This window comes from Podarcis pityusensis, assembly GCF_964106645.2.
Source record: "Podarcis pityusensis genome assembly, chromosome: 6".
In the NCBI taxonomy this organism is placed as follows: Eukaryota; Metazoa; Chordata; class Lepidosauria; order Squamata; family Lacertidae; genus Podarcis; species Podarcis pityusensis.
In genome coordinates, this window is record NC_138030.1 from 5,715,262 (window position 1) to 5,826,472 (window position 111,211).

The 111,211-nt window shown below is 46.4% G+C and overlaps 1 protein-coding gene and 2 long non-coding RNA genes across 7 annotated transcripts; 2 read left to right on the plus strand and 1 right to left on the minus strand.

Moving 5' to 3' along the window:
* Positions 1–16,619: 16,619 nt before the first annotated feature.
* UCKL1 (uridine-cytidine kinase 1 like 1) lies at positions 16,620–92,186 on the minus strand. 4 transcript variants are annotated; one of them, XM_081011277.1, is made up of 15 exons: positions 92,061–92,186; positions 62,070–62,263; positions 58,640–58,746; positions 54,725–54,895; positions 48,098–48,169; positions 45,498–45,687; positions 44,125–44,186; positions 34,575–34,594; positions 30,953–31,051; positions 30,446–30,539; positions 28,963–29,025; positions 26,011–26,133; positions 18,931–19,038; positions 18,145–18,301; positions 16,620–17,003 (listed from the first exon to the last, which is right to left on the minus strand). In XM_081011277.1, the coding sequence occupies exons 1-15, from the start codon at positions 92,138–92,140 to the stop codon at positions 16,927–16,929; spliced, it is 1,617 nt and encodes a 538-aa protein (XP_080867403.1). In that variant the 5' UTR covers positions 92,141–92,186; the 3' UTR covers positions 16,620–16,926. The 4 variants fall into 4 exon arrangements, with proteins under 4 accessions (XP_080867403.1, XP_080867404.1, XP_080867406.1 ...); XM_081011278.1 differs by lacking the exon at positions 34,575–34,594 and adding an exon at positions 39,607–39,623; XM_081011280.1 differs by lacking the exons at positions 34,575–34,594; positions 92,061–92,186 and adding exons at positions 39,607–39,623; positions 72,584–73,026.
* On the plus strand, positions 64,232–67,998 carry LOC308480271. Its single transcript, XR_013987981.1, has 2 exons — positions 64,232–65,074; positions 67,315–67,998. It is a non-coding gene; the product is annotated as an uncharacterized lncRNA (long non-coding RNA).
* On the plus strand, positions 69,258–83,795 carry LOC308480253. Of its 2 annotated transcripts, XR_013987954.1 has the most exons (3): positions 69,267–70,418; positions 70,539–71,166; positions 71,550–72,574. It is a non-coding gene; the product is annotated as an uncharacterized lncRNA (long non-coding RNA). The 2 variants fall into 2 exon arrangements; XR_013987953.1 differs by lacking the exons at positions 70,539–71,166; positions 71,550–72,574 and adding an exon at positions 83,303–83,795 and having other exon boundaries at positions 69,258–70,418.
* Positions 92,187–111,211: the final 19,025 nt, after the last annotated feature.

The window sequence follows — 111,211 nt, forward strand, 5'->3', positions numbered from 1 at the left end:
CATGACTAGAATGTGTCCTTTTATTTAAAATGCATCTCTGGGTTATTTGTGGAGCATAGGAATTTGTTCCTCCCCCCCCCCCCACCTTCAAAATACAGTCTGGCCCCCCACAAGGTCTGAGGGACAATGGACCGGCCCCCTGCTGAAAAAGTTTGCTGACCCCTGCCTAATCTGTCCCGATTGCCCAACGCCAGGAACACACACTCTAGATTCACACACACACACACACACCCGACTGGACAGAGAGCCTGGAGATAGAGAATCTCTATATACCACAGCAACTCCCTGACCCTCAAGTCTGACCTGATGCTGCCCTGAGTACCCAGGTGGGCACAGCTGGGTGAGACCAACTCCACCTTGTTCACCCACCCAGGTTTCAGTGATACATGTCAGATCAGCCTCCTCACCTGTAATCAGATCATGGATGAGGGAGATTTTATTCCAAACCGACCTGGCATTCAACAACAGCAGTCGCAGACCCGAGAGCTGGCTGATATGACTATCACAATCCCCCAGGTTGGAGGATGGGCTGGCACACAGCCCAGTCACTAACTGCCTGGGCCGCGTGCCCCTTACCCTGCCTGCCCCTCCTCCCATGACATACCTCTGTTGGGTTTGGAACTTAACAGGTTAAGAAGTTCCCATGATGCCTCAGCATTCTGACGTCAGTTTTAGAAGCTGGGAGGAGTCTGGGAGGAGTTACGCTCTGTTCCTCTCTGGTCTCTGAGGGAAGAGGTGGCAGTTTGTCATGGCTGCTGTGAGCCCAGGAGATTCCTGGGGAAAGTCGGAATAAAGGACTGATATTAGACAAACCTGGTCTCTGTGTGTGTTTGTCGGAAGCTAAGTGGAAGCTACGTGACAGTTTCACCGCTGTGTTCAACTCTGCTGAGGCGTGACTGGAGACGGAGCTGAGTGGCGCAGCTAGGAGGAAGCGCGCCGGGCATAAAGAGCTAATTGTGGATCGTAAATCAATTAGCGGGGGTCACGCCAAACCAATAAATCAATCCAACAGGTTATGGGTGCTTAATCACCGATCGTAAAAACTGTCACTGGAGGCTGCCGGAATGCGTTTGAAGTCTGCGGTCTAAGGCAGAGAAAGCCGGCAGGACGCAGCGGAGATTTTTGCCTGGTGTTAAGAGGCAAAGGAGAGCTGCGGAGCTCAGAGCAGCTGAAAGACACTAAGTGGTTGCCTGTGCTGAGAGCTGAGTGCTGGGAGCTGTTGAGCAGCTGGAAAATCGTGTCCCCACGGATGGGTGCCGGAGGAGCTTGTAATCTGTGAGTACAGCTTGGGGCCCCTTGGGAGAACGGAAGACAATGGCAGGCAGCCAGGTCTTGGAGGACATTGCGTTTGAACAGCTCACTCTAAGAAGTTGAGCAAGGGCTGCTGGGATGTGCTGTGAAGCTTCAGCAGGAGGCCAGAGCCCTGGAGAAGTATTGCCAAAGTCTAAAGACGGCTGGAGCCCCTGTTCCTGATGTTTTAGCCTCAAGGAGTGCTAGTGAGCAGATCGGGGGGGCGAAGGATTCCAAAGGCAAGTGTAAAGGCTTGTCCACTGTGCGTGCTGGAGTGGAATGTCAACAAAGCAGGTTCCCAGAAAGCCGCAGTGGGAGCCAGGCCAGAGGGGGCGGAGCTGGCAAGGAGTGCTTTTCCGGAAGAAGGAGGGCCAGGCCAGCTGGGAGGAGCCCCGGGCAGTGTTTTTCCACTGGAGTTCGTCGTTGGTGCCCATGGAGAGCGGAGACAGCTGGGCAGGAAGGTCCCAAGGTCAACCCGCTGAGTTCTCATGGGAATCAGTCTCGGAGAGGAGGCCAGCGTGGGAACGCAAGGGAAGGACGTGGCTCAGACGCTGGGGAGGGTTGTTTTCTTATCACTGCTTCTATGGCAACTGTGAAGAACAACTCCAGCCAGGACACGGTGACACGCTGGGTGTTGGATACTGCTGTTGGTCAGCACCTGCTAAGCAAGCCTGCTGGCGAAATGCGGAACTGCAGGGCTGTTTCAACAGGACACAACTGTGATGTTAGCAGACGGAATGAGAAAGTCGGTTTCTGCTGTGGCTAACATGTTTTTTTCTCCTTTACAGGAGGAGCTAGAGGTCTACGTTGTGCCGGGTCTGAATTGTTGTTTGTTATCCATTTTCAGAGGGGGGAAACAAGTGGCCAACGTGAAAAGGGGGCAGAACAATCTCTTTGTTCTGGAGTCACCTCTGGAGGGTGGTGGGAATGCTGGAAAAGCACAGGCGCAGTGTGCTAAGGTTCCCAGTCATGTGCAAAAGCTGCACAGGTGCACAAAAGGGTTTACTCCGGAAATGTGGGAGGTCCCTAGGGTGCAGGGCATGCAAGGGTGCACAGGTACATGGTTTTCCCGGGTTTGGGAGGGTAGCCAAAGAGTCCTTTGAGCTCTTTGAGGCAGGTGGTCCAAAGGTTCAGGAAATGATCTTCTGTGGATATGATCCTGCAACCAATGGGTGGAAGTTTGCATACCCAGAGGGTGATCAAACCAAGCTGCTGGTCAGTAAGCAGGCTGAGTTCTGTGAACAGGATGGGTGTTCAAGACTCAGGGTTAGTCCTGTTTTTCTCTCAGAATGTCTGTCTGATTCTGAGGAGGAAAGGGAGCCAGAGGCTGATCCCGGTGATGGGGACCAGGTCCAGGATCAGGGTTCAGATCCCGGTGATGGGGACCAGGTCCAAGATCAGGGTTCAGGGCAGGTTTGGGCATCTCCAAAGGTTGTGAAAGGAGTGTCCAGGTGTGAGGCTTCATCTCCGGTTAGCATAATGGAGAAAGCTCACAAACAGGGTGTCAAGTCAGAGGGGGAAGAGTCTGACGGAGAAGACACAACTGCTGGCCCAAATGGGTCAGTAGGGTATCAGGTCACAAGTGCGTGGAAAAGTGTCGCACAGTGTGATTCTGGGAGTGTTGAAGGGGTTCAACAGGTGCCTGGAAAGATGCCGGGAAGTGGCATAAGGCAAAAGGGAAAGGTGTTGAACTCAAAAAGGTCTTGTCAGAATGGTTCGGCAAGAGGGGGTGTTGGGTTTGGAACTTAACAGGTTAAGAAGTTCCCATGATGCCTCAGCATTCTGACGTCAGTTTTAGAAGCTGGGAGGAGTCTGGGAGGAGTTACGCTCTGTTCCTCTCTGGTCTCTGAGGGAAGAGGTGGCAGTTTGTCATGGCTGCTGTGAGCCCAGGAGATTCCTGGGGAAAGTCGGAATAAAGGACTGATATTAGACAAACCTGGTCTCTGTGTGTGTTTGTCGGAAGCTAAGTGGAAGCTACGTGACAGTTTCACCGCTGTGTTCAACTCTGCTGAGGCGTGACTGGAGACGGAGCTGAGTGGCGCAGCTAGGAGGAAGCGCGCCGGGCATAAAGAGCTAATTGTGGATCGTAAATCAATTAGCGGGGGTCACGCCAAACCAATAAATCAATCCAACAACCTCCCCCTACCCAGAACCACTGTAATTGGGCCTCCCCCTCCTCTCCTCCCAAGCACATCCCACCAAGTGTCCTTAACTTCAGTTTTTCACATGTTCACATTTTAAAAAAATGAAAACTCACCAGCATTTTAGTGCTAATTTCTCCTAATGCATATGCCTTTTTGCCTAATGCGTGCCCTTTTTTTGCACAGCAATTTCCCACCTGTACATAATTTTCACAGATATGTGCATTTTTTATGTACACCTTTCCCTAATATACTCACGACTGGGCTGGAGAACTGCATTGCAAAATTCAGAGAAATTCACTTTTTGAGGGATGGCTGTGTCACAGTTTGCTTTTTGTTTCAGAAAGTGTGAATGAGGTAGAACAGGCTTTGAATGGGAACTGAGTCAAATTTCTCTTCCATCCCTAGTGGGCAATGGGGGTGAATTAGGCAGCTGTGATGGCAGGGTTTTGCCCTGAGCAGGACCTAGTAGTTGAGGGAGGAGCAGAGCAAAAACGGGCAGAAAAATAGGGTGTTTGGGAATGCATGGATAAGGGGGCAGATACCTACAAGGCCTGCTTAAAGAATTAAGCTGAGCTTCATCAGTCAGTTACCCTGCAGGGTTTTTGCGAGGATAACATGGGAAAGGACCTTGTGCCAGTCACTCACTCGCAGCCTGACCTACCTCGCAAGGTTGTTGTGAGGGTGAAGGACAGTATTGAAATTTAATAAATAGTAATAAAATGGGGAAGGGGATAACTACGTAGGCCGCTTGGACCAACCTGTAGGAAAGATGGGATATGAACACAATAAATACTGTATTTTTCCATGTATAAGACTAGGTTTTCCCCCTAAAAATTAATGCCAAAAATTAGGGGGCGTCTTATACACGGATACATCTCCCCCCATTTTCTTAAATCTGAGTCCCCCCAAATACATGGGGGCATCTTATAGACAGAAAAATATGGTAAATAGATATTCTGAGCTCCGCAGAAGAAGGGCGGCATAAAACGAAAGCAATTGTCTTCCTGGGTGAGCTGCAGATTTGTAAGCTCCTTGGGGCAGGGGGCCTGGCTACCCATCCTTTGCAAATGCTGAGCAACTTCGCTTTGATAAAGAGGAGCTGCTGGAGGTTTGTTGGGTTTACCTTACTTTAACCCCCTTCCCGAAACACACACACACACACACACACACACACACCCTCAAGGAATGTGCTTGTTTGCACACTTTGTGAGGCTGCAGCTACACAGCTGCACCCGCACTCTATGGGGCCCAAGGCTTCCCTCCCTCCCTCCGCCCCACTACGCTTTCCTTCTTCTGCAATGCTCTGCTGGAAATTTTAGACCAACTTCCTGCCCGGACACAAATCGAGCCACAAGTGCCACAATCAGGTGCTCTCGAATGAGGGCCCCTTGGCAGCTAAAAATAGGCAGGTCCTAAGCCACAGATATTAAACCCGAGAGCAAGTTTGGCCACCTTGCTGCTCTTTTGTTTGACAGGCGCGTCAGTCTGAGTTTTTACAGTTGAGGCGAAGCTTCACGTTCTTCGTCCCTCGCCACTCTCTCCCCCCACCCCCAGCAATGATTGTTCTTTCTGTGGGGTGAAACAAGCGATGGTTGCCTTGCCTTCAAAGACAGGGGCGGAAGGTGTCGCTATCAAAATAGACAGACATTTGATCAGAAGCAAGGTGGGCTCATTGGAGGGGGGGCAGGTCTCAGAGGCAGAGAGTCCTTTCTTGCAACTTGAAGCCATGAGATCGAGTCCTACCCTCCGGAACAAGCTTGTTTTCTTCTGCTCCGCAGGGCAGGACTCGAACCAATGGCTTCAAGAATAACTTTCTGGAAGCAAGAGCGGTTTGACAGTGCAGCAGTCTCCCTTGGGAGGCTGTGGACTCTCCTTCCTTGGAGGTTTTTAAGCAGAGATCAGATGGCCACCTGTCATAGATGCTTTAGCTGAGATTCCTGCATTGAAGGGGGTTGGACTAGATGACCCTCAGGGGTACCTTCCAGCTCTATGAATCTATGAATACCTTTGGCCCTAGGAGGACTGCCAGCAACGCTCCTGTGCGGCAGAGGTTTTCCCCATCTCTGTACTTCTGTGTGGAGAATATCTCCTAGCTGTGGTGCTTTGAACGCACATGAGCCCTTTCTCAACTGGGCAGGAAGAGGGTGATCTGAAGGTGGGGACATTGACATCGGTCCCTTGTCATGGTCAGATCACTCTCTATTGAGATTTAGGCTGCCAGCGCATTTTCCCCTCCACAAAGGCAGGGGACCTATTCAGAAGGTCTGCCCTCAGAGGCTGATGGATCCAGTGGGGTCTGGGGGGTTTTCCCACTGATATGACTGGTGCCCCTGTCAAAGCCCTGGCCGACCTCTGGAACACCTGAATGGCTCAAGCCCTGAGACCCTTTCCCACTTCATGGAGCCCGTTTTGGTCCCCTGGTATTCTCCAGAGCTGAGGGAGAGGAAACAAGCTGGGAGACGCCTTGAACACAAGTGGAGGAACCATCTGAATGAATGTTACCAAACAAACACTGCCACTAGCCTACCTAGTGGTAGTGAGGGCAACAAAGAAGCCATACAGTCATACCTCATGTTACGTTTGCTTCAGGTTGCGCGTTTTCAGGTTGCGTCCTGCGGCGACCCAGAAGTACTGGAAAGGGTTACTTCAGGGTTTCGCTGCTCACGCATGCGCAGACATGCAAAATGACGTCATGCTCATGCGCCGAAGCGGCGAATCGCGACCCACGCACGCGCAGACACAGGTTGCAAAACCTATTCGTGTTTCACAACTTTCTGACTAGTTGCAGGACCTTAGCCAGACCTAGCAGAGTAAACGCAGAGTTCACGAAAGCAATTGTTAACTTGGCTGCAGACAGGATGGATGAAGCAGGAACCAGGAATTTGTAGTTAGGTGTTTATTATATACAGTGGACTATTTACAGGAACAGAACAGTACACGGATCTTTATACTAGCTCTCTCATACACGACTCACAACTCCTACACTCAAACTCATACTAACACATTCCAGTTAGCAGGCTATTAATCATCATTCCTGTGAGACAGCTTGACCAATCATGGAGCTGTCTCCATGCCTCTGTATCATCAGGCAGACTTACTCCTTCACATTGCCTTGGCTGTCTGCCAAACCCTAACTGACTCTGCGTGAGTAGTTGCACGTATTCAGATTCCCAACATTCTGCTCATGTTGCGAACGGGCCTCCAGAATGGATCCTGTTCGCAACCAGAGGTACCACTGTACTTTGTTGCCTCCATTGCATCCTCATTATGTCGTTTGGCAGAGCTTTTCTGGGTTGTACAGGGCCTTTTACAGGCTGGCCCAAAGGAGGTTGTAGAACCAACGGTAGTTCGCTGTGACTTGTTTGCAAAGCATTTTGAGGATGAAATTGCTTGCATCCACCAAGACCTTGACTCTGCTGTTATAGCAGATGAATCTCACGGGGTGTCCAGAGCACAGTCTAGTCCTGTTGTGTTGGATGAGTTTCAGTTGGAAAGGCTTGAGGATGTGAACAAGGTGCTTGGATCAATCAGGGCGGCCAGTTGCGCTCTAGGCCCTTGCCCCTCTTGACTGATAGAAACTAGCAGGGAGGGAACAGCTGGCTGGGCCAGGGAGGTGATCAGAGCCTCTTTACAAGAGAGGATGGTCTCTGCCTGTTTGAAGGAGGCAGTGGTAAAACCACTCCTTAAGAAACCTTCCCAGAATTCAGAAAACCTAACTACCTACCTAAGCGACATGGGTGGCGCTGTGGGTTAAACCACAGAGCCTAGGACTTGCTGATCAGAAGGTTGGCGGTTTGAATCCCCGTGATGGGGTGAGCTCCCGTTGCTCGGTCCCTGCTCCTGCCCACCTAGCAGTTCGAAAGCACGTCAAAGTGCAAGTAGATAAATAGGTACCGCTCCGGCGGGAAGGTAAACGGCGTTTCCATGCGCTGCTCTGGTTCGCCAGAAGCGGCTTAGTTATGCTGGCTGCATGACCCGGAAGCTGTACGCCGGCTCCCTCAGCCAATAAAGCGAGATGAGCACCGCAACCCCAGAGTCGGTCACGACTGGCCCTAATGGTCAGGGGCCCCTTTACCTTTTAACTAACTACCAGACAGTTGCTAACCTCCCTTTCCTGGGCAAGATTCTGGAGCAAGTGGCTGCAGACCAGATCCAGGCGCTTTTGGAAGAAACCAATTTTCTGGAGCCATTTCAATCAAGGTTTAGGCCTGGTTTCGGCACAGAAACTGCTGTGGTCTTCCTGTATAGTGTGCTCCATGAGATCTCACGAGGTTTTGATGAGATCTCATGAAATTTTGGTGCCGCTTCTGCCGCCGGAGGCTGCTGCCTCACCCTGCCTCCCGGTTGGGCCGGCCCTGCTCCTCACCCATTCATTCATTGCCCCTGGTGGCAGTTTGCCTAGAGCTTTGGCAAGGAGATTTTGCTTTTCCCCAATCTCTCCTACCTGAGATATTTTGAATATGAGATGCCAGCGGTTTAGCTTCAGCCCCCTTCCAATGCCCAAACTCTTTTTCATTCCTTTCTGAAGCCCTTTAGATGACTTCAGAGCTGCTGAAGTGCAAGCATACGTACATTTGTAATGTTGTATCTGTCACTTTTTCAAAAATGCTCCAAGCCACGTGCACAAATATATAAATTGCAGTTTAAAATATAATGAGATTTAAAAACATACACGATAATACTAGTATCTTCGATATGTGGTCAGTGGTAGCACCGCAGTCATTCTGCAAACTTGTAAATTTAACGAAGTTTTTCCAACTGGCTCTCTCCCCTCCCCCCCCCTTTTTTCTTCATGCTGCAGAATATAAATTGGATGTTTAGGTCTGCAGGTAGAAATATGTGTTTGTGTGTTCAGAGGTTTGCGAGTGTCCATTTCCCCTTTCATGTGCGATGTGCTTTTCTCACACCTTCTCCACTTACGCTACTCCCACACACGATTCTTTCACATACTGTCACCTAGAGAAGCGTCCGGGGGGGGGGGGGGCAGGGGCGCACGCAGATAATGACCCACTTGCAACAGTGCTTCTAACTTCCTTCCCTTCACAAGCTGGAACCTGAACAGAGGCTATGTCAGTAGGCCTTTTGAAATCGCATTTCTGTTAGTTGCGTCTGGTTTGCTTGTTTCAACCAAAATAAATTTGGAGGGGGGGTTAATGTCCCATAATATTCTCTCGTCCAGGGCCGTCTTTACCTGGGGGTACAAGGGGTGCGGGGCACAAGGGCGCCGAATTCTGGGGGGCACCAGTCGCCCGTCGCTGAAGCCGCCTAAGCTCTTAACTATCTACCTGTTATGAAATAAAAAATAATTTTGATCAAGCTGACATTCAAAGCCGGCCGCCGCTGCTGCCTCCACTCTAGCCCCTTTCTCCTCCCCGGAGTCCCGCCTTGCATGGAGAGGCGTTGCTCTCTTGCCCGTCATCGGCGCAGCTGCTGCGTCCCTCTTCTACTCCTGGGGAGCTTTTGAAAACGCCTGGCTGTGAAGCTGCGTGCCTTTGCGGAGCTTGGGCGCCTGGTTCTTGAGGGGCGACGGCAGCGAGACTCGGAAGAGCAGGACGCCACCGCCATGGCCTTGCCTGCAACTGCAGAGAGGTATATCTTGGGTGTAGACCTGGGCAGCACTAAATTTGTGGGTGCTGGGTGGATCTTTGCACCTCGGCGATGGATATGCTAAAGACGGCCCTACTCTCGTCCCACCTCCTCTCTCCGTAACACAGCTGTGCACGAAGAGCCCTGCTATAGGTGTATAATGAAGGCTCCAGAAGAACTTCCCTGGGGAGAGCGTTCCACAGACGCGGAGCCACTGCAGAAAAGGCCCCGTTCTCATGTTGCTCGCTGGATTGTGCCCGAAGCCGTGAACAGTGGCAGACCCTCCAAGTGTCCCTGTTTTCCAGGGACATCCCTGATTTAGAGAAGCTGTCCTGGTTTCTGATTTGATCTCAGAATGTCCCACTTTTCCTTAGGACACCCCTATTTTCATCGGAGAATCATAGAACTGTAGAGCTGGAAGAAGTACAGGAATATTTTGCCCACCGTGAGGCTTGAACCCACAACCATGAGATTAAGTCTCATGCTCTTCCGAATGAGCTGTCAGACCAAAGACCCATCCTGTCCCCCTTTCTGCTCTCAAATTAACCCAGCTGAAACAGCTGGCAGGCTGCCTGGCTTTCTTCCTTCTTGGGTAGAGAAAGAGGGGGCAATCAGAGGGGGTGGGCAACAGGGATGATCAGATCTTCCCAATTCAGTTTCTGTTAGCGTCTCATTTTCCCCAATTTATTTATTATTATTTTATGTATTTATTTATTGAATTTATAAACTGCCCCATGCCTGGAGGTCCCAAGGCTGTTCACAGAATAAAATCAAAGTATAAAACCACAAAATACACAGTCAAAATAAAAACAACAACCCAAATACTCACCCCCACCCCCCAAAAAACACATTTTAAAAGGGCATAGGATGTCAATAAGATCAACCAAAGGCCTGGTTAAAAAGGACCGTTTTCGCCTGGCGCCTAATGGTGCATAATGAAGGTTCCAGGCGAACTTCCCTGGGGAGAGTGTTCCACAGACGCGGAGCCACTGCAGAAAAGGCCCCATTCTCATGTTGCTCGCTGGATTGTGCCCGAAGCCGTGAACAGTGGCAGACCCTCCAAGTGTCCTTATTTTCCAGGGACATCCCTGATTTAGAGAAGCTGTCCCGGTTTCTGATTTGATTTCGGAATGCCCCACTTTTCCTTAGGACATCCCTATTTTCATTGGAGAAATATTGGAGGGGATGGAGTTATCTGACCCCCAAGCCATCTGAAGGCAATCCTGTATAGGGTAGTTTTTTTAAAAAAATGTTTACTGTTTTGTTTTTTTACATGTTGGAAGTTGCCCAGAGTGGCTGAGGCAACCCAGTAAGATGTGTGGGATAGAAATACAGTGGTACCTCAGGTTAAGAACTTAATTCATTCCGGAGGTCCATTCTTAACCTGAAATTGTTCTTAACCTGAGGTACCACTTTAGCTAATGGGGCCTCCTGCTGCCACCGCACAATTTCTGTTCTTATCCTGAAGCAACGTTCTTAACCCGAGGTACTATTTCTGGGTTAGCGGAGTCTGTAACCTGAAGCATCTGTAACCCAAGGTACCACTGTAATATAATTATCCTTATGATGTGATCCCCATGTAAATGGGTGGTTGCCTTTAATTCCAAATAAAGTAATAGATATCAACATTCTGGTCCACATGTAAGTCTGGGAGGTGCTGTGTGGGTCTGTTTCTGAATTTGCAAGGATCAAATTCTTCAAGCATCCCTAATTATTATTAAAGACGGAGATGTTTGAAGTTAGGTTGTTTCTGAATCCCAGCTACCGGAGCGAAATCAACTAGGGATGGTATATGCTTCAAATTATGTATTTAAATGTGAATTTTCGTGCAGAATGAGAAACGCCACAGATTAACTAGGAAGCAAGGTGGAACAGACTTACAAATAAACATGAACGAATGCAAAAGTGAAATAGACTAAAGATAAACCGTCCCTAGATGTAATGGCTAATGATAATTTCTCCTTCCACTCCCTGAAAGCCAATAGTGACATGCCATGGCCAGAATATTGGACTTACAAAGGCACAAATCCTTGGTCATCCATAAAGCTCATTTGGTGACCTCATTGGGACAATCACAATGTTAAGTTGTGGGTGAACATATCAGACGACACTCTTGTTTATTCACAGGCCAGAACAGAACTGAACTGAAGGGTTCAGCCAGCCTGCTTATATAGAGCTCCACTAGAACGCAACAGTAACCATTTTCTGTAACTATCCAATCACTGAACGTCACTTTCAATCCCTTATTTGCATATGTGGACCTGAGTGAAAACTATCTACAGTATCCCCCTGCTGGCCCAGGGTGAGAACTTCGGTACATAACACACAAGATCTTGGCATGACCTACCTCACAGGGTCGTTGTGGAAAATAAAACGGGGAATGGGATGGAACCAACCATACAAATGGCATCTTGAAGAAAAAGGTAGGATTAAAATGTAAACAGACATGCTGGTGCTCAGACCAATGATTTTTCTGGCCTCACTTTGCTATAGCTCCAGAGAAGCGTATTTATTGTCAATCCTTTGGGATTTGTGGGAATACAGAGCGCTGTGGGCGCTGTCACAAAATGGCTGCCATGGAGGGCGTAGCTATTCACAAAATGGCTACCCGTCACAAAAACCTGACGGAAGGTAAATGGACCCAGTTCTAGGAGACCCAAACCCAGCTCAACAGAGTGATAAACATCAACCCAGCCCCAGAAACAAAGAGGGAAACCCAGAAGAGAAAGAAAAAACAAATTAGTCCTAAATTAGTCCTAGTGACTGCTGCTGTTCCTCACAAAATAACATTTTTTTTCTGTCCCTCCCTCTTTGCCCTCTAACACGTTTTCTCCAGGCATTTTCCCTCTTTCCTGCCTGGCTACCCGGGTGCCAAAGCCAGGCTGGCAAAGTTCACAGGGTGGAAGTAGGAAAGAGTGACGCCCATTTCACTTCCTCTCTGTTCTTTTTATGGCTGTGGTCAGAACCTCCCCACTTCCTTTCCCTTTTTTTAAAAAAAAACAACCACAATCATCAGCATTTTTTAAAATAAAAAATATATATAATATAACGGATATTTTATTTTCCACAACCCTGTAAATACAGAGAAAGTAAGATGATATTTGAAGCCTAGATAGGTCGTGGTTAATATTATTATTTTCTATTTCTCCCCACTTCCAAAGGAGATTAAAAAAAATGTGGGAGGAATTGCAGAGGCCTCATAGGTGCTGGGGGAGACCATCTCAGGTTCGCGATACCAAGATTAGAGAGCAGTTGATTTCTAAGGGCTTTACTTCTGAAATAACAGAGAGCCACCCTTCCAATTCTTACACCTTTTGGACTATACCTGTGTAATCTTTTCTGCTGGGTTTGGAGCTCCTGTATAGTTGGAAGGTAACCCCCCAAGCCTTATCTAATCCAAAACCCTGCAATATATAAGAGGACCTGTAAAAATTCCCCCTACCTGCACACAGTCTCTGTATAGGATATTGACCATAATGGATGCTTCCGCTGGAAAGAATAGACTCTCTCACTCTGAGCTATATATGGAAGAGCTTGACGGCTTGGCCTCTTTGAGATCCGTATCTGTTGCTGTTTTCACTATCAGCACAAATCTGGGTTTTTCTGGTCACTTGCCAAGGGAGGGGCTGATTATGATCATAATCGGGGACTGGGTTCGCAAGGACGCCCACACGCTTTTTCCAGTGTGGTGGGGCAGCTGCCACAACCAGCAGGATGCTTTCAAAGGTCAGCCTTTTAAGGCAGGCTTGGTCAGGAGACGAGCGATGCAGCAAATTTAAAATTGCACCGGAAAGTTTGCAAGCTGAAGAGCTTTGCTTAGTGGTAGAGCGCAGGCACTGCAGGCAGACGGTCCCCAATTTAATCCCTGGCATTGCCAGCGGAAAAAGAGGTATTGGGTTGAGAAGCTGAAGAATGGACAACCCACCTGAGACCTCAAGGAAGTTCCAGCCAGAAAGAGCGAGAAATTCCTTGAGACAGAATTGCTGGGAAGTAAATGGAAAATACTGTCGAAAATGTATAAGATATTATTAGAGTGGCATACAAAGGATGAAGAGGGGGAAAGTGTTTTGATTAGATGGGCCCAGGTTTTGGGACATAATATTGACTTTGAAAGGTGGGGAAAATTGTGGACAAGAACAATCAAATTCACAGCGTGTGTGTCACTTAAAGAGAACTTAATGAAGATGATGTATTGTTGGTACATTACGCTGACTAAACTTGCTAAAATGTATAGAAACCAAGATAAAAACAGTTGGATATGCAAGGAGAAGGAGGGGAATTTCCTTCATATGTGGTGGACTTGTACTAAGGTGAAAGCCTTCTGGGATATAATATACAATGAATTGAAAAAGGTTTTTAAATATAACTTCAACAAAAAACCAGAGGCATTTTTGTTAGGGTTAATTGGAGAGGAAATCCAGAAAAAAAGATGTAAATTTGTTCATGTATGCCACAATGGCTGTAAGAATATTTCTGGCCCAGAAATGGAAGCAGCAGGAACGTCCTACATTGGAAGAATGGCAGATAAAGATGGTAGAATACGTAGAGCTGGCAAAGCTGATGGGGAAGATCCGGAATCAGCGTGACGAACTGTTTCAAAAGGACTGGAGCAAATTTATACTTTATATGAAAGAAAATTGTAAACATTTGAAAAGGTTTGTAGGTTTGAGTTGAAATGTTTTTTAATGTAAAAATAAGGAGCTCTTTTACATATAAGGAGGTGATTCTTAAAAGAAGAAATAAGGTAAAAAAGTGGCTATAGAGATGTGAATTTATTAAAAGATGTTTGGAAGTCAGAAAGAGGGAGGGAAGGAGGTCGATGCTCTGTCTGAGCAATGTTTTATGTTATAGATTTGTGTAATGAAATGTAATTAAATATGGAAAACTCAATAAAAATTATTATTAAAAAAAGAGTGAAAAATTCCTGGACTAGAAACTCAATGGGCATGGAAAGGACTGACAGCCTGATAGCTCTTTCTTTATACTGGGAATGATGGATCATTGCCATTCATAGGTGGCGGAGCGATTTTGCCTGATTAATTTCAATAATGAACAAGACTATAGCATGGTTATGCTATGAACAAGACTATACCAGCTTATGCTAGTAATAAAACAACAACAACAATTGATTATATATACTCCACCCATCCAATTGGATTGCCCCAGCCACTCTGGGTGGCTTCCAACAATTTATAAAACCACAGTAAAATGTCAGACATTAAAAACTTCCCTCAACAGAACAGAACTGCCTTCACATTCTTCTAAAAGTTGCGTATTTGTTTATCAGATAGTTGTTTATTTCCTTGACATCTGCTGGGAGCCTGTTCCACCGGGTGGGTGCTACTGCTGAGAAGGCCCTCTGCCTGGTTCCCTGTAACTTGGCTTCTCGCAATGAGGGAACAGCCAGAAGGCCCTCGGAGCTGGACCTCAGTGTCCAGGCTGAACAATGGGGGTGGAGATGCTCCTTCAGGTATACAGGACCGAGGCCGTTTGGGGCTTTAAAGGCCAGCACCAACACTTTGAACTGGGCTTAGAAACGTACTGGGATCCAATGTAGATCTTTTAGGACCGGTGTTATATGGTCCAGGCAGCCGCTCCCAGTCACTGCATTCTGGATTAGTTGTAGTTTCCAAGTCGCCTTCAAGGGTAGCTTGCTTTCACATTTTTTAAATTTTTATGTTTCTCCTGCTACCCATCTTGAGCCCCATTTGGTTGATATAAATTTGGATGACATGAATTTAACAAACACATGGAAACCTAGTAGTGCACTCAGCATACAAGGGCAAGGCAGGATCCCTACCTGAGACCCCAAAGAGCCCCTGCCAGCCCGAACAGGCAGCACTGGCTTTGGTGGAACAGTTTCCTGGTTCAGAGCATGACTGCCTCAGAGGTACTTTTTGTCCCTTGGCTAATCTCATCACCGCATGGAAGCCAAGCCAAATTGCGTGGAAATACTGGTTCGGGACTTGCTATAATCAGAGAGATGGTTCTGGTTCCTGTTTTCTAGGGCTCCTTCTCCAGAAAGCCCTTCTCAAATTTGTCCTATTTGAGCCTCTTGCCAAGCAAGAAACAGGATGGTGCCAGAGAGTTCTCATGAATGCAGCCATCTTGGAGCATCACGTGACTTGTCATGTGCTGTTCATTAGCCCACTGGCCACATCCAAGATGGCAGCATGGCATGTCACTCAGCCCCAACAGCCATCTTGAGTAGGTCTGCTCTCACAGAATATAGGTGCCCATTTCACATCAAAATGGAGGCAAGCAACCTAGCTAGCCTTGTTTTGTACCCAACTGATTAGTCCTGCAGACATTGCTAGATTATGACTCCCATCATACCTCATTATTGGCCTTGATGAATGGAGCCGGTGGGAGTTGGAATCCAAAAACATCTGGCAGAGGGGAGACAAGTTCCCTACCCCTGAATTATCTACCACTTTCATTTCCTTAGCAAGGTACCCATGTTGTGAGAGGTGTTGGGATTCATCTGCTTTGACATTTCTCCTAAGACAACAACTCCTGAGATCGCTTCATCCTCCAGGTTGTTTATATTTCAGAGTGTGAATCACAGAGCCCATTTGCAGGAGATGCGGAAGGCACAAACAATGTGAAAACATACCCAAATCAAGTTTCACATGGCCTGGAGTCTCACTGAAAATGTTGTTGCTTTTTAAACTCGATGCACCAGCTCCCATGTACAGCTACCACCGCTGCAAACAGTCTGGCCAGAAGCTGAACTGGTGGATGAGTGCACTTAACTTTTTTTTTCACTAAATGCATCGAAACTGCAATGAACAATAGAATAAACAGCCCAATTACAAATCATGGTATTCTGGAAAATGGGTCATATAATATCAAAAACACTCCTATAAAGGATTATGGTTAAGTGGAAGGTGTCGCTCTTAATTAGAGTTTTTTCTCTGCATTCCAAAATTCCCTAAAGCTTCTCCATTCCTCCGCAGCTTTATTCCTGCTAACTCTTCTGTACATAAAAGCCATTCTCTAAACTGAGGAATACCTTTCGATTTCCAGTACAGCCGTACCTTGGAAGTCGAACGGAATCCGTTCCGGAAGTCTGTTCGACTTCCAAAACATTTGGAAACCAAGGCGTGGCTTCCGATTGGCTGCAGGAAGCTCCTGCGGCCAATCAGAAGCCGCCAAAGTCGCGCTGGATGTTCAGGTTCCAAAGAACGTTCGCAAACCGGAACACTAACTTCTGAGTTTGCGGCGTTTGGGAGCCAAAACGTGCGAGTGCCAAGGCGTTTGGCTTCCAAGGTATGACTGTATTCTATATCCTGTATAAACTATTGCAGCTGCAAGGCTCATACGACACAATGCTTCTTTTTCTCTAAGGGCTACCCCATCTGGATAAGACCGTTTTAAAAACAGTTGAGCTGGTGTGGTGGCTAAAAGTGTTGGACTGGGACCTGGGAGTCCAAGGTTCAAATCTCCACTTAGCCACAAGGCGCATTAGCTGCCTTTACTGCCTCACCAGGAGACGAAAGTTGGGTCTGTGGCCGCATTAACACAAAAGATGGTTGAACTGATGGGTTAGTCAGGCATGAGTGACACCAGTCGTCAACAAGACACTTGAAACATAGCTGAAACATTCTCTCTTTTTTTAATAAAATAAGTTGTAGTAAATCTTTAAATTAAAATACATTGCCTCTAGGCTCAGAAACGCTCTTGAGCACGTAAAAAAAGGCAGCAAGCATCTCTCGTCATCCTCTCCATTTCCAAAAAAATATGCTCTCAGCCACGGCCTCTGATGGAAGATGAGTAAGAAAAAACTGTGGTGCAGTGCGATAGTCTCTTTGCAAATGTTGGGGGGGGGGTGTTTTGGGGGGTTAAGGTGCAGTGCAGAAGCCTCTTTCCCTCCAGAGTGGTTCCTTTACAAAAGAGGAGCTTGCTACGAGTCCAGGAGGTCTTCTTCGTCACTCCAGTCGGGAGGCGCATCCGTGCCAAAGTATCGGTCTCCAAAATTTCCTAGAGGGAGGCAGGAGGGAACGGGAATTAGGAAGAGCTACGAGAAACCCTTGTGCACGTAGGAAGTAAGCTGAGCTGTGTCTTTGCTATTCAGAGATGTGCCCAGAACGTTCCCGTCTGGCAAAACCCCCCAAATCCTTCTGCTAGATTCTCATTCTTGCAACCCGTTTCATGCGCGTTCAGCAAATCCTAGAAATTTGCCACCTTCACAAATTGAGGTGGTGGCAGGAGCGTGCTTGAAGCCTTGCCCACTTCTCGGGTGTTAAATCTGGCAGAGGAGACTCTCCTGGGTATTTCCAGCAACCTCAGAAGTGTGGGGAAAGCTGGCCAAGGAGAGGGCTTTCTCTGAGGCAGACCCTAAATTGTGAAACTCCCCACAGAGATGAATCTCCATTGTCCGGCTTTTGTCATACGCTGAAAAGAAGTCTGCTTTGTGGGACCCACTGGTTTGCCCTGGTTGGAATTATTTTTCTTGTTTTTACCATTATTATTATTAATATTATTATTACATTTCTATGCCACCCATCTGACTGGGTTACCACAGCCACTCTGGGTGGCTTCCAACAATTGTAAGACCACAGTAAAACATCAAACATTAAAAAGCTTTCCTATACAGGGCTGGCTTCAGATGGCTTATTCCAGGCATCCCCAAACTCGGCCCTCCAGATGTTTTGGGACTACAACTCCCATCATCCCTAGCTAACAGGACCAGTGGTCAGGGATGATGGGAGTTGTAGTCTCAAAAACATATGGAGGGCTGAATTTGCCTATGCCTGCCTTATTCAAACTCTCTGCAGCTAGGGGGAAAAAACACAATGCTAAGAAACAACCCCTTATTTTCTACATCAGTGGTAGTGGTTAGGAATTATATTATTGCTTGCAAGCAGCTCTGAGCCATGAGAGAATGAAAAACTCAAAAGCTTTTCCAGGGATCTGACAACCGTGAGAACATAGGGAAGAGCTGGTTGCTGGATCAGACCAATGGCCACTCCAGTCCAGCATCCTGTTCTCACAGTGGAAACACACAACTGGGATCTGAGCATGAGAGAAACTCTCCCCTCTTGAGGTTTCCAGTAACGGGCATTCAGACGCTTCGCTGGCTCAAGACCAGGGGCAGGACCTCCTAACCCTGGCCACTCACCAATACCAGGGATGATGCGGAAGAGATCATTCACTTTCTTGTCCACGGCGGTCGTGATGATCTTCACCTGTGGGAAGGCGTAAGCGACAGAGTGGACGCCCATCTCGGCCATCAGCAGGGAGAGGAGGAATATCTTGTCCTCTGGGACGTCGTGGTCCTAAGAGAAAGAAGAGGGTTTCGGCCATTTAGTTTCACTCCCCAGCTTGCCCTTTGGCCCTCTGGGTGTTACGGAACTACAACTCCCAACAACCCTGGTCACTGGCTGTGCCTGCTAGGGCTGGTGGGAATTGTAGTTCAGCAACATCTGGTTTTCCCACACCCAGCTTATGCTTCAGGCGGACAGTCAGATGAAATACTCAGCATTGTTCCCTTCATTTCTAATGTTCAGAGGGGAGTGCTGTTACCTCTTCCCTTCCCTCCCAACAGCCTCTTTCCTTCCCTCCCAACTGCCTCTTTCCCTCCCTCCCAACAGCCTCTTTCCTTCCCTCTCAACTGCCTCATTCCCTCCCTCCCAACAGCCTCTTTCCCTCCCTCCCAAAGGCCTTTATCCTTCCTTCCCAACTGCCTCTTCCTTTCCCTCCCAACAGCCTCTTTCCTTCTCTCCCAACAGCCTCTTTCCTTCTCTCCCAACAGCCTCTTTCCCTCCCTCCCAACAGCCTCTTTCCTTCCCTCCCAACAGCCTCTTTCCTTCCCTCCCAATAGCCTCTTCCCTTCCCTCCCAACAGCCTCTTTCCTTCTCTCCCAACAGCTAAGGCAAAGTGGTCCCACGCCATCTGCCTCCCTTACCAGCAACACCCTCACAGCCATCATGGCTGCCGCTCCTGTAGAGACCGTACAGTCCATGAGGATCACGTGATCTTCACTGATGTCCTTCGGAAGCCTCAGATAATGCAGCTGGAGAAGGAAGAAGGAGGAAGGGAGCGTTCGGAGATGGCAAGGACTGCCCTGCTCATTCCTTGCATAGGGCCACCCACATTGTGGCCACCCACATCTCCCAAGACAAAAGTTGGCAAGTACCATCAAGTGAGCCCAGAGGTGGATATAGACTAGGCCAGTCTTCCCCAACCTAGTGTCCTCCAGGTGTTTTGGCCAACAACTTCTGGAAAGCTCTAGGTCAGAGAAAGCTGCAAAGCAGGACTTCCGGGACAGCGCCATCGGCAATGGCGGAGTTCCTCTGACCGAGAGGAACCCGCTCCATGAAAATCGGGTCTTGCCGCCGCGGCGAAGGCGGAGACCCTTTAAAAATCCCAGGCGGAGGAAGCCTGGGAACGTGGGATTCGGCTGACACCAGGAGCGCCTCCCCTACTCGCAGGGAAACCCTTTTTCGGGGGTCCGAAGCGACATGGGGTGAGTGGCGCGGTGTTTTGAATCAACCGCTACTTTTACGGAGTGAAGCCGCACAGCCATTGCCGGAGAGCGCTGACCTTTTCCTGTGGACAATTGGACTCTAAACAAGTACCCGTGAGTAGAACGGAAAATTGGATTAAGTATTAAGAAATATTTTAATTTGGCACCGAAACGGGAAGGTTCCAAACAGGAAGTCCGCCTCCCGTTTTTTGTAAATAGATGGAAGCAAAAACTTTGTAAGCTAAAGTCTGGAAAGTCGTATATAAAGTTCTAAATTTCCTTCATTCATCACCACCAAAACCCCTCTTGGAAGCAGGAGAAAAGAGGGGGATTTTTGACTGTTTAAGCCTGCAGGAGAGAGAGTAAAGAAAGAAAAATTTTCCACCGTCTCAAACCTGGGAACGGGGTGTCAGAGACAGAAATTTATGGGGAAAGTTCATCGACTGTGATGAACAGATAGTAAAAAAAAAAAGAGAGAGAAATATATTGATTCCAATGTTGCTTCTTGCAATCAAAAGAAACAAAGTACTTGAAAAGTGAAAGTAATTTTTCCTTGTTGGTCCCGCTTTTAAAAGATGGATACAAATAGAAATTGTCTCCTCTAGAGGGAGCTTGTTAATTTGTTGCTGGAGCTGATCTGGGGACCTCACAGCTGTATGATTAGGATCGTGAGACCAGACTCTAACCTTGGGGGGGGAAAATGTGTTTACAAGAAGTCTTGGTGCTTGCTCTTTGCAAGACAAGTGCTTTGCTGGAGCAGATGCATGAGAAGATGGATTTGATGACTGTCGCAGTAAAAAACTTTGGACAAACCAAACGGCGAATACCCATATAGAAACCATTCAGGAACCAGCCCAGGAATCTGTTTTGATAGGGCAAGCGCAAGGGCAGAAGAAAATGGAGGAGGTTGTTGTTGAACCTCAAATAACACAAATGGAGAGACCTGAGGCCTTGTAGGAGTATAAGCCGCTGTTCTTGAAGTTCGAATCTGGAGTGGACCAGGGGGGGTCTGGAGTTGTGAGGGCTCTTAATTTTGGAAAGACTTTGAAACATGCTTTTAAATACTTTCTGGATTAAAGTGTGGACTGTGGGGAATGGGACTGTGGGGAATGGGCTGATCTGCTGAGGAGAGATGGAGATACTTTTGGATTGGAGTCCTCCCGAGACCTACCCCCCAATGAGAAAGGAAAGGAAATAAGAAAAAGATCAACAAAAGATAAAGTAAAGGGCAGGTATAAACAAGAAGAAGACCTGCAGAAGGGACATGGAAAAGATTTAAGAGCCTCGGACATAAGAGCAGCAGGTTGATGGATTAGATAGACGAGAAAGGACTGACAAAACCCGAGATCAGGAAGAAGAGATGATGGATGAAGATTGGAAGAAAGTTTCAAAATTTATTTAGAAAAGTATTGTAAAATTAATAAGTATTAGAAAAATGTTGGAATGAAATTATTTGGCTCTAGCAGAAATGTCAAAAAGAATTATGAAAGAATATGTTATGGTTAAAAGAATTTGGTATATATAAGTTTTAAGTTTTAAGTTTTAGGGCTTTTTAGGTAAGATAAGGTTAAAACAGATTAAGGTAATTAAAATGACAGAATATTGTGAAAGATGGAAAGGATTTGCTGAGATAATTAACAACTAGAATACAAAAAAGGGAGGTGTGAGGAGGTCGTTGAAATAAGTTAATGAAAGTTAAGGATTTGGGAATATTAGATTTGTTTTTTAATTGTTTGTTTATTCTTGTTTTTTGATTTAGATGTATTGTGTGTTTTGTTATTTTTTTTTTACTTTGGTTTTTATTGATCTGTATTGTTTAATTGTTATGTTTATCTACTTCTTTCTCTCTTTTTCTCCTTCTCTTGTCTTTTCTCTCTTCTTTCTTTGTAACTTTAAATTTCTCAATAAACATCATTTAAAAAAAAGGGGGGGGGAAGCATTGCATTGTCGGCAATATTAAGTTTTAATCATGCCCACTCTATACCACTGCCCATTGTGGCTGGGCTGACGGGAATTGTAGTCCAAAAGATTTGAAGGACACTCAGCTGGCAAAGGATGGACTACACAAAATTAACGGACTCCTTCAATATCCACCTGATCTCTTTGATCTAGCCGGACAGGACATTGGACTGGCCTGTATCTATCGAGCAAAACTGCTTAAATATCTTTGTTATCACTCTGCTTCTCCATCATCAGCCCTCTTAAAGTAGCGTGAACTATGCTGTCAAAGAACAAGATGCTGTATAATAATAATAATGATGATGATGATGATGATAATGGGTTGTATCAAATGCAAGTCATGCTCAGAGTAGACCCATTGAAATTAATGGAAACATCCGTTTCAATGGGTGCAGACCCAAAATTTAGTTGGCCGCAACCCACTTCTAGCTAGCCCTTGACCAAAAACCCAGGACGGGTTACAAAAATATCAGAATTAAAGACTGACAATGGTATCCAAATAATATCAGTGTAATGCTTGCACAACAGAACTTTCACCCTATGCGCACCCAGAGCCCTTCCCAAATAATAATAATAATAATAATAATAATAATAATATCTTTATTGTCATTGCCCCCTTCGGGGACAACGAAATTACTTGACTGCTCCATAAAAAAATCTGCTCTGGATGGGTTGGGGGAGCCCCTGGAACAGATTTAGGGGGTGCAAGGGGGAAAGGAGGGGAAGTTCTCTTGCAGGAGCACAGATCCTTGTGCTGGAAGGACACGTTAGCCGGATACCGCCCCAAACTCAGTCTCATTAAAATCATAAAATAACAAGCCACAAAACTGACCAATAACGGTATTAACAGGACCACAGTATGGAGCAACAATGCCTTGAGTTTTGAGGGTTTGGGATACCGCTAGAGAGGTGGCCAAGTAGTGGAGAGTAAAGAACCCCCTGGGAAGAGAGGGAACCTTCTTTTCTGAAGCCAAGATGACATGGACTAGAATTGACCAAATATGGATAACTAGAGGAATGGCACCAAAGATAAAGAAAGTAGAAATCTGCCCAAAAACCTGCTCTGACCATAACGCTGTAAGGATGGAGATGAAACAAATAACAACCGGATCCTTCAGATGGAGGATGAATGACACCTTATTTAGAGATGAAGAAGTGTACAAAAAGGCCCCAAAAACTTTGAGAGACTACTTTGAAATAAATATGAATACCAATGTAGAAAAAAGAGTAATCTGGGACGCAAGCAAAGCTGTTATGAGAGGGTTTCTGATACAACAGAATGCAATAAAGAAGAGAAGTCAAAATGAGAAGAAAGATAAAATTTTGGAGAAAATAAAAGAAGGGGAGAAGAAATTGAGAGCAAAACCAAAGTCCCAGGAGATTTTGAGAGAAATAAAATTGTATCAAGTACAATATATGGAAATGATGAATCAGGAAATAGAATGGAAAATTAAACAAATGAGACAAAAAACATTTGAATCAGCTAACAAATGTGGGAAATTGTTGGCCTGGCAAATGAAAAAAAGACAAAAATTAAATACTATTACAAACTTAGAAGTGGAAGGAAAGAGTATACATAACCCAATTGAGATTAGAAATTGCTTCCAGAGGTACTTTAAGCAATTATACACACAAGGGCCACAGAAAGAAATGGACATAGACCAATTTTTGAAGACAAATGGATTACAAAAAATCTCTCAAGAAAGTAAATTAATGTTGAACTATAAAATATCTGAACAGGAAGTGGAAGGTGCCATACAAAATATGCAACTGGGCAAATCTCCAGGACCGGATGGGCTGACTTCTAGATACTACAGATCTTTGAAAGAGTGGTTATTGCAACCTTTGAAGGAAGTCTGCAATGAAATATTGGAAGGGAAAAGGGCGTCAGAGTCGTGGAAAGAGGCATATATTACATTTATACCGAAAACAGAGACTGAAAAGACCCAGCTTAAGAACTACCGCCCTATATCGTTACTTAATGTGGATTACAAAATTTTTGCAGATATTTTGGCCAAGAGATTGAAAAAAGTATTGATGGAAGAGATCCATAAAGACCAAGTGGGCTTTCTCCCGGGAAGACACTTGTCTGATAATTTGAGGAATATAATTGATATTTTGGGAAAATTAGAAGTGAATATAAACACTAAAGCAGTTTTGATATTTGTGGACGCGGAGAAAGCTTTTGACAATATCTCTTGGAGTTTTATGAAGAAGAGCCTACATGGGATGGGGGTAGGCCAAGGTTTTGAAAATGGTATAGGTGCAATATATTCTGAACAAAAGGCCAAATTAATTGTAAATAATGTGGTCACGGAAGAATTTAAGATAGAAAAAGGGACACGACAGGGGTGCCCAATCTCCCCACTGCTTTTTATATCGGTCCTGGAGGTTTTGCTAAACATGATTAGAAGGGTTAAAGGTATACAGGTTGGAGCCAAACAGTACAAACTGAGAGCATTTGCAGATGACTTAGTATTGACGTTACAGGAGCCAGAATCTAGTACTAAAAAGGTTTTAGAATTAATTCAAGAATTTGGTCAAGTGGCAGGTTTTAAATTGAACAAATTAAAAACTAAGGTTTTAGAGAAAAATTTAACACCGATTGAAAGAGATAGGTTTCAGAATGAGACAGGATTGACGGTGGTAAAGAAAGTGAAATACTTGGGGATTAATATGACAGCCAAAAATGGGAACTTATTTAAAGATAATTATGAAAAATGTTGGACGGAAGTGAAAAAAGACTTAGAAATTTGGTCAAATTTGAAACTTTCATTGTTGGGCCGCATTGCTGTGATAAAAATGAATGTATTGCCGAGAATGTTGTTTTTATTTCAGACATTGCAAATCGTGGACAAGATGGACTGTTTTAAGAAGTGGCAGAGAGATATTTCTAGATTTGTCTGGCAGGGCAAGAAGCCCAGAATAAAATTTAAGATACTAACACATGCAAAGGAAAGGGGTGGATTTGCCCTGCCAGACTTTAAACTTTATTATGAATCAGCAGCTTTTTGCTGGTTGAAAGAATGGCTACTTCTTGAAAACACAGACATTTTGGATTTAGAAGGTTTTAACAATGTATTTGGATGGCATGCATATTTATGGTATGATAAGGTCAAAGCACACAAAGCATTCAAAAACCATATTGTCAGGAAAGCATTGTTTAATGTCTGGATAAGATATAAAGATTTATTGGAAAATAAAATCCCAAGGTGGCTGTCACCAATGGAAGCAAAAGCTCTGAAAAGGCTCAATATGGAGGCCAAATGGCCGACATATTGGGAAATTTTGGAACAAGAAGGAAATAAATTGAGATTGCAGAGTTTCGAAAAACTAAAAAACAAAGTGAGAGATTGGCTTCATTACTATCAGATAATGGAGGCATATAATTTGGATAAGAAAATTGGCTTCCAGGTGGAAAAGTCAAAATTAGAAACAGAACTGCTAGAACCCAAAACTAAGAATCTGTCAAGAATGTATAACTTGCTGTTGAAATTGAATACTCAGGATGAAACGGTGAAATCTGCTATGATTAAATGGGCACAAGATGTTGGACATAACATAATGATGGCTGACTGGGAACAGTTATGGACCACAGGTATGAAGTTTACGGCATGTAATGCCTTAAGAGAGAATATTATGAAAATGATATACAGGTGGTACATGACCCCTGTCAAGCTTGCAAAAATCTATCACTTGCCCGATAATAAATGCTGGAAATGTAAAGAAACTGAAGGTACATTCTTTCACCTTTGGTGGACGTGCCCAAAGATTAAGGCTTTCTGGGAAATGATATATAATGAATTGAAAAAGGTATTTAAATATACCTTCCTGAAGAAACCAGAGGCCTTTCTTTTGGGCATTATCGGCCAATTGGTGCCAAAGAAGGACAGAACTTTTTTTATGTATGCTACAACAGCAGCAAGAATACTCATTGCAAAGTATTGGAAGACACAAGATTTACCCACTCTGGAAGAATGGCAGATGAAGGTGATTGACTACATGGAATTGGCAGAAATGACTGGCAGAATCCGAGACCAGGGAGAAGAGTCGGTGGAAGAAGATTGGAAGAAATTTAAAGACTATTTACAGAAATATTGTAAAATTAATGAATCTTAGAAGGATGTTGGATAGAAACTAAGTGGTTTCCAGCTGTAATGCTTTAAGAGATATGAAAAAAGGTTTACAAATGGGTAAAAGCTTAATGGTAAGGATTTGCTGAACTAACAAACTGAACTGGAATACAAAAAAGGGAGGTACGAGGAGGTCCGGGGAAATAAGTGTAAGGAAGATATGCTATGGAAAATTAATGTGTTTTTAACTGTTTTTATTTTGTATGCTTCTTTTTATTTTTCATTTCTTTGTTATACCTTAATAAGGGTTTTTTTTATTCTTCTTGCTGTATTTTGTATTTTCTTGTATTTTTATTTTTTGTTTTTGTGTAATTCTTGTATTCTTTGAAATTTTAATAAATATCATTTAAAAAAAAAAGAGAGAGAGGTGGCCAAGTAGCTCAGGCCACTACCAAGCCCTTGCCCCATACCAGGCCTGGACATTTACCTCTGGCTCCCCCGTATACCGGTTGGTCTGGATGAGGATGGTGCCAATCCGGACATCCTTACAGACGGCCCGCAGCGCTGGCTCCATGGTCTCCCCAGCCCTCAAAATGGACACACCAGTAATCTGGAAGACAGAGGACAAGGTGAAAACCTACAAGTATAATTCCTCCAGCTCTCTACTACCAGTGTGGTGTAGTGGTTACGAGCGATGGACTCGTAATCTGGTGAACTGGGTTCGATTCCCTGCTCCTCCACATGCGGCTGCTGGGTGACCTTGGGATAGTCACACTTCTCTGAAGTCTCTCAGCCCCATTCACCTCCCAGAGTGTTTGTTGTGGGGGAGGAAGGGAAAAGGAGATTGTTAGCCGCTTTGAGACTCCTTAAAGGTAAAGGGACTGCTGACCATTAGGTCCAGTCGTGGCTGACTCTGGGGTTGCGGTGCTCATCTCACTTTACTGGCTGAGGGAGCCGGCGTACAGCTTCCGGGTCATGTGGCCAGCATGACTAAGCCGCTTCTGGCGAACCAGAGCAGCGCATGGAAATGCCATTTACCTTCCCGCCAGAGCAGTACCTATTTATCTACTTGCACTTTGACGTGCTTTCGAACTGCTAGGTTGGCAGGAGCAGGGACCGAGCAATGGGAGCTCACCCCACCGTGGGGATTCGAACCACTGACCTTTCGATCAGCAAGTCCTAGGCTCTGTGGTTTAACCCACAGTGCCACCCGCATCCCCTTGAGACTCCTTATGGTAGTGGTAAAGCAGGATATCAAATCCAAACTCTTCTTCCTCTTCTTCTTCTATCTCACCATTCTGCATTTCTTAGAATGTGGCTGGGCTAAGTAAAAAGAATCACCTCCAGGTGATCAGGCTGTGTCGTTGCCATAAATGAATGCAAAGGAGTCGCTGCCTTGTTCTTCCGTTTTTAGGCGAAGTTCCGTGGAGTTGTGTTCATGCCTGCCTTAGACAAATGAGTGAGCTGAAAAAGCTCCGCTCCAGTTCAAAGTGGTGCCCAGACGGGGTTCAGTTTGAAAAGGGGTTCATCTGTAACGTCATCCATCTCTCATTGCAAGTTCCAAACCCTTTCCAAGTAGAAAGCTTCTTTCCTTTGAGAAGGGAGGGGGTAGCTGGTGGGGAGGTGGGCTTGCCAGAGACAGGAGAGCTCTTTCCATTCAGTTGTTCAGTGGAAATCAGGCTGCAGGATAGTACAATTTCCCCAGGACAGTCATTTCCTGCCGGCAAGATTGGTACTTGGAGTTACTCTGCCTTCTACATTGAGTTGGGAGGCAGTGGAAACGGCAGTCCCATGATCCCTGGCAAGAATTGTCAGTGCATGCTTCACCCTCTGGTAGTGTGGGTTTGTTAAGGGACGTGGTTGGCGCTGTGGTCTAGACCACTGATCCTCTTGGGCTTGCCGATTGGAAGGTTGGTGGTTCGAATCCCCGCGAAGGGGTGAGCTCCCGTTGCTCTGTCCCAGCTCCTGCCAAACTAGCAGTTCGAAAGCACACCAGTGCAAGTAGATAAATAGGTACCGCTGAGGCAGGAAGGTAAACGGTGTTTCCATGCGCTCTGGCATTCGTTACGGTCCTCCGTGCACCAGTAGCAGTTTAGTCCCGGAAAGCTGTCTGTGGACAAACGCCGGCTCCCTCAGCCTGAAAACGAGATGAGCGCCACAACCCCATAGTCACCTTTGACTGGACTTAACAGTCCAGGGGTCCTTTACCTTTTACTCTTCCCTGACACTAGTGTGGATTTGTGTGTGTGTTTTCTCTAAGAATACTTGATCAAACGCTGAAATCTCCCCACCGCTTCACTCTAAGCATTCTCGAGAATTATTCTTTTTTTATAAAAAAAAACAAAAAACAACAACCCAACACCAATGTTTTTCAGGAAGACTCGGTGGGAGTTTGTCATCCTGCCCAGCTGTTCTCCGATAAATTATCCCTCTTCTTCAGGATCCTGGAAAAAGAGCCTTTATTAAGGTATTACCAAATGCATTTGAATTGAATCAGTTAATTAATTTTAAACCGAGTGAAGCTAGGCAATTAATCAATTAGAAAAAAATCTTTTAAACAGCAGAAAACCTTTCTCTTGCTACATTCTCCTCTTGCTTCCTTCAGCTGTTGGTGGGTTCTTCTCAACAGAAACTGGGCCTGTTCTTTCCTTTTGGGGTTTGCGTCAGGTTTAGTTGGGAATTCCATTCCACCCTTTGCTGCAGATATGTGGGATTGTTACATGTCACATGTCTGTTTACATTCCAGCACAGATTGCTGGAGTCCCGTGAGCGGAACATCCGCTCTGTATTGCTTTTGTTTTGTCCCTCTCAGAGAAGAACGACAAGGAGAGAAGCCATGTTTTTCTTTGTCCTGATTTATGTATCATAAATGCGTAGTTTAGTATAGTATCCACGCCTCGAGCCTGATCTGTTGTGTGTTTACTCTGCTGAGTAATGTGTGCTCTTGCCATGCACAGCAGAATGAGTCGCGGACGCACGTCTTAGGAGGATGACTGATGGATCTCCGAAATGGCAAGGCTGAGAAGGGACACGATCCGGCTGGGGCCAAGCCAGCTGGCTTTCCATCCCACGGTCCCAACACTCTCCAGATGCATCAGACTCAAGTATGCTCAGACCCAGATGTGTGCTATTTTTAGGAGAAAGCTGTCCAAAAGCTCCGAGTTATTGAAAACTACTGAATGTGCAGATATAGAAACCCAGGGGTCACTGTTGTGACACCGACAGGTGCAGGAGTGACTGCCAGCACAGCACCTGTCAAAGGCTTCAGCAAATATCCCCTCAAAACACCACAATGCAAAAAGAGAGTGTTAAGATTTGTCCCAAATAGAAGATGCCACATGCAGAAAGCTGGAACTATGGATCAAAAGAGGAGCAGGTTTCACACACCCCTGGTTTTCTCCGGACTCTGCTTTGAGAATCCTCTGCCAGCGACACTTACTTGCTTCCCACTGTAATTTCGGCCTTCATAGTCCTGCCCTTGCGGGGTCTGAACTGTGCAGGTCTGGAAAGGCAACGGCACACAGGAATTAATATGGAATTTGGGCAGGGACAGAGTCCAAGTGAGAAGTACAGAGCTCATCAGTGGCAGAAAAGCAGAATAAATTACGCAAAACAAACAGACATGTGCATTTTTAAAAAACAACTTATGCAGGCTGCAAATCCAGGTTTCCTTAGGGCAGAATGCAAGCGCCCATCCCTGAAACCATTTCTATCCAGCTCTCTTCCCAGGCCACAAAAAGGGTGCAGAGAGCAGGGGTGAGGTTCCCGAGGATTTTACGAGCAAGGAAGGTCACTTTGGGGGCATAATGAAGTTTAGCCTGATACAGTGTTACCTCAGGTTACATACGCTTCAGGTTACATACGCTTCAGGTTACATACGCTTCAGGTTACAGACTCTGCTAACCCAGAAATAGTGCTTCAGATTAAGAACTTTGCTTCAGGATGAGAACAGAAATCGTGCTCCGGCGGCGTGGCAGCAGCAGGAGGCCCCATTAGCTAAAGTGGTGCTTCGGGTTAAGAACAGTTTCAGGTTAAGAACGGACCTCCAGAATGAATTAAGTACTTAACCTGAGGTACCACTGTATTGCTTCTTTAAACTGTGTTCAGCGAGAGAAGAAAACTCATCTCTGGACTTGAACGCCACTCCTTTTGTGGCATCACCTGCCCTCGAATTTTCTTCTTAGATTTAGGGCTGAACAGAACGTTTTCCAGGTCCACCTTCTCGCTTGAAACCCACGATTTCAGGTGGGGCAAACGTCACTCCCCAAAAGCCCCCCAACTCTGCTTTTCTCAGCTGTTTAACGCTGTTCACAAATCACCTCCCTGCCTTGCAATCTGGTGCCAAATCAGTCATTTCCCCTGCATTTCATTCAAGTGATCCCAAGCCATTGGAGATTATGCACCAGAGGCAATATTGCAATATAATGCGACCAATCAGATTTGGCGGCTGGCAGATGGGCGCCATTTTGAGTGAGGGCAATGCCTCTTCTAGAGGCCACATGGGTGACCCCAACCAATCAAGAGGATGCAAAATGAGCACGCTGCCTGCTCCCTCCCAATGATTCTGTGACAAATCACCCAAAGAGACAGGATCCTTTTTTAAAAGAGTCCTGATCCCTTTCAGCTCAGCCATGGTTTGGAACAGGGGTCAGCAGACTTTTTCTGCAGGGGGCCGGTCCACTGTCCCTCAGACCTTGTGGGGGGCCGGTCTATATTTTTTGGGGGGGGGAATGAACAAATTCCTATGCCCCACAAATAACCCAGAGATGCATTTTAAATAAAAGCACACATTCTACTCATGTAAAAACACGCTGATTCCCGGACTGTCTGCAGGCCAGATTTAGAAGGCGATTGGGCCAGATCCTGCCTCTGGGCCTTAGTTTGCCTACCCGTGGTTTGGAAGAACGCTTTGATCAGCCTACCTGGAAAGGCAGGAAGGACAGTGCATGTTCAATCAGGAGACGCATCAGCCGTTTGGAGTAGAAGATAAACTCATCCCGACTTGTCTCCTTGTCCCTGAAAGGGTAACGAAGAGGAGAGAAGGAAGGCATTAGGTTCATAGAATTATAAGAGTTCGAAGGGACCCGAGGGGCATCTAGTCCAACCCCCTGCGATGCTGGAATCACAGCTAAAGCATCCCTGACCAATGGCCACCCAACCTCTGCTTAAAAGCCTCCAAGGAAGGGGAGTCTACAACTTCCCGAGGGAGACAGTTCCCCTGTCAAACTGCTCTTACTGTCAGAAAGTTCTTCCTGATGTTGAGTCTGAATCTCCTTTCTTGTCACTTGTGTGGCAGAGCACAGGAAAGGGGAGTCTGGAGGCGGATGCTCAACAGGCAACAGTTTGCTTCCTGCTCTCAATGGAGTAAGCGGCTCGCCAGGAGCTCTCCGTGGTGCTGAAAAGAACTTAGAACAAGGCACCCAACTCACCGGATGATTGTGTGCATGCCTTTCACTTGCGGGGTGTTCTTCAGCACACTGAGAGTCTTGGGGAGAGGGTGGCATTGGTGGGCCGAGGCCAGTGCTGCCCTGAAGAAAAAGAGGAGAATTAAAGTCAAGTTGAAGGCTTCTTGGGGAAGTCCGGCTCCCTCCCCCAGCCAGAGAAGCCACCCCCAAGATCCCATGGCTTTCCTCATCCGAACAAACCACACAGACCTTTCGCCATGGCTAAAACGCCTCATGGACAGGCTCAATGGGGAAGGGAATCTTGTGGGATGTAAAACTGCAGCCCAGTACAACATTCCTACAGTGGACATGTTAGGGGATGTTTTGTACCACTCAGGAGAAGAGTTCCTGTTTCCTCCTGAGCTGGGACAGACTTTCACTACATGTGACTTGAAGAGGGGGTGGTCTGTTGTACTAGCATGGAGGACCACATGGCCTCCATGTTCTGATCAGTGTGTGTTCTCCATTTTGTATGTTGCTGTGTGTTTGGAGAAGTGACTGTCTAGTCGCAGTCACTTGGGACTAACTTATTTATGGAAGACAGTGGTACCTCTGATTGCGAACGGGATCCATTCCAGAGGCCCATTCGCAACATGAAAAGAGCGCAACCCACAGCGGTGCGTTTATGCATGTGCAGGTTGCGATTCACCACTTCTGCGCATGCGTGTGATGCCATTTTGCGCTTCTGTTTATGTGCGTGCGGCGAAACCCGGAAGTAACCCTTTCCGGTACTTCCGGGCTGCCGCGGGACATAACCTGAAAGAACGTAACATGAAGCAGACGTAACATGAGGTATGACTGTAGTTCTAGTTGTTATGTAACCTAAGCCTGCCTTCAGGGATAGGTCTGTGAACCTGAATGGATCTGTGAGTAAATTACATTTATATTAACGTTAATCAGATTCTTGTGTTTATTCTTTTTAAGAGGGATTTTACCAGGAAGGAATCTTTTAATAGGAAGACTCAGATGAGTCAGCAACAAGCTGATCGCTGCGTAATTTAAAAAGGGGGATGTTTGGAACTCTGCTAGAATATGGAACTTGCTGGCGCAAGTTGGGAAGGATATCATGAAATAATATATCCTCTCCTGCCTCCCTAATCATCCCCATGAATCTCACTCCCGGCCACCTCTCTTGAGTAAGTTATCGGCAGCGCTTAGCAGGGAGCCATGGCTGAACTTGACACAGGAGGTTGGGCAGGGCGGAACCAAGGAGAGCCTGCCAGATCAGGGCCAGGGACCATCTGGTCCAGGATCCTGATCTCACATTGGCCAGCCAGATGCCTCTGGGAATCCTGCCCAGGGATCGGAGCACAGGACCGAATCTCCCCTCCTTTGGTTTCCAACAACTGGGTTTCAGAATATTGCTGTCTCCGACTGTGGGGTCAGGGCACTGGCATCCTTTGGGACGAGGGGCGGGATATAAATTAGATAGATAGATGGATGACAGATAGATAACAAGACTGGTGACTGGGAGCGGCCACCGAGACCACATAACATCAGTCTTGAAAGACCTACATTGGCTCCCAGTACGTTTCCGAGCACAATTCAAAGTGTTGGTGCTGACCTTCAAAGCCCTAAACGGCCTCGGTCCAGTATATCTGAAGGAGCGTCTCCACCTCCATTGTTCTGCCCGGACATTGAGGTCTAGCTCCGAGGGCCTTCTGGTGGTTCCCTCGCTGCCAGAAGCCAAGTTACAGGAAACCAGGCAGAGGGCCTTCTCGGTAGTGGCACCTGTGGGACACCCTCCCACCAGATATCAAAGAGAACAACAACTACCAGACTTTTAGAAGACATCTGAAAGCAGCCCTGTTTAGGGAAGCTTTTAATGTTTAATAGACTATTGTATTTTAATATTCTGTTGGGGAAACCCAGGCAGATGGGCAGGGTATAAATAATAAATTATTATTATTATTATTATTATTATTATTATTATTATTATTATTTCAAAACAGCCTAACGGGTGGAGTTCTGTCTCCTGCGGGTGGTGGGGCGAAGGACAAAGCCTCGTTGCCAAAATGAAAACTGGGGCCCAGCTTCCTTAGTCGATGGAGGAATAAAAGGGTCAGGATGAGTCACATCTGAATGACAAACTGGTGGTTTTGAGGAGCGGCCAGCAGCTTAGCTAGCAGCTTGGAGGAGGAAGAGGAAGGAGGTTCTAATTAGGACACCCTTTATTTGTTCAGGGCCAGGCTTTTTGTGTCCCCTGTGTCTGTGTGGTTGGTTAGGATGGACAAAGGGCCTTGTGGAGATCCTTTCCGCTCGCGGAATCACACACGCGAGCCTTAATTCAGGGCGAGCGGGGAAAAAGAGGAACATTAAAACATGCACACGCAAAAAAGAAGCTGGTTAAAGGTTTGTGCCTCGCCAGTTTTGGGTCTGGAAGAAAGAGGCGCACACGTAAACACGCAGAGAACCAACCACAAGCCAGTCGAATGGAAGAGGGTTAACCAGGAGTCAGGGAGATGGTACAGAACTGTATGAATGCTTAGCAAGGAGCTAGAAAGAGTGTCAGATCTATGGACTTTTCAAGGGTTCTGGCGGAAGATCTCAAGGGAGCCCTTGTGCCCACGGGCGCCATGTTGTCAACTCCTTCATTACTTACTTGCTTTTGTGTGTGTGTGTGTGTTAATTTGTTTCTACTAAAGGATTTTTAAAATAGCAACCATGGGAGACCCTGATCTGCATTGGGACCGTATTGGGAGGTAGAGGAGCAGTTTATCCCTCAATGCTGCACCCCTGATTAATATTTTTTTAATCCCCAAATAGAAGCCAACAGAAGCTTCCCTTCCAGAACAAGTAACTGTTGGGGGGTATTTACTAGGACCATAGTAAAAGGGGGGGGGGAGTTTAAAGATTCATTCCTCCATTGCGAGGGGTTAGACTGGACGATGCTCAGGATCCCTTCCAATATAACATTTCAATTATACTGTGAAATACTCCCTCCATCCATGCCATGGTCCCAATGCCAATTGCATTGGGATAAAACAGTCATAAAACAGCTTGGGGGGAGCGGGGGGGGGCTTGATTCAGCTTAATGAGCGACAGCTGCTTGATCCCTCAAGACTGTTTTGTTGTTGTTGTTGTTTCTGCTGTTTTTGTGTTCTCATCTGTTCTTAATTGTCTTTGTTGTACATTGCCCTGAGATGGTTGTTTAGGAGGCAATTAGCAAATCGATAATAATAATAATAGTACACCCTCCTGGCAAAATTGGGAGAAGTTCAAAGGAAGGCTGTGCTCCAGTTCATAGATTGTTTGGGGAAGCGCAAATTGGGATGGGTTTGCATTGACATGTGACCCAGACTGAATTTCTGCCCCACGCCTTATATCCTGGGTACTACGGGACTCCCCAGCTCTCTCGTATGTTAAGTTGCTCATTATGCTATAAACCTCCCAGTGGCTTATAGCTGGGGTGGTGGTGGAGGTATATAACTTTCTTAATTAAAAAGATACCCCCGCTATAGTGGGTGCGCCAACCCACACGGTAGATTCCTCATCATGCAGGCCTAGACCTAGACTTTGGCAAAAGCATGACATTCGATTTAGTATTCAAACCAAACCAAAAGAAAAAAAGAAAATAGTAAGTTGGAGGGTGCAATTTGATCCTCACATATCCCAGCGGAGTTTCCTCTGTTCATCAGATGGGAATTGTAGTTCAGGGATGAGCCAAGCAGGTAACAGACAACCAAACGCACAGAGAGACACGGATAACCAAAGAGGGAGGGAAGAGAAAATAAAGCAGGGAAATAAGAGCACTTAATTTTTAGAAAGGGGTGGGGGATTTGCCCTGGAAAAGCATCTTGCATCTCTTTTGCCTGGATGCAGAATCCTTGACCTGTAACAAAATCATTTGTATGGCTGGGTGGAGAGGAGTAGGAACGCCTAGCTTTGGCATGGAATTTGTTACATGCGGCCCCTGGGAGGTTGCCTGCAAGGTCATGTGGCCCTCAGGCTGGTCCTTACCAAACTTTGCCCGCTCCCACACCAACTTAGTCTCACAGAGTGTTTTCTGGCACAGCCTCTGAAGGATTGCACAGGGCAGAGATGTCAACTTCTGCAAGAGTTGGGAGAAGCTGTAACTCAGGGAATTCTCCCATAAGAACCTCTCAAGTGTATCAAGCGCCTTCTCGACAATTCAGGGCCATTACTGCCAAAATAACATCGCATTTGGAGGTCTGCTTTATTAAAATAACCCAGTAGCAAGTGTGTTAAAACGGAAAGAATGTTCAGAACCCAAGAAGAGCCTGCAGGATCAAGCCAGTGGCCCATGTAGTTATCTCCTGCTTGGACTACTGCAATGCGCTCTACATGGGGCTACCTTTGAAGGTGACTTAGAAACTAATCCAGAATGCGGCAGCTAAGCTGGTGACTGGGAGCAGCCGCCGAGACCATGTAACACCGGTCCAGAAAGATCTTCACTGGCTCCCAGTACGTTTTCGAGCACAATTCAAAGTTTTGGTGCTGACCTTTAAAGCCCTAAATGGCCTCGGCCCAGTAGACTTGAAGGAGCGTCTCCACCCCCATTGTTCAGCCCGCACACTGAAGTCCAGCGCTGAGGGCCTTCTGGCGGTTCCCTCCCTGCAAGAAGTGAGGTCACAGGGAACCAGGCAGAGGGCCTTCTTGGTAGTGGCACCTGCCCTGTGGAACGCCCTCCCAGCAGATGTCAAGTCAATAAACAACTACCGTATTTTTTGCACCGTAACACTCACTTTTTTCCTCCTAGAAAGTAAGGGGAAATGTCTGTGTGTGTTATGGAGGGAATGCCTACGGGTGGCATGCCTACGGATTTTCCTCCTCTAAAAACTACTTGCGTGTTATGGTCGGGTGCGTGTTATAGAGCGAAAAATACGGTATTTTACTTTTAAAAGACAACTGAAGGCGCCCCCATTTAGCGAAGATTTTAATGTCTGATGCTGTATTGTTTTTAATATTCAGTTGGAAGCTGCCCAGAGTGGCTGGGGAAACCCAGCCAGATGCACGGGGTATAAATAATAAATTATTATTATTATTATTATTATTATTTAGTCCAGCATCCTGTTCTCAAAAGCGGCCAATCAGATGCTTGTGGGAAACCAACAAGCAGGTTTCTAGCCCTCTCCCTGTCCTGTGTTCCCCAGTAACTGTTTCTCAGAAGAATTGCTGCCTCTGACCACGGAAACAGAACACGGCCACCATGGCTTATAGCCACCAACAACCCCCTCATCCATGAATCTGTCCTTTCTTAACGCCATCCAAGTTAGTGGCCATCACTGCCCTCCTGTGGCAGGGAGTCCCACAGTTTAACTGTGTGAAGAAGCGCTTTCTTTTACGATACGATAATCTTTATTGTCACTGTCCCATACAGAACAACGAAATTGAAAAATCTACAAAGGACATTCAAAACCCAACAAGCCTGCTATCCCAGCTATCCCAGCCTGGTTGGCCCCCTAAAAACTCTGACACCCCATTTTAAAATACAATATACTCCCATACAGACTCCTTGCACTGCGTTTAAAACCAAAATCGTGTTTGGGTAGAAGCTGTTTCCCAGGCGGCTAGTCCTGGTCTTTATAACCCTGGACCTTCTTCCAGAAGGCAGAAGCTGGAAGAGATCATTTCCGGGGTGCGCACTGTCCTGAGCTATCTCTGCAGCTTTCTTATGGCACCTGGAAGCATAGATTTGATCCAAGGTGGGAAGAGTGCACCCAGTTATTCTCTCCGCAGTCTTGACGACCCTGGACAGCGTTGTTTTATCTGCCCTGACTCTTCCAACATACAGCTTTATTGGAGGTCGAGGGAGGCCTGGCGTTGTGAGAGAGAAAGTCTTTCCTCTTTCCCTTTTCCGTGCGTTATTTTAAGGACTTCTATCATGCCTAAAGCGGTCGCCTTCCTTTCACCCCTGAATTTTACACAGGTACTCGGCGCTTCCTGCCACCTCTTTGCTGTGTCTGACCGGTAGTGGAAAAAACTGATAAGCAGCCTTAAGCGGATGGTGTCTTTCTTTTTTTGGTCTTTTTCCTTTCCTCGTTCATCTATTTTTTTAAAAATTAAGTCTCGCATTTGGAAACCAAATCTTCTGCCCCTCCTCCTCCTCCTCAGCCTTCTTCCCCGGAGAACAAAAACCCTTCAAAAAGGCTGGGTGACCAGCTCAAAAGACACACACAAATCCCCACAAAAAAAGCAGGCGGGGCGGTAAATGTCACCGGTTCCTTTCATTGCGCTCTCGCAGAATCAAACAGGAAGCAGACAAGAGAAAAAGCGAGAAGACAGAGGAAGGGAGAGGAAGGAGCGCAGCCCAGCTGAGGTTTTTCAAACGGGGAGGAGGGCAGCCTTGAAGTGGCTTGACATTTCCAAGATGTGGGGGCTATTGTGCCCCCAGGTGCCCATAAGGAGGGCGCCTTGAGGGGATCAAGGCTGGGAGCTGAGGTAAGGCGTGGCAGATCCACACGGAGGGATCTATTTCTGGAACGCCGTCTCCTAAAAACTTTTTCTTCTTCCAAAAAGCATTTCCAGACATATAAAAAATGTGCGTGTGTGTGTGGAGAAAGCAGAAAGAGAAGTTGTATCTTCTATTCGGCTGGGCTCCAATTATTTAAAGGCTTTTGAACTGCTCCCTCCCCCAATTCTATTCTTCGTCGGGAACGGAGATGTTCTGGACCTCCCTAAATAGCTGGTAACTCAAACAGCCTCAAATGGCCCATGGGTGACTGCAGGCTCAGGTTTGTGGAGAGACTGGGGGATATGAGGGGCAGTGGGGGCCGAAAGACGGGAGGGTTTTCAGGCAGGGCTGGGGGGGGGGGTGGCTCAAGGGAAGGTCTCAAACTCGACCCCAGCCATGTCTCCATGGGGGGCTGAGAAAGACCCCTGATTGAAACCCTCGAGGGTTGTTGCTAGCTGGCATAGGTAAAGGTAAAGGGACCCCTGGCCATTAGGTCCAGTTGTGACTGACTCTGGGGTTGCGGCGCTCATCTCGCTTTACTGGCCGAGGGAGCCGGCGTACAGCTTCCGGGTCATGTGGCCAGCATGACTAAGCCGCTTCTGGCGAGCCAGAGCAGTGCACGGAAATGCCGTTTACCTTCCCGCCGGAGCGGTACCTATTTATCTACTTGCACTTTGACGTGCTTTCGAACTGCTAGGTGGGCAGGAGCAGGGACCGAGCAACGGGAGCTCAACCCGTTGCGGGGATTCAAACTGCTGACCTTCTGATCAGCAAGTCCTAGGCTCTGTGGTTTAACCCACAGCGTCACCCATGTCCCTTGCTAGCTGGCATAGGCAGTGCTAAATTAGAAGGAGAATTGGTCTGACTCAGTACAGCTTCCCATATTTGAGGTAGCAAGCTGAAGCCCCAAGCTTGGACTACTGCAATGCGCTCTACGTGGGGCTACCTTTGAAGGTGTGAAGAATGCGGCAGCCAGACTGGTGACTGGGAGCGACCGCTGAGACCATATAACACCGGTCCTGAAACACCTACACTGGCTCCCAGTACGTTTCTGAGCACAATTCAAAGTGTTGGTGCTGACCTTTAAAGCCCCAAATGGCCTCGGTCCTGTATGAAGGAGCGTCTCCACCCCCATTGTTCAGCCCGGACACTGAGATCCAGCGCCGAAAGCCTTCTGGCGGTTCCCTCATTGCAAGAAGTGAGGTTACAGGGAACCAGACAGAGGGCCTTCTCAGTAGTGGCACTCACCCTGTGGAACGCCCTCCCTTCAGATGTGAAGGAAATAAGCAGCTATCTTATCTTTAAAAGACATCTGAAGGCAGCCCTGTTTAGGGAAGTTTTTAATATTTAATGCTGTATTGTATTTAACACACAATTGGGAGCTGCCCAGAGTGGCTGGGGGTATAAATAATAAATTATTATGATTATGATTAAATAACCAGGCAGAGGGCCTTCTCGGTAGTGACATCCGCCCTGTGGAATGCCCTCGCACCAGATGTCAAGGAAATAAACAACCACCTGACTTTTAGAAGACAACTTCAGGGAAGTTTTTAATGTTTGATCTTTTATCGTGTTTATTCTGTTGGGAGCCGCCCAGAGTGGCCGGGAAAACACAGTCAGATGGGAGGGGTATAGAGAATAAACTATTATTACTACTACTACTACTACTACTACTACTACTACTACTATTACAAATATTATTACCTGCGCTACCCGATACTCCCCTGAAAAGGCTCCTTTCTGTTTTGGGAGGTTGGCTGGGTCAAGCCAGGCGGGAACCTTAAAATTCTTATCACAGGACCAACCATCCTCACCAAATGGACTGCAAGAGCACTTCAGCACAGAATCTGAGGGCCTTGTCGTGCAGGGACAGGGGGCCGCGATTCCTGTAAGGGATGGCTGCATATCCCTGCATTGCTGGGGGGGGGGGAGGCAGGGTTGGTCTAGATGAGCCTCAGGTTTCCTCCCAACTCTGTGATTCTGTGATAACGCAGATAAGTGATGGCCCTTGCCCCCTGACCATCAGATCTCTGCGCATGTATCCGGTGACGATTCTGCAGGAATTTGAATGTTTAAACACACAAATATGCACACACACACACACACACACACAGCCTCAGCAAACAGTTGGCTTAGCAGCCCCAGTTATTAAGATGCATTTTTGTCCTTGCAGACAGAAAAAGGAGGACACACAGAGAGGGAGACAGTTAGGAGGAGCCCTTACCTGACGCTGAGTTCTCTCTGCCGCGGCAACACAAAGAACAGCGAGCAAACCCCCGTATTAAAACAGTGGAAACACCAGCAGGGCGTTAAGAGGCAAAAAGGGAAATAAAAACACAGGGAGACACGTTTTCCCGGGATTCACAGCACTTGGAGCAGTTAGCATCTTTATTATTATTATTATTATTTTTAAAAAGCACCCGCTGAGATTTCAGCTTTGCTCAGGGGGCAGCTCTCTTGGGGGGCGGGAGGCCGCTTTGCAAAGCTGCCACAACTAACCACGCAACTACGTTTCCCAAATAACGCCACGTCTGGCAGGTTCCCCACCCCAAAAGAAGCGTGCATATTTAATCGGGTTTAGGATTTCGCTCAAATCTAATATTACCTATGGTGTCTCTGCGAGATTTAAAGGGTTTTTTTAAAAAACAAAGTGTATGTGGTGGGGAGAAAACAGAAGGGGATAAATACACCTGAACCCCAAACTGGTAAGAGCAGCTTCAGAATTGCCTGGTATGATTTAGCCCTAGAATTTAAAATTAGCATTTAAAAATAACTGTAAGGAGGGAGAGACTGGAGTGTGTGTGCGCACGCGCGCAGTCTGAATGGCGCATGTTGCAGGGATCCGTTGAATTCTCGCTCTGAACACCCACATGGTGTGCAAGCCCATGGGCCAATGACCAAATAAAGACATCTTGAGTCAGCTGAAGCCACTGGAAATGTCCGCCTGCCGTTCAGATTCAGAATCCAGCACATCTGCCTAAGTTCTGTGGCAGCCCCCCAAATTATGGGGTTTCCTCCTTAGGTATACTGCTCTGGCCCCAACCCTGGTGACTCTCAGGCAGGCAGAAAAGTTTTATTTTACTTCAACTCTTTGAAATTCAGCACTGAAGGTTTTAAGCCTGCTCTTCCTGGTTCTTTCATGCTCTTTGTTCAAATTCTGTCACTGTTTAAACTGGTTTCCTGGTGCTTTCCTTTAAACTGCTCTGTGGTGTTTCCACCAGCCGGCAGCAGGTACGAAATTGCGCTTTACACACAAGACGTTTGCATAAATATTATCTCTGAGGAAGAAAAGCGAGTGGTTTTTGAGCAGCCTTCCTGAAGCTGTTGGCCTGAAGATATTTTGAACTATAACTCCCATCATCCCTGGCTGTTGCGTGCACTGGGAGTTGTAGTTCAAAAACATCTGGAAGGCCCCATGCTGGGGGGAGGGCTATTTTAGGGGGTGCAGTTGAGTGCCACAGGTGTTTTAGTACAGAAGCTATGCCCTCCCGGGCATGGAAGACAAATGGTTTTGTCATATCCTCCCTGCTAGTATGGTTTAGTCCTTGAATTAAAAATTACGATTTTTTAAAACTGCAGTGTAATCAACCGAGAGCACCTTTCAGATATTTGACCGCAAGGTTTTTTGTCCATTGTTTGCTCCAGATACTGTATTTTTCGCTCCATAAGACACACTTTTTCCCTCCTAAAAAGTAAGGGGAAATGTGTGTGCGTCTTATGGAGCGAATGCAGGGGGGAGGCAGGCAGGACAAGCCCCCAAGAGCCGCACACAAGCTCCGCGCGGCTCTTGCGGGCTTTTCCCCAGGAGCGAGAAGGGACTGACACAGCCAATCAGTCCCTTCTCCCTCCTCATAGAAAAGCCCGCAGGCTCCTGTGGGCTTTTGCGGGAGGTGGGGAAGTTGCCATAGTCGAGCACAGCCTCTCCCGGCCGGAGAGGCTGCGCGCGGCTAAAGAAGCCAAGACAGTGAGTGGGATGGATCCCGCTCGCTGTCTTGGCTTTTTTGCTCTTTGGGGCTGGGAGGGGGGCACCCGGGCTTCCCCGGCAGCCCCAAGGAGCTCTGGGAGAAGTGGACAGACTGCATGGAGCCTGTCCGCTGCCCTTTGGGGCTGGGGGGGGGATAATATTTTTTTCCTTGATTTCCCCCTCTAAAAACTAGGTGCACCTTATGGTCCGGTGCGCCTTATGGAGCGAAAAATACGGTACTGAGCAGCCCCAAGTTGCAGATTTATTGCAAACCGCGCCCTTCTCCCCCCCCCCCCCCATGAGTTGAAATCTTCTCCCCACCCTGCGAGAGCTGCAAACTGAGCAAAGAAGCTGAACAAGCAAACAGCTTTTTAAGAAATAACAGAAAACGGGGACGGGCGGTTGGAATAAACACATCCAAACACCCAAACTGACAACCCGGTGGGCAACAGAGGATTTCATGCGGTTAGTTTGCAAGTGAGTTCCAGAGACCTGCCCCCACCTTTGGCGCCTTTCGCCCCCCCTCCTCCCCCCACCAGTCATTCGGGGGCAGGTCCCAAGAACCTTCTCAGACAGGACAAAAATTAACTTGCCGCCAATATATACATCTCAAGAGTTGGGCAGAGGCTCTTCGGTTCCTCCTTGGTTGTCTTCTAGATTACTGATCCTTTTTGATGGTCCCTAAATGGAGGGGGTGGGGCTGCTCCCCCCACTACAAAAAACTCCCCACTCCACTTCTCAGAAGGGTTGGAGTGGAGCGGGAGCAAATTCCCCCTTTCCTGGGATTTCCCAATTAGACCAGTACTTCTCAAATTCAGCTGCAGTGGCTTCTTGTATTATTTATTGCAAGGACAGAGAACTGGTGGCTCTCCAGATTCCCCCCCCCCAAGGCTACAAATCCCATCAGCGCTGAGCACTGGCCAGGCTGACAAGGAATGATGGGAGTTGGAGTCCACTAGTATCTAGAGGGCCGCAGGTTCCCCAAGCCCGACTCATTGCTCTCTGCAGTTGGGTCTGTTCCACACAGTTAGTTGATGTGGGGCTGATCCTCACCACAGGATCGTAGAATCGGATCCAGTGCTGAGAAGCAGTTTGATGTGAGCTCGGAGCTGCTGCCCAATCAAATACTATGTGGTCACACTCTACCTCAGTTGTGTTGGGCAGTGCCGCATAGTGGTTAGAGTAATAATAATAGTATTAGTAATAATAATGCCACCCTTCTCCTTTGGTCAGGGCCGTCTTAACCATAGGTGGCAGGGGTGTGGGATTGGCATAGTGCATGCTCTAATTATCTCCCGCTTGGACTACTGCAATGCACTCTACGTGGGGCTACCTTTGAAGGTGACTCGAAAACTGCAACTAATCCAGAATGCGGCAGCCAGACTGGTGGCTGGGAGTGGCCGCCGAGACCGCATAACACCGGTCTTGAAAGACCTACACTGGCTCCCAGTACGTTTCCGAGCACAATTCAAAGTGTTGGTGCTGACCTTTAAAGCCCTAAACGGCCTTGGTCCAGTATACTTGAAGGAGCGTCTCCACCTCCATTGTTCTGAGGTCCAGCACTGAGGGCCTTCTGGCGGTTCCCTCGCTGTGAGAAGGCAAGTTCCAGGGAACCAGGCAGAGGGCCTTCTCGGTAGTGGCACCCGTCCTGTGGAACGCCCTCCCACCAGATGTCAAAGAGAAAAATAACTACCAAACTTTTAGAAGACATCTGAAGGCAGCCCTGTTTAGGGAAGCTTTTAATGTTTACTAGGTTATTGTATTTTAGGGTTTTGTTGGAAGCCGCCGAGAGTGGCTGGGGAAGCCCAGTTGGATGGCGGCGTATAAATAATAAATTATTATTAATTATTGATCAGACATCAATGCCAACAACTCGGGCTGGTTTGTTTGTTGCACTGGATCAACAAGTCTGTGGAACCTTTCCTAAAAAAAGGTCAACAAGTTTGGGGTTCCCCCTAAAAAAGGTCAATAACTCTGGGCAACCTGGGGGGGCACACTGGGCAGAATTTTTCACCCCGGCGCCACATATGCTTAAGACGGCCCTGGCTTTGGTTGTCCCAGCCTTGCCCCAGCCTAACGATGCCGACAGATGTTGTTGGGTTCCAACGCCCAGCAGCCTCAGCCAACATGGCCAATGGCTTGGGGGTTTATGGGTTGTTGTAGCACATCAACATCTGGAAGGAGCAAGGTTGGAGGAAGCCAGGGAGAGTACGTTGGATTAGGACTTGAGCCGGTTAGCATTTCGCTGCCCGCAAAGTCGCAGAGCTCTCTGGGCGATCTCGGGCCCGTGGCCCATCTCACAGGTGGTGAGGATCAAATGCTCAAGGAGTGTAGGAAAACGGGGAAGAGAACCTGATAGGTTGCCTTAGTTCGCTGGAGGAAGGTCGGGATAAAGACATGGCAAATGACTTTTGTAGTCCTGCCCAGAGAATTTGCATGAGGACAGACTTCCCCAAGATGGCCTGAAGATGTCTGGAATTTGACCAGCTGGAGAAGATGGCCTTGAGAGTTCCCTTGCCCTCTTTGCTAGACGACTGGGAAGCCTGGGCCAAGTATGGAGTCTGATCTGGAATCCTTTTCAGCAGAATCTGAGGGTCTTTGGGACACGTTCTGGGAAGAAGCCGGGCCTCCTTGCAGACCCCACCGGAAAACCCACCCTGGCAGCTCTGTTTGCCCGAAGATGTGGAAGCAAAGGAGGGGCTTGCAAGAGTCCCCCTACCCAACCGGCACACCCAGTGTTCAGCCCTTCCTCCTGCCCTGTCCCACGACAGTTCTTACCTCTTCCAGCTGGCTGTGGACATGTTGCACGATCAGATCGATGGCTACGGTGTTCCCACTGCCTGGAGCGGAGCAGAGAGAGAGAGAGAATTGTGGATACCTGTTTCCTAACAGCTATGACCCGGGAAAGCCACTAGAGGGCAGCAGAACACAGTCAACCGGTATGCAATCGAATTAACATTGCAATGTCCCTTGCTTACAGCACTGTTTGCCAACGTGGTGCCCTCTGGCTGTTTTGGATGACAACTCCCATCAGCTCCAACCAACTGGGACCGAAGGGATTTATAGAATCACAGAATTGTAGAGTCTGAAGGGACCCTGAGGGTCATCTCGTCCAACCCCCTGCAGTGCAGGAACATTTCACCCAATGTGGGGCTCAAACCCACAACCCTGAGATTAAGATGCTCTACCAGCTGGGCTCTCCCTGCTATTCCGGTCCATGACATGTAGTCTGAAGCAGCTGGAAGGAACGCTGCCTTGGATAGTTGCCGTCTTTTTCTCAGCTGGTAGAGCAGGAGACTCTTAATCTCAGGGTTGTGGGTTCGAGTTCCACATTGGTCAGGGGGTTGGACTAGATGACCCCCAGGGTCCCTTTCAACTCTACAATTTTATTATGTCTCTGTATATGCTGGAAGCTACCCAGAGTGACTGGGGCAATCCAGTCAGATGGGCAGAGTACCAATAATAATAAGAATTATATCTCCCCCTTGTTTCTGATATAGATCATCACTCACCCCTTCTTCCCTGGTGGGGGGGGGGAGTCATGCTTCAAGGAATTGGATCCCTCCCCCGGTGGCAGTAAATAAGCATATCAAACAAAAGGAGCCTTCTTAATAGTTAGTTTCCTTAATAATCACAGCGAGAGACAAAGGAATGCATCTCTCTCTAGAAATGGCGTTGCTCCCAGTTAAGGTTCACCCCTCCACCTCTATTAATCTACATCACTCCTACGTTGGGTAATATGAATTTGTTGCCATTGCACTTTCTGTTCTATCATGCTCAGAGCCTGTCTAGTCTTAGGCGAAGGGGGGTCAGGAACGCTTTCCAAGGATGCTGAATCTGCCAGCTGTCTCTCTCCTGGTGTTTTCTCTTCCAGCTATTCCTCACCCAGTATTTCCCAGCTTTCCCCCTCTAGGCTATGCCCACCGCAAACCACTGTTCTAAATCAATACTGTCCTCCTGCCCTTGGGAAGGTTCAGAAAAAGGCCATTCCTCCTCAGTCCAGCCCCTGACACTTATGTGGGCCCTGAGGCTCACCGTACCCATCATGTCTCACAACCATTGAGAGCCTTATTCTGCACAGAAAACACACAGAATTTAAGCATTGGACAAGCTGTTGTCCCGCCAGGCGAGACCAGAGAAGGGACACCTACCCCGAGGGACGACAATGTCCGCCAGCCGCATGGTAGGCTGGATGTACTGGTCAAAGGCCGGCTTGACAAACTTGTTGTACTGCTTGATGACGCCCTCAATGTCCCTTCCGCGCTCGCCAATGTCCCTGCGGAGGCGCCGGACCAGGCGGATGTCAGAGTCTGTGTCGACGAATATCTTCATGTCTAGAAGCTGGAAGAAGGGAGAGGGGATGATGCACTCGCAGATATTCCACTTACTGAATACAGTACAATGTGTTCCCAGGGAATCACTCGTTATGCCTTAAACGGCCTTGGCCCAGTATATCTGAAGGAGCGTCTCCACCTCCATCGTTCTGCCTGGACACTGAGGTCCACCTCCGAGGGCCTTCTGGCGGTTCCCTCCCTGCGAGAAGCGAGGTTACAGGGAACCAGGCAGAGGGCCTTCTCGGTAGTGGCACCCGCCCTGTGGAACGCCCTCCCACCAGATGTCAAAGAGAAAAACAACTACCAGACTTTTAGAAGACATCTGAAGGCAGCCCTGTTTAGGGAAGCTTTTAATGTTTGATGCAATGCTGTATCCCTGCTTCTGCCAACCTAGCAGTTCGAAAGCACGCAGTGCAAGTAGATAAACAGGTACCACTCCGGCGGGAAGGTAAACGGTGTTTCCATGCGCTGCTCTGGTTTCGCCAGAAGCGGCTTAGTCATGCTGGCCACACGACCTTGAAAAACTTTCTGCGGAAGCAGACAAACGCCGGCTCCCTCGGCCTGTAAAGCGAGATGAGCATCGCAACCCCTGAGTCATTCGCGACTGGACTTAATTGTCAGGAGTCCCTTTACCTTTACACAAGGGTTACACAAATTCAACATTAGGTCACTTTATCAGACACCTTTCCCAGCACCTCTTAAGTACTCATCTCTGAAATAACAATAAAACTCTTTACATATCCTTGCCTTCAGGACTTGTCTGGAGATGGGCTTTCAGAACACCTGACTTGCTAAACTGCCTCTGTGGATGTCTCTTGTTGCTTGGGGAATTATGACAGGATGCCCTGATCCTGCTGCCTACAGTGACTTCCTGCTTCTTGGTTCATGGAGGGAGGTGGAGCCCAAATTCACCTTTCTTTAAGGGTTAAAATGGCATTGGAATGAGGAGAGTCGGTTAAAGTATGGATTTTCTATGAATTTATAAAGCTAGGTATCTTCTCTGAGCTGTCAAGTCGAAAGGATACTTTCAGGCATAATATTTGTAGCATTGTAACAACTTTAAAGATATGCGCCCCCCCCCCATTTCCATAACAGCTGTTAGTGGATAATGCTCAGAATCCATCAAAGCCGGCCCTTAACAACATTGCAAACTCCACGTTTTAAAGGAGAGCAATGTTAGGGGAGAGTTTGAAGTGCTCAACAGCAGGGAAAAGCTGCATCCAGAAAGAAGGAAACAGGGGAGCTGAGAAGACTTGCTTGCAAAAGTGGAGCCCACCCTGGAGCGCTTGGGCTGCGGGCAGGAAGTGCCAAGGCTTTCTCCATTCACAGATTTGTCTTTTAAGCAAGAGAAGCAGCCCCAAACCACCCACTCCCCTCTCTCTAGTGCAGATCCTTCTCTGCTGACAATTCCCCAGCTGGCCACTGGAGGTCACTGTTGCCCCAAGATTGCCCGACTGTGAAACAGACCATTAAAGGAACGTCCGGGATACATTATGATTTTTTTCTGTGATCGGTTTATTGTTTGTTATTATTATTAATAGTAGTAAATTGTGTTTTTAATGTTGGACACCACCCTTTGATCTTTGAATAAAGGGGCAGTATATAAACTGAAATAATAATAATAGTAATAATTAATAATAATAATAATAATAGCAGCATCAACAACAACAATCCTTAGGGAGCTGTGGTCACTCTTTGTGGGGAGACACACTTTGTGCCCCAGGTCAAACCATTTGTCCACCTAGCCCTACTCTGTCAACTCGGACCGGCAGTGGCAGATCTTTGAGTTCTCGGGCAGAGAGAAATCTTCCCCCCCCCCCCGCTACGTGAGCATTTAAATCTGGAAACGATTGGAACCAGGGACCTTCTAAGAAGGGACGCAGGTGGCGCTGTGGGTTAAACCACAGAGCGTAAGACTTGCTGATCAGAAGGTCGGTAGTTCGAATCCCCATGATGGGGTGAGCTCCATTGCTCAGTCCCTGCTCCTGCCAACCTAGCAGTTCGAAAGCACGTCAAAGTGCAAGTAGATAAATAGTACCGCTCCGGCGGGAAGGTAAACGGCCTTTCTGTGCGCTGCTCTGGCTCGCCAGAAGCGCCTTAGTCATGCTGGCCACATGACCCGGAAACTGTACGCTGGCTCCCTTGGCCAATAAAGCGAGATGAGCGCCGCAACCCCAGAGTCGGCCACGACTGGACCTAATGGTCAGGGGTCCCTTTACCTTTACCTTAAGAAGAAGAAACAGACCCTCACCTAAAAGGAGTCCTCTGTCTCCTTTTTTACACGACTTCTATATATAAATAAAAAAGAGGCGCACCTGAGCACTGGCAAGGGCCTTCACTTTCGTTGCAGATAAAAATACCAATTAAAAAAACAGGGTTAATGGGCCATTTCTGAAACACCAGGGATCCTGCCATACCTTCAGGAGTTCCTTGTCTGCAAACGCCATGATGCCTTCAAATATGATCACGTTGGCGCCGTAGAGCATTTTCTGGAAAGAGAGAGGCACGCCATGAAGACCGGATAAACAAGCAAAATGAAACAAAACGTGGCTTTGAAAGGGAGAAAAAAACGTCCTCCTCAGGTGGGTCGCCAGTGCTTGCTGGAAAGGAGAGGAGTAGTGCGACTCAAGCAACACGTTGGCGATTAATATACACAGAATAAAAAATTATACATTCTTTAATAACCTTCTGAGAAAAAGACAAAACCTTCTACAAAGCCACAGAGACTTGCGAACTACCCAACCTAAGATGAACTTATAATGTCTGGTTTCAATAGATTTTTCAAATGCTTAACTCAATCTTTTAGATAAGATACCAACAAAAGGCAAGTTCGGTGTTGTTCACAATACCAAGAGATGCTAGTGGAGTTGTAGATAGATGTTAATGAAGTTGTAGACAATGAAGTTGTAGACGACAGCGTGCCAGCGCTTTGCACCCGTTTCGCCCTGGCAGTCCAAGTAACCAAGAGGCTGCTGTTCACCCCCAATGGGGCCCTTTTACTGGAGCTTGCAGGTAGCAAACTCCCAAGATAGTTTTCCAGGCTTCTTCAATGGTCTAATCTCAAAGTCTTGATACATATATTGATATTCAGTTTTATAGAGAATACTCTAGTTATGGTGCATGCTCTAGTTATCTCCCGCTTGGACTACTGCAAAGTGCTCTACGTGGGGCTACCTTTGAATGTGACCCGGAAACTGCAATTAATCCAGAATGCGGCAGCTAGACTGGTGACTGGGAGCAGCCGCCGGGACCACATAACACTGGTCCTGAGAGATCTACATTGCCTCCCAATACGTTTCCAAGCACAATTCAAAGTGTTGGTGCTGACCTTTAAAGCCCTAAACGGTCTTGGCCCAGGATACCTGAAGGAGCATCTCCACCCCCATCATTCTGCCCAGACACTGAGGTCCAGCTCTGAGGGCCTTCTGGCGGTTCCCTCACTGAGAGAAGTGAGGTTACAGGGAACCAGGCAGAGGGCCTTCTCGGTAGTGACACCCACTCTGTGGAACACCCTTCCTTCAGATGTGAAGGAAATAAGCAGCTATCTTCTCTTTAAAAGACATCTAAAGGCAGCCCTTTTTAGGGAAGTTTTTAATATTTAATGCTGTATTGTTTTTAACACTTGATTGGAAGCTGCCCAGAGTGGCTGGGGAAACTCAGCCAGATAGGTGGGGTATAAATAAATTATTATTATGATTATTATGATTATATTACTATTTCTTGGCTTAAGCTTAAGAGACTGATTTGCTAAGAGAGGAGGGCAAGCTGGTTCAAATGTGCCAGCCGAGCACATCTGGCACGCTGCCTGCAGTGTTTCCCCAGCGGAGGCTTCCCTACCACCTCGGCCCTCTACTCCCTCGCAAGAAGCAACAGCCGCCTGGGAGCCACTTCTAATCCGAATACAAAGAGAAGGGAAAAGGGAAGGAGGGGACAAGGAGCTTCCAAGGGGGAGAGCGGAAGTTCGCTTGTAAGAAATATTGGATTTTAAACAGGCGTGAAAATGCTTGCAAGCAAGGAGGAGAGAGAAAGGAAGAGGGTGGGAGCGTTCCCATCAGATGCCAAACAGATAAACTGCTGTATTTTTTTGCTCCATAAGACGCACCTGACCATAAGACGCACCTAGTTTTTAGAGGAGGAAAACAAGAAATAAAATATTCTGAACGAAACAGTGGGTGCATGATTTTTTTGGTGCAGGCTGTAGCCATGGACATGCTTTGTGATCTGATGGTGAATTTGGGGTGACCCAATGCAAAAATCCTGAGGATCCATGGGCTTTTACCTCCTCCTTCTCAGGCAGCCTCCGCTAGCGTCCCTTATCTCTCTTCCGATCACACCGATCAGCTGTTTATTTTCAACACTCCCTTCCCTCTCGTTAGCCTTAGTGTCTTTTCCTTAGCTGGAGCAGTTTTTTGCTCCTCCTTTTCTTCTAATTTCTCCCCTTATTGCTTTAGTCTTCCTGTTTCCCCCCTTTGCAAGTTTGCTGTCTTTACCTCTCCCCCCCCCAGGCAGCCTCCTTTATCTCTAGCGTCCCTTATCTTTCTCCCCGATCGGCAAACAATCAGCGGCTTTGTTTCAACACCCACTTCCCTCTTTCAAAAAATAGAGCATGGCAATTCGGCTCCAGGGACCACGCATTCACTCCATAAGATGCACAAACATTTCCCCTTACTTTTTAGGAAGAAAAAAGTGCGTCTTATGGAGCGAAAAATACGGTATAGACGCATTTTAGAAAACCTATGAAGGCAGCCCTGTATAGGGAAGTTTTTAATGTTTGATGCTTTATTATGTTTTTATATTCTGCTGGAAGCCACCCAGTGTGGCCGGGGCAACCCAGTAAATAAATAATGAAATTATCATCACCATCATCATTATTAGGAGAGCTGTCAAAGGGAAGTGGCCTTTGGTGAGATCAGGTCCTGGGGGTGAGGCTGTTGCTTCCCTACATATTGCTGGGCTCTCAACTTTTGCCAGCCCCCAAACCAAACGTGGAGTCTGCAATTCCCCCCAGCCAGACGCTAAGTACAGAGAAAAGTGTGGAGTAGTCAAGGCACGTATGAACATAGGAATATATATTTCTGCAGCGGATGTATGCAAGGATGTAAACCTTCCGTCCGAATATGACTCCAGGCTGACCGCCAAAAGAATGTGCAATCAAAACGGAACGACCTTCTGCGGCTTTTACAACTTTTCCTTGCAAAGAGCAGTGTGTTATCTCACACGAACAAAGGTGTTCTTGTCCAAAGCCTTGAAACATGCTGAGATCACAAGAGCTGCGCTCCAAATGTAAAGAACATCTAACTTTACCGTATTGGCCCGAATATAAGCCACACTTTTCTTTCCAAATTCCGACCGTGAAAAGTTAAAAGTGCGGCTTAAATTCACGCCCTTACAAAAATGGGCTTTCTCTTCTTTTTTCAAAATAATTTTTATTGAATTTTACTTTATATTCCACACAATCATCATGACTTCCCTCAACTTCCCCTTCTGGTTCTTTAAATATTTATTCCTCCTGCCTGTTTTACTCTGCTTTAATTTTGTAATCTGTTGTATTTACAGAAGTATTGCAAAGAAGTGGACTCACTAGCAGGATTTGAGTAAACACTTACAATTAAGAAAACAAAGATAAAAGTTAAGGTGCAACAATTGGGAAAATAATAAAATTTAAGATGTGATTTGGGAAGTATGGCACAAAAATGACAAGAATGTAATAATAGTTAGGTAAAAGATTACAAAAATTGGCTTTCTTGATATTGCGGCTGAAACAGACATACGGTAAAATGAAACGGGTGTGAGTGCCTGAAGAATTTCGAAGACACAAGATCTACCCACTCTGGAAGAATGGCAGATGAAGCTGATGGACTATATGGAACTGGCAGAAATGACTGGCAGAATCCGAGACCAGGGAGAAGAGTCGGTGAAAGAAGACTGGAAGAAATTTAAAGACTATTTACAGAAATATTGTAAAATTAAGGAATTTTAGAAGGATGTTGGATAGAAACTAAGTGGTTTCCAGCTGTAATGCTTTAAGAGATACGAAAAAAGGTTTTATAAATGGGTAAAAGCTTAATGGTAAGGATTTGCTGAACTAACAAACTGAACTGGAATACAAAAAAGGAGGTACGAGGAGGTCCGGGGAAATAAGTGTAAGGAAGATATGTTATGGAAAATTAACGACGTGTTTTTAACTGTTTTTATTTTGTATGTTTCCTTTTATTTTTCATTTTTTTGTTATATCTTAAAAACTTTATTCTTTTTTCTGTATTTTGTATTTTCTTGTATTTTTATTTTTTGTTTTTGTATTCTTTGAAACTTTAATAAATATCATTTTTTTAAAAAAAGAATTTTAAGGGCTTATATTCGGACATTGTCTTTTTCTCTTCCCACCCCCCTTGAATTTTAAAGGTGCAGCTTATTTGTGGGCGCGGCTTATATTCGGGCCGTACGGTATGCGTCAAACCATAAAAGATTATACAGCTACGACTGCATGCTCAGTTGGCTATCAGTCATAGATTGCACCTGGATATCGACTGGTTTAAGTTCTTGCATGCCTGTGTTGAGGAAATATATTATGTTCATCTCTAGACCTTGATTTCATTTGTTTATTGGGAGTCCAAAAGCACCAGGGTGGCCCCATAAGCTCACTATCCCTGCCAACCACCAGAACTTCCCCTTTGCCAAGTGCCCAAGTATGTTTGTGTGTGTATTAATAAATTTATTATTATTATTTTGAATAATAAAAAGGGCACAGCGTCTCGCAAATGTTTGCAAGCACCCTCATCTCATCATCCTAATGATAATAATGATAATTTATTTATACCCTGCCCATCTGGCTGGGTTTCCCCAGCCACTCTGGGTGGCTTCCAACAAAATATTAAAATACAACAGTCCGTCAAACATTAAACGCTTCCCTAAACAGGGCTGCCTTCAGATGTCTTCTAAAAGTCTGGTAGTTGTTGTTCTCTTTGACATCTGGTGGGAGGACGTTCCACAGGGAGGGTGCCACCACCGAGAAGCCCCTCTGCCTGGTTCCCTGTAACTTGGCTTCCCGTAAGGAGGGAACCACCAGAAGGCCCTCGGCGCTGGACCTCAGTGTCCGGGCAGAACGATGTGGGTGGACATACAGATATACAGATGCGTGTGAGTGCACATGCAATTTATTCATTTAAAGTATTTCTAGACCGCTTACTATTTTAACAATATTTAAGTGGTGCACAGCAACACAAAATTGTTTTATTATTGTGCGATTCTATTCCTGCAACCCAACCTGGGACCTTACCATGTAAGAAATCTTTTCAAACAAACAAAAATGTGTAATGCCAAAGGAACATATTTAAACAATTAAAATATCCTGTATAAAAAGCACCACTGTGGCGCAGGATCCAATCTTATGGATCGGGGGAGTTTTGTGTTCTGCAAGTAACATCTCTGTTCCACCCCCGAGATTCACTGAATAATGATAGGAGAAGATCCAAACTCATCCATTCTGTTACAGGTCTGGGTCATTCTGTGTGGTGTAGTGGTTTAGAGTACAATGGTACCTTGGTTCTCGAACTGAATCTGTTCCGGGAGCTGTCTGACTCCCAAAAGCGTTCGAAAACCAAGACGTGGCTTCCGGTTGGCTGCAGGAGCTTCCTGCTCTCATGTGGAAGTCGCGATGGAAGTTCGGCTTCCAAAAAACGTTTGCAAACCGGAACACTTATTTCTGGGTTTGCGGCATCCGGGAGCCGAATGGTTCGGGAGCCAAGCCGTTCAAGTACCAAGGTACCACTGTATTGGGGGGAAAGACCTGGGAGATGAGGGGTCAAATCCCTGTTGGAGGGCAGGTGGGATAGCAAAATGTTAATAAATTAATGAAATTCTACAGCTGAGCTGACATGCTCCCCCCCCTCCCCAATTTTCACTGCACGCATTGGGAGGGATAAAATGATAAAACTGGGAAGTGTATTTTGGCGATTCTTTCAGGGGTGAGGAACGTACCAATAGTGGGGCGGGAAGGCAAGAGTGACCCCCAGCTGGGTGGCACCCCCACGTTGATTTCCCAGAATTCCCTCTGAGCAACCACTGGCATCGCTTGCAAGCCAGTTTCATTCCGCCGCCCCAAGGAAGGGGGCAAGACCTTAAGCCTCCTCTCCCCCAGGGATTTCGATTCCAAGCGGATGGACGCTAAATACCCCACAATGTATACCGTATTTTTCGCTCTATAAGACGCACTTTTCCCCTCCTAAAAAGTAAGGGGAAATGTGTGTGCGTCTTATGGAGCGAGTGCAGGCTGCACAGCTGTCCCAGAAGCCAGAACAGCAAGAGGGATCACTGCTTTTGCTGCGCAGCGACCTCTCTTGCTGTTCTGACTTCGCTTCGCTGGAGAGGCGCTGCGCAGAGAGGGAGAAAAATTTTTCTTTCTTGTTCTCCTCCTCTAAAACTAGGTGCGTCTTATGGTCGGGTGCGTCTTATAGAGCGAAAAATACAGTATATAAAGGTAAAGGTAAAGGTACCCCTGACCATTAGGTCCAGTCGTGTCCGACTCTGGGGTTGCGGCGCTCATCTCGCTCTATGGGCCGAGGGAGCCGGCGTTTGTCCGCAGACAGCTTCCGGGTCATGTGGCCAGCATGACTAAGTCGCTTCTGGCGAACCAGAGCAGCGCACAGAAACGCCGTTTACCTTCCCGCTGGAGCGGTACCTATTTATCTACTTGCACTTTGACATGCTTTCGAACTGCTAGGTTGGCAGGAGCTGGGACCGAGCAACGGGAGCTCACCCCGTCACGGGGATTTGAACCGCCGACCTTCTGATCGGCAAGTCCTAGGCTCTGTGGTTTAACCCACAGCGCCACCTGTGTGCCTTCGCTGTGTTCAGCGAAGCGGGAGGAGAAACGGAGCCCCTTCCATTTCTCCTCCCGGTTTGCTGGAGAGGCGCTGTGCAGAGAGGGAGAATTTTTTTACTTGTTCTCCTCTAAAATTAGGTGCGTCTTATGGTCGGGTGCGTCTTATAGAGCGAAAAATACAGTATATAATAACCCTTAAAAGACAACCTGAGGCGTGGCTCACCCATTCTTTCTTGCGGCTGTGGGTAGTGAAGTCGTAGATGGGAATCTTGACGCTTTTGCCTTGCTTGAGTTTCTTCAGGGTGGAGATGATCAGGTCGAAGTCGAAGGCGTCGGGGTGGTCAAAGTTGAAATCGTTGCTGGATGCCTGTTGCTGCTGCTCCTTAGTTAGGACCTGACGGAGAAAGAAAGAGGGGGTCACCCTCCGAAGTGCAGCCATGGGGAGGACAGGCAGGGCAGGGTGGGAAATCAGGGAGCAGGAAAGCCCTTGGAAAAGGAACACTTCTTTTGGTGTGGTTCTGTTATAAAACGGTCTTGAAGGGGGAAGGAATGGGTTTTCTGTTCCATCAGTCTGAAATGGGACCCAAAATCCTCATTTTCTTCCTCCAAGGGAGCATTTCTAAAATGCATTAACCTGAGCTCTTGAGTCAATGTATAAACAGAAAGCCAGCTGTATAAACAAGTGCTCAAAGCCCTCTTCTTTATCAGTCCGTGACGGCAATGGATGACCTTGCCAGTTCCAGTGGAGCAGGGATGGCACGTCTGGGTCTTATCTTACATCCAGACCACAAAAGACGCACAGACCTTGTCAGGTCTGACAAGAGGCCCGGGAACGGCGCCAGGAGCGCTCTTAGAGTTGGTGACCTCCTGCCCCAAGATAAGGTGACCTCCTGCCCATCGCCCAGGCAGTCGCCTCAACCCAGGAAGCTAGACAGGCTTCTATTGCTGGATCCCAGGGTGAGAAGGCTCTCTGCATAAAAGCCTGCTTCCCCCTCACCCCAAACTCATAACAATACCACTGAGAAGGAGGGAGGAAAGACCGAGGGCAGGAATTGTAGAGTTGGAAGGGGCCCCAACGATTATCTAGTCCAACCCGCTACAATGCAGGAATCTCAGCTCAAGCATCCATGGCATATGACTATCCAACCTTTGCTTTAAAAGGCAAAGGTAAAGGGACCCCTGACCATTAGGTCCAGTCGTGGCCGACTCTGGGGTTGCGGCGCTCATCTCGCTTTATTGGCCGAGGGAGCTGGCGTACAGCTTCCGGGTCATGTGGCCAGCATGACTAAGCCTCTTCTGGCAAACCAGAGCAGCGCACGGAAACGCCGTTTACCTTCCTGCCGGAGTGGTACCTATTTATCTACTTGCACTTTGACGTGCACTGGATTCAAATTAAATAAACAGAAAACTAAGGTTTTGGGGAAAAATTTGACAGACACAGAGTCAGAACGGTTTCAGAAAGAGACAGAACTAAATGTGGTTAAAAAAGTAAAGTACCTAGGGGTAAACATAACAGCAAAAAATCTAAGCCTATTTAAGGATAACTATGAAAAGTGTTGGGCAGAAATTAAGAGAGATTTAGACAGTTGGACAAAATTGAAACTTTCTTTGTTAGGCCGAATTGCTGCTATCAAGATGAATGTATTGCCAAAGATGTTCTTTTTGTTTCAAACACTTCAGGTTTTGGATAAGACGGAGTGCTTTCAGAAGTGGCAGAGAGATATTTCTAATTACAGATAGGTAGCCGTGTTGGTCTGCCATAGTCAAAATAAAAAAAATCCTTCCAGTAGCACCTTTAAGACCAACTAAGTTAGTTCTTGGTATGAGCTTTCGTGTGCAAGCACACTTCTTCAGATACACCCGTGTATCTGAAGAAGTGTGCTTGCACACGAAAGCTCATACCAAGAACTAACTTAGTTGGTCTTAAAGGTGCTACTGGAAGGATTTTTTTTATTTTAGATATTTCTAAGTTTGTCTGGCAGGGCAAAAAGCCCAGAATTAAGTTTAAGATATTAACTGATGCGAAAGAAAGAGGGGGCTTTGCCCTGCCAGATCTAAAGTTGTACTATGAGGCCGCAGCGTTCTGCTGGCTAAAAGACTGGCTACTTCTTGAAGACACTGACGTGTTGGATTTGGAAGGGTTTAACAATACTTTTGGATGGCATGCATACTTATGGTACGACAAGGTTAAAGTCAATAAGGCCTTCAAGAACCATATTGTCAGAAAATCACTGTTTAATGTCTGGACAAAATATAAAGACTTGTTGGAAAATAAAACTCCAAGGTGGCTTTCACCTTTGGAAGCTAAGGCCCGAAAAAGACCCAATATGGAGGCTAAATGGCCAAAATATTGGGAAATACTAGAAAAAGATGGAGACAACTGGAAATTGCAGAGTTTGGAGAAAATGAAGGATAAAGTGCGAGACTGGTTACATTACGCTCAGATTAAAGAAGTTTTTAAAAATGACAAGAAACTAGGGTTCCAGGTGGAGAAATCGAAACTAGAAACAGAACTGTTAGAACCAAAGTCTAAGGTACTTTCAAGGATGTATAACTTGCTGTTAAAATGGAATACACAAGATGAAATGGTTAAATCGGCTATGATAAGGTGGGCGCAGGACATTGGGTATAATATCATGTTTGAGGACTGGGAAAGGTTGTGGAGTACTGGGTTGAATTTTACTGCATGCAATGCTTTGAAAGAAAATGTAATGAAAATGATATATAGATGGTATATGACCCCAGTCAAACTTGCAAAAATATACCACCTGTCCGATAATAAGTGTTGGAAATGTAAAGAGAGTGAAGGAACATTCTTCCACCTCTGGTGGACCTGCCCTAAAGTGAAGGCGTTCTGGGAAATGATTTATAATGAACTGAAAAAGGTATTCAAGTATACCTTCACAAAGAAACCAGAGGCCTTTCTTTTGGGTATTGTCGGCCAAGGGGTGGTAAAGAAGGACTGGACATTTTTTATGTACGCAACAACAGCAGCAAGGATACTTCTTGCAAAGCACTGGAAAGCTCAAGATCTACCCACACTGGAAGAATGGCAGATGCAACTGATAGACTATATGGAACTGGCCGAGATGACCGGCAGAATCCGTGATCTGGGAGAGGAGAAGATGGAGGAGGATTGGAAGAAATTCAAGATTTATTTACAAAAATACTGTAATTTGAGTGAATGTTAAGCAGGATGCTAGATCATAAACAATTGAGCACCACTAAATTAGATGATTTAAGATAATAAGTGAGATTGAGAAAATATAAACTTTTTTTGAGAATTACAAGATTATAAATATACAGATGGGACATAAGAATGCAAATAAGATGATAAATTGCTGGCAAAAAGTTACAACGATGAAAGTGGGAGCGGGAGATGTGAGGAAGTCCAAAGAAAATGTGAAATTATGTTAAGACATATGTTATATTGTTTATTATATCTATTTCTATTCTAAACCCTAATAAATATTTTTTTAAAAAAAATGAAGACGGAACAACAAAAGCGGCAAATGAGCTGCGTGTTCTGTTGAACAAACGGATTAGCTGCGATGATGAGATATGGGAGGATCTGATTGAAGGCATGGAAAGATAACTTCAGAAGCAATGATCAGCTAATTAAACTGTGCGGGCTTTGGAAGATAAAGCCTGACAGCTTTGCAGAAAATTGGGTGGCCTCTTAATTAGACTCGCAGGCAAGAAGAAACTGAGGTGGGTCCATTGTCGAGGCTGAAATCCCGGGACGGATCATCGTCCTGGAAGCCTTCTTACCAAAATAGGTGGTGATGGTTTTCTCCCTCCTCAGGGAAAAGCCCCCAAGTGCCGCACACACGCTCCACGCGGCTCTTTAAAGGGAGCGCTGAGCAGAGCCTCCCCCCTGCATTCACTCCATAAGACACACACTGATTTCCCCTTCCTTTTTAGGAGGGGAAAAGTGCGTCTTATAGAGCAAAAAAATACGGTATATGCTCTAAGCAGCCAGGGAGTTTCTTCCAGCTGAAGAGAAAAGGCATGAAACAAATGTCTCTGAATAGACAAATAGGATGCCTTTCTCTAACACTTTTACCTCGTTCCCTTTCCTAAAAGAAGAAAATTAAACAGAAATGAAGGTTATGATGCTGAGCTCTGCCTCTCTCACCTTGTAGAAGGAGTCCATGGAAAGGAGAACCACCCAGGGCACGTCCAAGGCCTCGATTATCATCCTGGCCACGGTGGTCTTCCCCGAGGCACTGCCTCCGCCGAGACCTGGGTCGGGGGTGCAGGGGACGTAAAGGAATCAGCTTAGTTTCAGTTCCGTCTGTTTATTAAAAACGTATTTTTGCCAACCTTCCTTTATCCTGGCAGATCCCAGGGCAGAATAGGAAGCCTATTTTTATTGATTATTTTATTGATTAAATTTGCATACTGCCCTTCATCTTTTTGCAGAAAGCAAGCGCAGGTGGGTGCTTTTGCAGTTGGAGCTGCAAAGAGACCGAGGGTGCAACCTTCGCTTCTTATCTCTCTCTTTTTGTATATAATTTTATTAAGTTTTCTGTTTTATAATTTAACATTTTACATCCTTAAGATATCAATGACTTCCCTTCTGCTCTTCCCATGGTTTGTTTTACACATCATAAAGGTAAAGGGGACCCCTGACTATTAGGTCCAGTCATGGCCGACTCTGTGGTTGCGGCGCTCATCTCGCTTTATTGGCCGAGGGAGCTGGCGTACAGCTTCCGGGTCATGTGGCCAGCATGACTAAGCATGGCAAACCAGAGCAGCGCACAGAAACGCCGTTTACCTTTCCGGCGGAGCGGTACCGATTTATCTACTTGCACTTTGACGTGCTTTCGAACTGCTAGGTTGGCAGGAGCAGGGACCAAACAACGGGAGCTCACCCCGTCACGGGGATTTGAACCGCCAACCTTCCGATCGGCAAGTCCTAGGCTCTGCGGTTTAACCCACAGCGCCACCCGCGTCCCTTTACACATCATAAACCCCTGCATATTTTTACAAAAAACTATACCATTCAGTATTCCATTATTATATCCATCAAAACTTATTTACACTCTTGAATTTATCTTAATGCTGCCAATGTTCTCAGCTGTACACAATTATTTCCCATATATTCAGTAAACATTTTCCCATCCTCTTTAAACGCATGTTCTTCTTGTTCTCTTATTCTATATGTTAAGTCTGCGAATTGTGCACATTCTGTCAACTTAAGTTGCCATTCTCCTTTGGTTGGGACTTCGCTCGTTTTGCATTTTTGGGCTAATGAAACACGTGCCGCAGTAGTAGCATACATAAAAAACCTTATTTGACACCTGGGAATTTCAGTCTGAATTATCCCAAACAGAAAGGACTCTGTTTTGGGGGGGGCGTACTTTTAAACGTCCCCCCCCCAATTCATTATGTATTATTTCCAAATACTCTTTTACCCTTTTACAAGTCCACCACATGTGGAAGAACGTTCTCTCCACCTCTGGGTGCAGACTTCGTTTCAATCTTGTGTTTACTGATGGCTCAGTCCTGGGAGTCTATGCTCCCCCCCCACTCCCCGAATATTGCCAGCATATTGAGGAAGCAACTTGCTTATCTGAATCAATTTGATTCCCTCCCCCTCTTATTTTTTCCTTTCTCCTCCTGTGATGGAACTCCTATTTGGGGACTTCCCTGGCTTTTTTCTGGCCCATGTAGGACCAGTCTGGATAGTTAGCCTGGTGAAGACTTGACGTTTTCATCCCCAAAAAAGTTTTTGATTTGAGTTTCCATTGAAATGAGGATGCATTTTAATGTTTTTACTGTTTTAATGTTGTATTTTAATCTTGTTTTTAAGTTGTATTTCAATCAATTTGTTTTTATATCGGGTGTTAGCCGCCCTGAGTCCGGTCTTGGCTGGGGAGGGCGGGGTATAAATAAAATTTGTTGTTGTTGTTGTTGTTGTTGTTGTTGTTGTTGTTGTTGTTATTCTCTCTCTGGTCCCAGTTCTTGGACTATATCAACAGGCAATAAGTTAAAGAAAACCGGAATGCATTGCTGGTTGTTTAAGAGCAGTGTGTTGAGTTGTACTTGCAACTTTTTTTTTTGCAACGAGTTTAAGACAGTTTGCAGTAAACTTGGGAACACTTTCTTGTGGTGGAGAGCTCATTGACCCAAACTGTGCACGGAGTCAAGATGGAGGAATTCTGCTCACGTAACTCTAGCAGATGTGATCTCTGAAGGCAGCACTGAACTGCCTCTTTCTTCTATGCTGGTTAAACATCTGCCTTACATCTGATAAAGATCCTCTCCTCAGCGAAATTTCGTTAGACCCCCTTCTTTCCCCAGGGCTACAACAGTTTAATAAGAAGGGGCAGCAACTCGGGCTGTCAGTGGAACTTTTGGGATCGATGTCCCTACCATCTGCCAAGGCTATAATAAAAACTAGGTTGTGGGATACTGAACGCCAAGAACTAACAGTAGCAGCAGAGAAAACATGTTCCCCTCTTTATTTTAAACTTTCTTGGGCACATGAAACTAACCACAATTACCTTGAATTTCTGCTTAACCCTCAAGAAAGAAGGGCATTTTCGCTGGCCAGGTTTAATTCAAATCCATCAAACCTCCTTTGGGGAAGGTTCTCAGGCAGGGTGGAAGGAGAAAGAATTTGACTATGTGAAGACCACCTGGTGGAAACCCTCACACATATGGTTCTCAGTTGTAAACTATATGCTGATCTCCGCCAGCAATTTCTAGATCAACTCTGTATCCCCAAATGGAAACCAGAGTTGGAGGTCATACATTTTCTGTTACTGGGGAATGATCAGGAGCTCACCAAGTTAGTGGCTAAATATCTCTATTTGGTTTGTTGTCGTCGAAATACACTGCGGACGTCTGATCTCCCTGGAGACCTAGAGATGTGATGATAGACTGCTCTGCCTCCTTCCTTTTAGCAAATGTTTTGTGCCACCGGGGAAGTGGTAATTCTGTATTGATTTGTTTTGGATGTATGTATGCGATGCCAATAAAAGGTTTGATGATGATGATGAACTGCCTCTCCGTCTTATTCATAGCTGTCAACTTACAGATTTGAAAATAAGGGATCAGCAGCCTCAAAAATAAGGGATCAGCAGCCAAAATAAGGGATTTTCCAAGCACAGGTATGTTCAGCTTCTGAGCCCCTCCGAGCCAAAGGCAGAAAGCCCAGCCAGCAGCCAAACGAAGCCTCAAGACTCAAGGAAAACCACCGTCACCCCTCCGCAGGGAAGCGCTGAGCAAAGGCGAGTCCCCAGGCAATGCAGCCGATTTGATCAGCACAAGGCATGCAAGCTCCACCCCCCAGTCGTTCTTAGACTCCTTATTGGGTGAGCAACACAGCGAAGCAACACAGCTGGAGCTTCCCTCCTCCCTGGCCGGCAGGGAGGGAGGGAGGGAGAGGAGCTGCTTTCTTTGAAACCCGGGAAATTTAAGGGGCATCATCAATAAGGGACAGCAGCAGGACACGGTGCTGGGATAAGGGACTGTCCCGCCAAATAAGGGACGCTTGATAGCTATGGTCTTATTCCCAAAACGCGACCAGCCCTCGGTCCCAGAGTGAGGTGTCTTACCGATGACAAAGGCCTCCTTCGACTGCGCACCATGCTCGTTGTACCAGGGGGGCCGGCCGGCTGTGTAGATCGTCCTCTTGCTTGTCCGCAGCAGGGGCGGCTCAGATTTGCACTGGCTGGTGGTCCGTTTCCGCGGCGACCTCGTGGAACCCACTGCGGGGAGCAGCCTGTCCAGGGATTCGGCGCTGCTGTTGCTAAGGAGACAAGGAGAGGGAGAAGTCTAGGCCTACATCAGTGGGTGAGGTGGGAAACCTACCTCACAGGGTTGCTGTGAGGGATTAAAGGAGGAGGGAAGGAGATAACCACGCATGCCACCTCAAGCTCCTTAGCAGAAAAAGTCAGAGGTGTAAAAGGTGTAAGGTGTAAAAGGCAGAGGGCCTTCTCGGTGGTGGCACCCGCCCTGTGGAACGCCCTCCCACCAGATGTCAAAGAGAAGAACAACTACCAGACTTTTAGAAGACATCTGAAGGCAGCCCTGTTTAGGGAAGCTTTTAATGTTTAACAGACCACTGTATTTTAATACTCTGTTGGAAGTCGCCCAGAGTGGCTGGGGAAACCCAGCCAGATGGGCGGGGTATAAATAATAAATTCTATTCTATTTTAAATGTAATGAAACAAACAAATCTGAGCCTGTGCAGGCAACAGGGTAACTTTAACAGTAGGGTGCGCCATTTTAAGCGGCGAAATTTTTTTTTTGATAATTTCTTCAGTGAGTTTTTTAAAAAATAAATAAATAAAGTTTTTGGGTGTGAGGAATTAAAACCTGCTATTATTTTTGTGTCTGGACAACATTTAGATTGGTAAGTCTACTTGCTGTTTCAGCAAGCCAAAGAATTTCAGTTTTGCCTTCTGAGAACGTCAGGTGATGCTGAATCGTAACAATAAATAATAATAATAATAATAATAATAATATTAATAGATAATATAATACTCTGATTGCAAGTACCTGGCAATCAGTTTTAAAGATTTCCATGCAATTTTATGTACGTTTTACTTTTACCAAGCAAACCGAAATTATATTAATTTAATCAAAATTATCTTTTGAATTCCTGAGCCATGTTACAACTTTGTTTGTTTGCTTTTGGAATTTGAAAGTTGAAAAAAGTGAACATGCCCCACCGTAACAGGTACCTGTAAATTGCCCTGTGGCCCTCAAATGAAGGGCAGTAGAAATAACAACCTGATCTCCTCAGTGGGGAAAGAACGGCTATTAAATTATTTGCGGCCTGGACTGCTTCAGGTGAGGGGCTCAAATCGTCCAACATGTCAGCCCCAGTGCTACGATTCACAGTGGTTTCACCATTCATCCCTTTTTACAGGGAACTCTGGGAACTGTAGCTCTGGGGAGGGGACTGGGGAATCTCCTGACAACTCCCAGCACACTGAACAAACTATAGCTCCCGGAATACTTGGGTGGCCATGGGGAAGCCATGATGGTTTAAAGCAGTATCATAGCGCTTTAAACATAGGGTGCGGATGAAATTTTAAAAATTCTGGCAAATGATATATAATGAGTTGAAGAAGATGTTCAAAATAACATTTACACAAAAACCGGAGGCATTTTTGTTAGGGATTGTAGGACAAGACCTGCCAAGGAAAAGAAAGAATTTATTTATGCATGCTACAGCAGCGGCAAGAGTCTTGATTGCACAAGGATGGAAGAATTAGGAAATCCCGACAAAAGAACAGTGGCAAGAGAAATGAATGATGTTATGTACTGAGTTGAATAGGATCCAGAATGCAGCAGTCTGATTGGTCCTAGAACAATGCAGCAGTATGATTGGTCCGCAGGAGCCACCCAATCCAGCTCCAGGTGGAAGTGAATCCGCAACCTGATTGGCCTACAGGAGAATCCTGGAATTAGCCAATCACGTGGGGCCCATTGTGTAAATAATGTATATAAAGCAGATATTATGGGGGAACTTCCATTCCTCCTCACCACTATGAGCTGAATAAAGAGCATGAAATCCACTCTCGACTCCGAGTATATTTCAAATGAACTATGCAGAACTGGCAAAATTGACATGCAAACTACGAGACAAGGACAACTGTGACTTTAAAGAAGAATGGGAACCTTTCACAAACTATTTTAAAAGACAACAAAATGTACTGAACTCCTTGGCAGGTTGTGAATAAACGTACACAAATTTATTGAGGGTCAACATAGTAGATAGATAATATAAGGATGTATACAATTTTATAATATGAAGAAGGGAAATCAGAGAGAGGAGCTGAGGGAAGCCATAGGGGTTTGTTGGGGAGGTGGGAGGAAAAAATGGGGGGGGGGGGGAATAATGAAGATGATTTGTTTGACTAATTTGTTATGTGAAAACTGGTAATAAAATTAAAAAATAAAATAAAATACAGTGCGGATGCTGTCTTGGGTGCCAGAGAAAGCCCCTGTTCTTCTGCCACAGAGGCTCTTGCAGCTTGTATTTTGAACCCTGCCCTCTGGCCGGCAGCCGAGGGGGCAGAGAGGGACACAAACGGCATGTTTGGCACCGACGTGGCCATCGCAGCCGGACCGCGGCGCTGCGATGCAGCTCTGCAGGCTACCGTCTCTCTGATATTTATACGATACGAAGCACTTGGCAAAGGTCAGCGAAGCAGGCTCTCTCTCTCAGCCATCAATCCCTGCGCGGTTTTGGGAGCAGGGCAGATAAACTTCCTCAACGAGCTCTTTCGCGGTTGGCAAACACACAGCAGGCACGCAAACGCCCCTCTCCACCCCCAATGGACCCAGGCCAGCGGGATAAGCCGCTTGGAGCAAAACAGCAGCTCATTGAGCCGGGGACAGGACAGGACAGGTTATTTATAGTTGATCTTTTCCCCTCGGCCGGCCTCTCTCTGCTCCGCCTCCCATTTTCCACCCTGGGCTCACATCCTCTTGCCAATGCACTGATGGCGACAGCAACACTGCAAAAGCCAGGGCCCTGGAACAGGACTTTATAAGAGTGCCCTGCAAATGAAAGCAGAGAGGGGGGACCCCTCCCCTTTGCGTACAGGTAAGGAGATCCAAACCCTCCCCCTACCCAGTAACTGCGGGGAAAGTTTCTCCCCTTTCCAGGATTATCTGGGAGTCAAAAACGTGGTCTCCAAGCCCAAGGTCAGGCTGAAATATTGAAGAAAAGAGGTGGTTGGGATTGTGTTCCTAAACCTGGGGGTTGTTTTAGGGTGACCTCCTTTTCGAAACTTGAACTGGCCCCACACCTGTGCATTTAACAGCAGCCTGCCGGGTGGAAATTGCACAGGTGAAGCTTTTGTCTTCTTGACAAGAGAAGCTTCACCTGTTTGGTTTCCACATGCCAGGCTGCTGTGAAAAGGCAGAGGAGCAGTAGGAGAAAAGATAAAGAGAGGAAGTCTTCTCTCTAGAATGGAAGTTCTCCCAGCTGTGGGGCACGATCCTATCCCGGTCATGGGACTGTAGGATTTGACATAATAATAATAATAATAATAATAATAATAATAATAATAATAATAATAAATTTTTATTTATATCCTGCCCTCTCCAGCCAAAGCCAGGCTCAGAGCAGCTAACAACAATAAAAGTAACACAGCATTCTAAAACCAATTCATTCTAAAATCAATTCAAAATCAAATTAATGGCAACCATTGGGCTAGAGTTCTATGAGGATTACCGAAGGAGGGGGTCACACTGTGCCTTGGTCAAAGGCCAGGCAGAACAGCTCTGTCTTGCAGGCCCTGCGGAAAGATGTCAAGTCCCGCAGGGCCCTGGTCTCTTGTGGCAGAGTGTTCCATCAGACCGGGGCCACAGCCGAAAAAGCCCTGGCTTTGGTCAAGGCCAGCCTAACCTCCCTGTGGCCCAGGATCTCCAAGATGTTTTTATTTGCAGACCGTAAGGTCCTCTGTGGGACATACCAGGAGAGGCGGCCCCGTAGGTACGAGGGTCCTAGGCCGTAGAGGGCTTTAAAGGTTAAAACCAGCGCCTTGAACCTGATCCTGTACTCCACCGGGAGCCAGTATAGCACCAGGTGAATGTGATCCCGCGGCGAAGACCCCATAAGGAGCCTCACTGCGGCATTCTGCACCCGCTGGAGTTTCTGGGTCAGTCTCAAGGGCAGCCCCACGTAGAGTGAGTGGAACTTTCATTACACTGGTACAAGAAAATCACCCATGGTTTCCAGTGATGACAGGGGGCGGGCAGGCCACTTTTGCTGCCATTTTCTGGTTGTGGGTTTCCAGCAGCTCATCCAGCACCCTGTTCTCACAGTGGCTGACCACGGAGAGAAACCTGCAAGCGCGATCCGAGTACAAGAGCCACCCTCTCCCCTCCGGCGGTTTCCAGAAAGTGTTCTTCACAAGCATCGCTGCCTCCGACTGTAGGGGCAGGGCAGGGCCAACATGTTGAGCAGCCATGGATGGCTCTCTTCCCCATGAATTTGCAGTCCCACCACATGGGCATGGAAGCAGCGTCTGTCTCCTCCTCGGACTTACAGTGGTACCTCGGGTTAAATACTTAATTCATTCTGGAGGTCCGTTCTTAACCTGAAACTGTTCTTAACCTGAAGCACCACTTTAGCTAATGGGGCCTCCCGCTGCCGCTGTGCCGCCGGAGCACGATTTCTGTTCTCATCCTGAAGCGAAGTTCTTAACCCGAGGTAATATTTCTGGGTTAGTGGGGTTTGTAACCTGAAGCGTCTGTAACCCGAGGTACCACTGTAATTGGTGTATAGGACAGCTCTGCCTATTACATTAAGGACAGGTCATGTGTTTGGGTTTCAAAGTTGCACAAGGAGTACCAAACAAAAGCAGTCACGAACTTCCCTCCCCTCTTCTTATCTGATTGCTCAGGTTTTGCAAAGCTGGACAACCGTCTTGCAAAGTGCTCCCCCTTGCCTTTGATCTAGGAAACTCAACATCTGGAAAGCTCCTTGTAGGAGTTCCCTGGGTTCCCATAACGAAGTTACTACAGTGGTACCTCTGGTTGCGAATGGGATCCATTCCAGAGCCCCATTCGCAACATGAGCAGAACACAACCTGTGTCTGCGCGTGTGCGGGTCACGATTCGCCACTTCTGCGCATGACGTCATTTTGAGCGCATGCGCATGCGGCGAAACCCGGAAGTAACCCTTTCCGGTACTTCTGGGTTGCCGCGGGACACAACCTGAAAATGCGCAACCTGAAGCAAACGTAACATGAGGTATGACTGTATCATTATGCATACAGTACTCGGCATTTGGCTTATTCCAGGGCCACTGAGAAAAGATTTTCATGCTCCCTTCAGGGAAGAGTATATGCCTGGAGCGGAGGTCTCATACAGAATAGTAGAGTGGGAAGGGACCCACAAGGGCCATCTAGTCCAACCCCCTCCAATGCCGGAATCTCAGCTAAAGCATCCATGACAGATGTCCACCCAACCTCTGTTGAAAAACCTCCAAAGAAGAAGAGTGCAGAACCTCTTGAGGGAGACCGTTCGACTGTCAAACAGCTCTTACTGTCAAAAAGTTATTCCTGATGTTTAGTACGTTTCCGAGCACAATTCAAAGTGTTGGTGCTGACCTTTAAAGCTCTAAACGGCCTCGGTCCAGTATATCTGAAGGAGCGTATCCACCCCCATCGTTCAGCCTGAGGTCCAGCTCCGAGGACCTTCTGGTGGTTCCCTCACTGCGAGAATCCAAGTTACAGGGAGTTACAGAGGGCCTTCTCGGTAGTGGCACCTGCCCTGTGGGACACTCTCCCACCAGATATCAAAGAGAAGAACAACTACCAGACTTTTAGAAGACATCTGAAGGCAGCCCTGTTTAGGGAAGCTTTTAATGTTTGAGGCGTTACTGTATTTTAATATTTTGTTGGAAGTCGCCCAGAGTGGCTGGGGGAGCCCAGCCAGATGGGCGGGGTATGTATGTATGTATGTATGTATATATGTATGTATAAATAAACAAATAAATAAATATCCAGCTTCTCCGATGAGCAGAAGGGTGAGGTTATGACAGTGGTATTCCCAGACCAAGGACAAAGATTGTACACCTGCTGAACGTTAACATGCGAGCATCCCTTTTCGAGTGCACACTCATTTGCTGCAACATGCGAACACTCTTCACAGTCGCATGTCACTTCAAGGTCTGCTCCAGCAGCTGCAGGAGCAGGGAAGTTGCTGTCCATCAGAAATTGCAGGACTCTCAACTTCCATCAGCCCCAACCAGCAGGAAAAATAAGACAGGGGGGTAAGAGGGGGTTGGAATCCTAAGGCTAGCCATCCCTTGTTCACTGTGTGTTGATACTGCCCGTGCGCACAGACAAAGGGCTCATCCACTCTGTTGTTTCATGAGAATAGTCCTCTTCCTGCACCTCCTCCATTAATTCTCCGATGTCTGTATGACGTTCTTCTCCACATCACTGCCTTCCCACACTTTCCCCTCCTTCGATCCAGATTTTCACACAAGCCTCCTTTTCGGAGCGTCTATCCAGACACCGAATCAGTAGCCTGGCCTCCACTGAGAGCTACCCCAGGGACCTTCAAGCTTTGTCTTCTCGCAACCACTGGAGAGGACTGGGAAGTGACGAGGGCCCAAGAGCCAGAAAGCAGTGTTGTTGCTATGGTCCCTTGGTTTGTGTATACTACGGAGCAGTAATAATAAATCAATGTACCCATAACAGCTACGGGTGGCTACTAGCCATGAGGGATATCCTCTGCCGCCACAGACAGACTTTGATCATCTTTGGTAAAACGGTGCCCAGAGCAAGGCTAAAATTTGGTGCCCCCAAATGAATCTTCTCAATTATGGGTACAGTGGTACTTCTGGTTGTGAATGGGATCCATTCTGGAGGCCCGCTCGCAACCTGAGAAGAACGCAACCCATGTCTGCGCATCTGCACGTGCGCGGGTCGCAATTCGCTGTGTCTGCGCATGCGTGCAACGTCATTTTGCGCGTCTGCGCATGCGCGAGCGGTGAAACCCGGAAGTAACCCTTTTCGGTACATCTGGGTCGCCGCGGGACACAACCTGAAAACACGCAACCTGAAGCAAATGTAACTTGAGGTATGACTGTATTCTCAATTTTGAATATTAATAATAATAATAATAATAATAATGCGTTCATACCCTGCCAATCTGGCGGGGTTGCCCCAGCCACTGTGAGCGGCTTCCAACACATATAAAAACATAACAAAAGGTCAAATGTTAAAAACTTCCCTACACAGGGCTGCCTTCAGACCGCACCACCTAAATCTGAAGCTGAGCCACGGTTCTGGATACTAGTTGATGGAAATCACGGGAGGAGAAAGTGGTTTTGTGTTCAAATCCTGCTTCTGGTTGGCTACTGTGAGAACAGGATGCTGCGCTAGGCGGGCCATTGGCCTGATCCAGTGGACTCTTATCATAATAAATAGCCCACAGTTTGCTACCGTTTGGTGTCCTCCATCAACAGCAGCCTAAGCTGGTCGCCTCACTCTGCCTAATGGTCCCCCACTCCTGGCACCCCTGTTTTTAAAGGGTGGTGTCAGGGGACTGCCATCAGAACAGGGAAGGGAAGCTGAGGGGCAGCTGGGTTACAGGGAACCTCCAAAAATCTTGAGAAGCAGTTCCTCTTCCTGTGGTGGAGAAAGCCACACCTCCAATGGGGAAGAGGGGAAAGGACCAGAGGATGCTGCCAGGAGCCTCAGCACCGCTCCTGGTCAAGCTGGTCAGGAGGGGAAGCACGCCTCTTCCATCGCCCACCCTGCACAGAGGTGTAAAATGCAAAGAAGGAAGGAAAAGGCTGGGGGTGACTAAGGTATTATGTTGTGGGAGGACCCAGAAACGACCACTAGATTCTGCTAGTGATTGAGGCGGCCATGAACTTGTGGTTCTGCACTGTAAATAGTTTGCACCAAAATAAAAACCTGTAAAAGACAGGTCGGAGCCCTGACTGGTTACTCACGAGCAACCACCACTGCCATCTGACAGGTGGTTTTTAAGCACAATGCTGGGGGGCCCTCACAATTTGCCAGGGCAGATGCAGGTCATCTCTGTGAGCGCAACGCAGAGGCGCCTTGCAGCTCGCAATTTGCTCCTAGCAACATCGATCCGCTGGAATATGGAATCAGGAACTGGGGGCCGGGGAAGCACGCGCGCATTTCACCTGCAAAACAATCACCAACCGGCTCCCCCAGAGAGAGAGAATAACGCTGTGGCAGCAATTAACAAGTGTGCTTTGTTCCCAGAGCGAGCTGACATGAGCAAGCGACGACAACAACAGGAGGGAGGGAGGAATAAGGCAGGAATCCATGACGCTCGCTGGTAGCTGTTATTCATGCGCAAGGAGTTTGCTTCTGCTGCATCTGAACACTGGAATCTCCAGAGGGACACAGAGGGGACTTTGGGCACCTCGGCAGCACCAATATTTACAGGTAATTTGTGTGAGATGCCTTTGTCCCTGTTGCTGCCCCTACTTCCCACTGGTAGTGGGGTGGGAGAGCTGAGGGGCAGGGAATTCACATGTGACAAGCAATACGCCCCTTTGGTTTCAGATAGTACATGGGCAGACGAGTCTACAAAGCCCAGGACACAGATTTTCACGGTCTTCTAGCAACCATGGTGGCTCATTTCTCATAAGTAATGTATTTGGCATTAACTCTGAAAGGGTATACAGTGGTACCTCAGGTTAAGTACTTAATTCGTTCCGGAGGTCCGTTTTTAACCTGAAACTGTTCTTAACCTGAAGTACCACTTTAGCTAATGGGGCCTCCTGCTGCCGCCGCCGGAGCACGATTTCTGTTCTCATCCTGAAGCAAAGTTCTTAACCTGAAGCACTATTTCTGGGTTAGCGGAGTCTGTAACCTGAAGCGTCTGTAACCTGAAGCGTATGTAACCCGAGGTACCACTGTATTCAATTCTGTCCAAACTAAGCCTCCTACAGCAAAATATACATCAGAACCGAGTATACGCCGAACGACCTGTTCTCCAAAATACTATTAACGGTGAAAAGGTCAAAATTCAGGAGACACCAGCAAGGTTGCCGAAAATTATTGTCTCCGCTGTCAAAGGAGAAAGAAAGGGAATGAACTCTTGTATTAGATACACCCGCAAGCCAAATATGCAGTGAAAAAAATAGCTATTCATCAGAGAGTTGGAAGGTATGGCGTTCGCTAGGGCGAAGTGAAGTCATATCTAAGGGAGCTGGGCATGTTTAGCCTGGAGAAGAGGAGGTTAAGGGGTGATATGATAGCCATGTTCAAATATATAAAAGGATGTCACATAGAGGAGGGAGAAAGGTTGTTTTCTGCTGCTCCAGAGAAGCGGACACGGAGCAATGGATCCAAACTACAAGAAAGAAGATTCCACCTAAACATTAGGAAGAACTTCCTGACAGTAAGAGCTGTTCGACAGTGGAATTTGCTGCCAAGGAGTGTGGTGGAGTCTCCTTCTTTGGAGGTCTTTAAGCAGAGGCTTGACAACCATATGTCAGGAGTGCTCTGATGGTGTTTCCTGCTTGGCAGGGGGTTGGACTCGATGGCCCTTGTGGTCTCTTCCAACTCTAGGATTCTATGATTCTTTAAAAATACTGTTATTTTTCCATCTTGAAAACAGGGGTGGGAAGAAACAACAGAAACACAAGCAAACACACACACACAAATCCATAAATAGACAAGTAGGATCTGCAACAAAATGTTGCAGTATGGAGTGTTTCTGTTCCTCCAGGATACTCCATTCCATTCCCCCCCTGCTCAGTTTTCCGTTCCGTCTCAACCACAATCTGTCAGCATTCTGCAATAAGTAAGCATGCCCAGTTCCTCATTTGGTTGTATTGCCCTCCCCCCACCAACTCCTGACCATTTTTTTAAAAAAAAGCAAACTTTTTTTCCTATTGCAAACTTTGGGATCCTCCAAGTTTGCAGATACTTCTCTCTTACGTGTGTGGGTGGGTCTATTCTGACTACACAAGCAATGGCACTCACAGCTTGAACATCAGAATTAGAGGGAACGATCATTCTCCCCACCCTCTGAGATTTAATCCGGAATAACATCCAAACCCCTTTACTATGCACCTGTTATCATCAGTACAGCACAGAATAGTCTTTCGGCTCAAATGATGCACCAAAACCCACCTTTCATCTCCCCAGATAGCTCATAGGTCCAGTAAGGGGCAAGTTAAGAACCTTTCCACCTGCTTCCGACTGACCAAAGGATGCATGTTTTATGAAGAGCACGTTCTCCCGCGGAAACACGTTTTGCTCCCTAGTTACCATTAAGGGGGTGGGGCAGTGAATCAGTTCACAAAAGAAAGAACCAGCCCAGGTGAATGAAAGGCAGCACCCCCCAAAAAAGCCCAGTTGCACCCCCCCCCCGCATTGCACCCTCCTGATATCTGCGAAACAGCCAGTTCTCTATTGCGCTGCTCCTGAAATTTCCCAAAACAAGTGTTTTGTTTTGCAATCCAGAAAGCGGATCTCCCCTCTCCTCTCTTCGCCACCCCCTCCTCTGTTTTCTAAGTCTTCTAAAAACTCGTCCATCCTGCATCCGAGAGTTAATTTACATCTGGAAAGGGGGGGGGGTACGGGACAAAAGCACTCACCTGCCTTCAGGTCCGAGGGCCCAGCAGCCAGAAATCCTCACCCCCGAATATACAGGGGATCTGTTCATCTCCCCCTAGCCAGAGAAGGGTCTGGGGTGACTGTGGAAGTGGCAGAAAGGCTTCAGGTGTTTTTGACTCTGGGAGAGCTGGCTTGTGGAGTGTGTGTGTGTGTGTGTGTGTGTGTGTGTGTCTCATCGCAGCCTCAAAGAATTCAGAGTCCCTAGGAAGTTGACTACATGCATTCTGGCCTTTACAGTGAAACGAAACGTGGGTCTCGCCACTCTGATCACAAGCGGAGGAAAGGGGTGGAAAACACCACCCAGGGGCTTGGGAGAACCTACAAACTGGTAGTGTTCAAGGAGACCCGAAAAAGTCCGGTGTGGTGTCAACAGCGAGAGAAGGAGGGAAAAGAGAGCCCTGCCCGGGGAACGAGAGAGTAGCCAACACGCATAAGAGGATAGCTTAACCTAGAGATTATGTTCATTACCTGATATTAATAGCACTGACTTTGTAAAGAGAGGAGGAGTCGCACGGCACAGCCTCCCAAGCAGCCCCTCTGCTCCGGAGACACCAAAACATGGCTGGCGGAGGGCCACAGGCAGCCGCTCCTGACATTTGGAGCGTGTCCGGGGCCTGGCGGAGAAGGGCAATGCACAAGAGAGGTGGGCCCACGCCTGGCATGGGAAGAGGGGGCAGAGGAAGGCTTTTCTTCCCTCCTCAGCATGAGAACGCCAGTGGAGCTGAATGTTGGAAGATCCGGGACGTATAAAAGAAAGAGCATGAACTGTGGAACTTACTGCCACAGGACGCAGGGGTGGTCAACAAATCAGATCGCTTTAAAATAGGATTAGGCAGCAATGCTTATGAGTACCAGTTGCTGGAAGCCACAGGAGGGGAGGACGCTCTTGGGTTCGAATCCTGCTTTTGGGTTTCCCACAGGCATCTGGTTGGGTCACCGTGAGGACATGATGCTGGACTAGATGGGCCAAGCTGGCCGGGGCAGATGGGAGTTGTAGTCCAAGGCACCTGGAAGGCGCCAGGTCTGGGAAAGCCGCCTTAGTCCTACACTCCCAGATCCTAGGCGCTAATGTGAGCAGAGGCTCCTCAGCTTGTAATTATCTTGCTGCAAAGCAAATCATTAGCGCAGGGGCAGCTAATCTGCCCTCCTCCAGATTTTGCGGGGCTAGAACTCCCGTCATCCATGAACATTGGCTGGCTGGGCTGGTGACAGTCCAACAACGACTGGAAGCCTGCAGGGAGGAGGTGGGTGGAGATGGGAGTTTTGGTTCTCTCTGTTTCTCAAAGCTCTCCATGCAATAATAATTTTAAAATTCTCATGAAAATTAGTCTGCATTTTAGTGTGAATTTCTCCTAACAAGCATGCTTTTACAGTGGTACCTTGGAAGTCGAACGGAATCCATTCAGGAAGTTCGTTTGACTTCCAAAACGTTCGGAAACGAAGGCGCAGCTTCTGATTGGATGCAGGAAGCTCCTGCAACCAATGAGAAGCTGCGGAAGCCCCGTTGGACGTTCAGGTTCCAAAGAATGTTAGCAACCTGGAACAATCACTTTCGTGTTTGCGGCGTTCTGGACCCAAAATGTTCTTCTTGCAAGTCATCCGAGATCCAAGGTACAATTGTATATGCATTTTAGCATGCACATTTTCAGAAGCAATTTTTCCTTCTACGACGCCTTGCAATATGTTATTTTCCCTGATATTGTCTCTCTCTCACACACACACTTCCTCCTAACAGATGTGCTTTTGCAAACATTGCTTGGTTGGAATTTTGCATTGCAAAATTTGGGTAATTTCAAAGTTGGAAGGATAACTGTTTTGGAGAGTGCAAAGCTGATAAGTCCACCTTCAAATGTGCCTTGAGTCGAATTTCTCCTCCATGCTTAGCCTCAGGTTAAGCTACCCCAGCCTTGGATGTTCCTCCTTGAGATGGTTGCATAAGCCCCAACGTAGGCCGTCCATCTGGGCCATCAAGACGTCTAAGAATAAACTCCCCTCATCGCCACCCAGTGCAGCTTCCTCACTCTGCACTCTCAGCAAATTGACTGGCCGCTTGCCCTCTCGGATAAGTTACAGCCATCACATGCCCCGGGGTCTGTTGTGGGAAACGAAACCCATCAGATACAAAGGGTGGATCTGCCTGAGAGGATGGGAATGCATTGCGGTAAAGAGATAGAACGGCAAAAGGGGATTCCTGCAAGCTTTCCCCTGATGAAACTGTTATTGCAAAGAGAAGCACTGCAAACATGGAACGCTCAGTGGGCAACGTAACAGCTGGTACCACCCCACCATTGGCACATTCAACTGGAGATACATTTTGAGAGCCCTGACAAATCGGGGTTCCAGTTGCACAGAAAGTCTTTTGCACACAGAGCGGATATACACACAGATTCTGTTCCAAATAAACAAATGCAGATTAGCAACAAACCTAGACAGCATCTTAAAAAGCAGAGACATCACCTGGCCAACAAAGCTCCGTATAGTTCAAGCTATAGTTTTCCCAGTAGTGATGTATGGAAGTGAGAGCTGGACCATAAAGAAGGCTGATCGCCGAAGAATCGATGCTTTTTAATTCTGGTGCTGGAGGAGACTCTTGAGAGTCCCATGGACTACAATAAGATCAAACCTATCCATTCTGAAGGAAATCAGCCCTGAGTGCTCACTGGAAGGACAGATCCTGAAGCTGAGGCTCCAATACTTCTCATGAGAAGAGAAGACTCCCTGGAAAAGACCCTGATGTTGGGAAAGATGGAGGGCACAAGGAGAAGGGGACGACAGAGGACGAGATGGTTGAACAGTGTTCTCGAAGCTACCAGCATGAGTTTGACCAAACTGCGGGAGGCAGTGGAAGACAGGAGTGCCTGGCGTGCTCTGGTCCAGGGGGTCACAAAGAGTTTGACACAACTAAACAACTAAACAACAACAACAAGCAGCAAAGTGGTGATCCTGTTCCATTTTTAACAAGAAATGCTGCATTTTTAATGTTGGCTTATTTGCATCCCTCAGAAGTTAATAAATATTTCCTGCCATCTACAAAATAAAAATAAAGTTGTAACTATCTCCACCATGGAGTCATGGTCTGATATTGTTGATAACCTGTTGTGCAGCTTAAAAAGCTAGTTGTTTGGAAAACTGAAGCCATGCTTTACCTATTATATCAGTTGACTTCTCCGTGGTGCCAATCAGGATGCCTGTCGGAGCCCTGGCTGTCCAAGCAAACCGAGCTGCCAAAAATGAGGACTAAGGAAAAGCTGATCAGGTTGTTGCATGGCAAATCTGCTTGTCTCACTAGTACCATTAACTACTCATGAGTCGGGTTGAAGAAAGAGCCCAAAATATATGTGTAAGGAAAAGGAGAGGAGATTTTATCAAATGTGGTGGGACTGTAATGTAATTTTAAAATTTTGGGAAATGATATAGAACGAATTGAAGAAAATGTTCCATTTAACATTTGTTTAAAAACCTGAAGCATTTTTGTTAGGGATTGTAGGGAAAGATCTGCCAAAAAAGCTGAAAAACATCTTCATGTATGCGACAACGGCCACGAGAGTGCTAATAGCACAAGGATGGAAGACTGAAGAAACCCCAACTAAAGAATCATGGCAAGAAAAATTGATGGACTATGCAGAACTGGCAAAACTGACATATAAGCTATGGGACAAGGATAACTGTGACTTTAAGGATGAATGGGAACCCTTTACAAAGTATTTGAAGACGCAACAAAGCGAACTGGACTCCTTGGCTGGCTTTGAATAAACATTCACAAACTTTTTATTGATAATAATCAGCTAAGTACAACTTTGTAGCATGCAGAAAACAGCATTCTCAGAGAAATCAAAGACTGGAACTGAGGGAAACCGGGGGGTAGGGGTGGGTGGGTGGGTTTTGTGTGGGAGGGTTGGGAGAGGGAGGAAAAATGGGGGGGGGGGGAATAAGGATGATATGTTCCTGGATAATATGTTTTGTTTTAATTTTGAATTTAAAAAAAAATTAAAAACAAAACAAAATTTATTTACTGCAGTAAATAGGTTCAGCACAGTCACTTCCACAAAGGCTGAACGGGCGTGTGTTACGCACACACACACCCCGGACCTTTTATAGGGTTTCTTCTTTGGCGATCCCTTGTAGCCAAGTAAGATTGTCTTCCATAAACAAGGTTTTAACAATGAGTCCGTAAGTGACTGTGGAGGCCAATGCTGGATCCACACGTCCTTCCACAGTGGGGACATAGGTTTCCGGGCGGGAGTTGATCACGTGTGGATTTGCCAAGCGTGCCTTCTTCTCAGCACGTTTCTCCCTTGCGTCCTGAGTTCGAGTATCTTCAAAGTCGATGACACCTTTGGTAAGGGCTGTTCTCCAACTGGAGCACTCGCAGGCCAGTGTTTCCCAATTGTCAGTGTTTATACTACATTTTTTTAAGATGTGCCTTGAGAGAGTCTTTAAACCTCTTTTGTTGACCACCAGTATTACGCTTTCTATTTCTGAGTTCAAAATAAAGTAGCTGATTTGGAAGACGATAATCAGGCATCCGCACAACATGACCAGTCCAATGAAGTTGATGTTGAAGAATCATTGCTTCAACACCGGTGATCTTTGCTTCTTCTAGTACACTGGCGTTAGTTTGCCTGTCTTCCCAAGTGATGGGTTTACAGACAAAGAATTCACATAAGATCCAATCAAAATGCTGCAAACATTAGCAGATGGTAGTTGGCAAAAACACATTGGGTACAACTTTCTGGATGTCCAGCCTGCAACTTGACGTGTGTCCAGCCCCTCTAGGGCCCCTCACTTCTAAACTTTTGAAGCCTACATAGATACAAGCCTACATACTAAAGAAAGGAGAATTGTAGTCCGAGATTTATGTTCACCTAGATAACAAGCCTACATAAGGGGAGTCGTACTTGGTAAGCTGGCACAGCCAGACTCCCATAATTTTACTCTTCAGAAGTTCCCTCCCCAAATGCCTTATCTTTCGTATTTCTTTCGTACAAGCAGTAACTAGGCTATGCGTCTTTTATGAACAAATGGAAACTATTATGAACCAAGGATTTTAACAGAACGCCAATATCTCATTCAGTTGGGGCTTTTTATAGGTTTCTCATACAAAACATATTTTGGGGGCCCTTGCGGTCCCCCCCCCCCAAGGTCACATGCCAGGAAGCAGCAGCAAGTGTGCTAGCGATGATGTCTCATACTACTGTCTCATCCTTTCCTGTACTCTTCCTCTTCCTAAGCAATACATCAACGACATCAGGTTTTGCCAACCTGGTGACCTCCAGACATTTTGGAGGACAACTCCCATCAGCTGCGTTGGCTGGGGATGATGGGAGTTGTAGTCCAAACATTTGGTTGGTGAGACCTAAACTAAGCGGCCTGTAATTACTGGTGCTGAAGCAGCGTCCTCTTTTGGGGCAGGACAGGGGGCCCTTGGGGTGAGTTCATGGAACCAAAGCAGCAGTACCTAAACAAGTTTGGAAATTAAATTGCTCAAATACTTGATGTCTTCTGGTCAGTCTACTGATTGACCAACCTCACATGACCAGGCCAGCTAATATGGAGAAGTACACAATTGTGCAATTCACAGCCGTGATGAGCTACAAAGATGATGAGCTATGCAAGAAACACCATCTATGGGGGGAGGGATATTAACACATATTAACACATCTTTTGCTAAATCAACCCATAACTCTAGGGAAGAGCTGTAAAGTAAACGTAAAGGTAAAGGGACCCCTGACCATTAGGTCCAGTCATGGCCGACTCTGGGGTTGTGGCGCTCATCTCGCTTTATTGGCCGAGGGAGCCGGCGTACAGCTTCCGGGTCATGTGGCCAGCATGACTAAGCCACTTCTGGCGAACCAGAGCAGTGTATGGAAATGCTGTTTACCTTCCCGCCAGAGCGGTACCTATTTATCTACTTGCACTGGTGTGCTTTCGAACTGTTGGGTCGGCAGGAGCTGGGACCAAGCAACAGGCGCTCACCCCGTCGTGGGGATTCGAACCGCCAACCTTCTGATCGGCAAGTCCTAGGCTCTGTGGTTTAACCCACAGCGCCACCTGCATCTGTGGCTATAAAGTGACTATGTTATTTAATGTAATTCAGATTTTTTTTCCTGCTGTCTTTGTAGCACAGAAGTGACTCCCCTAGGGTGCAAGCCTGGGCAGTGTGTCCAGAGGTCCTGGTCTGTCCAGACGACAAGACCCCTCCTCTCGGCCTCGCTGATGTGGTCCCAAAGAAAGGAAAGCAATACGTTTGGCACCGGCTTGGCTGCCGTAGCTGCTGGAAGGGGGCATTCAAGATGCCATCCAACCATCTTAAGAATTCTGTTCCGGATTTGTATAGGGCTTACTCCTTAGCCCTTTCTTCTCCCAAAGGTGTCCCACAAGGCATATCATCTATTGTTCTTAAACAGTATTAGTACTGTAGCATATACCACTAACATAACTGGGTGGCGTGAGTTAAGAAGGTCCCTGCCTCAGGAGGATTACAATATGAATGACAAGGCAAAGTGGCCACAATGACTTCTGCTGGGATCCATCACGCAAAGATGAGATGAGAATTGAATCTCACCTTCCATTCCACAGTCCTTTATAGGAAGTGAGGAGACAGGGCCTTTTCACTGGTGGCACCTGGGTTGTGTACAATACACTCAAAAGAGAAACTTACTATGCTACCTCTTGAGTGTAATAATAATAATAATAATAATTTTAAATTATATTCCGCCCATCTGGCTGGGTTTTCCCAGCCACTCTGTGCAGCTCCCAACAGAATATTAAAAACACGACAAAACATCAAACATTAAAAACTTCCCTAAACAGGGCTGCCTTCAAATTTCTTCTAAAAGTCAGATAGTTGTTTATTTTCTTGACATCTGATGGGAGGGCACAGGGCAGGTGCCACTACCAAGAAGGCCTTCTGCCTGGTGAAGACAATGTTATTCTCCTACGCTGCTAATTTTTATTGCTGCCATTATTAATATTTATAAACAGGCAGCTCATAAAAATATTAAGTCTATGTACAATGAAATCGCTCAAACACCATAAAACTATTAAACACAGAACAAGCAACCAACACTACATAGAGTCACAGAATCCAACACGGGGCTCAGACTCACAGCCGTGAGATGAAGAGCCTCGTGCTCTGCCAACTGAGCTGAATCGTATCAAACACTTGGCAAAAGAAATAAGATTCATTTTCAGCTGAAAATGAAATATCAGGGCTGTGGGCATCTGGCTGACTTCCCTAGGAGCAGTGTTGCAAATTTCTGGTGCGGCTGTGCTAAATGCAAGGTCACACTCTCGACGTCCCTTTGCTGATAAAGGTTCTCTGTCAGGGACGGCAAGGCCAGTTCCATCCTGAAACCAGACTGAAATGGGTCAAGATAACCTGTATCTTCCAAGCCTGTCTCTATCATTGTGCTGCGACTACTTTCTTGATCGCCTTGTACTCAAAAGGAATGTTGGCAACTGGGCAATAAACATTCGCCCCAGCTTCACCCAAAGTTGTGTTCTTTAGGAGCGGTCGTGCAACAGCCTCTTTTAAAGCCAGAGGCAATCACTCCTCCTCACCACGAGACATTTACCTGAAACAGCACAGTCGAAATTCCCAGGTGAGGTTTACTCAGCCAAGAAGTGCCGTTGATTGCATCAGTATTTTGCAGGGAGAGGTTGCATGCCAAATCCTCAAACTATAAAAGGTGACTGCCATCCAATTAATGGAACAAGAGGAGCAGCTAAACGCCGAGCCAAAGATGCCACTCTGAATTCAAGCTGATGGGGATTGCAAGTAGAGAGAATGCTCTTGTTTTTCTCAGATCTGTCTTGCAGGCTTTTTAGAGGCAGCTGGTTGGTCACTGAAAGAACAGTGGACAATATGGACCACTGGCTGGATCTAGCAGGATGGTTCTTCTGATGTTCAGAACTGCCTTTCTAATAATATAGGTGTTGACCTTTAAAGCCCTAAACAGCCTCGGTCCAGTACACCTGAAGGAGCGTCTCCACCCCCATCATTCTGCCCTAAAACTGAGGTCCAGCGCCGAGGGCCTTCTGGCGGTTCCCTCACTGCGAGAAGGAAAGCTACAGGGAACCAGGCAGAGGGCCTTCTCGGTGGTGGCGCCCGCCCTGTGGAATGCCCTCCCATCAGATGTCAAAGAGATAAACAACTACCTGACATTTAGAAGACATCTGAAGGCAGCCCTGTTCAGGGAAGTTTTTATTGTGTGACATTTTAATGTATTTTTAATCTTTGTTGGAAGCCGCCCAGAGTGGCTGGGGAAGCCCAGCCAGATGGGCAGGGTATAAATAAATTATTATTATTATTATTATTATTATTATTATTATTATTATTATTCTCCCCCCAAAGCCTGCGCAGAGAGGGAATGTTTTCAGCCGGCAAACAGAGCCATCTCACAAAGAGCATTCCATGAAATCACTGCTGTCGTTTTGTGAGTTGAGAGTTTAATGTTCACATCCTTGGACTGTGACTTTTAGTGGCCTTGAAAGTTTTTGCCAAACAACAAGATACAAAACAACAACAACCAAACCCACACTCAATTCCTCTGCCTCCAGATCCATTTGAAAAGCACTCAATACTCAACCACTTTGTTTGTAACGCACTTGCAAGAAATCAATATTGGCATCCCCTGTTTTCTGGAACTCCCAGCCTATTAATATTAACCTCTTGTACTGTTTTCTGTGCCAGCTAAAAAGTGCTTTTTGAGCCTACTGAGACTTGTGCATTTTTTATGGTGCACATTTGTCTTTAAAAATATAGGATTTTCCCCTATACTGTGATACATTTTATTACGGCCAGGTGTTTTCAAAATGTGTTTTGATCTCAGAAGTATTTGCTTGTGACTATCTTCCATCTTTTACGTGAACCGTTGAGGGAATGATATTATTTTGACAAAGTGATATATAAATCCTGCTAAATAAAAATTGAATAGATACCAAGACTAACTGCTCAGTTCCTTCTTTCTCAGTTAACAAAACCAATGGATGAGTTGGAAGATTCCACCATGTCGCCAAAATCAGAGAAGGCCTCTCCGCCTTGTGCAACCCTTGCCTATGAAGGGCAGAAATTTGCTTGCTATCAATGGGTGCCAAGGGGGGAAATCCCCAGCTTTCATTTGAACTCCCACCCCCTTAATGGTAGTATCCAGTGCTCTTCCTCTGTTAAAACGTATCTTCTTCTTTGGCGATCACTCGTAGCCGAGTAAGATTGTCTTCCATAAACATGGTTTCAACACTGAGTCCATAAGTGACTGTGGAGGCCAACTCTAGATCCACATGTCCTTCCAAGGTGAGGACATAGGTTTCTAGGCGGGAGTTGATCACGGTGTGGATTTGCCAAGCGTGCCTTCCTCTTAGCACGTTTCTTCCTTGCGTCCTGAGTTCAAGCGTCTTCAAACCCACAACACCTTTGGTAGAGGCTGTTCTTCAATTGGAGCGCTCGCAGGTCAGTGTTTCCCAATTGTCGGTGTTTATACTGCATTTTTAAAAGATTTGCATTGAGAGAGTCTTTAAACTTCTTTTGCTGACCACCAGCATTATGCTTTCCATTTTTAAGTTCGGAACAGAGTAGTTGCTTTGGAAGACGATCATCAGGCATTCACACAACATGACCAGTCCAACGAAGTTGATGTTGAAGAATCATTGCTTCAACACTGGTGATCTTTGCTTCTTCCAGTACACTGGCATTAGTTCTCCTGCCTTCCCAAGTGATATGTAAAAATTTTCGGAGACACCATTGATGGAATCTTTTGAGGAGTTGGAGATGGCATTTATAAGTGGTCCATGTTTCACAAGTATACAGTAAGGTTGGTTGTGCCACAGCTCTGTTCAATTGGAGCACTTGCAGGCCAGTGTTTCCCAGTTATCTGTGATTGTACTGCATTTTTTAAAAAGTTCTGCCTTGAGAGCATCTTTAAAGCGTTAGAACACTTACGGTCCACAGAACTGGCCCCCTTCCGCCTTCCTCAAATCTGCTTGAGTATTAGTGGGCATCCCCAGAGCTGATTGGGGCATGCGGTGGGGGGCAAGATTTCATTGAACAAGAGACTTTGCCAAAGTTTTTAGCATTTGTAGAACCTGAGATACGAGAGCAAATGCTCCTTATATTGGGGTCGGGTGAGAAAACTAGCCTGCTCTCCCCCTTTCCCCCCTCCCCAGTAAAAAATTCTGTGGGTGGCAATGCTACTGTCCCAAATAAGCCTAACTTTGAGCTCGCCCCATTTTGTTCAGATGTTTCCACAAAGCTTACGTTGGCTGACCTGCCCTTTATCCAAGAGGCACAACGCGTTCTAGTTTATGCAGAAGAACAGAGGTGTGCTTGGGTGTGACCTACAGACGCAACGAATGAGTGTAACATCTTGGCCTCAGTTTTCCACACATAAAAAATGGGAACACTGATTCCAAATCGCACAAAGCATGTGGGAAGTAACTGCGTGGGGCAGCTTGACAGATGGATCAAATGACGTTCACCGTAATGTATATAGGACAACTACAAATACTTGTTCGAAATGTAAAGAAAAAGAAGGCAACTTTTATCATATGTGGTGGACTTGTAAGGTAAGAAAAGCTTTCTGGGAGATGATATATAATGAAAGGAAGAAAATGTTTAAAATAACTTTTGTTAAGAAACCAAATTTCTTTGTTAAGAACCCAAATTAACAAAAAATAACTTTTGTTAATTCCTTTTCTATTAGGAATTATAGGTACTGATATTTCAAAGGAACAGAAGAGACTTTTAATGTATGGAACAACAGCTGCCCGGATGTTACTAGCCCAGAGATGGAAAGAAGTCCCTACCAGAGAGAAATGGCAAATCAAGCTGATCGACTACGCCGAGATGGCAAAACTGACTGGAAAACTTGGGAACCAAGAGGACAAAAACTTTATAAAAGAATGGGAAAAATTTATAAGTTACTTAGGAGACCACTGTAAGCAGATGGAAACATTAGCAGGATTTTGATCTCACTTGTAGTTTAGCAATTACCATGGACAAAGTGGTTTGATATAAAAAATGGAGTATGAAAGAATATGCAGTAATAAGTGTTCAAAATGGGAAACCACAGGGTGGATGGGGCGGGGAAGAGTCCGGATATTTGGAGGAATCTCTTTATTTGAATATACTTTTTTATTCTTTGTTTACAACTTTGTATTGGGAAAACCAATAAAAATGATTTTAAAAAATAATGACGATGTTCACCATAAGATTAAAGATTTAAGATGTGTGACGCTGAAACAGAGAGCCTCTGTGGTGTAATGGTTAGTGTCGGACTGGGACCAGGGTTCGAATCTCCCCTCCACCATGAAGCACACTGGGTGACCTTGGGGCAGTCACCATCTCTCAGCTTGGCCTACCTGACAGGGTTGTTGTTTTGAGGATAAAATGGGAGGGAGAACCACGTACCCCACCTTGAGCACCTTGGAGGAAAAGGTGGTATATTATTAATAATAATAATAATAATAATAATAATAATAATATATTTATACCCTACCCATCTGGCTGGATTCTATTAGCAGCGCTTACGGGGGATTTCTTTTTTTTTTAGCGTGTGAGTCTGGATTTAAATCCTGCTCCCCACATAGTCCGTTTCCTTCATCTTTGCAGCCCCAGCCACCTGTTTCCTTTCTTCTTTTCCTGAGCAGAGATAAGCATGGTGTTGTTGTTGTTTAGTCGTTTAGTCGTGCCCGACTCTTCATGACCCCATGGACCAGAGCACGCCAGGCCCTCCTGTCTTCCACTGCCTCCCGCAGTTTGGTCAAACTCATGCTGGTAGCTTCGAGAACACTGCCCAACCATCTCATCCTCTGTCATCCCCTTCTCCTTGTGCCCCCCATCTTTCCCAACATCAGGGTCTTTTCCAGGCAGTCTTCTCTTCTCATGAGGTGGCCAAAGTAGTGGAGCCTCAGCTTCAGGATCTGTCCTTCCAGTGAGCACTCAGGGCTGATTTCCTTCAGAATGGATCGGTTTGATCTTCTTGCAGTCCATGGGACTCTCAAGAGTCTCCTCCAGCACCATAATTCAAAAGCATCGATTCTACGGCGATCAGCCTTCTTTATGGTCCAGCTCTCACTTCCATACATCACTACTGGGAAAAGCATGGTGCTAGTCCCCTAAAAAAAGGTTGACAACTCTGGGGAACCCAGGGGGATGGCACCGGGCAGATCTTTGCACCCCAGCACCTCATATGCTTAAGACGGCCGTGGTACCACTGTACATTGAGTGAGAGTTGCTGAATCGTGGCCCTCTCTCCAGTCGAGCTGCAGGATTTACATCTCCCCCTAGTGGCACAAGAGCAACCAGGCACCTTCCTCAAAGAAACAAAACAAGGGACGCCAGCCGCCTTGTCTCCAGTAAACACATGGTGAAGCAACTGGGATCCTCACTTGCCACACGCAAAAATGCAGACTCATGGCAGCTTGGCACCAACCACAAAAGATAAGCAAGGCGTGTTTGCCTAGGCTAATGGTTTATATTGAAAGCAGCGCTGTCCAAATAAAAGTGGGCGGAAAGGACGCTGTCTTGTTGAACGGCACATTAATCTCAGCGAATGCTCTGGTTCTCATGAAGGGATTCAAGCTGTGGCTCGAAGCTTGAGTCACAAAGGGTCCGCGAGGGTCATCTAGCCCAACCCTCTGGCCCAGGCAATGAAGGAATCATTCACCCAATATTGGGCTTGTACTCGTGCCCCTGAGACTAAGAGAATCTCGTGCTTTTAGACTGAGCTATCTGGGCTGCAATAGGGACACGGGTGGCGCTGTGGGTTAAACCACAGAGCCTAGGAGTTGCCGATCAGAAGGTCAGCGGTTCGAATCCCCAGGATGGGGTGAGCTCCCGTTGCTCAGTCCCTGCTCCTGCCAACCTAGCAGTTTGAAAGCACGTCAAAGTGCAAGTAGATAAATAGGGACCGTTCTGGCGGGAAGGTAAACGGTGCTTCCGTGCGCTGCTCTGGTTCGCCAGAAGCGGCTTAGTCGTGCTGGCCACATGACCCGGAAGCTGTCTGCGGACAAATGCCGGCTCCCTCGGCCTATAGAGAGAGATGAGCGCGCAACCCCAGAGTTAGTCACGACTGGACCTAATGGTCAGGGGTCCCTTTACCTTTACCTTTACCTTTTATCTGGGCTGCAACCCACTTCAGAATGCATGTAGAGGCTCGCATGTCTCCTTGCTAGAAAAAAATAAAAATAAAATACAATTCCCTGCAAAAAGAAACTTAGCTGTCCAGGAGAAGGGCTGAGATGCTAGCTTTCTATGAGGTGGGGAAATGGTGTATGGCCAGTAATGCAAACCCTACTGGCAATATGAAGTGGTACTGCCAGGACACCAGTTTACTATTTCAGTGAGAACTAGGTCTCTGTTTCAGGGATCAACTTATATTTTCTTGGGCATTGCTGCCTTCTCCAGACAGTGCTCTAGAGGCCGGGAGAAAGCCGTTTCACCCCACAAACTGCCCACTTCACAGCTTCTGCAATCCGTATGAAGCTGGTGCCATCCAGTGGTAGCTTTACATGCAAGATCTCCATGCATGTAGCTATAGATGGGCCATCACATCCATACACCGAGAGAACAATATTGCATGGCGTCTGCCTCTCATTTACGACTTGGAAATATCCCTCCCCCTTTCCGAGCAAACACAGTTGAAAAATTGCGAAGGGCCAAACAAAACTGATCTGTTTACAGGATCTGTCCAGAGGCCTGCCAGTGTCTCTGCTCTGCTCCCGCTGCCAAAAAGCAAGTATTGAAAATAAGCCAGCAGCAGGGGAATGCGATTGCATGCTTTGGTAAGAGAAACAATATCCAGGAACACTTGTTTCCAAAGTCGTTCTCGCAGTCACAGAGACTCGGCATTCTTTCTCAGAAGGCCCATAGCATGCAATGGGTCTTACTTCCAGGGTAGGGTACATAGCTGAATCCAAGCCTAAGATTGCAGTAACGTAACCATGCCAATAATAATAATAATAATAATAATAATAATAATAATAATAATTTATTATTTATACCCCGCCTATCTGGCTGGGTCTCCCCAGCCACTCTGGGCGGCTTCCAACAAAACATCAAAATACAATAACCTATTAAACATTAAAAGCTTCCCTAAACAGGGCTGCCTTTAGATGTCTTCTAAAAGTTTGGTAGTTATTTTTCTCTTTGACATCTGCTGGGAGGGCGTTCCACAGGGCGGGTGCCACTACCGAGAAGGCCCTCTGCCTGGTTCCCTGTAACTTGGCTTCTCACAGCGAAGGAACCGCCAGAAGGTCCTCGGCGCTGGACCTCAGTGTCCGGGCAGAACGATGGGGGGTGGAGACGCTCCTTCAGATATACTGCACCGAGGCTGTTTAGGGCTTTAAAGGTCAGCACTAACACTTTGAATTGTGCTCGGAAACGTACTGGGAGCCAGTGTAGGTCTTTCAAGACCGGTGTTATGTGGTCTCAATGACCGCTTCCAGTCATTACCTACAATGGGCCTACCTTGAGTAGGGCCTTCGTTGCCTTTAGAGTAGGCAGCATGGCCATTCAGTGCATAGAACCATCAGTGCATATGTCACACTCTTGTCAATAAGACCAAAACACATCCCTCCTAGTCCCAAGTGCCAACAATCTGAATTTCAACAGTGAATGGAAGAGGGGAGAAGCAAGGAAGCTTTCCTTGGAGCAGAACTGCAAGAACTGAAACATCTTAAAGGAACTTTTCAGGGCGATCCACCGGGAGGAAGATCTCCTGCACAACGCCTGCTAAACCAGAGGGGATTCATGGGCGGCTGGGCTCCAGCAGACCCCCGGTTTGTTCCAGCATGGCTTGCTTCAGAGAGATGTTCCATATGGACTGGGAACTTGGAGGCTCAGTGTAGCTCCACCCAATCTATCAACGGGCTATTTTTAACTGAACTGCGTGGAATTCAGAAATTACCCCTCAAGGAAATGCTTCTGTTTTCAAGGATGTGGCTCCCTCCCTCCCCCCAGCATTCAAATTGCAGGCTATTGTTGCTTAGAAAAATGTGATTTTTCTCCCCAGATAGCGGACCTGCCAGGATTTGGAGCGACGCCTTGAAAATGTATTTACACGAAAACCATCGGAGATAAGCTTTGGGTTCTTTTTCCTTTTAAAAGCTGAACGTTCTTGAGAAACTGGATTCCTTTCCCGTACAACACATCCTTCTCTTCTTCCACAGTAGTGCAACATATACCTTGCCTACCTCGCAGGCTTGTTGTCAGGCTAAGATAGTGCTCCAATCTCTGGAGAGGAAAGGCTGGAGGAATAATAGGTCCATACTGTAGCTCAGCAGGAAGTTAGTCAATGGTTTAGCATTAGTTTCTGGAAAGCACTGACATTTTAGCCAGTTGCTGGTCTTCCCCTGCCCTCCACACACCTGTGCAGCTGTTCAAAATATTGCACGAACCCAGATATGGAGGCTGGGAGTGCCTCCATCGAGATCCTGGGGCCTGAGGCCATTTTCTCAAACAAATATCTGAAAGTTTTCCTCCCTACAGTCCCTCTGGGGTGCTAAGATTGGCAGAGGGGGCCATCTTACTAGTTCCTCTGCCCTCAGAGGCTGGGGGGTGGCTTGGGAGAGGGCCTTCTCTGTGGCGGCCCCTAAGCTGTGCAAGAAAGTGATGTGCTTTATACAGTGGACACTCGGGTTGCGAACGTGATCCGTGCGGGATGCACGTTCACAACCCATGTCTGCACACACACGGGTTGTGATTTGGTGCTTCTGCGCATGTGCAAAGCCTAATTCGGCGCTTTTGAGTATGCGCGACTGCCAAAACCCGGAAGTAACCCGTTCTGGTACTTTCAGGTTTCGGCAGTCTGCAACCCGAAAAAACACAACCTGAAGAGTACGCAACATGAGGTATGACTGTAAATATTCTCTAAAAACAGTTATGTTCATTGCTTTTTCAGAAAAAAATGGCATGTTATTTTTCTGCAGCTGGGGTGATGTTGAGCCTTCTCATTTCACCTCTGTTTGTGGGGATTTTATTTATTAAATATAGCACAGCACTGTCACATGCGTGACAAATCCCTTAGAAATATGATTTTATTTGGTGGCATCTGTAAATACAAAAAAAAGAGGCGGGAGGGAATTGCCTATCTCTTTCATTGCACCATGCAAGCTGTATTTTATTCCCCGGTTGTAGATTCATAATTGCATCATTTTCATTCACTCTTGATATTACTTTTTCTTTTGACTTCATTATCTAAAGCTCTTCTCGTTGAACTTAGTTGTTTTGCCTTTCTCTTTGTGTGTGTTGTCTGTTTTTTGTCATTCAGATATATTCTTTGTATGTATGTATGTATGTATGTATACAGAGACGGACAAACTCCCAGAGCACTGACATCATGCTGGAAGCTTCCTCTTTTTAAACTTTGGGTATGGTGGGGCAGGACACACATTTGCCTTTGGCTTGTTGGCCAAAATGTGCAACTCCAGAGCCCTGTGCGTGATATTCAGGACAACATCACAGGTGTTTTCGAAAACAGCCAGGCGTGCAAGTCAGCAACAGGTTAAAACTGCCCATGCTTCTCAGAAGGCTAATCCCCACAGTGGATTAAATTCCAGACCTACAGCGGCAAAACAAAGAAAAAGCCCAGCCCAGCTGACAGTGTTAGGAATTCAGATATATAAGCTAATCGCCAAATGGCACCTTAAACCTAGGTTACAGACACAAAAAAGGAATGTCTAGGCAGCTTTTCGTGGTGAAATTTACCATTATTATTATTTTTTATTATTATTAATAATTTCATTTTTATACCACTTTATATTTTAAAGGGAAAAAATCTCAAAGCGGTTTACAACGCATGAAAACATCAAATGAAACAATCCAGAAGTAAACAAATTCAAGCTTCAATGAAAATACTGTATTTTTCCGTGTATAAGACTAGGTTTTTTCCCTAAAAAATAATGTCAAAAATTAGGGGGCGTCTTATACACAGATACATCTCCCCCCATTTTCTTAAATCTGAGTCCCCCCAAAAGAGGGGGCCTCTTATACATGGGGGAGTCTTATAGACCGAAACATACGGCATTTCAGATCCTTCTCTAGGTGACATTTGGCTTTTCCCCATATTGATTCACTTGCTTGATTTATAGAGCTGGCCCACAGCAGAATAACTCCAGGAAGGCAGTGTGGTGTAGAGGTTAGAGTGTCGGACTAGGACATGGAAGATCAGGGTTCAAATCCCCACTCAGCCATGAAGTTTCACTGGGTGATCTTGGAGTCGGTAGCAACCTCTTAACCTAACTCACAGGGTCATTGTGCGGATTAACTGAGGATGGGAGGTGAACCATGTTTTACACTGAGCTATGAATGCAACATAGGATGCGGGTGGTGCTGTGGGTTAAACCACAGAGCCTAGGACTTGCTGATCAGAAGGTCGTGGTTCGAATCCCCACGACGGGGTGAGCTCCCGTTGCTCGGTCCCTGCTCCTGCCAACCTAGCATTTCGAAAGCACGTCAAAGTGCAAGTAGATAAATAGGTATCACTCCGGCGGGAAGGTAAACAGCGTTTCCGTGCGCTGCTCTGGTTTGCCAGAAGCAGCTTAGTCATGCTGGCCACATGACCCGGAAGCTGTACGCCAGCTCCCTTAGCCAATAAAGCGAGATGAGCGCTGCAATCCCAGAGTCGGTCACGACTGGACCTAATGGTCAGGGGTCCCTTTACCTTTACCTAGGGGCCCAATCTGGACAGTTCTGCCAGGGGCACAAGATCACTCAGCTACGGCTCTGGTGTGAAGAGAGTTTGCGGCAACAGAAAGAGCAATGTTTGACCTTGTCGGTGGTCAGTATTATTTGCTTGTTTAAACGCCTATCCTATCCCAAAGGTCATCACCAGATGAGGACAATGATATATACAAGCACTCAAAACTTGCAAACACAATTCAAAGGGTGTTAAGTCTGCTGTAGCGAAAACAATCTTGGGGCACCGTAAAGACGAACAGATTTTAATAAGTGTGCTACATCTGATGAATTGGGCCCTGGTCTGCAAAAAGTTTAATCCGTAATAAAATTGGCTAGTCTTTAAGGTGTCAAAAGTGCCTCGTTGTTTTTGACATGTTATGTGAAATTCAGGTCTCCTAGTCTGTCTAAATCTCTCCTTCTGCCTAAATTCCTCTTCTTCCTAGGCCCTTCAAGAAGCTATCTGCACACACCCTTCACCCCCCCCCCAATAAAGTATTTCAGGGGGCCAGCCCCCCAAGAAAGTTGACTGGCATTGCCATTCAAATGGTGTATGTGGATTGTGATCCGTTATATGGGGCAGGGCTTACCCGCCTCCCCCCCCCCCCGCAAATATTTTATCCAAGTTGTCATCCTGCTGCCCCCACCTTGTACTTCTCTGCCAAGGCACCTAAAGGAGCCTGCATGCCTCACTCCGACAGCCCAGGGAGCGTGTGAGCCAGAGGTGAGAGATGTGTTTTTGGGTTCCCCTCTGGGCCTCCTTCCTTGGCAAGCACCAGGGGGACCAACTTGAATAAAAGATTGAGGGGGGCAGGTAAACCCCACCCCATGTAATCAATCACATGACGCAGTGCATGCACATCATTTGAATGGCAATGCCCATCAACTCGGGGGGCATTTTATTTTTTGGGGGGGCCAAAGGAGTTGGTTCCTATGGTAGAGACCAGGCATCCCCAAACTCAGCCCTCCAGCTGTTTTGGGACTACAATTCTCACTGGCCCTGTTAGCTAGGGATGATGGGAGTTGTAGTCCCAAAACAGCTGGAGGGACGAGTTTGGGGATGACTGGTAAGAGGCCAAACTCGCCAACTCCATTGTATGCCCCCAGTGGGCTCCTAGTCTTCCCACATAGTTCAGTCACTAGATCATGAAACTCTAAACCTCAAGGTTGTGGGTTCGAGCCCCAGGTTGGCCCAAATGATTCCTGGCTGGGGGGTTGGACAAGATGACCCTCATGGTACCTTCCAACTCCATGACCACTGAGCCCTTCCACATGCCAACTACTGAAACCCAAAGAGGCAGTGCTCAGGTGCGCAAAGGAAGGTGCCAGGGCGCAAACGAAATATTTGAGCCCCCTCCCTCCAAGTTGATAGGCAAGGCCATTCAAACGGTGTACCTGCGCCACGATTATGTGGGACAGTGCTTACCTCTCCCCCCCCCCCCGATGTTTTATTCCAGTGGGCACCCTTGCCAGGGCGTCCCTCTAATTCGGCATTCTCTGCGCCAATGGGCAGTCGCTCTCCTGATGGGATCCGCTCCCCGCAAATCCCGGGAGATGCCGGGGATTGAACCCGGGACCATCCGCGCAGAAGGCGAGCGAGCTCAGCCCGGCCGGGGCTCCGTTTTCCGCGCATCCAGCCGCCCCGGGCGCCCTTCGCAACCGGGCGCAACGGAGCGCGCCTCTCCCCGGGGAACCCCCGTGCGGGAAGAGCCACCTGGGCTCCCTCCCTCCCTTCCCCCCCACCCAAAGGTGCGTGTCTGCGAAAGGGGGGTCTCTCCCCTTACCTGTCGCCCCCGAGATCCCTGCCTCCCGCTTCGCTCTCCGCCGTCCCGCGCCCCGCAGCCGCGGCGGTTGCTGCAGCCATTGCGCCTCGCGATCAGCTGTTCGGAGCGCGAAGCGGGGAGAGGCAAAGGGAGACAGAGGGGGGGCGAAGCGGAGGCGCGCCGCGCGGCACCATGGGAGTTGTAGTTCTCCAGGCGGGTCCGGCTCCCCCGATACGATGGCAAGAGGGAGCGCAAGAGGACTACAAGCACCCGGAAGCTTTGCTGTCCGGTGCACGACGGGAACTGTAGTTTTGTGCGCCTTGGGAGGGTCTCCAAAGCAGAGCTTTACGCAAAGGGAGAGAATAGAAACTGAAAGAGTTCGGCCTTTGCAGAGGAATTAGTTCGGTAGAAGAGAATAATAGAAGCCAAATTTGGAAGGGAGCACCAGGGTCATCGCTAGTCCAAGCGCCCTTTTTTGCCCAACTCGGGATTCGAACCCACGACCCTAAGACGAAGCGTCTCCTGCTCTGCCGACTGAGCTACTTGGCTGCTTCTTGGTTCCAAAAGGCAGATCGGCGCATCATCGCCTGACATTACTTCTGCTTAAATAAATGCCAGCGTCAAGCAGTTTGTCGTTCTGCATTTTAAGAGAGGGCTGAGCTTAGAAAGATATTTAGAGCTGTAGCCACCTATGTACATTTTTTCAGAAATAAGATCCACTTAAGTCAGTGGGGCTTACTCCTAGGAAAGCGTGACCTCACCCATGGGCATAGTCAAGGGGGCAGAGGGCATGGGCGTAGCTGCCTCCCCCCAGATCAAGTAAAACAATAGAAATACTTAATTAACTGACCAATCACGTCGGTTTTGTCCCCCCCCCCAAATCCTGGCTATGCCCATATCGGGGGGGGGGGGAGCGTGCCCCCATCACAAAATAAATACGAATCTGAGGCTCTACCCATGAGCATAGCCAAGGGGGGGGGGGTGAGGGAGGCAGCTCCCCCCCCCTTAGATCCACAAATATTATTGATAAGCATAGAAAGTGCTGAGTTATCTGAGGTTCTGCCTCTCCAGCAGAAACCTGCCCCCCTCAATGTCCTATTTATGGGGTATTTTTACCTGTGATTTCCCGAGAAAGCTCAACAGCTTTGATTTAATAAAAAAAAGCTGGGCCCCCAATACTGGCTACACCCATGGTTCTACTCCCCACTAACAAAAGCCCAGCCCCCTAACAAAAGGCCTGGCTGTGCCCAGGGCCTTACCCATCAGTGGCATGGCCCCCGGCTGCCTCCACAAAAGTTACCCAATTTCAGACGGAAAACTGTTCTTCACCCCTGACTTTAAATAATGTGCTTTTTATATGAGAGCAAGGCATCTTCTTTTTCTTTTCTTTTTTAAATTTTTTATTATGTTTTCCACAATTATACCACATAACAGAAGCACAAAGAAAAGAAAAAAGATACATCAAAGAAAACAATACAATAAACATCATCCTACCCACCACCATAAAAGAAATAAATAAAAACGAACTTAATCCTTTAAAAACCCACCCTTATTTACATATTGTTTGACTTCCTCAAGTCCCTCCCTTCTGAATTTCCTTGTATCTGAATGTAACAGCTTTCCAATATCATTCTTAAACAAAAATACCGTATTTCTATTTATTATCTAACTTATTCACTTTTCTTACTTTCTGAACCCCATTTATTTAGGAAATCCTATTTTAATCCTAGGCCTATTTGGTACTTTCAAGTGATTCCTATTTTTTTATATTACAATGTTTATTCAAATAGTGTTTAAATTTCTTCCAGTCTTCTTGGTATTCCTCTTCTTTCTGGTCGCGGATTCTTCCAGTCAGGTCAGCTAGCTCTGAAAAATCCATCATCTTCATCTGCCAATCTTCCACAGTTGGTATTTCTTGTATTTTCCAGTTCTTAGCTAGTAAAATTCAAGCAGCCGTTGTGGCATTTCCCTCTCCCCGCCACCTTAAATTTTTCACCACCGATGCAGCCTTGGAGCAGTCCTTATCGTGCAGCAAACTGAAACTATTAGTTTGATTAGCCTTTGTCCAGCTTCCAGCTTCCACCTCTCTTTCTGGCATTCCTTGAAATTGCCTTCCATTGTTTGCCTTTCTCATCCAGGCGCAAACATTCCCAAGGCCACCAGAGGATGACCCCCTGTTTCCTATTGAAATAGCTGCTTACCTGGATCTGAAAATCTTCATACGATTCCCAAAAGGTAGCCAGGTTATCGATGATGTACGTACAATGAATGGAAAAGGATGTTCAAAATAACTTTTGTAAAAACCAAACCAAACCAGAAGCTTTTCTTTTGGGAATTATAGGGACAGAACTACCTGCTACTTGCCCAAAAACAGAAAAGAAGCAGAAGTCCCAGCAAAGGAAGAATGGATACAAAAACGTATGGAATATGCAGAAATGGCGAAACTTACCGGAAGAATAAGAAATCAAGATAACAAACTTTTTAATAAAAGAATGGAAATAGTTGGTTGAATATTTACAGATAAATTGCAAACAGATAAAAAAATTGGCGGGATTATTGTAATAACCTGCAGTTTCATCAGAGTATATATTTAAGGTAGATAATGAATTTGGATATGCAAGAGATATTAAAAAATAAATTTTAAGGAACTGCAGAAGGAGGGGGGAAGGAGGTCAGACTTTGAAATGTTAGATTGATTGTAAAACTAACAAAATGTATAAACTTGAAAAGTATAAATAAAAACTTGAAAAACAAAACAAAAGATAGCCAGGTTACTTATTGCAAGGAGCCTTGGGCCGTATAACAAATCTGTGAATCTTTAATAATAATAATATTAATAATAATAATAATAAATTTTATTTATACCCCGCCCTTCCCAGTTCAAAAACTGGGCTCAGGGTGGCTAACAACCAATTTAAAGCACTTAATTATAAAAGCAGCATAAAATACAGTATAAAAACGTGAATAACAATAAAATTCAAAAATCAAAAATCAATTAGATAACCCCCAGTTCTAGCTGGCTGAATTGGTCCTAATTGGGCCAGCGAGGAGGCCAGGGGAGAATTAGCTGTGGGGTCTCAGAGCGAGTGATCTTCATAAAAGGGGAGGGGGAGGGAAGAGAAGGGAAATAAAAGATCAGGCTGAATTCAAATGAAAGGCCAGGCAGAATAGCTCTGTCTTACAGGCCCGACGGAAGAAGGTTAAATCCTGAAGGGACAGAGTATTCCACCAGGTCGGAGCCATCACTGAAAAGGCCCTGGCCCTGCAAGACTCTTTCGTCCTTAGGAATGGTTTATGCTTTGCTTGGCATTACAGATCTCAAACCTGGGTCAAGAAGATGAGTAGATTTCTTCTCAGCAGGGAGAAGGCAGAGCCCCTCTCCCCGCCCCATTGCTGAATCTGAGCATGCTGACTTTGGTGGGGTCCTGTTAGGTCCCCTGTGCCAGTGTATTTAATTCCCACCTGCAGCAACAACTTGCTTTGAATCACAGAACTGTAGTTGGAGGGCACCCCAGGGGTCATCTAGTCCAACCCCCTGCAATGCAGGAATATCAACTAGGCTAGTACAGCGGCAGAGCAGCTGCTTTGCAGGCAGAAGGTCCCAGGTTCAACCCTTGGCTTCGCCAGGTAGGGCTGCGAGATCCTGAGATCCTGGAGAGCTGGTGCTGCTGCTGCCAGTCAGTGTAGACAACATTGAGCACAATGAACCAGTAACCTGACTCCCCATAAGACAGCTTCTTATTTTCCTAGGCCGCTAAATCCCAGCAAGGATGTTCCTAAGGAGGAGAGCCACGAAAACCAAAAAAGGATATTAATTAGGATTTATATACGGTGGTACCTCGGGTTACAGACGCTTCAGGTTACAGATTCCGCTAACCCAGAAATTGTACCTCGAGTTAAGAACTTTGCTTCAGGATGAGAACAGAAATCGTGCTCTGGCGCCGCGGCAGCAGCAGGAGGCCCCATTAGCTAAAGTGGTGCTTCAGGTTAAGAACAGTTTCAGGTGAAGAACGGACCTCCGGAACGAATTACCGTATTTTTCGCTCTATAAGACGCACCAGAACACAAGGCGCACCTAGTTTTTGGAGGAGGACAGCAAGAAAAAAATTATTCTGAATCTCAGAAGCCAGAACAGCAAGAGGGATCACTGTGCAGTGAAAGCAGCAATCCCTCTTGCTGTTCTGGCTTCTGGGATAGCTGTGCAGCCTGCATTCGCTCCATAAGACACACACACATTTCCCCTTACTTTTTAGGAGGGAAAAAATGAGTCTTATAGAGCAAAAAATACGGTAAGTACTTAACCCGAGGTACCACTGTATTGTAATGTTTGAAGTATGAATTTGGAATTATTGATTATGAAAAGTATTTTTCTCTTCATTCTTTTTCTTGTTTCTTTCTTTTATCTTTCGTCTTTTCTAGTCTACATTCTGGAAAACTGTGTAGATAAATGTATTGTTTCTATTTCTTTTTTTTCCTTTTCATTTTTTTTTTGTAACATCTAATAAAATTTAATGTTAAAAAAACAAAAAAGGATATCGAAAGATCTATCCAACCTCGTCATCTGGAAATTATGTATGAAAGCTGTCAAAAACCAGGCTCACATAACACCTGAGACCAGATAGCTCAGTTGGTTAGAGCATGGTGCTGATAATGCCATGGTTGCAGGTTTGATTCCCTGCATGGGACAGATGCATATTCCTGCATTGCAGGGATTGGATTACATCAGGGGTCAGCAAACCTTTTCAGCAGGGGGCCGGTCCACTGTCCCTCAGACCTTGTGGGGGGCCGGACTATATTTTGAAAAGGAAAAAAAAGAATGAATTCCTATGCCCCACAAATAACCCAGAGATGCATTTTAAATAAAAGGACACATTCCACTCATGTAAAAACATGCTGATTCCTGGACCATCTGTGGGCCAGATTTAGAAGGCAATTGGGCCGGATCCAGCCCCCAGGCCTTAGTTTGCCTACCCATGGATTACATGAACCTCTGGGTGCCTTCTTAGGCTGGGGGCAGGAAAAGAATTGTGGTCTTTGTAGGGCTGGCTGCTCTAAGCCTCAACAGCTTGTCGGACCATGGAAAAAGTGCTTGTGCAATGAACTTCTTTCCATTCTGGATGATTCAAGCTAAGTCACCATCACGGGTTAGTTTGTCGTGGAACTTAATTCCGTAAAACTTTCCATCTGAGACCTTCGGTGTGTTTATTATGGGGAAGTAAACACGACCGAATCATAGAGCTTGAAGGAACCCAGGGGTCATCTAGTCCAACCCCAATGTTTAGAGGGAAACTATTTCATCTGGATGGTTAAACCATTGCCCAAGAACAGCTTGCCACATGTCCGTTCATTTTAAGGCAGCTCCATTCATTCCAATGGGGCTTGAGCACAAAGACTTCTCCCATGGTTTATGGGGTTCCCAAGAGGTCGGTACAACCTATTTAGAGTAGATTGAGGTGATTTGAATAATAGCTTAATGGATTTGTAAAATTTATATGCCATATATTCTTCCCTCTCAAGCTGTGTCAAAATATATATATACAGAAAATACATATTTTGTCTGTTTTTATATATGCTAGTAGATACATATGTTAGAGACAACCTAACCGGATGCGTAATACATGTTTATTTGTTGTTATATTTATATTGTGCCTTTCATCCAAGGAGCTTCGTGGTTCTTCCCTTCTCTATTTTATCCTCAAAAAAACCTGGTGAGGTAGGCTAGGCTGAGAAACTGTGGCTAGCCTAAGGGCACTCTGTGAACATCATGGATTTGTGGCCTGATCTCCCAGGTCCTGATCCTGCATTCAAACCACGACCACACAATGGCTCTCTTGTAAGTTTTAAGTGATAGTTAAATGTGCATCTATTACGTAACTTTTTTTTCTTCAAAGGAATCCCTGTGATGTTATCTAGCCCAGTTATCTAGCCCACTATTCTGAGAAATAGTTCCTCAGTAACATGCCGTATATCACAATTTTCTCCTTCACAGCAGACGCTTTTCTGAACGATAAGCTGGCTCACCACTATCGCCACAGTTGCAAGAGTGCAGCGCCTGCCCTCTCTGTGATCTCACAGCAGCTTAGCCAATCACAGCCAGAGGTCTCCGCCAAATCCCTTTAGAGGTGGGGAAAATTTCTGGCCTGGGTGCCCAATGTGGCCCCTTAAGCCTTTTCACCTGGCCCTTGGTGCTGTCTCCCATGGCCATAACCACCAGCCCTGCTTCACACCTTCCTTGGGTGCCTTTGTTTGGCTGAAGCACGTCCTTGAATTCTGATAATGCCTTTTGCTTGGTGGGTGGAAGATAAGGAGGCGAATGCAGAAAGTATCCTACTGTACAAAGGGGACGATTATATCTGCTGCTGGCCCTGCCCGCCTCTGCCATGTGGCCCCTGGAAAGTTGTCCAGAAGAAAATCCAGCCCTCGGGTGGAAACAGAGTTTACCCAACCCCTTTAGGAAACAGGAGTGCAGGAACCTTTCTACATATGTGGTGGGGAGTGCAAAGAGATAGTGGGATTCTGGGAAAATATCTATAATGAACTGAAAAGATGTTTAGATTTTCATTTGGGGGAAAACCCAGAATCCTTTCTCCTAGGTATCATGTCAGAGGAAATAGAAAGAATGGCCAGACTAAGTTTTTATGTATGCAACTACAGCGGCAAGGTTATTGATTGCCAAAATTTGGAAAAGCTGCAGCGTCCCAACTAAAACAGGCTGGTTATCTAAAATGAAGGAATACTTCCATATTGCCAAACTAACAGGGAGGATAAGAGGAGATATGGTACAAAAAGTGAATAAGGAGTGGGCTATCTTTAAGGAATACATCAAAATTTATGTGGAAAAAGTAGAATATCTGACAGATACTGAGTGAATCCAGAAAATGATTAGAGTGAAAGGAGAGTAAAGTTAAGATAAAAGAAGAGGTTAAAGAAATAATGAAATGCATTTAAGCTAGTTGGAAAAATAAACTAGCATAACAAGAACGGCTGGAAGTCAAGTCACTTGGTGGGTGTCCGTATGGGGTAGATGTGTAGGCATGTTGATATGTATAGTATAGGTAGGTATTATATAGATTAATGTAGGTATGTTTTATGTTATGAAAATTACACGTGTTGTGTATGTGTATTGTGTAAATGTATATGTATGTGTTTTAAAAGGGTAAAGGGACCCCTGACCATTAGGTCCAGTCGTGGCCGACTCTGGGTTGTGGCGCTCATCTCGCTTTACTGGCCGAGGGAGCCGGCGTACAGCTTCCGGGTCATGTGGCCAGCATGACTAAGCCGCTTCTGGCGAACCAGAGCAGCGCACGGAAGTGCCGTTTACCTTCCCACCGGAGCAGTACCTATTTATCTACTTGCACTTTGACATGCTTTCACACTGCTAGGTTGGCAGGAGCTGGGACAGAGCAATGGGAGCTCACCCCGTCATGGGGATTCGAACCGCCGACCTTCTGATCGGCAAGTCCTAGGCTCTGTGGTTTAACCCACAGCGCCACCCGCATCCCCCATGTATAGTATAGGTAGGTATTATATAGAGTAATGTAGGTATGTTTTATGTTATGAAATTTAGGTAGTGTGTTGTGTACGTGTATTGTGTAAATGTATATGTATGTGTTTTATATGTTAATAAAAAAGGGGGGAAAAGGAAACGGGAGTGCTGGGCTGCATTGTTATTCTTGTCTCCCTGGCTGACCAACGACCCACAAGATACAAAGTGTGGAGCATAGTCGGCCAATTGGTGTCAAAGAAGGATAGAACTTTCTTTATGTATGCCACAACAGCAGCAAGAATACTTATTGCAAAGTACTGGAAGACACAAGATCTACCCACCCTGGAAGAATGGCAGATGAAGGTGATGGACTATATGGAATTGGCGGAAATGACTGGCAGAATCCGAGACCCGGGAGAAGAGTCGGTGGAAGAAGATTGGAAAAAGTTTAAAGACTATTTACAGAAATATTGTAAGATTAATGAATGTTAGAATGATGTTGGATAGAAATTAAGTGGTTTTTAGCTGTAATACTATAAGGGAATATGAAAAATGGATTACGAATAGGTAAAAATTTAATGTTACAATATTTTAAGATTAAAGACTAGGATAAACAAAGAGGGGAAGGATTTGCTGAACTAACAAACTGAACTGGAATACAAAAAAGGGAGGCGCGAGGAGGTCTGCGAAACAAGCTAATGAAAAATAAGTAATGGAAAGATTGAGTTGTTTTTAACTATTTTTATTTTGTATTTTTCTTTTTTCTTTTTTCATTTTGCAATATCTTGAAAATTTTAATAAATATCTTTTTTTAAAAAAAAGAGTATGGAGACTTTGTCCCCCCTGCCCTCAATCCCCCCCCCAAGATCTGCTGAAGATATTTATATAGCACAGCTGTGTCCCCACATAGGGGCCTAGCAGTGGGGTGAGGCCTCGAAGGGGGAGCACCAATGTGGAGCTCCTGATCTCTGCGGCTTCTAGCGTTCCGTAAATTATTCCGCTAAGCACAGCTGTCAACTTACAGATTTGAAAATAAGGGACCAGCAGCCTCGAAAATAAGGGATCAGCAGTCAAAATAAGGGATTTTCAGGGCACAGGTATGTTCAGTTTCTGAGCCCCTCCGAGCCAAAGGCAGAAAGCCCAGCCAGCAGCCAAACGAAGCTTCGTCAATAAGGGACAGCAGCGGGACATGGCGCTGGGATAAGGGACTGTCCCGCCAAATAAGGGACGCTTGACAGCTATCCTGCCAAGTTGTGAATGGGATTGAGTTGTCTAACCAGCCACTTGGGTTTCTGGAGCCGAAAGGGTTCAATCTCTCCCAAACGGACTCTTATTACACACACGCCAGACATTTGTCGAGCAGAAGAGGCGTTCCTGCAAAAGGAAGGGTGCTCTCTGCTTGATTCCAGAACAAGAGACTCCTCTGTTTTTACATACACGCCCTCCCTGCTGATAGAATATTATCTGCTGTTGCAGGAAAGACACATGCCGCCAGCTGAAGTCAAGAAGGCAGCAAGGAACACAGCCCGCTCTCTGGTATCTCTCTGACTGTCAGCGCAGCTGTCCTGGGGAGCCATTAATAGCCTCTCGTGAGGGCACAGGAAGACCAGCATGCAAATTATGGAGGCACAAGGATTTGAATAATGGAAATTTCACTTTGGGAACGCAAGGCATCCTTTTTTAAACTCAGGCCATCTCCACCGGTCGTCCGGGTCTCAGAATTTCTCTGACACTTTGGAGGGGAGCACAGCGAAAGCGCAAGGCAATGGTTTCCTCAAATGTGCAGCTGGACTACCGCAATGCAATGCACACGGGGCGGGAAGATGGCCTGGAAACTGCAGCTTGTATAAAATGCAGCTGTTATGAAGTGCTAGGAGGGAACATATCTCGCCTGACTTGAAAGAACGCCAGCAGCAACTGCTGTGCTTCCAAGCACAATCCGAAGTTGCATTGTTCTTCCTTTGCTATATTTGCAATAATAATAATAAAAAAAAAATAGCGTGGGGGAACATAATCCAAAGTGCATGTGCTTGTTTTTGAAGCCCAGCATGGCTTCGCTTCCGGGTAACCAAATGAATACTTATTTACTCATTAAATTTGTATAGTGCCCTTCATCCAAAGATCACAGGACGGTTCACAGCAGGAAGCTGCAAAATAAGAACACGAAATACGTAACAAAGAACAAAACAAGAACAAATCAATATCTCCCTTCGCACAATAATATATATATATAATATTCTCTGTGAGTGCCTGGAGGCGGTTGGAGGATGGATGGTGGCTAACAGATTGAGGTTGAATTCTGACAAGACGGAAGTACTGTTTTGGGGGGACAGGAGGCGGGCAGGTGTGGAGGACTCCCTGGTCCTGAATGGCTCCTGAAGCACCAGGTGCGCAGCCTGGGAGTCATTCAGGACTCACAGCTGTCTATGGAGGCGCAATTCTGTGTCCAGGGCATCTAGGGAAATTTTTAATGACTGACGTTTAATGTATTTTTAATCTCTTGTTGGAAGCCGTCCAACAAGGGAGGGGTTTTAAATAATAAATTATGATTACAGTCATACCTCATGTTACGTTTGCTTCAGGTTGAGCATTTTCAGGTTGAGTCCCGCGGCAACCCGGAAGTACTGGAAAGGGTTACTTCCGGGTTTCACCGCTCGCACATGCGCAGACGAGCAAAATGATGTCACGCGCATGCGCAGAAGTGGTGAATCACGACCCACGTACATGCGCAGACGCGGGTTGCGTTCTTTTCAGGTTGCAAACGGACCTCTGGAATGGATCCCGTTCACAACCAGAGGTACCACTGTATTATTAATATATATATATATATATATATATATATATATATATATATATGCACCCATCTGTCTTGGGAGACAATGGAAGAGGGCACCTTTGGGAGTGAAGTCAAACTGTCTGAGAGTTACAGCGCCTGCTGTGGCTGTAGAGACTGATGCAGGAGAGACATGTTTTGTTGCAGCCGAGGCAGATGAAGGCATCTGGTTGTGTTGCTGCAGAGACACCATGATGTTTCTTCTTTCTGTGCTCCTCCCAGCTGGCCATTCCTCCTCTAAGGGTGCAAAGGACCCCTAGGTGCATCTCTGCTTCTGTGAAGCATTACCATTCCTGGACTAGAGAAAGGCCAATGCTTTTCAAGAATTTACATGCAGCCACTGGGAGAGATCATCAGGAGGTTTGGGCTGGGTGTTCATCAGTATGAGGATGATACCCAGCTCTACCTCTCTTTTAAATCAGAACCAGTGAAGGCGGTGAAGGTCCTGTGTGAGTGTCTGGAGGCGGTTGGAGGATGGATGGCGGCTAACAGATTGAGGTTGAATCCCGACAAGACAGAAGTACTGTTATTGGGGGACAGGAGGCGGGCAGATGTGGAGGATTCCCTGGTCCTGAATGGGGTAACTGTGCCCCTAAAGGACCAGGTGCGCAGCCTGGGAGTCATTTTGGACTCACAGCTGTCCATGGAGGCACAGGTCAAATCTGTATCCAGGGCAGCTGTTTACCAGCTCCATCTGGTACGTAGGCTGAGACCCTATCTGCCTGCAGACTGTCGTCAGAGTGGTGCATGCTCTGGTTATCTCCCGCTTGGACTACTGCAATGTGCTCTACGTAGGGCTACCTTTGAAGGTGACCCGGAAACTACAACTAATCCAGAATGCGGCAGCTAGACTGGTGACTGGGAGCGGCCGCCGAGACCATGTAACACCAGTCTTGGAAGACCTACATTGGCTCCCAGTACGTTTCCGAGCACAATTCAAAGTCTTGGTGCTGACCTTTAAAGCCCTAAATGGCCTCGGCCCAGTATACCTGAAGGAGCGTCTCCACCCCCATCATTCAGCCCGGACACTGAGGTCCAGCTCCGAGGGCCTTCTGGCAGTTCCCTCACTGCGAGAGGCCAAGTTACAGGGAACCAGGCAGAGGGCCTTCTCGGTAGTGGCACCCGCCCTGTGGAATGCCCTCACATCAGATGTCAAAGCGATAAACAACTACCTGACATTCAGAAGACATCTGAAGGCAGCCCTGTTCAGGGAAGTTTTTAATATGTGACATTTTAGTGTATTTTTCATCTTTGTTGGAAGCCGCCCAGAGTGGCTGGGGAAACCCAGCCAGATGGGCGGGGTACAAATAATAAATTATTATTATTATTATTATTATTATTATAGAGTTGGAAGAGACCACGACGATCATCTAGCCCAACCCCTGGCCAGGCAGTAATCTTTTGCTGAAGGTGGGACTCAAACCCACAACCTTCTACCAACTGAGCTATCCCAGGTGCAAAGCTAGCCTTTTCGGCCCGGAAAGACCACACAGCTAGAGCTAGCTTTGCAGAAGCAGAGAATTCAGATTTCTTGTGACCAGTCACTGTAGCCGTTGTGCAATGCCTTAGAAGCTGTGTCAAGACCGCCACCCAGTGGCCTGATGGGAATTGTGAGAGAGACGTCTTGTATGCGCCGACAAATGCCTCTCATGAAACAGGCCGTTTTCCACGAAAGCTCGTGGCGCACTTAAGAGCACAAAGGTGAGAACATACAGAGGAGAAAACTCTTGTTTCCTTAAAACTGCATTTTCTTAAAGACGCCCGTTTTCTTGGTAGTTTTTAGCTTGGCACAAAAGCGCAGGCGTCTCCGGCAAAGGAATGCAGGGAATCCTCTACGCGGAACTATTTCACTGAATCGTTTGTTCTTGCATAAGAATGGAATCCAGCTAATGAATAAGATAATGAATCAAGAGGTATTGGAAAAGGATGTTGAAGTTTATAGATTGAAAAAGAACACTGCCCCCGGTATGGCCAGCACATGGACTTGACAGAATAATGCAGGAATCAGTGATGGATAACCACAATGCGCCATCGCAAGTTAATGAATAAGAGCACTATATTGAGGAGTTGAAAGGTTCTTGGCACACACGTAGTTTGAAATCTTTGTGTAAAATCTGAACATCTGACTGGCTTAGATTTAATGGAGTGGGTTGTAATTACTATGTAGAATGGTCTATTGTAACCCCATGATTGGCTGATGGTACTTCATAGAATCACAGAATTATAGAGTTGGAAGGGACCCTGGAGATCATCCCCCTCTTTATTTTGCATACCCATCACACACCCAGCCAAAGTTGTACCTATTGATCGAATCACCTATTGCCACGATCCCTCACCTTGGAGGAATGGCCTCAGCATGAGAAATCCTATGCCTGCTCTGTGTAGCAGCATCCCAATTGAGGTGCCTTCTATGTGTAAAAGGTAAAGGGACCCCTGACCATTAGGTCCAGTCGTGACCGACTCTGGGGTTGTGGCGCTCATTTCCTTTATTGGCCGAGGGAGCCAGCATATAGCTTCCGGGTCATGTGGCCAGCAGGACTAAGCCGCTTCTGGCGAACCAGGGCAGCGCAGGGAAAAGCTGTTTACCTTCCCACCGGAGCGGTACCTATTTATCTACACTGGTACCTCGGGTTAAGTACTTAATTCATTCTGGAGGTCTGTACTTAACCTGAAACTGTTCTTAACCTGAAGCACCACTTTAGCTAATGGGGCCTCCTGCTGCCGCCACGCTGCCAGAGCACGATTTCTGTTCTCATCCTGAAGCAAAGTTCTTAACCCAAGATACTATTTCTGGGTTAGCGGAGTCTGTAACCTGAAGCGTATGTAACCTGAAGCGTATGCAACCCGAGGTACCACTGTACTTGCACTTTGACGTGCTTTCGAACTGCTAGGTTGGCAGGAGCAGGGACCGAGCAACGGGAGCTCACCCCGTTGCAGGGATTCGAACCGCCGACCTTCTGATTGGCACACAAATGGCAAGCAAGCCAAATAAATATAACTCTCTTTATTTAAACCAGTATTACAAGGTAAGTTTCAATCTCTCCATAGAAAATACTGCAAAGTAAAAAATGAGAACTTGCGGCCCATTAGAGTGTAATCTAAGGTGGTACCTGCGGTTTGTTTTTTCCTTTCCTTTTGGTATGTCAAGTCTTCTATATTCTTTCATGTAGGAGGTCATAGAACTGAAGAGGCACAAGGGACACCGACGATCATCTAGTCCAGGCACCCCCAACCTGCAGCCCTCCGGTAGTTCTGGCCTACAACTCCCATGATCCCTAGCTAACAGGACCAGTGGTCATGGATAATGGGAATTGTAGTCCAAAACATCTGGAGGGCCAAAGGTTGGGGGTGCCTGATCTAGTCCTTGGGTAGGCAAACTAAGGCCCGGGGGCCGGATCTGGCCTAATCGCCTTCTAAATCCAGCCCATGGATGGTCTAGGAATCAGCATGTTTTGACATGAGTAGAATGTGTCCTTTTATTTAAGAAACATCTCTGGGTTATTTGTGGGGCATAGGAATTCATTCATTCCCCCCCCCCCCAAAAAATAGTCCGGCCCCCAAGGTCTGAGGGACAGTGGACCGGCCCCCTGCTGAAAAAGTCTGCTGACCCGATTCTAGTCCAACCCCCCCTGCCATTCAGGAATATGCCCCATACGGGGATCAAACCTGTGACCTTGCTATTACCAGCATCACACTCTAACCAACTGAGCTATGCGAGAAGCTTGATGTGAATGGAAAGGCCTTGTGTATAAGCTGACAGCAGTAACAGAATATTCCAATTTTCTTTTCAGTGCCCTCTGTAATAATTCCTGTCGCTTCCCCTGAAAACCCCACGGTGGTATGTTTAATTTTTGCGGCGCCATGGTCAGCGTCGGAAAGAATCGTCAGTCTTTGCCAGATTGGCAAGCTTCCCAGCGGCACAGCAAACAAACAAGTGCTTGGCGTTAGGCAGAAACATTTCTGTGCCCTCCCATCCATGCCCCCTTGTTGCGAACGACAGGAACAACATCTCCCAAGAGACCCCTCTCGTGTTCCCAGTTCATCCCCAGGAGAGCTGCAAGCTCCAGTCAGCTTCCACCTGATGCCGCTGTTTGGCTCCAGCCACCCATTCCCTGATGCGCCATGTTTATTCCACGAAAACAGCTTTGGTTTTTACAACTACAAGCTTTCAGGACAGCTGTCAGACTTCGGCTGCAGGAAGCAGATGGAAAAGCCGCGTCAATTTCGTCTCTCGAGTGCTTCTCGTTCTTCAGCCAACAGCGTAAACACAGAGGGGTTATAAAAAATGTAAAATACAACTTACACATGGAATTTGCCGCCAAAAAAACACTACCAGCAGCTTTGCCTGCATTTTGCACCATTTTTTTTTTTTTTAAATATTTGGGTGGAAATAGGCCTGGTTTGCAGAAATCAGTAAACCATGGCTTATTAAACAATAGTTTATTGAACTCTGGCTTAACATTATGTGTTAACCCTGCTCAGTTTGTTTACTGCCAACAAGCCACCGTCTGAAACCATGGTTGGTTGTTGGCTTACAAGCCTTTAACTATGGTTTGGTGAACCTAGCACTCTTCATTAACTATGGCTTGTTTGATCACCCCACTCTGGAAGCTCACCAAACCACATTAAACATAAGGCAGGAGCAGATGGAAAATAAAGCAAACTTTTTGTCTGTTTGTGGTTAATCTGTGATTTATTAAACATGCCATGCCTTAGCATTATTTGTGATCCAGACCATAATGTTGCAAGGATTTCCGCTCTCTCTAGCAGCAAGAAACCTGTTCACTTTACCAGCTCAACTCAAGATACAAAATGCGCCTAATTTAAATGGCAAGACGCGTGTAACTTTGAATGGCATGTGGTGAAACACTCGGATTTGCACAGAGAAACAGCAAGCCAGAGATCCATTCCTTTCTGACGTGTGGCAATTTCGTCCCTCCTCAAATTTTAAGGCAAACCATGGCTTGCAATTTCATCTTAAGGTAAAGGTAAAGGGACCCCTGACCATTAGGTCCAGTCGTGACCGACTCTGGGGTTGCGGCGCTCATCTCACTTTATTGGCCAGGGAGCTGGCGTACAGCTTCCGGGTCATGTGGCCAGTATGACTAAGCCACTTCTGGCGAACCAGAGCAGCGCACGAAAACGCCGTTTACCTTCCCGCCAGAGCGATACCTATTTATCTACTTGCACTTTGATGTGCTTTCGAACTGCTAGGTTGGCAGGAGCAGGGACCGAGCAATGGGAGCTCACCCCGTCACGGGGATTCGAACTGCTGACCTTCTGATCAGCAAGTCTTAGGCTCTGTGGTTTAACCCACAGCGCTACCCACGTGATTTCATCTTAATCAGCTTGAAAAACCAGACTCGTTCCCAATCCTTTGGAAACAAGCAGTGCCCCAGCAGTTCAGAAAATGCAGCAAACGATGGTTGGCTTCAGTCCATGAATGACAGGTGTCCATCAAGTGGGGAACAGAAAGAACATGGATATGATGAACTTTGAAGGCTCCTCCGTTGTTTAGTGCAGGTGTCCCTAACCTAGGTCCCTCAAGAGATTTTGGACTACAACTCCCATCAATTGCTTAGTATTATGTGTGAATCAGCCCTATAGCTTGTAGTTGTATGTGAGGTGAATGCATTAGCAGATGCCACCTTAAAATACTTCCTGAAAGTTGTGAATCAGAGCACAATACATAATTGTGCATAAGGCTTTTTGGGTCAAGCTCTGCCACGCTTTCTTTTCACCAACAAGGAAACGCACGCCAAGTATGAAAAAAGGCAATAAACATTTATTTCATACAGCTGTGGGTTGTTGTTGTTTTTTAAATACATACAGTACATAGATTTCTCCCTTCAAGGGTTTTCAGTGGCGCCGATATTAATATTTATTTTATTACAGTACTCAAGCTGAGGAATTATTTTGTCAATGATTACCAAAAGGACAGGTCGTCACAAATCAGAAGTCTATAAGAGAGTTTACAGTTAAAACATTTTTTAATTTTTTGTGTTGGATTTTTTTCTCCTTTTTCTTTTTTTGCAAATAAACACTTTTTAATATATATTTATATATATTTATTTATATATGGTTACAAGTGATAGACTGAAAATCTTTTTTTTTTCCCCTCCCCATTTTAACTTTTCAAAATACACTTATGCATTAATGCCTGGCATCAGAAGGAAGAAATAAAAAGACAAAAAAAGAAGAAACAATTCAAAACAACATTTGGAGATGCCTGGGAATGGGTACCATGAAGAAAGGGAAGCAGTGGGAGGGGAAAAGGAAAGATGGTTTTGGATATACGGGCGAGAATGTATCGTGGGGGCAGGCCTCCTTGGACACATGGAAGCACATGAGAGTCACACCAAAACGCAGCTTCCATTGCCTCCCCTCTCCTCCCGCCATCTCTCTCACAGAACTGCCCCTGGTCCACTTTGATGGGGGGTGGCAGATGTGTGTGCCCACATCCCAGTGATGGGCACCATGTTCAGGGTGATTGTCTTCAATTCCGAATGCATCGCTCTAGGAAGTGATGTTTGATCTCCATAGGGTAGGAGAACTACAGTAGCAAGATGATAAATTCCTCCACACACACACCCCACCCCGCTCTGCTGGTATGCTAGCTTTGCATGTGGCAGTCTTGTCCTCAACTTAAAATGCTCCTGGTAAGGAGGAAAGGCCCTTGGGTCTTTCCTGGGCTGGTCTCTCCAAGAGCGCATGGCAAGATCAGGGCCCAAGCACATTCTGATGGATGCATAGGACTGTTTCTCCATCTGTAGCCCTTTTCGTAGCATCGAGCACAAAAGCACATTGTGCCGTCCGATTTTAATGCGACTAACAGTCCAGTCTAAGGCAGAATTAGAAGCTTCAGCGCTCCTTGATTTCACTGGGCTTAGGCCCAGTCTAACTCTGCATAGGGCCAGGGTACCCCATTAAGTGTGTTGAATTTCAGTGGCGTGCAAAGATTATTTGGGCGCATTGGCCACTTACCCCATTAACGCGGAGGACCTGATTGTCAAGATAGCTGAAAAGCTTCGGTGTGGATTCAAATAGCTGTTTTCTCACCTGCAAGATGTTTCTTCAGCAGAAGTGGACATCCATGTGCCGTAGGGAGAAATTCAGTGCAGCCACTTCATTTTACAAAAGCATTTTTTTTTTGAGATTACTTTATGTGGCGGAGCTAAATGCAACTTAAGCTGTGGGAAGCCGCCAACTCAATCGGTCCCTCCTCCCCGACCCCATGGTTTTCGGATGGCGTTTTGAGAGCTCTGTACGAAACGGGGTCATTTGAAAAGTTCGGTAGAAATCCAACAGTTCACTTTTTGAAGACTTCACCTTGGCCAAATGACCAGTGATGCAAACCACCATCCCAAAACGACTGAGAAACTTGACCACTTGGTGAGAAAGCAATGGCGTAAATGGACTCACTTTAGCAAGCCACCAAGGAATAAATTAGGGTTTACCCCTTCCCTTTGCAACTCCTGCAATAAACAACTTCTGCACTTTTGACGATTCGGTTTTTCTGTTGGGTTCAAACAACAGTTGCAGTTCTTGCTTTGCCTCCATGTTAATAAATTTAGCGGCTAACTAACCCATATTCCTGTGCACTGAGTGAAGGATCATGGGAGAATGGTGCATTTTCTAATGGACACTGTACCAAACATTTTTTTGCCCAGGAAGACAGATGGATGGTGCAGGGCAGAACTGACTTTTCTGTCTTTTACAAACCCCCGCCCCACGGGAAACACTAGTAAACTATCACTGAAGTCGTTTATTGCGGTCGTGGCAACAAAACCACCACTAATTTAACACAAACCACAGCTGGTCCAGTGAGAATTCTATAGCAGTTAAGATTACCTCCAGCTGTGCCACCACGAAACAGTGTCAACCTGGGAAAACTGTCTTATGCAGAGCTGATAATAAACCTTCATTACTATATCCTTTGAGGAGCTTAAAGGTTCTTCCCTCTCCAGTACATCCTCACAACAAGCCTGCGAGGTAGGTTAGGTTGAGTGTGAGAATCCCGGGTCTATGAAAGTCATGGCTGCGTGGAATTGCACGCCCATAGCATCCACACAAGCAACGCTGCTAAGATCTGAAATCCTTCTGGCCTCTCTCTGGCTTGCCTCCATGCAAGTATTTCATGCAGAGAAAACGCCAACTCATATAAAGTTAATATAGTTGCTGGAGTTGTACTAGCAACTCTCCTAACGGGAAGCTCCTCTATCACAAGCTTTCTGCTTTGCACCTCAGGTTCTCAACTAAGGTTGCTGGGAAACTGGGAGTCCAGGCCACCCTATGGAACTTGTAAAGGATTTCAATTGACCATCCAAGTCTTACTAACTTAGGAAGACTGATGTTGTACTTGCAAGCTCACTCCCAAAACATTTCACATGGTCCAGGGGTGTTGTTCGGGATTGACAACGCTGTAGATCGTCTTCCCCTGTCCTCCCTTAATTTATTTCTTTTTTAATGACTGAGCGTACAGGATACTGCAGTTCTCTGATTCTATGAATCGATTAGTCCATGTATCTCAGTACTGTCTACAACGTCTGAAAGCAGCTCTGCAAGGTTTTAGGCAGAAGCCTCCCCCAATCCTGGGTTTCATCCTGGGACCTTCTGCATGCAAAGGTGATGCGCCTAACCTTCCCCAAGGGCACAGGGCAGGTGTGAGGTCCCAGCCACGCGAGACTCATCTGCTATGGTCCCCTTGCACGCAGGTTTCTCCAGAAATGCTAGCTTCAGCTCCTGGTGGCAACAAACTGAGCTTTCAGTGCCAACAGCTGACGTTCAAAGCCAACCACACTTCACAAGGGGTACTGCAACCCCTCGACAACTCCAGCGCATAACCAGTGCTCA

Bases quoted from the DNA above. Each gene is read 5' to 3' on its own strand.
- UCKL1 (XM_081011277.1), bottom strand. From the start codon at position 92,140: ATGGCTGCAGCAACCGCCGCGGCTGCGGGGCGCGGGACGGCGGAGAGC. The intron at 30,540-30,952 runs GTGAGTTGGGTG...TTACCCTTTCAG, and splicing joins GGCATGCACACAATCATCCG to GGACAAGGAGACAAGTCGGG. The intron at 29,026-30,445 runs GTAGGCTGATCA...TTGCCTTTCCAG, and splicing joins TGTCCTTCCTGCCTTTCCAG to ACCTGCACAGTTCAGACCCC.